At 45.8% G+C, this 133,156-nt stretch overlaps 2 protein-coding genes across 2 annotated transcripts; one reads left to right on the forward strand and one right to left on the reverse strand.

Annotated features, from left to right (window-relative positions):
- Window positions 1–3,512: 3,512 nt before the first annotated feature.
- On the reverse strand, window positions 3,513–119,501 carry CTNNA1 (catenin alpha 1). Its single transcript, XM_035562867.2, is given in 19 exon segments — window positions 3,513–4,697; window positions 7,664–7,798; window positions 14,114–14,219; window positions 14,991–15,172; window positions 16,710–16,820; window positions 19,582–19,733; window positions 20,775–20,975; window positions 26,396–26,552; window positions 36,549–36,641; window positions 50,265–50,417; window positions 51,240–51,320; window positions 86,787–86,990; window positions 89,620–89,886; window positions 92,015–92,134; window positions 92,924–93,063; window positions 93,066–93,089; window positions 100,718–100,913; window positions 102,880–102,986; window positions 119,365–119,501. Coding segments are annotated over 18 exon segments (2,715 nt in total). The 5' UTR covers window positions 102,985–102,986; window positions 119,365–119,501; the 3' UTR covers window positions 3,513–4,409.
- On the forward strand, window positions 58,897–60,781 carry LRRTM2 (leucine rich repeat transmembrane neuronal 2). Its single transcript, XM_035562857.1, has 2 exons — window positions 58,897–58,900; window positions 59,235–60,781. The coding sequence occupies exons 1-2, from the start codon at window positions 58,897–58,899 to the stop codon at window positions 60,779–60,781; spliced, it is 1,551 nt and encodes a 516-aa protein (XP_035418750.1).
- Window positions 119,502–133,156: the final 13,655 nt, after the last annotated feature.

The raw sequence follows: 133,156 nt of genomic DNA on the forward strand, positions 1-133,156 counted from the left end.
CTGAGCAAAGGCTGGCTGAAGTGCTCGGCCCACGCTGCTGGACTTTGCTCTCAATGGCCGTGCCCCAGACCTGCATCCTCTACCCCAAAGGGGTCTGCGGTGGGGCCAGGCCCCTGCCAGGCTTGGGGGACGTGGCTGCAGAGCCCCCCATGGCTCTGGGCACCCGCAGCTCTGCGGGGCTTTGTGGGCGCCTGCCCCAGCTCCCAGTGTCCTGGGGTGGCAGCGGCACCGAGCCCCCACCCACGTGCACAGGGCCTGGCAGCAGAGTGGGGACTGCTCCCGGCAGCACTCGCAAAGCCCCAGCAAATCCAGCACCTCGGATCAATTTGGATGGCTGCTGGCACTTACAGTCCAGATGGGAGTCAGTGTTTAGCCTTGGTGACGGAGCCGTGGGTGACACGTGGCTGGGATGGATGACGGGGGGGGGTCATCAGCTACGCAGGGAGCACCTGCCTGCACCCCGGCTCTCAGACACTGGGGTTTGGGCTTTTCAGGCAGGACCAGCTCCAGGTTTCTGCTTGGAAACTACATTGAGAGACCACACGTAGCTGCTCTTCAGTTAATTTTTTTCATAACTTAACCAGTTGAAATTTAGAAGAAAAGAAAGCAAATCAAACCATTTCTTCTCTCACCACGCTATTTTCTGTGTTGTAGTTCCCGTGCCTATGGTGCCGTGCGTTACTCAGCCGGGGCTGTGGGCGAGGCGAGCAGCAGCGGGGGTCCAGGGGCTCAGCCCCAGCCCTGAGCCTGGCTGCTGCCGCCCTGTCCTGCGGCCTTGCTCCCTCCCAGCACCCCCTGGCCAGCAGCGGGGAGCAGCGGGGAGCAGTGGGGAGCAGCGGTGTCGCTTCTGCTCTGCCAGCGGCCACGTGCCCACGAGCGCCTCAGCAGCGCTCCTGGGTCAGCCCCAACCCCGTGGGACCCACCTGGGCCATGCAGGGGGCGAGCTCCAAGCCGGGCAGCAGCGAGGCTGGCCCCAGCGAGCAGAAAGCCTTGAAATTAAAAGGCAGCCGTTAAACTGCATTAATCCTCGGTGTGGAAACCTTCACACGCAATTAAAGCGGCATAAATTCAATGCGGCTTAATTCACCGCTGAATTGAATTAAGACCCCTTTAAATTGCGACTAGGACTATCTGCTGGGGGAGTTAATGTGGTTTCACTAATTGCCTTCATGGCTACCGAGGGTTCATCTCCCCAGGGCTGGGGCAGGCGGGACGGTGCTGGGCAGTGGCGCGATGCTCGTGCCCGGTGTCAGCGCTGCGGTGAGCGCATCCCCATGCTGGGACAGGGCTGCAGCAGCCCCTCCGTGGACAGCACCAGGGCCACGGCACCAGCGCTGCCCCACAGGGGAGTCCAACATCACCTGCCCGCACTCAGCCCCTGCCAGCTGTGTCTCAGGGCTTGGGGACCACGGAGAGGACACAGCGAGGCTGGGGACACGCGCACCTGCATAGGACAGGCCCCCACTGGGTGACCTCGCAGCCCTGCCCTCCCCGAGGCTGCAGCTTGCATCCACCCCAGCACTTGGCCCCACAATTTTTTTTCCTGTTAAGTGCAGACACGTTCCCGTAGCAGGGCCAAAGGAAGGAGCAGCTCGCTTCTTTGTGCGCCATCTGGGAATGTGGCTGAAAATCTTCCCAATTCCTACATGCACGTTTTTTAAAACTTGTCTCAGTTGTGCTCATTCACTGCTGCTGGAAGAAGAGCATTCCCCTCCAGCAGCCGCAGATGAGAAAAACTGCACAAGTCCTTCCCCAGCGCTTAATTACATCAAGCAGTAATTACTGTAATTCTTTCCAATTGGCTCTAATAAAGTTACAGCTTCACTCCTGTGTCAAGGCAGCAGCTCCCTGCCTGGCCCCCATCACCACCCAGCACGGAGGAGCTGCTGGGGAGGGAGTTGCGCCGATCTTCCCACTACCGACATCCTGGGAGCTCTCGGGAGAGCGAGGGAAGCCCACGCAGGGAGAGGCCGAGGCGTGAGGCTTGGCTAGGCGGTGACAGCAGCTCCGTCTGTCCCCAGGCGCCCCGAGCACCGCTGCTCTCGCAGCACGAGCACGAGTTGCTGCTACTCCCAGAGCGCCTTCTGCACAAGCCTGGATTCGGCTTCACCCTGGAGGAGCAGTAAGCCATGAGCAGGAAATCCAGGAATTTGCCCCAGATGTAAAAGCAGATCTTCGTTAAGGTAACAGATAGATAGAGCACCTCTGTTCAGACAAGGCTTGTTCTGGTGAACAGCAGCAGCGCAAGACCTGAGTATCGATAACCCAGTGCCCAGCTATTTGTACGGCAGCACAGGAGCTGCAAATCGGATTTAACATTACCCTAAATCCTCCCTGCTTCAGGAAGATAGGGTTCTGCTTTCCCACCAGCCGCTGACCGTGCATTTCTAAATGGACCAATTAAATAAGTTACATCCATTAAACATTTACCTTGATGCGCCTCTCCCCCGCAGACCCATGCGCTTCTCCCACAGGAGCAGTGCAGGCGCGGCGAGAGCGGCTCCCGGTCCTGGCTCAGGTGGAGCCGTGTTAACTGGATGCTGACCTGGCGCTCAGGAAGTCTGTAGCATAAAACCAACCCGTGTTTACTCAAAGGCTAAATAGATATAGATGTCTTTTCATCTTAATATACAGATTTTTATTTTTTAAAGCCAACTGATGGAATTTGGGGGGCAATAATGCATTTATTTTGAAGAGAGCTACTGAACAGCCCAGGGAATATAACCTTTAAGACAATTATATTAAAACCAGGAGAGAAAAAAAGGTCATATTGTATTAAAGCAGAAAACAATTACAAATAAGACAGAAGATCTGCAACCTAGCTACTTCATTAACCCTTGACTGCCAGCAGGACGAGCTCATTAGCTTGCCCTTTTAGGCAGACGCCCGTTCAGATGTTAAAAGTCTTACAGAAACTGTTAGGAAATCCAGCTATTTATCATTTATACTCAAGAGGCTGAAATGCTTGGAAGCATAATAAATTCAGCAAAATTATCCCAGTAACTATTTAGTCTGATTCTGATCAGCAATTTGGTAACCTGACAGCAATAAGCTTGATATAGTAAATTGTAAGCTGATCAAGATAAATCAAATTATAACTTAAACACTGCCAGCGACTGGCTCCCAAATTTAGTTGCAGTTAAAAACATTAAATACGGAACAGGCCTCTTTCCATTTTAATGGATGCTTTACAAAAACAACAAACAAGACTTTGACCTGCTCAAACCTTTCCTCGGGAATACTGGACTTTATTGGTAAGTGTAAAACACACTGAAATTCATAAAATTTAAATAAGACAGCAAAATTATACCTTGTAGCTACAGTTATCACAAATAATGTATAGTCTAAATTGCAGCCTGAACAAACATTATTTGCTGGGCTCCTTCGCAAGCCCAAGGCAGGATGCATAGCAATTATTAGAAATGAGCACAATGCCAATTTGCATCTGAATGCCGGGGAGGGGGAGCAGGGTGGGCTGCAAACACGCTACATTCACAGCACGACAATACACCGGCTGGTAAAAGCAACTTTATTAGTGTCCCGCAGCAAAATACATTAGTAATTTGTAACCAGGCATTAAAATTCTCATCTCGTGTCATACAAAAGTAATCGGTTTCCTTTCATCACGCATCGAGTGTCTCACCAGATTGTCCCCCGCGAACACGAAAGCCCCAGCGCAGGGCCGGGGCGAGGCAGCCCGCGGGCGTGGGCGCAGGCTCAGGCTCGGGCTCTGGCAGGGAGAAGCAGCAACGCGTGGCACAGGCAGCACGAAGCTCCCCCAGGCCCGGTGTCCCTTTCCTCGCTCCCAGCCAAGGCCACCCGGGCTCCCCGGGGCCAGGCGAGCGCTTCTCCAGGTGCTGGCCAGGCGTGAGCATGCGGCCAGGGCAGTGCCCCGCTAGCGCCCGCTGTGTTTTCATTCTCCTTTCAGCGTACAAAGCTTAGTCCCTCTCCATCCCCAGCAGGAATACACTAATACCTACAATAATACTTTTTTTTTTCTTTTTCGAGTGAAAAGATCTAATTTTTCCCTCTTGATCACAATGAAAAACTGCAGTCTCCAAGCAGAATGATTCAACTATCAATGTTAACTGTTAGTGTTATTGTAAAACCCTCTTTGGTTATAGAATATTTTATTTAAAGCAAGATTATACAAAATAATTTTCAGCTAGAAATACACCCCTGAAATCTAAAAGCAATCTAAATTAACACACTCTTGTAGGCTGAAGCTATATTGAAAGGACTTATAATTTGAGTATTTCCCCACATGATCTAAACAAAGTTATCAAAATTATATTAAGTAAATACATTTTGAGGAATAGTAAACTTTTGAAAATCCTTAGAATATTAAAAGTAGAGTTCAGGAAGTAGCAGTAGTGGGCTAAAGAAAAATAACCAACAGAGACACCTCTTTAAATACTCTCCATAGCCTTGAATTCACTGAGAGCCTGCACCGGGTTAACGTGTTTCTTCTGGGACGCTCTTTTGATCTTAGTTTGGGTCTCGTCTTGTTTCTCCCTCTTGACCAGGGGCTTCTTCTCTGGAGCCTTCATTTTCCAAGAGACGGCGGGAAGGTTGAGCGAAGCCATTCCCTGGGACTTCTGGTACTTGGTCGATGCCACGTAGGAAGCCTTCACGGTTTGCACCACGGCGTTCATCAGGTTCTTGGCTGCTTGGATCAGAGACATGGCACTGTCCACCTGCCGAACGTCAACGTGAGAGTTACACACTGTTAAAGTGCACACACACGGTATTCCAGAACACACCATGGTCCTGGCGTGCATTTTGTACGAGCACTACAAGTGATTGGGCTTTCTTTTGAAATCTGAGCTTCCGACCTCGAGGCAGTCCTTTTCTTTCGACACCACGCGGTAAGGACCTGCCTTGTGCCACCAGGAAATAAAAAGAGCAACATTTGCACATTATCTGTGCCTTTTCCATATTAACGGCAATTGAAAAGATTTGTATTCTGCTGTTTGCTTTTGTGACTAAGCTTTAACAGTAGCTTATTCTCTAATGAAATTAATAAAGTCGTGGTAATATCTTAATCACTGGTAATAAACATTTAAATCACCCTAGAATATTAAGTTGTATTAGAAAGGAAGGAATGTAATTGTCTCCTCAGGCCAAGGTGGTTCCTGATCGACAACAGCATTAGAATGAGAAAAAAAAGCTGCGCTTGCTGAGGCTGTAGTGTGTGGCAGCGCGACCAACGGGGAGGCTGGCAGCGGGGCGCAGGCAGGGGGAGATGAGGGTGCCAGCGCCCTGCTCTGGTGGGCGACAGCACCCAGTCACCGCCTCGGAGCGGAGAACCAGGTCCCAGCACGGCTCCGGCCGCCAGCAGGGGCTCTCCCAGCCTGCTCACACGTTTCCCTCTTTTAACCAATAAACCTAACACGTATCGGCAGCCCAGGGAGTCCGGTGAGTGCCCAACCTCACTTCCCTGCAGCTCCATACCCTAAGCAGCAGCCTCCAACCACTCCCCCACTCACTGATTCTCCCGCTCGATGATTTATGACCCTGGCTGAAAAGCAGCCGAGCGCCAGCAGAGATGGCACGGAGAACTTCCAGCTGAGCCTGGCCACCAACCTCGTCGGGAGATTTGGGTCTAAATGCTCGCAGGCAAAGGGAAAGACCGCCTCCAGTCTCGGTCGGGAACATTTCAGTGCAGGAGGTGGGCTGGGTCCCAAATGCTGGTGGCCGCGGGTGCTGTGTCTGTGCGTGTTTGGTACCATCTCATCTGCCACACGCAAGATCAGGACCTGCGGCGTGCAAATGCCAAACAATCTTTGGCAGGATTTCAGCATCTCTGCTGAGCTTACACAAGAACTCGGCTGCCTCCATGCATTTAAATTCCAGCACTGAATGCATCTAAGGAAGATTCGGGGGAAGATCTTGAAGCCATGGCTTACCCAGCAGCAAAACCAATCGAGCAGGGGGGCGGTTGCTCTTTCACGGCGCTGGGACCTTCCCTTCCATCACGCTGTGTTCTGAGTGTGACAGTGGCAGATTTGATCTGCGCCCTCCAGCAACCCAGTGTCATCTGCTTTCCTTGCCCCAGCCATCATGCTGGAAAACACTTTCATTGCATTTTACTAGTTCCATGATTCTTCACAGTGGGACGAATCGTATTAAATGCAATGAAAGCAAGGAGGTGCTTTTCTAAATGAACTGCCAGATTGCTCAGGGTGCAAGCTCTTACTGCCTTGGTTATAGCTCTGCTTCCACAGAATGTTTGCTGCATCCAGATGGGGGAGGATGCCAACACTGGAGAGAATTTTACTTTTAGACAGCACTTTCAGAAGTCCCTGGATCAGCCTCCACAAGCAGGTTTTCACCTGATAATCTGACAGAGGCTTAGCACTGCTACTGGCAGTATTCAGCCCCAGTGGACAGATTCGTGGAGAACAGATAAAACCAGGAGATTAGACTACAGATGCCAGCCTGTTCATATAACTAATTTATGGCAGAAGGGTATGTAAATTCTAAAGACACTGAATAACTGCAGTAAAACCCTGGAGTACATATTATTGCATAATGACACATCTACTACTTTGACAGCACAATGCCTTCAGCCTTGCAGATAATAGGACATCAGGCATGCAACAGAGCTGCACAGCAACACATGTTCCAGTACATCTCATCACTCAGCACCGCGGTGCTGGCAGCACGAGCATGTGGGACTGGCAGGCGGTGCGGCAGACGCCCATCGCTCCGCAAAGGAGCTCAGCTTATGGCAGCGTGGCTCATCGCTGCCTCTGCAGCTCCTTGGTGCAGACCTCCCTCAGCTACTGCTACTCAGAGCTCTACACCTTGGGCTTGTTTGTGGGGAGAAAGGTGCTGTAAGTTGAAGCATTTGAAGCATCTGAGTGGCAGGGGGTGGTGACTTCTGCTTGATTTTAAGGATTCAGACAGCGATCTCAGACCACCAGCCCCTTCTGTCCCTTCTTTGAATTTCCTACCTCAGTCATGACAAGGATGGGCAAAAGCACTGGAGGTCACACGTGACTGTCTAGGGCAAGGAAGAACATGCCAGGAGAAATTAAGAATTTAGTTCTGCTCTCCTCCCCATAGATAGCCCCAATACAGATTCCTCTTTGGAGAAAGCATTTCATGAAGTACAGTGAAAAAAATTATTTGCTAAGTAATGGCTAGAATAAGGAAGCAGGCTGGCCTACGGCAGCTTTCAGCTGTCATAAAACAGAGCAGCCACTAAAAATCCCTGCACTCTTCAGGGCAAAGCTATTTTGAAATGTTAACATCTCTGGAGCATTACGGGACCCCAGCATGTTCCAAGGCTGTGCAGACACATGGGGTAGGTTTAGCTATGCTGATTAAAGTGATTTAACCTCACTGAAAGTGAAAAACAGTCTTAAAAAATGGGAGATCACATAGAGGTAAAGTGAATCTGTCCACACACACTGCTGAGTATGGAAACATGAAGTATTTTTCTGCATTTCTGTATTTCCCCCCTTTCAAACAGTAACAAAACCAATGAGGCAGGGCAGGCAGGATTACAAACTCGGCATGTACTAAAACTTTGACTGAAAGCCCCGAAATACCTTGTTGATATTCTGTAATATTTAGCAGAATAGCTTAGCCTGAAATAACTGTTACCCCTGGAGGAAAAACCGCGTGAACCGGGCATGCTGCAGCTCCTACGTACCCCGGACACAACCAGCTCCCCGCCGAGGTTTTGCACTTCAGCCTTCACTTTGCTGCAGATGTTCAGCTGGTGGCAGTACAGGGCGATGCGCTGCAGGTAGGCGAGCAGGTCCTGCTTGCAGGCGGAGTCGGGGCACTGGAAGGAAAACCAACGGTGAAGTTTCACTTGGTGATCGTGAGAACTGGAGCTGAAGTCACTCAGCGAGAAAGCAGCCAAGTGCATGCAGTAATGGTCCGGACAGCATTACGCTTTCTGTGGAGCTTTGGTTTCCAAAAGACAACCGAGCAATACACAGGCAAAGCTAAACGCATACAAACACCCACAAGCAATAAATACAGCCATCGCAACCTGAGCTCCCTGAGAGGACACGGAGGGTGCCCAGCCCTTCCAGAGCAGGGTTACTGACTCCCAAAGTCCTTCCTGTACATGATGCAGGACACAGCAGCAATGATTTCACACCCAGATCTCAAATTGCGACTCACAGAAGTTACTAAATCCAGCCTCAGTTCCCAGTCTTAAGTACCTGAAGCTAGGAAATGATAAACCCACCAGTTACTTGATTATATCCTGCAAAATTGATATTTCCCTGCCTTCTGCTCCCATTCTGTAGCAGTGTGGGAACTAGGTTCCTCACCAGGCATGAAATAAAATTTTTCAAGTGCACGCTGAAGCACTCAACCATACACACGACAGAATTCACTTTTCCAGCTTTGCAGCTGAAACTACAGAGGTTCCAGGGGCTGCAGCGCAGCTCAGAGAGCTGCCTTCTCGGACCCAAACGAAGGACCGTCCCTTGCTTTGCAGCAGGATGATTAATGAGTCGGCCCCGTGCTGCGTTTCGAAACAAGAGGAGCCCAGCTGAGGGGCAGCTACAGTCCAAAACAGCTCTGCATGCCTAAGACCAAGAGGCAACAAGAAGCCTTTTGCTGCCCACGCCGGTCCCGCAGTCCCGTTACACACGGCAGTGAGCACGGGGGCGAGCAGCACTTGTCCTAGGGATAGCTGCCCACCTCAGGTCTGCTGGCACACTTGGGTGTGTGGAGGCTGGGGAATAAAGGACTGATGTGCCCTGAGCTCTGAAAAGCCTCTGCCCATCAGCCTCTTGTGCTGCTGATAAATGAACACAGGGGCAGCCAGCTCGGAGCCCCAGACATTGCTGGCTGTGCTCAGCAGTGCCCAGGACAACACGTTTTAAACCACTCTGGATGTATTCACGATGGCAGAAGCTACTGCAGTGGGTGCACGGGCTGTTGTGGTCTGTCAGGGTGTGCTCTCATGTCCGCGGCAAGGCACACCACGACCGACAACTGTCACATTTCTGAGAAAAGCCGGCGGTTCAGGGCCAGGCATTGTGCCCACACACGAATGAATGCCTTCAGCTCCAGGTCGACGTGCTGTACGTGGCACCGTGTCCCACGCACCACGTCTTACACCCAAACCTGGCCCCAAGCAGGTGGGGCTGGGGGCACTGCACTGCCAGCTCACGTGCCGGTTCCTCCTCTGGAACATCTTCCTCGCCATCGTCCCACCAGGCATTCACAGGTCCCCCTTCTCACAAAGCCAGTGCCAGACCCACAACGAGGCTTTGTTTTCTGCCCTAGGGCAGGCAGTACCGTGCCCAGCGCCACAGCAGAGCAGGAATCCAGGCAGCACTGATCAGGAGCAGGGCTAAGGCCAGCCCCTGCACCGATCTCCATCCTTCCCAGGGTGGTCACGCTTCAACCAGAAACTCCTCGAGCTCTTGCATCAGGGTCTTTGTACACAACCCTTTGATCACTAAAGGCAGCCTTTTCAGGCTCTCACATACAAAATTCAAACACCTCTCCCTGGCCCCACAGCAGAGCCTGATGACAAGCAGAGCACAGCACCCTCAGTTTTTCCCCTCCAGGCTGTGCTGGCCAGGGCAGAAAGCCACAGAGCCGTGTGCTGGCTGAGGTCTGCCTGGCACTGCTTGCCCCAGAGCAGCACCAGGAACTCCGCAGAAAAGTGGCTGCAGTGATTTACCAGCGTCGGATGTGACAGGAACGGAAGAACCTTACTCTGAGCAGCACTCACTTCTTGCTTGCTCTCCCCACCCGACCAGATTCTGCTGAAATTCAGAGAGCTGAGCAGTCTGCAAGAGCTCTTCTATAAACACCCTCATTCACTGCAAAATCCCATCTCATCCACTACTCTCTGATGCAGTACAAGGCACCGTCAAATGAAGATTCATAATGGACGTGGTAGGCTTGGAAGAATAACCTTAAATGTGGCAGCAATTTACTGCTCAATGCTTTGCTCTGAGTCGGGTTTATTGCTTACAACCCCACAGCCTCTCGCCTTTCAGAGAAAGGCAAAACCCAACCCCTGTGCATCAGCAGCAGGGGCTGACCCCAAATTCTCACCACGGACCTCCCGTTAGCTACAGCTCCGGCTCTACAAGATGGGTGCAGGAACCCAAGCTCCCCTGAACAAAAAGCCACAAAAGGGGAAGGCACCAGAGCAGACCCCTGTGCTGCAACAGTGTGCACAGGTGGCGTGACGTGAGCCAAGCGCTGCCTTCCCACACCAAGTAACTGATCTGCTCTAGCAGCCTTTTAACTCTAAGAGCGAGGCAAGTGTAGGTAATAAATGCATTTTCCAGGGCCTGAACAAGTGTTTTTTAAAGCCAAGACGGTATTTCAGCAGAGCAAAGACAAAACAGCTGTATTACATGTTGTATGGCAGCCTGCTGAGCCGTGATTTAAGGCAGCCCTGGCACACACACACACAATGCACCACCACGGGGCTGCTGGCGTGCTGCGACAGGCACATCGGGCTGCACAGCGCAGGCGGCGACGTGTGCGTAGCTTTGGGGGCATCTGAGCCCGTGTGAACACAGAGAGGCTGCAATCACCTTCTTACTCCCAAGGAAAGCTAATGAAAACACCTGAGGCGTCTGCAACTCGTTCCTTGGTACGTTGTTTCCATCAGTGAAGTGCTAACTGTGGATAACAAAGCAGCAAAGTTTACAGGTTAATTTTTTAAGTTAATCAGTATTAGCCAGCAGTGCAGGATGTTTCAGAGGAAGTCCATAAACACTGCTGGCCAAAGAGCTAACGAAAAGCTGGAATTAGCATTTTGGAAAATGCTCTCCATCTCCCAAACAGCTCATCTAACAAAGCGGGTGAGTGGCACGGCCGTGGCTGGAATTGAATGTTGACAAATGCACAGTACGGCACGTCGGGAGGATCGCTGAACAACTCCAGGTGCTTTATGGGTTGTGAGTTTATGGAAAGCATTTAAGGGAAGGCACTTTCAAGGGAAGGGTCTGCTGCATGTTTACCAATGGCTGAAGAAGGCAACAAAACATTAGTGGGGGAAGTAAAAAATGGAATAGGAAATATTATTCAGCTGTATATATCAATGTGACATGACTTGGAAAACCACCTCCTGTACCGTGTGTGCTATTTCTATGAGCAGAACGGAGAATTCGGTTCAAAGACTGATGGTGTTTGAAAAGAGATATTACGCAAGATAAAAGACAACAACAAAAGGCACCTGTGTATGCCCGTATACTCCCTGTCTTCTACACAGGAACACTCAGAAAAACGCCCAAAAGGCAACAATTTCACCCCCGATTAACATGCTGCTTTACTGTGTTAACCTGTGACAGCCACAGCCGCAAAAGCCAGCAGCCAGGGCGAGCTGGGAGGCTTCCACAGCACGGCACCAGCAGACAGCTGTGCTACAGACAGAAACAAGCATGTGTTGGGGGCACCCCTAACAGCACCACCCTGTAAAGAAGCCCAAGGAGGACACGAGATGTCTGTGAGCAGGTGTTCTGCATCCTGCTCCCCCCCGATGGCAGACCTCGCCGAGATGCTGCTACAGCCTCGGTGCTGGCTGCTGGCAAAGCTGTGCTGGCTGCTCCCCTTCACACCCAGGAGCTGTCCTTGACCCTCAGCAAATGCACATACACATTCACATCCCACCACCCAGCTGAGCTTCTGCAGAAGCAGAACCACCTTCTTCCTCCCTCTGTGCGAAGAAAAAGGGCAGGGAGGGACAGAAGAGCTCTCCGACGGTGTCTGCTTCCTGCACGCAGCACAGAGGCTCCATCCCCACACCTGGTGGCTGTAAGGGAGCAACCGCAGAGACTTTCTCACTGCATTTAGGGTATGAATGTCACCGTGACACTATGCAGCAGCTGGGCCTGGCACTGCTCGGTTGTGGGCACCGAGAGAAGGCGTGCAGGGGGGGCAGCTCTTGCTGCAGGCCGGGCAGTGGCAGCGGTACCAGCGGTGGAGCAGGACAGCGTGAGCTGGCACCCAGCGTGTGTCCCCACGTCAGCCTCTGTCCCCAGGCCAGCCTCCGTGCTTACTGACCCGCAGGAGGCTGCTGGAGCCCTTTGCTGGGACAGGAGACACGGGGCAGCCCCTCAGCTCCACCCCAATTCTCTTATCAGGTAACTGGTAGCAACCTCCCACTGCTATCAAAGAGCAAAAGCAATGTTTTTTTTTTCGCTCTGTGAGTATTTCAACATTGAACGAAATACATGACGAATCGCTGTCTTGCTGGAAATCATTTTCATTTGTGTTGTACTCATAACTTCTTAACATTCTCCCATTCAAAACAAGCAGACTGCTATTTTGAGTGAAAGATGGAATACCTTTGGGGAAATTTGCAGGCTGATGGCTAGACACTTCTCAGCAGACGTGAAATACCTTGTGTAATAGCTTTTATGGTTTCAAAGGAAATGTGTCGTAAAACTGCCTGACAGCACAAGTTAGGAGTTCCTGACACGCGAACACGAGGGGTCATGATTCACCCGGTGTCACATGGTTAGCAGGACCCGAAAACACCTCCATTTGTTAAAACCCTGTATTAGGCACAGGAAGGCATTAGTGCTCCACCAGAACGGTCGTACTGTAAGTCCTCTGTGGCTGTCAGACAGGTCTACATTAACAGATTGCTACAAGTTTCTAAAGAGTATGTAAGCATATCTAATGAAATATGCAGGCTGAAAGTATTAGTAGGGGATGGAGCTGGAAAAAAAAGCTATATTCTTGTCAAAATGACTAACTGTACACTCCTGCTCGTATTTATCTTCAAACCTGTGCTTAATCTTTTATATTTGTAAGGACTTTATGTCTACTAAAAGCAACCATTTAGCTCCCCTTCTATCTTTTGGCATGGCTCAGTGCAGAAAACCATACATCAAGTTTGCATAAAACACACAAATTAAAAAAAAAAAGCATTGTAAACCTTCAGCGTAAGATCTCCTGAGATCTGTAACACAAACTGTTCCTTGCTTCATTTACCTAAGGTAGCAGTGACACCCGATTCCCCCAGAAATATGGTTGTCAAAATGCTGTAGCAAGGAGATCCATTTTAAAAACCACTTTTCAACTTTACCTCCTCATCAAACACTTCACCGCATCATTAATACATTCGGGTGAACACAACATCCTCTGGGTGCAACACTTAAGAAAGATCTGCATTATGAAGATTTACTTCCAAAGTGAGCCAGCTTTAGTTGAAACCTTGTATTATGAATTTACACTCAAAGAAAGACTGAAAAGCAAGCAAGAGCTGTACAAAATATAGTTCATAGTCAGTCAGTTATGATCTCAGACTTAACCTACTTGCATTTCAGGGTCTCCCTTGCAGGCAGAGCATTATTACTAATGCTGATGTCTCTCTGCAATTTGGGTGTGGACTGAGACCAAAGGCACTTTTGCTCGGCCCAACCCAGTTTCTGAAGTGGCACAGGACAGGCAGATGCGTTACATAAAACCCCCAGCTAGCCATAGTCAGACCTAGAGAACTCTTCTCAAACACCCTGGTGCATACAGCACAACAACGTGCACAACAGCCTGGGACAGCGTAGCAAATGCTCAGGTCACTACAAGCCTTGCTTTAAGTCTCCATCAGCTCTGACTAGACAATAAAAATACACCAGAGAGCTTTGACAATCTGATCATTCAGTCTAGAGGGCATTTAAAAATTGTTTAATATTATAAAGCTGCCTCAGAAATAATATTAAGGGTTGTGCAATGAGACACATGTAATAATTACAGTATTGCCTACACAGTCTTGCCATTGCTTTGGAAAGTACTCGGGCATATTCTGAGCATGACAAAAGCAGCATGAATTTAGTTCCAGTCCTGTTCAGTTAGAGAAACTGGCCTAGATACTATGTGACATGAAGCAGTGTTGTCAGATCGCTACCTTAAAATGGCAGGTGTTTGATTTAAGCCAGGGAGCTGCTAGTTTCATTGCTGGACATATTTAACATTTTGCACTGCTTAGGGTGGCAGGAGAACAGCTAGAAAGACTATCAAACAACTCTGAACAATCAGTTTAAAAAAATAAAACAAAAAACCTCAAAACTAACCATATATTCTTGTATTCACCATGTCTGCAGTACTGAAAGATCTCCTATTGCTCATTTGTGCTGGAGGGTTATGAAAATGAATTGTGACTTACATGGTCAGCAATAGTCCGTCCCAGCTTGTCCATCCTTGACCCAGCCTCTGCAATCTTCTTGGCTGCACTAATCACATCTGATGTATTTTTTAGCGGACCTTTACCTCTGCAAAACAGAACAGAGTCTACCTCCTAGCACCAGAAAAGCAGAAAAATGAACAATATACTGCTGTTTCTACTCCATATTATACTGGCAGTACACCCGACTGTGCGAAGGAGGTTGCACAGCAATAGGCAGGTCACAGGTGTGACCATTACAGCATCCTCATTTTCCAGTCAGTTCCCACCCCTCCACCCCACCCCCAGTCTCTCACCATGTTCAGATTAAATCTAGGAATAAAAACAACTTAAATTTTACTGTTTCGAGCAACCTAATTATGATGAGAGATAACATTTTACAAGACAGATTTGTAATTTGCATGGAATGCAACATCAAGTTTAAAAAATAGTGTTGTACGAAGTCTAGTAAATGGATTTCAAAAGGCATCAAAAAAACACTCTTTCTTTTGCAAATCACTGTACTAGGAACTATTTCTGTAGTATAGCAATATCAAGAAGCCCATAGAATTTAATGTTTTAAAGAACTGAGCAAATATATATATATATACTCTTTGGGACTAAAATCACCCTTAAGGAAGAAAGAATGGCAGGAAATAACTGCTATGTATCTATAGATCAATTTAAACAGTTATTACCACCCAGTCACTGCATAGTAATGCATCTCCCAAGTTAATACACAGGCTTTAATAGGGTAACATTTAAATGAAATTATAAGAAGTAAGACTCTTAAGAGTACTTGCAAAATATTTCACTGAAGGATCACCATCTCAGCCAATGCTGAGAGAAGGTGGTGTGTGCACAAACTAAAAAGACTCACCTGGTGAAGTCTGTCATTTCCATCATAATCATACACATTTGTTTTGCCAGAACAATTATATCATTACCGCTGTCATCCCATTTCGATACTTCAGCATCCAATTTACTCTTTTCTTCCTGGAAGCTTGCTACTTGCTCAGCAATCTTAGCTTTTTGCTCTTGAGGGAGCTGAGCCATGATAGCCTGAAAGAGAGAGTTTTCTCACATTTCCTTCTCCAGCTGCTTGTAGAAGGCTTCTTGGAACATTTCACTAATAACCAATTTAAGTCATGTAGATGGGGGGATAAAATTTTAATAGCAACCCTCTACCTAGAGGGTTTACAGAACTATTTCCTTCCATTTCGAACACCAAGTTTATGCTGTATGCATTACTACCAGCACCAGAGAAGAAAAAGTGCCCAGAAAGACAAGTTGACATCTGAAACATGGGCAGTGCATAGTAAAAAAATGTGCAAGCTTGCCACATGTTACTATCCCTCAAAGAAAAACTGCATGAAGAGGAGGGACTTGCTTTTTCTATAAAATTTAAGAGTTTTAAAAGCAAGATCCACTTGGGTATCTTTCAGTGTTGGAATGCACAGAAGAAACATTATGAATCTCTTTCCTGCAAAACGCTAGAAATGCTATTTAGAAGCGTGCACACTGAGAAAAGAGTAAGTGAAAATAAAGAATATGTGCTTACTCCTGAATAAAATCTATTACACCAGGTTTACAGCCTGTGTAAGTCTCAATGCCCTTGCCTTCTTAAATACTAGGGGCCTTCATGCCTCCAGGAGCACACGAAAAGGAGTCTTAGGATGAAAAAGCATCTGGCAGCTGCGGTACTAAAAGGTAAATTAGAAATGTCTGCATTTAAATAGAAGGGGGAAGAGGGATATAGGAATAGAGTGCTTGCCCAAGGAAGGAGAGCATAAAAACCACTCTGAGTTAGTGCAATTCCAAAGCCAATGTGGCAGAAGTTTGATAAATAAGGCCTCACTACTCCTTGGCTGGTTTCAGACCAAAAGAGCCTTCTCGAAAATCTTTCATGGCACCTTCCCCAAGAGGATAAAATTGTTATTGATCCAGAAAGGAACATGTGAAATAAAAACAATACATAAGGCCTGTTTTTCCCTCAATGTACCAATTTAAAGTTTTAATCTATTAATGATTATATATTGCATATCAATGCTTTCATTTTTAACAGTCATAGGGAATGTGGTTAGTTTAAATTATTTCATTTTCAGGCTGCTTCGAACATCATCTTGATTAAATGCTCAGTGGCCAAACACATGCGTAAGAAGACATTTTGTAAAAAATGCCTTAACCGTGAAGTTACCTACTTCTTGCCCACAAATTTAGTATTTGCCTGTTGTAAAAAAATGTTTGTACAATGGAATTATTTGCCCCATATCTCCCTGCAGAAACTCACTTGCCTAACTAAATGGCAGTGCCTACTACAATATCTGATGCCAAAGTACCAAGTAGTTCATCGGTATTAAAAGGATTTTGATCTTACAGAACTTTCAAGATAAAATGCAGATGCCTGTGATGTCCATGAGACCAACACTGCTACATTTCCCTTAAACTCCTTTTCAGAAGACAATTAGAAACAAAGAATGTCTGTTTTCTGATCCAATGTTTTCACCAAAGAAGGTAAAATAAGTTGGATTTTCAAGGCAAGCTAAATTGTTTCTTGAAGGTGGGACACACTTTTGTAATACTCAAATTTCTTCCTTACCCTTGCACTTTGTCCAGCAATGAGCTGATCATCTTCAGTCTGAATGCTCGTTCTGCTTCGGACATCAAAATCCTCAGTCTCAAAGTCAGAATCATCCAGCTCTTCAGGAGTCTGAGGAAAGATAAATTCAGTAAGAGTCAAACAGCAGATTAAATGGCTCTAAAGAGCAAAGAGAGAATGGAAATAAGTTACTGAAAAAAAAATTATTCAGTGTTTTCATCAAAAAGGTAAATTAGCACCATACCCGGCTTATCAACATGTGTGACTACATACACGTGACTGCTCAGGTTAAACATGATAGGGATCCCCAAAATTACTGACCAGTAACTAAACATCTGGCATTTGTCAGAGGATACTAATGCACTCAAGAGTTGAAAGACACACACACAAAAAGCCTTTACAAAATGAATCTCACCATTTGTGACTTGGTTAACAGTAAAAGCCTCACCTGACATTCTGAAGCTAAAATTACATATAACTTCAAGCCCTGATTCACAACCACAGATGTCTTCTTTAGCACAATTATGAATCAAAGCATCGACTGAATTAACAACAGACAAAATGTATCGAAATTTATTCTTATCCCCCAGGAAAAGCTTAAAATTTTTAGCTAGTAAGGGCCAGCTTTTATGCTGTAGGCTAAACTCATCTGACCTAGTTCCTGCTTGCCTAGAATTTATTTTTGTTACTGCCAGTCTACAGCTGGCAAAAATTTTATAAAGCTTATCAGTTTAAACAGCATGTTTGTTAAAATACTACATCTTTGCCTAGAGTGGCACTTCATGACAATTTTGCAGAGCTGGATCAACAAAGAACTTCACTGATAAATGCAATGAGCTGTGATTAATAGACAAGATGCAAATAAAGTCCCCGTTCTTCCGATTTCTTTCCTATGATTTGATTTTTATAAACTTGTTTTCCAATACAGACATCTTGCAATACACTTAAAATAAAGATAGTTACACAAAACAATTGCCAGAAAGCAAAGGTGGCTGACTAGGCTGACAACCAAGACCTAGAGAATTTCAGCCCCCAGCTCCTTTCCACGCCTTTAATAGAGTATATCCACAAAATCAGAGTAAGGACATATACTAATGAGTAGATCGGTGTGTCAGAATTTAAAAAAAAAGTTAAAAACCAAAACAAAACTATTCTGCTGCATCTTTAGAGAAATGCTTATAGTATTCAAGCCTCTTCTCTTCCCATCTATCCCACAGCCAAAGGCAAAAACTGCTCTGGGGGCTGACGGAAGATTGCCTGGGCATCAGGGAGAAAAGAGCTTTATTTCAATAACCTACAGGTACAGTAAGATTTAAATTCTGAAAACAGGCTGCCTAAGCACAAAAAGTAGGTGTTGGAAAGACTTTTCCTTCCAGTTTCTATAAAGAACAAGTGAACCAGCTCGTTTGCGCCAGCAGCCCCCTGCAAGCATGGTTACTCCTGGGGCTCAGTCACAACGTCCTGGAGAAGCAGTGGTCTGGCACCTTCTCTTTTAGCCTAAGTACTTTCTATACCTTCAAGCCCTTTGGACAACAAATACTAACATTCTGACTTTTTTTACAGGTCACCGATGTGTCAGCAGCGTGCTGCCGTTAGCTCTTGGCAGCCACGATGCAGCCGTGGCACCCTGACATCGGAGGCACGGCGTGAGGGGAGATGTCAGGATTCCTGGCACTGCCAGCTCTGCTAATTACTGGCGGCGTGGAATTGGCAGTCGTACTTTCATGCCCTGAATAACAAGGACTCTAGCAGGGGGTGAATCCAATTAGTTTGTCTGCATAGCAGGAAAGCATTGATATCTTCATATAACGTTGGCTGTCTGTAAATCCTGGGCATAAGTATGAAGAAAATTCTGTGGAGAGCACATATGTGGCTGCCAGCTTTTCTGATTTTCTGTCCGATTCTTTGCTTTAAGCAGCAAACACGGAAGATAGTCTTGCAATGGTTACTATAATCACATATATTCTGTGGCTGTATTTTGTCAATTTGCTTATCACCAAAATGCATCTGCAATGGTTACCACTCTGAAAGATGACGAGAGTTTATCTGCAAGGCATTTACATTAGAGTCACAGGGGTACAAGGAAAAAAGGAAACAAGGAATAAAACCACTACATTTATCTTTGCTGTGTCTAGCTCCTGACCATTTTTACCATGCTAATATTCAGGGAATCAGCCGATAGGTCAGCCTCAACCAGAACTTTCTTTTCTGCATCCCTGCAATTAACTGCAGGAGCTCTTCTGCTTCTTCACCTGATGCCTCCCATCAGACCATGCTGCCTGACCTACCAGCAAGTAGGACACCAACTGCACCTGAATGAAACATGCATGTACAGAAGAGACAAAGCTTCCATCAACTGGTCCCTGTTCAATGCGTCTAGCTAATTAATGAATCACATGCTAGAGAAACATACAGAGAACTATAGCTGAGCTCACCTAAACCTGTTTTCAGCTAACTATCATTAATTCTCAAAATTTGCTTAAGAGACATCAGGTTTTATTTCTACGCTCTCAAAGCATCGAAAAGTGTCTATACCAGGAATCCACTCGCTATTGTTAAATCAAAGGTCACCGATTTTAGCACATTAATAAGCAAGGCATTAACACGATTTTATAGAAGATGTGTGAAGAGCATTTAGCATCACCACTCATGGCTATCATTGATACTCAGATCTCTTTAATGAATTTGAGTCAAAACGTACTTCTGCAGTACTACACGGAGTGATTAGCGGATTTTAGACTGAGAATGTTAGTATGAGATAAATGAAAATCTTACGCTGTCTGCTCTGAATAAAACTGATGCATGTCAGTTCAATAAAGGTGAGGGAAAGTGAATGGAGAATAAGAGAGGTGTTCAGTAAAGTTGCACTCACTCTGATCATCAGTACGGCTTTCCGGATATCTCTTATTCCATCGTACACCAGTCGTGAAGCATCGATAAACTCATTTTCATCCATTGGCTGAGCAGGGTCTGAACTCAGTGCTTCCACAGCAGCTTCTACTTGCTCGGTAAACCGTGGCATAACTGTATTAAGGACACAAACCAACAGTCAGTCCCCTCCCCAATACCATTTGACGCTACATACCCCCATGTGCATGTCTCATTGTTAACTACTACTGGAAATTCTCCAATGGTTCCCTTTAAACTCAAAACATTTGTTACAAATGAATACCAATGCTGTTGCTCCAGCCTTAACTTCATTTCGTTTTCTGTTTACTCTGCTGCTATTTGTTCCTCCCCCCTGCACAGTGAAAAGTTTATCACACCCTTGTCGTGGACAAGGGGAAAACACCCAGGGAAGCAGTTAGAATCCATGGGATAAAACTTTAAGTGTTTATTTAACAACCCCTGCAGATACACATCAATGGAGGGGAGCCATGAAGCTCAAGTTGAACAAGCCACAGAGGCAGGGCAGTTTGCACTTCTGTGCTCCAGTGACTCACTGCAGCCACAGGAAGAACATCACAGAACCATTTACAGTCTGTTTGGTTCCTCAGTGTCACCTCAGTGATTCTTCATCAAAGTTGTAATTAAAATAAAAACAACAACCAACGCTTGGCACAGCACTCATTGAAGCTACCGGAATCATTCCTTACCCTACATGGATGTTACCAGCTAGTTCACAGGCAACACCCACATTTGTTATGGGGTGGGGGACGAGTACCTACAAGGCTTCTTTTAAAAGCTCTACAGACCATTACAAAATTTACTCTCCATTCTGCTGGGTCAGTGCAACAGAAACCTTTTCAGACCTGGGTACAGTGCTGCACGATGGTCAGCATATCCTTCAGGCCCTGACTCACCCTCTGGTACTCTGACTTTCTGCAGCTCAGTCAATGACAGCCGGCACATCCAGGGAGACCTTTTGCATTGCTGCGTTTTGAGCCAGTCAACAAAGCAAAATTACTTTTCTCATTTTGCAACAGCTCTGCAAATAACTCCCACTAATTTTCATTATAGTATGTAAATGGAGTCGTTAATAGATTTCACGGGTACATTAGGATCCATCTGCCCATCCACTTGTAAGCAATACAAACTCAGGGGTCCTGGAGGAAGCACTCTTACCTGTGTTGGACAGTAACTTCGTTGCTTCCAACACCTTCTCAGTGTAGACTCCGGGCTCGTAGTTATCCATTTCAGAAGTGACAACATGAATGACTCTAGCAGCACGTCCTCGGATTGCACCAGCTGTGCGGTCTAAGCCATCAACATCTTTTTCTTGGAGAGCAATGACACATTTGTTTACATCTTCTAAAATATGGTTCTCTGGTGGTAAAAGAAGGAAGATTTAGACACTAATATCTTCTTTTCTGCCATGCACATCAGCATTACAAGTTTGTGACCTGCACTAAAAGACCTCCAGACAGATGCTGTAAAGCATTAATTTTTAACCTTGCTACAACCAGCAAACAGCTGCCCTTCCAAACCGGCTGTCAAACAAATGTCAGTCCATTCATCTGGTGGCATCCAACATTCTTGTACCCTCTTTGTACTCTATTTTACCAACAGAAAAGTTGAGTTCAGCCGAACTCTCCCTAAACTTGTTTCTTTCCATATTCCTCCCCTCGACTGCCGAAGCCCTCACTCCAAATATTTGCAAGCCACTCCCGCTGTCATTATACGGGGGTGGGACGATGAGGCACCGGCCCCAGTGCCACACCTCATCCACTAATGCCCTGGCAGACTGGGGTGCTTGTTGCACATTTCTAGCTTCCTACATAGTGTTTTCCTACAACCAGACACATACCAGCAGAGTATTACACTGTTAGTCCTGGATACACTTTCGAGACATGCAACATATGCTGTGATTTATGCAGAAAGCGTTCCAGCACCAGAGTGCTCACTGCCTCCCAAGAAAACAGAAAATAAAGCCAAAACCTCCGTTTGTAATTTACTTTCAGAATATACATTTTTATACAGAGATATTTTCCCTCATTTATCAAGCTCAAGAGGTCCAAATGAGTAAAAACCCTTAAGAGATTTCTGAGGATGCCTAACGAGGTTTGGATGCTCATCTGCTGACACCTACCCAGGAGGTTTTCCAAACTCTGTTAGGCACTTCTTTAATGTATCAGTACCAATGATTTGACATCGCAATCCAACATTTCTGCTGCTTTGTAAGAAACCTCCTTGGAAACACTGCTGCTGTGTCCCTTAAATAGTTTCCAGCATTACTTACCATTGCCTTAATCACACCACGCTGCCAATCTGTGCTACTGAAGCGGCTTTTATTCCCTACACAGGTAGTAAAAGAGACATTTTGCAAGAGCTGGTAGAGCCGAGCAGCCCGTTGAGTTGGCTGATAGAGGATTTGTATGAACTGGTTGGAAGGACTGGTGCTGGAAGAGTCCTGCATAATTTACGTAAAATTAACAGAGCCAGATGCAATATTGCAAGACTTCTGTGAGCAGCCTGGACAAAAGTTACACTTGCGAAACACCTCTGAAGCAACTCAGAATGAGCAAGTTCAGCTGAGGGCAGGATGTGGCCCTAAGAGAGGAAAGTGCAGGTTCATCAGTAATCTGACAACTTAGTGAGCAGACAGCCACGCTACAAGAGCTCCAGCAAGGAGCACACACAGTTTCGGTATTTGAAGCAAGAGACAGACATCCCTGCAAGTTACAAAAACAAAAAGAAAAGCATCAGTGTCAGGCCAAAACAGAGACTGTTTATTGTCTGAATTCCTACAAGGATAAAGTAAGCCCCAGACATTGAAAAGCCTCTTCAGATGATGTGAACTTTAATAAAAGGCACTGACAAAATGAGGATGGGTATCTAAATGCTGGCTGATCATCTAATGTCTTTTGCAGATGCAAAGTGGCCAGAAAGGTAATTCTGGGGAAGACAGATAATCCTCCACAGGGAAGTCTGCGAGGGGCCCCGGGGATGTGCGGGGCTGTCAGGTGCATCTACTCAGGTTATATTCTCCAGCTGGATGATAACAAATAAGACTTGACACTGTTCTTTGTGCTCGTATATACACACACTACTACCTGTCCTACAGGCATATGGACCACGAGTGTCTGGCACAAAATGCCATCTGCTGAGGCCAGGGTGGCAGCGCCGAGGAAATGCTGACACACAGGTTCACCGCCAGTACCTGCAGGGACGTTACAGAGCTGTCCTACATCAAAGCTTGCAGCTTTCGTGCTGCTGAGCAGGAGAAAAATCTCACAGCAATGGAAGGTAACACAGAACGGAACAGCAGCAACAGCAAAGGGATCGTGTCCTACCCGAGGAAGTGTAGGGAAAAAAATGGTGTGGTTTGGTAACGAGGTAAGAGAGGATAAAGTGGAAAGACCACATTTTTCCAATAAAAATATTTTTAGAGCAAACGAAGAAATACAACGAACAGTGAAAAGGTAACTGTTCGAAGTTCCCATGCCTGTCACTCCTCAGTCCACCACCTCAACACGCCTTCCACCGCCTCCCCATCACAGCAATCACGAACTCCTTCCCCAAGCATCCTAAGAAGTCAGCCAGGGGGTCTGGAGGCTAAAGGAGGACCGAAATGTGGAGCAACATCCAGAAGCTGATGCCACAGATGCAAAAATATAACCCTGCTTTTCTGCTGTGATCCCTGGGGAAGGGCTCAGAACCGTTTCCATTGTGGACCTTTTCTTGACAAGGGACGCTGGCGAACCAGGTGAAGCTGTAGTGTCAGTAGACATTGTTATAATCCTAATACTTGCACATTCACTCATTTCAAAATACAGGATGCATTTTGTAATGAAGAAGGATAATCACTGGGACCATGAAGTGTTCAGCCACAGGCTCTTAAGATCAGCACCATCGTGATGGGCAACCTCTAGCTTACACCTCTGTCAGCTCCAGAAGAACAGGAGGCAGCACATGGGATGGGTTTTAAGACGTTTGGAAGGAAATCCAGGTGATTTTAAAGCACTGAATGTGACGATTACATGGTGCCATCAGCAACTGCTCTGAAGAAGAGTCAGTGGGAACACAAACACGTGCAGAGAGCTAGGGAGGGGACTGACAAGCGGATAAGTATTACACGAGGTACGGAACAGCTCTGAAATGAGGAACGAAACAGGCAAAGTCTTTGCAGTCGATTAAGAGATGACTGAGTAAGCATACGACAGAAGTCTGTACATTTACAAACAGCATGAAGAAACTGAAAAGGGAAAAAACTGTTCACCACCTTCTACAACGAGGCATCAAATGAAGTGAACAGGCAATGTTTCAAAAACAAGGAGGTTCTTCACACAGGGCACAGTTAGGGTGCGAATTTTGCACCAGATGCTGGAGATGTCAGCAGTTTGTAATGGCCAAAAGAGCAACTCACACATGCTGAAGTGAGAAAAGTCTGGCAAGAACCGCTCAGCAGCTATCACCTCTGATGCTGGAGCTCCCTGGACTGCAAACCACACCTGGCTGGGAGCGCTCAGGAAAGATGTTTAGGCTGTAGGAGTCTGCTGCTCTGAATTTCCTATGCACTGACAATCAGCCACTGCCAGACCGTTGTCCTAACTCAGCAGAGCCTTTCTTGCCCTCGGGTCTTCATTAAATGTTGTAACCTGCAAGCTTATCTGCAACACTGCGCGTTTAAGTTTCCTGGTTCTTGTACAATATCCTGCACATACCTAAACCCAGCACATCTTTCATCGAGCCTGCACAATTAATACAATTCCAGCCTAAATTGGACAACAAAGCATACACTTTCTGCTAGACAGCACAACATTGTAGGAATGTGATATTATACACACACACACACAGACCTACAAGAATGCTTTTTAATTTTGCTTACATCCCAGTTAGTTATCAATATAAACCCTTCTGTGCACGAAGATCCTAATAACCCCACAAGGAACCTGGCATAAATCATACCCATCACAATCTTATCCAAAGACACATTTAGGCTTTTAGCAGAGAATCGGAGTGGTGGCATTTATATGGAAAACATTTATCAAAGTTCAAACAAATAATACTCGAAGCAATATTTATTGCTTTAATATTTTTCAAACATCTCTTTGATAGCGCAGCAAAACCAAATAATTGCTGGATGCACTTGAGCATCTGAAGCAGTCCCAAACCACAGCACTGCCCTGGCACCGTTTTGGGGGGCACGCACACCCAGGAGGTGCGCTGTCTGTGAGCCAGCCTGCCGTCACCCCAGCATAGAAAGGGTCCCAGCCTATCGCCAAACCCTTGACACTTCTCAGAGCAATTCAACAGTGGGCCAGCACTGCATCCAGTCCCTCAAAAGCAGGTACCCATCTCTTTGAGGGACCTACATGGGGAAAGGGACCACCCAGTCCCAGTGGTTTGCCCCATTTTGAGGCACACCTCTAAGTGAACACAGCCAGGTGGCTCTATACGGGCTGCGTTTTCACAGACTGACAGTTTTTTCTCTTTGAAATGTTTTGCACACTTGTGGGCAAACTCCAAATGGAGCCGTGAACTTCAGCACGCAATTCTCTCTAAATATATTTCCCCAGAAATAGGCTCCTTGCAGCTGTGCCATTTCAACTGATGCTGCAACGAAGAGCACGCAGAAAGAGAGAGAGAAGGAGGACATGCAATTGTGCAGAAAGTTTCTGCTAACTCACTGCAAAGAAACTTTGTGTTCAGAACCCAGGGAACCACAATAAACCATGTAAACAGGTGACTCTTTGTAGAAACACTACCTTTTTAAATTTATTTTGAATATATTTTTTTAAAAAGAGGGTCTTTTAATTCAGGACCTCAGTATTTCATGTACATTTTCTAGGTATGTTCACTTGGTACCTCTGATCCCACACATCCTTCTCTAAAATCTCTTTTTACGGCTGGGGTTTCTAGGTCACTGGAGATGCTCCAGTCTGTTTGCACTAGGAAAATCAGACCCTCAACTTGTAGCGGTAATTTGTGAAAGCTAGTGAGGGCACAATTCATGTGGTTATATCACTGTGTCTTCTGACTACAGTAGAATTAGAGGACGTGAAAATAAAAATGCCCCTATTATTTCTAGGTCACTGCAGCTACTAGTGGGTCTTTATCACTTGATGCTGATAAAACAGGTTATCTCGGCAAGCACTGTGACAAAAGGAATTATTACTGTATCATGATAAGCATATGATCTTCTTTAAAAACGTTAGGAGAACTGACGGGATTAAAAATACTCACAGAACATTTTCTGTATGAACAGTTTTAATTAACTTGTATGATCATAGTTTGATATTAATTTTTGTTTTTGTAAGAAGAGTCTGAGTTGAACTGAGGGATCCTTTTTTCTGCTAGTTCCTAACTTGAATGTTAACATTTTCTACTTCCCCCAGTGTTAGCAGTGAGGCTTGTCTCCAGCAGCTACATGGCAACTCACTGGAAGCTCAGCTCGCGATTCAAGATCCAGAGACACGAAGTGTCTTCCACTATATTTAAGCGGATCTGTCTACTGACATGTAAATATATACATTTATGCATGCTCACTCTGTAAGTGCAATGACAAGTTTCCAGAGTACCTGCTAACTAAACTATCACTGTTTTCACACTTGGAAAAATACCTTTTCTCCTTGTGCCAACAACTCCCGCTCTATTTTTACACCACACTCGGCAGCAGACAACGCGTGCCAGGTGAAGTGTACCAACACCATCCCTTCCAAACACCAGGGAAGGCTCCAGAAGGCTCTTATTCCCAGGAATAAGCTCAGTTACGAGAAGGACTGTGTCTCAGGTCACCCCCTTACCTGATACGGCCAGGAAGTCATCAATGGAAGTTATGTCATCGACGGCGTCGGTCAGCACGCGGACCTGCTTCTCCCACTGCTCTTTGAAGAGCTCCATGTTTTCTTGAGCCAGCTTGCTTTGGGGTTTAGCAGCCAGAGCCAGTGCAGCATTAATGACCTGTAAAACACCTCTGGATTTTTAAAGCACGTTCTGAACTTGACAAAGGGTTCTTTATGTTTATCCAGTGAACTCAGCAGCAAACAAAGCAAGTTTAATAAGTTTTCTGGAACTTGACGTTTAAACACGAAAGTGTTTATTCTGATGCTTTCATGCCCAGCTCATACCTGCTGCCATGTTTATTATGGGTAGTGATTACATGCAAGGACACTTGGCAGGTATTCACACCAGCCAGCTTCACCTTTCTTTAACAGCTCATGTTAAAGAGGTGCAGCTCTCTGAACACAGGTCATGCTGTTACACATTTCAGACAGGATGACATTTAGTACATTGGAGGCTGCATTTCCTAAGCTAGGCACCAGAACCTGAGGAAAAAAGGTCAAAATAGGATTAAGTTTACACAGTTTGAAGTAGGAACAATATACAAACACAAAAAATAAGGATAGATTTTATTATTTATCTTCTTTTCCTTAAAATTTTGCTCTGTACCTTGCCAGTAATTCTTACAACAGCTTAAGATTTCTATTATGGCTCTGGTAGAGCTGAATTAGCCAGGGAACTGGAGTTTTTTTATTTGATGCTCCTTATCTGATGCTCCTCACGAAGCCCCTACAAGTTTTTTTCAAACCCTCAGACTGTAATTTCCTCTGATCCTGTTGTTTTCTGAGCAGAAGAAATGTTACACACACTGCTGGGTAACAAACTTTATGCTGTGCTAGTTAACTTGTCAGGTAAATGTCTAAAAAAGCCTCTTCACGTGTGGGAAGAAAGCAATCACAAAAGTCTGCTCCTCTTCCAGCATCAGCTCTGGCTCTACTATGCTTCAGCAAAGTGACCTGGGAACATGCCAGGCACGAGAAAACCTCCAGTCAGACCGACACGACAATCCGAACCTTGTTTTCAAACACCTGGGCGCTAGAGCTAATTAACTCCTAAGTTCAGCGTGTAATTTTTCTTCTCCACTTTAGGACTGCATTAATTTCACGAAGTCGTTGAACAAAACATGCAAGCACCAGATGTTCCTGCGTTTACAAGATCTACTTTTTCTACCTGCTTCATTTGAAAGTGTCACAGAGCATTTAAAAAAATATATAACTCACTAAACATGGAAATGATGGTGATGTCAAACGTATCATGATGGCACTGAGTGAGTCAGGCAGCAGAAGGAGGCTCATTCACCCAAGGGACGCTAGGAATGGCACTGACTGAGCGAAGTTACCCTGCTCTGCGAGCTACCAGCCTGCCTCCGGAGAGGGAGGCTGAGAGCTGGGGTCACACATTGACATGAGCACGGTGATGGGCTTTGTAACACCGACAAATGAGAAACGACCTGCCACGGGCTGCGGTCTGGTCAGGAGGCCTGCGGGGACGAAACACACCTTGAAATCCTGGCAATAACGACACTGCGCTGACTGAGCAACGCGTGGGTCTTCTGCTGCTTCCCCTTTCCCAAAATTAAACCACGAATTCTCACTTTGAGGGTAAGCAGCTGTGGGAACCAGGAGTCCCCTTCCAGGAGAGAGCCGCTGCCTGCTGGGGTGCTGGCTGCTCAGACCAGCCTCATACTGCCCATGGGGTCCGTGGTTCCCGAGTCCTGCAGGCTCTGAAAAAAGCCTTGTGACACCCCCAAAAGTGAAGTTCAGATCTCTAAAATCAATCAGAAATGGAGGTTTTAGAAAGGGAAACCCATTCTCTGCTCAAAGCCCCTGTTTCTTAAGTCTAGCCAATGCCATGTCTTGCTCCAGACTCATTTATATAATGCATTATCTATCAATGAAAATCTAGATATCCAAATTTTATGAAGATGAATACAAATAACAGGCATTATGCAAACAAAAAGGGTAAGACAGGCAGTGTTCCAGCAATCTGCTCTGCGCTGTTATGTAGCTAGTAACCACTACTACAGAGACAGAGAAGACGGCGATACCAAGGCTCAGGGCGTTTTATCCTCCTCTCCTCTAGCTGCCTTGGCTAATATCAGATATGAAAACACACTTTAGGCACTGAGACAGGTCAGCCCTAGTGTCGAAGGAACATATTGCCTATGTGCTATTTATTTTTTATTTATTTATTGCTATGTGCCTATGTACCTGTGTGCTGTATGTCTGGACAGCAGCAGCTGTCTGAACAATTAATCTTTGTCAACAGCACCTGTCCAACCCCAGACGCCCACATTAAGCAACTCCTCATATCTAATACGAGAGCTGTCAGAGAGAGAGGGCTCAGCAAGCACCCAAAACGCTCAAATAAGGCATCACCCCCAAACCCAAATGCAGGAGGCACAAGCTGCGCCACTGTCCTCCAGGCAGGCCACTTATCCAGCTGGAATAAGGTTCTCGTTTTGTATGTGACACCAGCAAAAAGGGATGGTCAACTCAAAAGCACCTTAAAAAATCTGCCCAGCAAAACTAGCAGGCAAGACCTGTCTTGCCAACAGACCCATCCTGTGCTCAGAAAGCAGCCAGCAGTGCTAGAGACAAGGGCAAGGCACTGGTGGGGAAATCGAAGGCTACTGAGTATCTCTGCAGAGCTAAATACAAAATACAGCTTAGTCCTCGCAAACCCACAAAGGTGTGTGTGCTCCCATGTGTGCTCAGGAGGAAACTCAGGACTGTTGATGCAGCCCAAGAGCCCTTTTTATAGCACATATTCCATCTCACGGTCCTGAATCCATTTCTACATATGCATCTTGAACTCCATCTGCAAAGTGGTCAAAACTTTCAGTTTTAGCAAGGATATCAGACCCTTCACTCTGTCAAATATGTGAAGCTTAAGATTTACACAGACAAGTTATCCTGGACATCTCTCACATCTATTTGGGTGAAATATCCCAGGGATTACTGATAAAATCCTAAAAAACATCTATTCAGGTAAATATGCTCTTGCGTCATGGCTGGTATCCAGAGTGACTGATTTATTTGCCAACAGATGCTTAGGAAGGCATGGCAAAAGGACAGAAATACTGGATTATACATAGTCTGTGTGTATGGTGGGTGGTCAACTCTGTAATTCCTTTATTATCTAAAAATGAATACTTTGGAGGTAAGGGTTACAGGATTGACTGAAGGATTGACAGGATTGACTATTGCTCCTCCAAAAATATGAAGCACTGAGCATTTAATCGTAAGAATTAATTTAAAATATGAATAACTTGCAGGAAGGATATATATAGTCCAAAAATAGGAAGAACATGGCAAGACTACCTGAAATGTAGCTGTTTCCATGTAAAATATTTGGCAATTGCAGGGAAATATTCTGTATTTCAGAGCTTCTCAAAATTCTGCCAGAGCACTGTGATCACAATGACTCACTGAAGTTGTACAAAGAAAAGAATCAAACAGGGACATTTTGAGACTATCCAGAAGGAAATGAAGCATGGCAAGAAAAGACACTATTTTTATCGGTGCTTTGTTTCATGTAGCAATTGCAATGTTCAAGTCAGCCCAGCGCTCAGTAGCGTGGTTCCAGCCAGTTGCTTGGAGCGCCTTTCCTCTGCCTCCGGCACAGCCAGGCCTTGGCAGCTCCTGCCCTGAGATCTGGGAGGCTGGGGATCCAAAAACCTCGTGGCTGATGGCTCAATCTGCACCTCAAATCCTCCTGGGAAGAACCTGCCACCTTCCTCCTCGCTGAAACTAAAGATTGAAGACAAAACCCTTCTGCCCCCCATCTGGAAAAGTGACTGAAAGGCCAGAAGAAAGCGCTTGCACGTTGTGCTTTCCTACAGAGAACTGTTCTGAGCACTGGGCTGGCACAGAGGAAGAAACCTCACCTGGGAGAAGGAAATTATTGCCTATTTATTTCACCTTGCAATCCTTACCTCTTGCCCCTTAATGTTGTCTCAGTGCACACAACACCCACAAGCCACGTAGCTACCTGGGTCGGTGGCTGTAAGCACTCATTTCACTGTTGCCTCAGTATTTTTATAGGGACTTTTGATCTTTATAGGACACTGTTCCTTCTGCAATGGCTTTAGGGTGTTGCTGTCCCACACCAAGAAGCACCCAGCCACCTCCCCCCTGCTCACTAAACACCTGTTCTGCTTAGTTCAAATATTTGGGATTTTTTTGTTTTTGTTTTGTTTTTAAATAAAGATCTTGATGCATCAACTTTCTCGTGGCCATTTGGGTAATGAGGTGGAGAAGTAGCTACATGGCCTTCCAATTTAGGATATTTTACATCTGTAGAAACAAAACCAAACCAAACAATAAACCTGATAAAACGAGCACTCGCCCATCATCTATCACCTCACAGGTGGGACAAAAAGCAACAACACGTACAAAACAATTCCCAGCTGACACATGAAAATCATGGTTTTATTCTGGAGCACACGAAAGGGACAGGATAAGTGACTCCAGGGTACGTGACTTAAGCACGAGGCTGAGCAGAAGCAAGCTCTCAGCGAGGCTCCCAAAACCAGCAGTCGCACTGCGTGCTCTTGCCCCACTTTCAGCTCAGGGAGGCGAGGTGGTGCTGGCCTCCTGCTTCTGCCCGGGCAGGGGGGGCTGGCTGGAAGGGGGAACAGAAGCAGAGGGAGCCCAGCCCTCAGTTCGGCACCAAACTAGTTCATGCCCTGTACCTCCAAAGCCGCCACAGCAGCTGAGCCCAGCCGGGACACCCCTGGCCCAGGTGGATGCTAACACCACTCTTTTTCTGTCTTCAAGAAAACAGAGCTACTAGCTTACTGACAGTTTGTAAAAAGCCGCTCATAACTTGATTTTCCATACCCTAGGTCCCAAAGTTACCTCCAGCATCCACCCTCCTCCTGTCTCCCCCTCTGCTCCTAGTTCCATTTTGCTCCGAGAAGGAACACGGGTTGTAAGCAGGACAGTTCAGTCACTTCCACTTACATCCAACCCCAGGTTCGCATTCACATGTCTGCGTGTGCTAACCCTCTCTGTACTTCAATACAGCAAAAAGCACTCCGCAGAGACTGATGAGCTGAGATGCCTGGAAGCAAAACACACAGCAGATTGTTTTGCACGTTCGCCAGCTATAATGGCAGCGACCAGCAAGTGCCTGGATGCTGAGGCACCAAAAGGAAAAGTTTGCTTCTGACTTCCAGTTCTGTGCTCCTGTATATAAAAGGTTCTTTGACCACTTTCCTTTCCTGTAGTTACTTTAGGTGTCTATGCAGAGGATGCTTACTGCTGTTGGTCACTGACAGGCTTTTACTGGAATAACATGACCTTTTCCAGTCTAGCTTATGCTACTGTCAAAGTGATTTTCTATTTATATCCTGTGCATGCATAATTATGCTATCAGTTTCCTGTATAAAGAAAAGCATTTTCTTTGGTAGCTGAAGGCTCGCATTATAATACCAGCCACTGCTGAAGCTGCGAGAGTGTTGGAGGCATTTGTCTTGGTGTCCCTTTGTGCTGCTTTGTTCTGTGTTTCACTGACTTGAAGCAATGAAGCTCTGGGAGTTTCAGGGCATGATGTTTTTTCTGGAAGATGTTCTGCTACAGCGCTCCACACATTACACCGTGCCAGTGATGAAGAGACACAGCCCTTACCCACTGACATGCCTCTTACCTCAGAACTCAATCCCTTTCTCCTATCATTGATTCTTTTAATGTACACGCAGAGAATCAGTAACTGCTCAAGCTTCTACTATTATTCCTTGGATGGCCACTCCTGTCCTGTGGTGGTTGTTCTTCACAGGAAGCCTGCACGACACAGAACTGCACCTAACCGTTAACTTCTTAACAGAAGTTTTTATGCACTTTGGAGCCTCTACATGGGACTCCTCATATGCTTTTGCATTTTGTTTGTCTGTGGTAGTAGGTGTGATCAGCATATGTAACCATCTGCCTCATCAGAAATCTATACGCAGCAAATTGCTTTTCAGGCATTTCCAAATTGCAATGTATGGATGTGGAACAGCAGTCATTAAAACAAGACATTAATATGAAAAGAGCCAATTTATTTTTATTATTTTTTTTATAAAAAATGTAATTTAATCCAAGAATCATCGGAAGCCTGTTTAATCGGTGCCACTCACTGACTGTGCAGGGTAGGCGAGCTGCACCAACTGCTGCCTGTGCTACAGCAGGCATGGAGCGAGCGTGGAAAGCAGAGGTGGAGACGGTGCCTGGTACCCTCTCAAGGCAGCCCGTGGTGCTCAGAGCCACCCCTCGGTGCCTTACAGCTGGGAGAGCAGCTCCCGAGCGCCTGTGCCAGGGAGGTGCGGGTCCACCCTGCTCCTGCGGGCTGCCACCCAGGGGATGGTCAGACCCAGGGGCGCTGGAACCCAGCCTTTTTTGGAAGCAGCAAGCACCCAACCGACAGAAGCTCTATTCTATAATTATTTTCTGAAACTCCCAGTCGCCTACAATTTGGCTAGGAGTCTACAGATGAACTTTACAGAGGCTTTAAAGAATGCGAAAGTCAACAAATAGCTGGTAGAAGCAGCTGCAAGTGATAGCAGACTGTCACATCAAAAGGATGGAGCAATCCTTTCCCTTCAATAGCTATACTGGGGCATTTTCACTGTTGATTTCTAAACACCTACAGCTTGTATGATCAGAAAGACTGCTATGGTTAAGCTCTCTTCTCAGACATCTTTAATTCAAAACACTGTTACAAAACAGCTTTCGCAGGCTCCCAAAGCAAGTACTTCTTGGAAACAGAACTCAGAAGCCAAAGTTGCAAGCAAGGATCCAGGTTTTTGAGTTGAGATAAACAAAATCTTTCACTAATTTACCATTGGCAAGCTCTGTGTTTAGCAAGAAGGCAAAGAAAACTTCCCCCAGCACTCTGCTAGGCAAATGGAAGCACAGGCAACTATTCCAAGTATTTCGCAGCAGTACTTTTCCATTTCCACTACGAAAGACATCTTAAACGTTTAAAAAATAAAATGCTTAGCTGTAATGATCGAGGACTTTTGTTCCTTCCTCCTGACACACCACAGACACACCTAGCCGGGCACAAGGACGCAGGAATGCAGGTAAACCCTGTGGGACGCTGGAAAAAAGTCCTTTCACTTCAACAAGCAGATTTTCAGCAACGCATGCCTTCAAAAACAGAACTCGGGCTGGCTTCCAAGCCAAAGCTTCACAGAGCAGCACCAGCGCCCCCCAAGAGCTGCGTGATTTCTCCCCTGTACGCCCAGCCTGGCAGAAGCGACCCAGCGGGCTACTGCAGAGCACGCAGCTCATCCTAACGGCTCTTCCTGGGCCATCAGAGGAGGCTCTAAATACTATATTTAGCCTCCAACTTTGCATTTGATTCCGTGCTAATTGGCCGGGGACTCTCAAACAGCAAGGATGATGTTACTCACATGGCTTTTCTGGAGGAAACAACGACTTGCAGCAAGCCAGCCACACGATCCCAATTTAACTGCTTGCCAGTGTAGTAACTTTTCAGACCATTTTCTGCACCTTTTTTTTGCTCAAAGAATTAAATTTCAAATCTGAGAACATCTGAGCCCTTAGGTGACATGGGCAATGAATGAATTCTCGTCTGTACCAACAAAACTTCCAAGCTTTGCCTAAAGAAACAGTTTGAAGTGTTGCACATTCCTTACTCCTGCTGCCAGCTCTGGAAGGCTAGTTACGGCAAGGGACCGACTAACTGCTCTGCCTGAGTTACAGCTTTTATAATTAACTCTACAGATTGATTTCTGCAGAAATCATTCTTTAACCAGGAGTTCCCTACTCCCAGAATGGCCTCTACATTGCTAAGCTATTTAAGAGGTTACCTGGGAACTTAATCAAGCACATTAAATTTCAGTTTCATCCTTTCCACCAGAGCAATGCCCTGAATTAAATTTCATACATCGTATTTCCATGTGATATTGATATATTCGCTTGAGTTTCAGAGTGTATTGTAATTACTGATTGACTTGACTCATTCTGAATGCAGCATCTTTCTGGAAAAATACCATCTAAGCAAAAAAAAAAATGCAGATAATATTGGAATAAATTTGTATTTTATGCCTAATTCACATGTTTGTCACCTAGAGAGATCCAAGAACACGCTGTGCTTCTTGTCAGGAATAAACTGCTAAATAAGCATATAATTGCCTTTAAAAAAAGCACCTCACCAAGCTGTGTAACTAGAAGCATTTAGAGATTATACAGAATGACCAAAGTTTGGGGGTGCTCAGTAACACTCAATGAGGACAAGTGTGCTGCATCGCTCAGACTGGCATTGGACAAACTTCTGTACTGTTAGGAGAAAACACAGATGCCATTTGTAAAACAGTTTAAACAAGTGTCCCTAATTATCTCAGGATTCACAACACGTTTAAATACTCCTAGAGCATTAAACTATCTACTAGAGAACACATAATGTAACATAAAAGCGTTCTTTCAAGTACTATGAACATCTATAGTGTCATTTACTAATCTCTTGGTGACTACCCTAAAATCAAGGCAGGCTGCACCGTGGAGCATTAGAACTGAAGGCTTAGAAACTCAGATATGGAACTTACATAAGCCAAAACCCATCAGTTCTAGCCCTCCTCACCCGTTTATAGATAATCAAAGCTTCCAACACGTGCTACACGTGTTAGCACAATCCCTGAAAACAAACGTTAACAACTGCACTTCAGTCTTTGTGACTATTGGCTGTAGTTGATTATTTCATGTTGACTTGATTATGATGGTAATTTTATAAAGGTGACAGACCACTACCCAACTTGAATATGTCCCAGAGGCATTTGGATTCAAAGAAATCCTAACTTTAAGATGCTCATTTTCAAAAGCGCCAGCATTCATTTGGAGGATCATGCATTATACTCCCGTATTCTTGGAGACAGCTAAAAAAAAAAAATATATGTATAGCCCGGTTAGTTTCTTTAGGAAAGATCAAGCCCTCATACCAAGTATTTTTAAAAATCTATTTCTTACAGATGCTTTCTTCCAGCTCTAAAAATTGGGACCTTTGCTTTTAACAAGCCATATATGCCACCTGCCCTGGACATGGGAGGATGATACAGCACAGCTGATGCACAGGTCCCAGGGTCTGATCCAGGAGTACAAACCACACAAGCCCACCCCAGGACAACAAAAGGTCTCCTAGATAGTATTTAATGTTTTATGTTTAGGTGCTGATCTTCACCTATTTAATAACACTGCTACTAGAAAGTAATAGGAAAAATTAAACTAGTCCTCCTCCTATGTGCACCTACCTGTAGGTAGGTGTACATATCTCTCTTCCTTCAGACTGATTTCAAATATATATATGGAAGAACCTGAATAAACTCCAAATAATTCTGAGATGATGAACCTTATTTTCATAAAATGACATTTGACAACTTTTGAGTACGTATTTTCCATTAGCATCCAGTTACCAACAGCAGCTTATTTGTGTGTTTTAGACCTGAACTTCCTGATGCTTTTAAAGACGTAATCACCAGAACTGACAGCACTCTGCAGTCTTCAGGGGTTCATTCAAGTATCTAGTTGTTGACATTTAAAACATCAGTAGTATCAAAATGAAAGAGGACAGCCTAGTTCTTATATAAACCTAATTTCCTTCGTGCCATTAAGAAGTTATTAATTAAAGGATAGTCTCAGCCAGGTTCAAACTCTTCATGCATAGCCAGCTTCCTCCGATCCTAGTCCATCAGGAAGATTTTTTTGACATATTTATAATCTACTCAGGAAAAAAAAAAAAGTAATTCATCTTATAGCATATATTAGAGCAGTGGCAGTGTCTTCACAACACATCTTCCCACAACATGAACGTGCAGAGTAAATCACTGAAGCTTCACTGGGTTACTGTCTCGGAGGTTACTAGAATACCCAGGCACAAGGAACTTAAAGTTATTATGTAAAAAAGAGCTGAAGATTCATTCTCATCACTAATTACTTTCTGTCAAGTAGTTTCAGATTTCTAAGTTTTGATGCATTTAATTTACTATATGCGTTAAGGAAAACATCGAGTTCTGCAGGCAGACAGGTCCATAAAGGTACACCAGAAGGCCAGCACTCTGTACAGCGCAGGACCACTCGCCCAAACAACCTGGGCGAGTCGCGTGCTCTTTGTTACCTGGGGACACAGGGCTTCGAGCTGGCTGGCTGACATGCGAACCAACTTCACACCTTCTTCGTTATTCGAGATGGAGCAGGCCAGGTTAGCAACCTGTGTCAGAGGTGGGGAAAACAAAACAGAACTGTTAGAAATGACTGTTATTTTCCCCTGTAGGAAACTTTTTACCCATTCCCAACAATGACCATTGAAATGCAAAGTGCCCACATTGCTGCCGTTCTAACAAATTTTGAAATAGTTAATGACATTTGTTCTATCTCTAGCCATAAAACATCAGATCATCAAACCATAGCCATTCAAAGAGGACAGAGATTTGTGTTACCACCCTTTCAGCAAAGTTCTCACCAATAAAACGGACAAGAGCATCACTGGTGGCACTTGAAGTCAGTTAAAATGCCCACTCCAATTCAGGAGCAAGACAGCAGCAATCACACAATTAAACTAAATCCAGCTCCAAAGCACCTGTAGATTAAATCTGATGTTTCTAACTATATGGACACCCCCTTTTTCTTGAAAGATTTCTACGCCCTGCTGCGTGTGAACCCACAAGAACCTGCAGATAGGTACACCAAGCGATTCATGTATCCAAGTGGCGCAGAGGTGCTGCAAAGCTCGGGCTTTGTGCAGCATCAGCAGAACAGCGCACCTCAGCTACAGGATACTGGTGTTTAAACTACTTGATGCACTTCTTATTTAGTCAAAGGCTGCAGAATCAGACAGGCGTTCCTCCAGCCCTCCATTTGTGCTGTGCTTCAAACAAAGACACGTGCTGGTACAGGTGATTTGAAAAGCCATCCCCAACCCCCTAAAATCGGAATAGCATCTCGTGATGCTACAGCTTTACTCCAAAACCTTGACCTGCTTCACAGCAGCATCCCTAAGTAGGTCATCTTGAAACAGAGGACCTTTTGTTAACAACTGCCTTTTAAGAGTACACAGGATGGGGACAGCACAGACTTTTTTGGTAATTGGAGATGTTCCTCATATTGGAGCTACTCTCAGGGGAAGGAAGTCTGAACTAAGTTACGTTTCGTGGCTGACAGGTGAATGACAAGCATGTTATTCTGAGCCATTTGAAGACAGAGCTGTAAAAATAGTACGAAGTGAACTGAGATGAACACTGAGCACTGTCCTTTCAGAGACAGAGCAACCTGCAAAAAAAAACAGTAAATGTGTTGTAAAAGCCCCACTGTAAACCAGCACATGCTCGCCAGCACCAATGAACCAGATTTCTCCGTGTACTTCTCTCTATAACCTGGGAAAACTTCAGCCTCCCTCTAATTAAACTATCCTGTGCATTCGTATACAAGTTGCTTTGAAGTAGTATCGGCAGCTACAGCGTATGCTTTCCCCCCTCCCCAAGTTGTTCCCTTTACAGCAGATGTTCCCACACAGAATACATTACTGTCCCACCAACCACATGCCAACATGCCTGCACAGTGTTTCATCAATTCCATTATTAATTTTGGGACCACGGCAAGTTCCCATCGTGAGGCACGCAGCATCCTCCTCCCCCCAGAGCCAAATCAAGTTACAGAGGATGTAGAACTGTCAGCTGTCAAGATGAGAGGTAGGTTTCCAACGCTGAACGACTAAGTAAACAGATGCAGTGGCATATATTTGGATGAAAACAAACTGAAGTTGAGAGAAAGACTATGCAGCATCAACACGCGGCATGCGGAACTCGGCCAGCTTTCAGACAGCAGTGGTTTACTTCCCAGCTTTCTTTTCCACCAGTCTGCAGAGAAAAGACCTCCACATCTCTAGGTGAAGCTGCGGCAAGTCTTGAGCTCATTGCAAGTTTGTGCAGCTTGTGCCCAGCTCACCAAAAGCTCTTTTGCCTCTCCTCTGTTGGCACGTTTGCTGCAGCTCCACACCCCGCTCCCCTCCACAGGGCACGACCACCAACCAGCACACGGTAACGCCTCATCAGGAAGGGATTTGATTTTGAACAGAGGGGTTTTGTCTTCTAGATTTGCTGTATCTTAAATCCCCAGTTCACAGCGAGCTGTAATACATTAAGCTTTTGTTTAGAGGCTCAAAAATAAAAAGACAATAAGATGCCGTGATTTAAAAGTCAAATAAAGATTTTGTTGTTGTTTTAAGCACAGGTCATATTTTGGAGAAATACCAGTTTGCCAATACTTTTTATGGTCCATATTTTCACGTCATTTCTGCCTCCCCAGCAGCAGTTACAGTTTCTAGAAGTGAGAAGAACACAAAGCCCTATTGAGTAGGGGCTGAATAAAAGCTACATTGAGGCACTACAAAATCAGCCTCTCCGCTATCTGGAGATGTTGTGCTCTCTCTCAAGCCAAGTGTGATGAATCAAGCACAGAGAATCCTTGCTCTGTCTGAATACAGAGAGGCAAAGAAGTTGGTAATTGAGTGTCCCCGCCATGGTACTATGAAATTTTGCTTTTTTGCACAGTCATTTTTGTACAGTCATTTTTCTCCTGAATACCTCACTGATGGCAATTCTTCTTTACAAACTGTCCGACTGGGACTGCCAACCTTCATGAAAGAAGTGTGTGTGCCTCCGTGACTGAGCTTCTTTGGCAGTTTAAGACAATCCAGTTGCTGGCTGCCACATCGCATCCTACTTCTGTGCCTCCAAATCTCAACACTTCATTTCAGCATGCTAGTCCAAGAGAAAGCTATTCGCTCTGGCAGATTAGCTTCCCTGCCAGATTAGCACACAAACTTCCAAGCAAACCATTTGGTGAACACCAGACCAAAGGCAGGGACGTGGAGATGACTTCAGAGTGCAATGGGACCGAGCCCTACATCCACAGCAACGCAGTACTTACTGCACCCATGGACAGACACTCTCAATCTGTTGAAACAACTCAAACCTCTTAAAATTCAAACCTTAAATGCTATTCCAACTTATTAATCAAGTTGCAAATGACACTACAACTACGTCTTTTAAATCGTCGTTAACTATCAGGTGCTCTATGGCATGAATCCTGAAACGGCACATACCAGCTGCAGCGGGTGGCTGTACGATTAAGAAATTGAATTTTAAGAGTATCTGAAAGCACAGTTCATCAATAACTCCTGTGTGATGTTTGACAAAGAACTTCAAACTCCCTGTCAGAGGAGAGGATAAGGAACTCCCAGCCAGTTATCTGGCACGTGCACGTAATACGTAGAGTTTTGCAGCCCAGATGAAGATCAAATGTGACTAAATTTGTTTTAAAGCATGCAGAGCACCTGGAGATCATATATATTTCTTTCAAATAAAACAGAGCACCTCAAGCAAACAGAAGTTCCCTTTAAATCAAATGGAAATGAAATAGTTTTTCCATCTCGCCAACAACGTAGCTGACTGACATAGTAAGTGGTCAGATTTGATTTAGAAAGAACACTTGTGCTTGAGAGCAAAATAGCAATTGAATTCCCGCTGCATTTGTTCATTCTTACCATTCAATATCATCAAGCCCCTTTACATAAGCACTGCTGGCACAGGCATCAAAGGAGACAAAAAAAATTGCAAATAATGTAATCAGCCATAATGACCAATTTCTTGAAAGAAGTTAAAAATACATAGGGAGATGAGGACAGGCTGGAGAAGCAAGAGCGAGGCGGATCAGATACCTCTTGCAGCACAGACAGACCAAATTAGAAGCCTCTTTTTGATGCAGGATGAAGACTCTTAACAGTCTACGGAGTGTACACTGCCACCTCCCAGAGCCTGCCTCACGTATCCCAAAGGGCCGGACAGGCCCCACACAGCTGCAGTTTGGATGGATGAGCTTCAGCCCACCCCAAGGACAAAGGCACTGGGCAGCAGCAGGACACGCGCGGGCACAGCCACGTCAGCGCCGCTCCTTGCTACAAACTAGACTAAGGAATCGTGCCGAGTGAAACCCCAAGCTGGATGAACTGATCTGCTTTTGGAACTCAAATGTGATTGCTATTAGCGATGACATGGGAGTACTGCGAGACAAGGGACGCCTCTGGAGGTGGCACTGGTCAACCAATTCCTCCCAGTAGCAGCAGGCCCGTGCAAAGGGTCAGCCAGAAGTCATTACCAACAAAATATGTTTCCAAAAATAAAAAATAGAGAAAAATCATGCCATCTCTCACAGAGATCCCGTCTTCAATTCTAGTTAGTCTTCTGCAGAATTTTCTATTTTTAATCGCGAAGAGTCCTGGTATTTTTACAGCAATTTTTTCCTCCATTAGTAACAATTTGCCAGCCTACGTGTGTGGTGCCGGCTGTTCAAGACAACTGCCTCCTCTGACATTAGGCAGGTTTCACCTTTTTCACCCAAAGTTCTTTTTTTTATTTTTTTACCTTAAAGTTTGTTCCGATGACAGCTAAGGAGCTGTGTAGCTGCGTCTTCGAGCGAAACAAAGACTACAGCAGCCTCACCTCCACGAGCTTGGGATCATCGCTAAACTTCTCAATTACACTGTTGGAAATTTTCAAGAAATACAGCCACAGCTTTGCAGCAGTTAAAACTGCCTCTCTGCACTGAACATCCTATCTTAGGGAGAGGGTTACTTTGTATGGGACTGTTTATTAAAGTCTTAACAAAATGTTTTTTCAATAAAAGACAAAAAGTGCAAGAGCAAAAAGGAACCTTAATACCTAACACATTAACTCTTCTTTTTTTTCCAAGGATTTTGAAGGCTGATACTGAAAGCTTATATCAAAATTTTGCTTTGTGCACGTGGACTGACTTCAAAGCAGCAACACCGAGCTTCTCCTTGCTTACAGGTCGTATTTTCAGCACAACTTCTTCAGAAAGTCAAATGCACAAAGCGCTCTGAAGTGGGTGCTGCATGCAACCATCCAGCAAGCGTAACCCCCAGAAGGCTCTGTAGTGTTTGCTGTTCCATAATTTACCTCAAATTGTCAGAGCCTGCCCCTGCCACACGGCACCGTTATAAATAAGGATTATATATTGCTATGCAGGAGACACTAATTGAATTTAAGAGTCTGACTACTCCTGCTTTGAAACCACAGTTGAAAAAATACCATTGCAGAGTTTTCAGAGAGTCTTCCTACGGAAAAACCTAACATTTCACATCAACCAGTATCCTCTCGTAAGCGATGCCCACAAACCCCATGCAAAAATAACACAAAAGCCATATTCCTTTATACACAGGTAATTCAGGAATTTCAGTAACATGGAAACAAAGCTTTTGAAAAGTGTTCTTTAGCATCTTAATTTCTGATTAAACTTCAAAATTTCAGCTTTTTTTTGCCCCCCCCCCCCCCCCCCCCCCCAGTTTTTAAACTACCAATTCTCTGGGAATCCAAATTCCTACTTTTACAAGCTAAAATCACCCACTTTAAATGATTAAAAAAAAAAAAGGACAAGCAGCCATCAGATACTTTCCTCTTGAGGACCTGCTACAGCAAAGTGTATCGGATTCTCACAGAATACATGTGCTGTAGCTGAAATTTTTTCCTCCTCCATGTTAAGAAAACAGTGCAGTTCACTTCAGGATGGTCAAAGCCCCAGAAATTCATTTAACTGCAGGAACAACTTTTCTGGCAAATGTGGCAACTGTGTAATTTCAGAAGAGATGTGTAAATTATGTAATTTCCACCTATCTTGGAAAAAAAGGCTTTTGTTATTCATCAAGTCCCTATATTTATTAATTCATTCAATATTCACAATATCCACAATATTCAGGATGATTCAAGATAAATGCAAGCATTCTAACGTCCAGCCCTACAAGGTACTGTGTGAGTGAGCTTGCCCTCTGCCTACAGCTCTACGAACGCCCTAGTTTTGCAGAGGCACGGCCAATTAGGAATTAGGCAGAGCAGCTCCACTGCTGGTGTGCGTGGAGGGATGGCAGTGAGGACGTCCGTCCAGGTCCACAGGGACTCGGGAGCAAGTCACCAGGAGTCATGCTGTCAAGTGTTCCCTGATTTTATATGACTTAAGTAGTTGCAAGTGGCTGCAGCTCCATAGCAGGTGCCTTGCAAGAGACTGTTGTGGGCAACAGTATCCCAGTGTATTAACTTAAAATAGTAAAGGCTTTAAATAAAACAAGCCACATGCATGGAAAAACTCCAGACGTAAAGCACCGTGGGGAACGATGGACTAAAACTGAGATAATGGCTATTTCTAGAGCTTTGCAAACTCATGATTACTCTCGAGCAGAAGACGATAGCAATTTCAATATCAAGTTTTGTTATAAACACATGGTTGGGAAATTTAACCTAGATGTAACAAAACTGGCAAGCAAAATGTTTTCCTTTTTCATTCAACAGTTCATTGGCAATGAGAAACGGGGGTTGTGAACAATGAGAAATGGTTGTGTTGTGAACTTTCTGCTCCCCATAATTTTGAAGCAACCACTTTATATTTTCATGGCAATCTTTCTCTTGAGATAAAATCTCAAAACTTACATACTGTAAGCTGCGTCTGGGTGTATAAAGATCGAGTTAAGGAAGAAAGCATCACGTTTGGCTCTCAACCCAGATGAGCTGTCTACAACTGCCTCGCCAGCTATGCAGTGCTGTCCTGTGAAAGCCCTGTTCAACACTGGTGAGCACCTTCCATACCCCAAGAAAACATCTTTCTCCAACAGTCAATCTCGCATGTTGTCAAAGCTGCAGAGAAAAAGGCAATTTTTCATGTAGTTGGGGGAAAAAAAAAAAAAGAGGTTTTGCATCATGACAGACAGAAGTGGGCTCCGTTTACTGAGCAGCAAGCACAGAAGGGAGAGCGCTTCTCCATCTCTTGCAATTCCCATTTGCAATCAAAGAGGGTGGAAGAGGTGTGCAAAGAGGTGTGCATCTACAGCATAAAACACACAGTAGGAATGTGCTAACTGTACAGAAATACCTTTATTCCCAGCCTGGTAGATTACCTTTTCTACCGACCTGACCTAGAGAGCAGAGCTGGTAAAGGAGAACCAGTGTACGACGTGGGCACCGTGCCCCTCGGAGCTGCAGCTGGAGCAGCAGATGTAACTATTGGCATGGGAGCTATTCCTTCCTCAAACAAACAAGCTAAAGTGATAAAATGTTGTTATAAGCACAAAACACATTAGATACACAAGCTGATCTGAGCTACCATGACAGAAATCACACCACTGGTATGTAGCGTGGATCTGATCTTAAGCAATAGCACATCCTCACCTCAGATGCCTCTTAGCAACACAGATGTTTTTCTGTAAAATCAAACCATTTCTAATAGTGCTATCTGGACACTACCCGGATAAATATCTTTATCCGAAAAAGCCTCTGTGTTTATGAAACTGGAGATCTTTCCTATCTCGTTTTGCTTATCGCTCAGCATGCTGTGTTAACATCTTACCAAAGGTTTCCAGCTTGATACCTATCGTTAGCTGTTTAAACCAGTTTTTGGTGATTCAGCCAACTGTTTGTGGCAAGTTTAATGGGAATTATAAATACATTATGCTCTTGACGAAGGTGACAAAATACTAAGAGGAATGAGCTCTACACAGACTTCAGGCAACTCCTTGATGGCACTACATGACTAATAGTCCAGTATTGCTAATGAGTAAGATGATGAAAATCCAGTATTGCATCAAGGTTTTTAATATATTAAGAATTAAAACATGCCACATCTATAAATATTGTACCCAAAAAGCTATTTTAAAACTCTGTTCAAAATCCAAAGACTCAAATATCTGGATAAGAAAGCAGTCCAGGACTCCAGTGCTTTCTACCTACCTCTGAAGCCATCACACCAACAGCACCCGTGCTCGGTTGTGCTTACATTTCCCAACAGCTTTTAGGGAATTCCCCTGCCCTACCAAATGCTGTTTGCAAAGGAAGAAGGAAGAGAGGAAATACACAGCTGCTTATAGCAGGGTAAAAGGACATTAACACAGTGTTCCAGACCCTAACCTCACTCACCTCCAACTTCTACACCCTTGGCCCAAGAGGTTAAGGGCCAAGCCCCTCACTCTCAGCAATCACACAGATAGAGTAACTGTCCCTGTGGAAAAGGTACAGCAGAAATGCCTCTCCTCCAGGGAGCAGTACCTAACCGGGATGATTTTCAAACAGAAGAACGTGTCCCCAAACCCCCATCACTGTCCAGGTACGTGAGGGTTTAAATTCATCTTCAATCACGTCACCCCTCCATTAGTTTCACTGTTAGATTGATTACTTTGCTTCTTGTATGTGCATTTGTAATGAAATCTAGATAGAAAGATTATGCTAAAGTCTCTTATTATTCTTTCTCCCAAATTTCTTCTTCCTACCGGATTTTCAATCTCCATCACCATTCCTCAAGCCCTATCATACATAATTTGGTGTAACATGGAACACTGGCTGCAAAAAAAAAAAACTTACAAAAACAAAAGTCACCCTATTAAAAGGTCACTTCATTTTACTTATGTATGCTGGATTAAACTTGTACATGCAGTTTTGTTGGGAAATGAACTTTTTTTTTTTGCTGAGGCTTTTCTACTTTACTGATTATGAATGTGTATAAGGAAAGCATGTTTTATGAGTAAAACTTAATTTATTTATGAATTAGTTGACTAATCAAATGAACTTGCACGGGAAGTGCATCGGTTCTTGAAGAGTGTCAGATTTTAGAGGGCATATTAGAGTTATGCTGGTCATTTACAGAAGACATTAGCTTTAAATTGCTGCCAAGGTTATCCATAGACAAATTAGAGAAAACGTGCTTGTTCTTTGGAAGAGCTATTTTGCTGTGCATCTTAAAATGGGAAATTACCCTCAAGTCGAACCAACTCTGCCTCTCCTCTCCAGACCATAGCACAAGGACATTTCTCTTGCAATACACACTTATTTTCAAAATAAAAGCAAGATGATGACAAACTTCAGTCTGCAGATTTTCTCTCCCCCTGTAGCTTAGCTCACTGAAGAGGAAAAATAGGAGCTCAGACACCATGGTAATGACTGATAATGAGCCTAGCCTAGTAAATGCCAAGTTTTGAGACTAATATACCCCAAAATTCAGAACAGCATTTCACGTCAGTGTTTGATGTGGGTGTCAAGGGCTGTGCACTTTTCACCCAACACGTGTCTGTCTTTCAGTATTGATACATACCTCTAACAGCAAGCACAAAGAAAGGATATTTAAAGAATGAGCAAAGCCAGTCCCCTCCCACCTCCAAAGATGCTAGTTTTATACAGTTTATATAGCTTTGGAAATCAGTTAAGTAACAGACAACAAATTATAATCCCGTGAGCCCAGATTTATGTCTAGATCTGCTAGTCCTGTACTTCATTTTTAATAAGTGTGCACAATGTACAAACCTTAACCTTTCTACCGTTAGTAGAAAGATAACTGGCTACGCCGAGGTAAGTTGCATCTCACAACCACAGGATAGGCAAACCTTAGTTTTTCAAAACCTTTGTGTCTCAAGTCATTCTCCAGGTGCCCAAAGCTAGCTGTTATTTTAAACCCCAAGCTATGCTTCACCCACTTCAGAATTTTTAAAAGGCTTTCACATGAAGAGGAAAAAAAAGGAAAAAAAAAAACAACCCCGCAGCTGTTAGGCTCCCTGAAGAACATACAGGCTTGAAGTATGAACAAATCAGGGTAAATTGTAAAAAAAAAAAAAAAAAAAAACATGTTGCAAGTGTGCAAGGCTTTGGGCTTTTGGAGCGTGGTATTTTTAGACTGAGGTCTGAAGAATTATTCCAGAATACTGGGCTAGACAGTTAGGGCAACAGAAGGGGAAAATGTCAGCATGAGAGGCTATGGATAGCTTATGGAGTTAAAAGTGCCCAAATGTGATTCTTTCCAAGCAAATAAATTTGCAGTCTGCATCTGTTCACGGGTTTTCATTGAAGATGAGAAAATCATCTCTCTGTATGCAAAATACAACCCAATGCATTAAAAAAGGCATCACATAAATTAAAGTAATTGGGAAAAAAATGATGCTTATGAAATGTCATTGAGAGCTTTCACCTCCCTGCTCTTATCAAAGTTTCTCCAAGAGGGATTTAAGAATAAAATTCAAGTCAGGAAAAACATCTGACACAGGGGTACTGGACTCATTCCTGTACAAGATTATTCTCTATTTTCAAGAAGCTACAAACTCTCCTTTTCCAAAATATTCTTCAGCAAGCAAACAGCTATTGCGAGCTTTTACCTGCACTCTGTCCTCACCTGTCTTTTCACTACCTAATTTCTTAAAGTCTGAGAAAACTTTTAAATTAAAATTACACACTACAGGGACAAATCAAAATCTAATTTTTATTTTTTCTAGAGCATTCAATAGTGTAGCAAAATGTTTCTTCTTTGACATTTATGGCTTTCTCACTTTTCTGAGAATAGCCAGAAGTGCCATTACAGCGGCTACAGCAAGCAGTAGGGAGGCAGTTTGTACATAAGCACACTTCAAAGACTGGGATGAGTGAAAAGTCAGCGCGGTGCTAAGTGACAACACTGAAAAACAAGCACCGCGTTTCAGGACAGTCTAGTTTCTAGGATGAAAAATTAAATTTAAGGACACGTCTTTCCTCAAGAGCAAAGTTACGGGTTTGAGAGCCAAGGCTGCTTTACCCACCAACAGAAAACCCACCAGAACTAAGTACATACTTTACAATCAGTAAATTAGGAAGACTTTCAGAGTTCACAAGTAAATTTACCTCTCTTTCTTGCACTGGTTCCCAAAGTGGTATCTCTTCCATTATTCTCATCTCCTACGTTTAAATCTTCTTCTCTATCCCTGAATCAGACTCGGGAAGAGTGCTAGCTAGTTAATGGGCTGTTAGTGCAATTCTGAAAGCTATCTTTGAAATATATTATTCATCTGATCTCACTATTTCACCATTTCTCAGTTTTCAAAAAACAGGGTAAGGGGGCTATTATTTAACCACAAGAGAAAAATTAAATGGAAGCTCGTTTGGATATGGCTTTGGCATGGTTCATCTAAAAGATACAGACCCAGAGGGCAAATCAGACTGCTGGGGTCATTACTTACATTGGCTGAATTTGTCTGCCTGGCCTTTAGGAACTACAAAAGCTAGGAAGTGGTTTTCTGCCAAGACGGGAAGATTTTTAAAATAAAAATACCCCAATCACATGCCTGGATATCTTTGTAGCTAGTTGGAGGGCCCATGAACACCTCTACGGTGCAGGAGCAAGAGCTCCCCATGCCAACCCAGGGCAGAGCCAGCTCTGTTTAGGCGATACCTGCAACAGTTTAGTGACAAAAATAAAATAAAACTAAGTCCCCTCTAGTGCCTGGTTCACCAGGAATGCAGCACTGGCTCCTCCAGGTCCCAGGACAGAGCACTGGGTACCACATCCGAGCTGCAAAACTTTTTATTAATTCAGCTGGGAATCCTCCAAGTTCCCTCTTACAGCCCGGGTCCCTGATGCACATTTCTTCCCTTTTCCTAGTATTAAAGGAAAGGGCACATTCTGTTCTACATCTAAAACTCTGGAGCCTGTCAATCATGGCGTGATACACAACACCACTCGGTGCTTCACTGCAGCTGTTTTGTCACATTTGATGCCCTGAGTCACCCAGCAGCCTTTCTGAGGGTATACGAGAAACTCCCCAGCACACTTATATTCCCCTGAAAACACATGGAAGCAATCGCTTCTAATCTCACCACGTGGAACATCTCCTGTTCTGCTCTTACACAATCTTTATCGTTTCTCTGGATATCTGCAGTTGGGTTTTCTGCCCGAGAGCAGACTGGTACAGGAAGTCTCCAACACCCCTCTCCGTTCTGGCAGAGACATGCAGAGATGCTGCAAGTGCATCCCTTCCCACCCCAACGTGCCTTCCTTCACAGTGAATTCGACATCACAGATGACTCTGCAGCCGCTCTCCATCCCCCTGAGAGAGGGGCTCGCCAGGAGTACTATTCCCCTTCTAAGCTAAGCAGCAATATTAATCCATCTACATTCATGGAAGAGGCTCATAAGTCACCCAGGTCATGCTACTCTATAGCTACAGTTACATTTTAGACAGCAAAAGCAATAAGCAAGCCTTCAAAGAATTGTTTCAGAAGCACATCATTTCAGCAGAACCTTTTGCTATCAGTCAGAAATATTGTTTAACACATATTTCCACAGGAGCAGCCCTTCTTGAAAGGCAGGCTGTTTGCCTGAATAGAGGTTCTGTAAAATCCATTTGCAGTTTGGCATTTTGCACACAAGGTAAGGTCAGTAAAAACCGTTCTTGCACGCCAATGCCTACAGCTACCCATTGCTTTTCAGAAGCCACACGTAACGTGAGCGGGCAGGGAGCGAGGGGAAGGATGCAGCAGGGCACCTGTTCCTCTACCTCTGCTGATAAATGTCTTGTGTGGGTGCTGTGCGTCCCTTGAAGAGGTGCAACTACAGCAGAAGACGCACAAATTAGCTTTGTAACGTAAGAGGGGAGGCTTTAGACAGAGCCCCCTGCAAAGCGTTCCCACCACCTGACACAGGACGGCCGCATCCTGCTGCCTCAGTGCTGCGGCGCCCTCCCCCTGCTGCTTTGTCAAACAACCAAAAACCATGAGTTACTATTTAGGATTAAATAACTTTGAAACTACGTGAGGTTGGCATTTACATTGAAACACGTCAGGCCAACCGAGAAGAACTGATAACTTCAAAAAATTTAAGATTTTCCTGACTTCACCAGCAGCCCTGAAGAGCTGGATTAGCTCCGTGTACCCAAGACTATGGGACAGTTCCCATGCACTGTGCTCAGAGCCCCTAAGGCCTCAAAAAGGAGCTGAAATACACCGAACAAGAGTCAGAGACTATGCTTACTGATAGTAGGTAAGTCTTATTCTTGAGTAATTTAAATCTGTCAAGTTGCATGAAGCAACTCCTGATGAGCCTAAGAGCTGCACGGGCTCAATTACAGTTCAGAAGCAGTGACACTACGACAACAAAAATATGCTAAGCACTTTCTGACAGTTTCTGGGTATCTGCTGGGGTTAAACACAATGAGCAAGCAGATGCCTCCAAGTGCAGTGAAATGCACAGGAATTTTTTGAAGCTTATTCCTGATGGCATGTTTCTTCAGCAATAACTAGAGATGCTTGCTTGCTCCTTGGCATTTAGCATGAACATGCACAAAACTGTCATGAAAAAAATGGCAAGAGGACAAGGTTACCAAAATTTTATAAATACCAGGCATGAACTTAGCTTTCTTTTTTAAATGCACTTATCTGATGTAAATTATTACCCAACATGGTAGACTAATGGACTTTAATGCATTTTAGTTAAAACTCAGTCTCATGCAAGTTAAATGCTCCCACCGATTAGCTTTAATGTGTGCAGTAACGTGTTCAACAGCCTTTGTTTCTTTTATTCGGAAAAGGTGGGAGGGATTTGGTTTTGATGTTGGAATATTTTACATCCATTGTCTGCACTTGACACACATGCAAGGAGGTCTTCATCACGGAGTCTTCATTTAAAAGACCTGTTCATAGGCACTGATATTTTACAGAAAAAAAGAAAAAACCTCCAGGCTTCAAGCAACAGGTGAAATGAAAGCCATGCTACCATCTCCCTTACGCCGTATCTTTTTAAAGTAAAAGTAACAGCAGAACATACTTACATTATATAATCTCTGAAATTACACAGGCTATGTAGTAGTAGCTGCAACAAGCGTACATTTTTTTAATATTAAATTGTATTTAAAACCATTAAAATAAAACTAGAAAGCAAACTTATTAGAAAGTTTGCTATTTGTTTCAACAGAATTGAAAATAGTAGTTTGCTCAGTTTTGCCTTAATTTAAGGAGTGCTAATTTAATTTTAATTTGTACCATCTTACCTCAATCAATTTATTGGCATGTTCACGGAAAACCTGGGCATATTCTTTTACTTCTTTTTCGTTCCCATTCTTGGCAGCTTCAATCAATACTAGAAGTGGAACATTTGTTTCCAGAAAAGAATCTGATACATGGTCCATAACAGCTTTGCGGAGCTGAAATAAAAATGAAAGGATGAATAATTTTTCACTAGTGTTCCACTGTTATTTTCCTTTCACTGTATTAATACATAAAGCTTAAGTACTTCTGGTGTTGATCCTTCTTCCCTTGTGTGACCAAGATTTTCTCTGGTCTAAGTCCTGTCTATACACTTTTTGCTTCAATTTAAATTAAATCTCCTTTAAAAAAATGGATTAGTTATGCAAGTGCAAGTCACCAGCTTGGCCACAAATATTGATTTAGCAACTCATATTCGTTTTGCCTGAGTAAATTTGCCACTTTCCCTCAGCTGATTAAGTAACATGCTGATTTAGCTTTTAATTTTTTTCTACTAGAATAAAAATATTTTTGAATAAGCTTGATCCGTATTCACATTTACTTGAAAAAGGGAATATACTGCTATAAAAAAAACAGAGAAAACAACTGACATTACATTACAGTTCTCAAAGAAAATAAGCTCTCTGAGATAAGACCATCAGAATTATAAAATGTAACTGATTATGTTTAAAAGCCATAAAATATCAATTTTCTTTTGTTGTTGTTGTTTGTTTTTTAATTTTTTTATCCCTTTTGCCACGAGGATGGTAAAGAATCCAACACCTTTATCACACAGTTAACAGGGTTACATCTCCACCCCACGCTGCCATATGAACCAGGTACTGGAAGTTTCTAGCTTTTAATTCACTTTTTAATTCACAAGAAGCAGGCAAGCCCTTTACAGTTGGAAGCAAATCAACAGATGAAATACTTCCAAGGGAGAAAACATGCAGAAACGCATTCATTTGTTTCAACGAGTATTAACTTCACACATTAATTACCTGTCTACGCAAGTCTCTGGTCTTTTTGGTCATTTTATCAATCGCAGAGTTCAGTGCATCGCTTCTTTCCTTGCGTCCAGCCTGAAAAACAAGAGGCAGATGTAAAAAGGTATTCAGGGTCCAAAAGTAAAACCAGCATTATTCATTTCAAGACTGTCAGCTTCTTTACTGATTTAAGAGATTACACAGGTCAGAAGCAGAGCCCCCGCCTCCCTGATACAGCACCATTCCTCCTGGCAGGTTTGAGCAGCTCAGGAGCATCTGACAACATACGGCTGCATCTTTAGCACTCATCAGCTCCCTTTCTGGAAAAAAGGATGATTTCCTACATCGAGACTGCTTTTTGCTCCTCAGCAGCCAGAGCCCATATTTAAGCTGCAAGTTTGAGATTTCTCCAACAGCTCTGTCAACAACCACACGGTTTGCCCTGGATCTCAAGCCCCAAACAGCTCTCTCTGCTTCAGCCCTCAGTCTTTCCTGCCTCTGCTGCTGAGATTGCACAGGCTGATGGGTTGCACCCAAATACCCCCACTGCAGACGTAGCAGCCCCGGGGGCTGTGCAGCCCATGCAATGGTGCTCCCTTGCACAGCTTCAGGCCTGGCTATCCCAGAAGGTTGTTCTTGAGCAGCCAATTGTAAGCCAAAAATCAATTATATTAAGGTAAAATCCTTATAAGACATTTGTCAGGGATGAAATCCAACATCAAATAAGTATCCAGGCTCACCCGCTGGGAGTTGGATCTCACCGAGGCTCGATGCAGCAAGTTTCACATTATCACCATTGTTAAAAGACAGAAAGGGGACAAGGTGCAGTGGCAGCTTCTCTGCCCCTAAGCAGATGGTGGGCTAAAAATGTCCTAATTTGTACCAAAATGGGAAAGCCAGACACAACAGTGGTGGTCTTACAGTGTCACAAGGAGGGATTTTTTTTTTCCTATATAATACAGCTGGCATGAGAGTTTTATGCAGCATACATTATGTGACCACAAACTAATTTCTGAACTTCTATGCCATGATCAGGATAATTGTCCTGGTGGGAAATAAACAGATAAATAGATTTGCAGCACTAAAGTGAGGGCATGCCAATGATCAGTTCTGCAGATACCAGGATGGTCTGAAACCCTTGCACAGGTAGCCTTGAATCAGAAACACGAAGTCTGCTCTACAGCAGAAATAAAAATTAAACAAAAACCGAGAAGGGAAAATTGGGATGTTGTCAAGTCATTACAGTTTAATGAATTTTTGAAGTTTTGTCACTTCCCTGATCAAGCAATTTGATTCTCATCACAAAAGGTAACTGAAAGCTGGCTGAAATTAAAACCAGGAGCTTGTTCCAACCATGCCACAGGCTCCAGCAGACCTGATGCTGGTCCGTTCTTCACACTCAAAAATGAAAGCAGAAATCTTGAAATAAAGTGAAAATTAATGCTGCTTTTTATTGAACAGCTTGCTGTTCCCATGCCTGGTAGACACAAAACGAGAAGCCTGGCTAGGCTGGAAGGGATTTGTTCAGCCCGCACCGAAGGTGGCCGTCCGACGGCGCTGGGCTCTGTCCGTCTTTACCCGACGCGCCCCGGGGCAGGCAGCGGGCTCCTTGCAGCCACCAAGCCACCTGAAACAACTGAAATCTGCCAAGTGTCAGCAATCAAACTGAAATCCTGCTAGGAGACACAAACCTGCAATTGCTCCCGCTTTCAGATGCTCTAACACCCCTGCAGCACAACCACATTAATGAATCCCGAGCATCCCCCCTGTACGTGCGGGCATTTTTTCCAGGAGTACCTTTGGAGACGAGATATATACTCAGCCATTACACAGAAAGCCAAACATTCGGCTGCTCCACGAAGTGCCATTTTACTTCTCCCTGGGTGCCCCTGCATTACCATCTGAACGGGAGGCAGGAGCACGCTTTTGATGTGAATCCACCGATCGCTTCCACTTTGCCATCCCCAGCTTCACAGCACGGAGCAGCCTCGGTGCGCGAGGTCTGGGTCCCTTTCGGATGAAAGGAAACCAGGAGATGGTTTCCACTAATGGATGTTCAGTTCATGAGACCTGACCACAGCCGGCCCTACATAAAATGCCCTGAAAAGCGTGCAACGCATACATTAGAGCCCAGGCAGCTCCAATTTCATGCCGTTGATCTGTTCCTATTAAGCCACGCCATGTACTAACACAGAAATAGCTGTATAATCCAAACCCAGCACATTTGAGCGAGGCAGCTCTGCTTTATTTCCATCTTCTTGGCATTCAGAAATTTTAGTACAGAAGCTTGTCAGAAAGTATTAAGAGCTCTTGGGACAGTCGCGACACAAACCACCCTGCTAATTGAGCCGCGGTAATTTAGCACCTCCCGCGTCAGCTGCTAACCCCACACCTGCCTTAGGGCTGGGGCAGGGGCACAGGACGAACACCAAACACACCTCTGCAGCTGCAGAGAGGGGACCTGTGTCATTCCCACCCGAAACCACCAAACCAATTCTAAGCGAGGCTCTGGCCCGAAGACAAGGATGTCAACTTGTGCCAGTCTAAAGTTGCTTGGCTTTTTTTTTTTTTAATATACATATTATTTGCATAAAATTAAACATAGCACACTAGCTGTGGGGCCACGTGCACCCGTAAAGTCCGAGTGGAGCCGGGACACTGGTTGCTCTGACCCTCGACAGCATCTGGCAGGGTTACACACCCTCCTTGGCCACGCCAATCACCTTGTCCAAGCCCCATGAATTTCACCCACGGATTCCACCCTACAGCTCAACAATTCCTGCTTAAGCTGGGCTCTACAGCAATAAATCACGTTTTAAAGGCTCCAAGTGAGCGCTCAGCACCTCTGGGTAATTTGTTCCAGTAATCAATTACTCTTGCTATTAAAAACTTGGCCATTGTTGCTAGCCCGAACTTCCTTGGAGAGCCCCCTGATGACACGGAGAGTAACGTCTCCCAGCAAGCAGCTTCTACGCACGGGATTAGGACTGACAACAGCAAACCCCGAATATTCGGGCTCCTGATGGGATTGTTAGGGACTGTTAAGACACTAGTACAGAGCACTGCTATCTCTGACGGAACCACAGGCTCCGCAGGCAGCGGTACCGGCAGCAGCTGATAGATTCAGTAGATTTCATGGGGTCACGCTGACCACGCCAGTCATTTTGCATTATGATACCACCACGCTGTCCAGTACAACGGATAACAAGCTTAGCCACACAGCAAATTTACTTTACTTTAAATCATATCTTCATAAGAAAAGGCTAGAACTGGCGTTAAAAATTGCACGTTTCCCTCACCCCCTGTAATTTTTTGCTCATCCACCATCATCACTAGGCTGCTTGGAAAGCAACACAAGCACTCACTGTCACATCCTTGCTGTTCCAGCTCACGCAGCTATCCCCTCTATTTTTTTTTTAATTGCTTAAAGCAAAGAAAGGGGATTTGTATACAAGGAGGCAAAGTGGAATCACTAACTCTGTCAACAAAGCATTCCCTTTGTAGGCCTGCCATCTGACTCAGAAACAAAACCCGGAACAAGTTTTTCCTGCAGCTACTAACGTTAAAATCCAACCTCAACTGATTCACAAACGTAAAAACGTGGAGCGTGGTGGTGGTAGCAAACAAACGCTATCTTAAAGCGACCAGGATCAGCAGTGCATGTACTACAACGCAGTCATGCAGCTATGTTTTTATAGCTAAATATCAAAAACTTCCGTTATTAATCTCAGAGTTTCACCTAAGACCGGGGAGCTATTGAGGACCGGTGCCCCCTGCCCCACAGCCATCCCTCATGCTGCTCTACCCAAACAAAAAAAAGGTCATTCGCAGATGGATTTCTGCTTCAGGTAATCTCCAAATTGTCTTCCAACCTGTTTGTAGAGCAGGCAGCACCATGGTTAATGGCTGTGATTGACTAAGTGACAGATGTGCGCTTGGCATACCTTCCTCTGGGCAGGCGGGGGAAGTTGTACATCAGCGTGCGGCCGCTGAAGCAGGGCTTCGTGGCGAGGCATTAAGATGTAGTGCTCAGATTCAAGTTTGTCACATGCTTAATTTTCACCTTGACACCTCGCCTAATTGCATGGCTACAAAGGATGACCGCCCATACTCCCTCATTACCCCGATAGCAGGGCTGCAAACAAATTCCAGATGCAACACTGCTGGTTCAAGACCAGGAAGGGTAAGCAATGAAGCATGATGTGTGAATTCCAGCAGTGTTTACCTATCTGATACCTGACAGTCGAGGAGACAGGAACGTGTCCTGGTTCCTTACGGACATGAATGCAGAGTCTGCTGCAGCTCCGCCTCAGCTCCCCGAAACACGGGGACTGCACAGCATCTCCTCCACGCCAAAAGCGCAAGGAGGTCGCCCAGCCCACGTCTAAATCAAGTAAAATTAGCTCATTTGTTGCATTTAATACGCTAGGAAGGCTTCCACAAGATGTCAGCCTAACGAAATGACACTGCTGGCCTCGGGGTGCAGCTCTACTTTTTGAGTGCGTGCATCTAGTAGGGAAACCAGTTCCACTGCTGCGCAACGAGCAGGGCAAGGGAGAAGCCCCCGAGAGAGGCATTTGGTCCGAGCGCGCTTATGCTCGAGAACAAGCTGTTTTTCCCCCATTTTCCCTCTTGGGTGTTACACGTGAGGATTTTGGTTGTCACCTCGAAGCGCCTGTTCTGGCAGGAGGCTCCAGATGGCACTCGTATGAGGCTTTCCCCAGCATGCAAGTTTGTAGTCTCAGAAGAAATGCAACGGTGTGAACTCCGCCGGCAGCTGGAGTTTATTCCCAGCCTATTGCACCTTGACACCCCAGGCAGCTCCCAAGGCACGACACGAATATTAGCACGGAGTTTCGGATTTAAAAAAGAATCAGATGCGTGCTTTCGGTAATAGCTAGTACTTCACGACAAGCGTGCATAAAAACATGTTTTGCTGAGAAAAGCGCCCATAAAGTTTGCGTTAACTGTTTCCCAAACAGGAAACCTGCTGGCAAGGTGCTAAATAGCCCTTGTTTGGTCACGGGCCAAAGAACTGAGAGCTTCAGAAAGGAAGCAACTTTCCGTGTTTGAACACTAACTCTTAACTCTGTGCCAGATTACACAATCTTCGCGTGGGAGGAACCTACCAAGAGATAGCAACGCAAAAAAGCCGAACCCTTCCAAAAGTTACCTAAACTCAGCCTCCTGGGAATAATGGGAAGAGTTGCACAGGAGAGTAACCACCTTTGATCTCCGAGCTTTTTTCATTTTATTAAATTACACCCTTGGAACGTTATTTTAAATATCGTGTTATCGCATTCAGGCGTTATTAAAATTCAAATCAATGCTTCAAATCAGGGTTTTGCACCAGCTTAGCGCTGTGAGCAGCGCAGCTACAGGTACATTGCTGCAGCAGTCCCACAAGACAGCTGGTGGATCAGGCTGGATTTCAGTTTGCATGTTTTTTGCACAGTGAATATTAACCACAGAGAAACTCTTTGAATAGGTTTGTGCAACTTCTTTATGTGTATTTCTTTCAGTCTGGAGCAAATGTGAGAATAGTTGGCATGATGGTGCAATTTAATACATTTACCTAGCATTTTCTGACTTATCATTAAAGATAATTATTTTCCTGAGGTGGTTTTTTGTTTGGGGTTTCCTTTGTTTTTGAGCAGTTCACCTTTCTCCATCCCTCCACTTCACTTAACGCTTCCTCCTAAGGCATTGCTCTGCTCTGGAAGGGACAATCTGCCACAGAAACCAGGTACTGCAGTCAGTATCACAGCTATACTGTGGGACCCAGAAGGGAGAAGCAGGCAGAAAACAAGAAGTCTGAGTTTAAATTAAGAGCCAAAGTTTAATAACAAAGGTAAATGACTGTTTTCTTCTAAGACCTCCTCTGACAATTCATCACCTCCCCCTGTTAGCACGGACAGTTTGTTATTCTCAGCTCATCCCAGTCCCGAGGTCATAAATGATACGTCGCTGCTACAGAGCAAACATCGTCAAGTGCCTCGCATCGCACTGTCGCTTTACATCTCAAGGTGAAAATAAAAGACAGGAGTAAAAGATGAGAGCTCCTTCGAGGCGCTGGCAGCAGGAAGCCGACACCCCCGGCTCACCCAGATCAAGTCAAGGCCAGGGCAGCCTCTCCGAATGGCTGCTGCTTGCACCCTAATCCTAAACCCCCCAGACAGCTCCTACGCAGTCTGTTCGCATGCCCCTAGGTGCCAGCTGTCCTGCAGGAGAGCTTGCTGGGGATAAAGGGACCGGGGAAGTTTTGGACCAGCAGCCAGGAACCGGGCCGTGCCGCCCGCTTTACAGGGTCACTGGTTCTGCAAATGCATCTCGGCTCGACAGCGTGCACGCTGGCCGCCAGCTCCTGCGCCTACCCCGCGGCGAGCTGCTAAGGCAGGCACCGTGCCCCTGCTCACGGCGTGCAGGGGGAGTGCAAGGAAGCCCTCAAACTGCTCCGAGCCCCGACTGTGAATGCCAGGCTCACAACTTGCTCCCCTACGCTCCAGTGCCCAGCAACAAGCGAGCACAGGAATCAGGGCTTGTGGGAATAAAAGGGGGAAAAAAGAGAAAAGATTTCCCAGTTCTGTAACTGCGTGCTGACAAGCTGGATTCCAATTAAGTTCTCTCCTGTGCTCTAATGCCAGCTTCGCTTTTTTCCAGAAATTTCCCACCATTTGAAACATTAGCTCCTGTCCTTTGTTCCGGGGATGTGTGCCGCACTTCCCGACACAGCAGCTTCCTCTAAAGGAGTGCTCTTTCTCTCCCCCTTTACCACTTTTGCAGGGACCCCAGTCGCACGCACGCTGTTGTTATGCGGAGCTTCGGGCTGCCAAATCCCTCTCACCTCCCCGAGAGGCTGGTGCTAATCAGCATCCTCTATTCACACCGTGTACACTTCGTGTACACTTGCCATCCAAAAGTTCCTTTCATGCAGCCAGGTTTAACAGGCAGCCGGCAGCAGCTAGCGTTAAGGCGCTTCCAACTGCAGCTCTGCGCTGCTCCCAGCGCCAGCTGAATCAAGCTAGCGAGGGTGCGGGGGGGCGCGGGGTGGTGCAAGGCTCTCCCCTGCCTCGCATCGCGGGGACGAAGGACTCCTACAGTTGATTTTTCTCCCCCTCCATCAGTGGTCTTTAACGCGATCACAGTATGCAGCACAATGCTTTAAATCAGCAAAGCTTCTGGAAAACCCAAACAAAAGGAACGTCACCAGGTGACGTCAGCCTATATACAGTCCTGTGTGGTCGCAGCGCATAAGCAAACCCATTCTTGTACCGCTTCCCTGAAAAGCTTTTCAGTAAATGCACTCATGCTACTCCAGGAGCTTCTCTCAGCAATAAGCCACCCATCTGCCATCAACAAGTTAGGACTAAAGGAACCCACAGCTGCGGAAAAAGAAAACGTGAGCTTCAATTAAACAGCTGAGCAGCCACAGAGGAAGAAAACTTGTATTAAGCATTGATTTAAAAATTACAGACCTGTCAGAGGAGATCAAGCCAGCGATTTCAAAAGGAATATTCCAAGAGAGCATCGTGGATTCAATTTTGCACTAATATCAAAGGACCCTAAAAAGCAGTAAATTATTCAAAGGCTATCTTACATTAGAGCCTTTCACAGACTCACTGCGTTGAGTCTAAAACTACGACTGAATGCAACCTCCAATGTACTCAAAAGAATGGGTAAGTGTATGCATTTCTCTCTACCTTTTAACTGAATGATCGGCTGTGTGTTACAGCAGCAGTTAGGTGCTAAAGCACGTTTTGCTGAAGTGAACCTTGTGAAAGAAATGTTTTCCGATCGTGACGCTGTAATCCTCCGTAATAGCGCTAAAGGCTCATCCTAAGTGTAATATCCGAGTATGCTGTGCTTAGTAGTAAGTTGTTTCTTGCATTTAGAGTAAGCTTTTCGGAAATGCATGGAAATGTTATCTGCAGTGAAATCTTCCACCGTGATGTTCAAAGTATACTGATAAGGATATCCTATCTTGTTGTTTTCCTAAATTATATTCTGCAGGCTTACATTTCAAGTGGCCATTAGGGGCTCGTATGCTGGCAGCACTATATGCAATGAGTATGGTTTTAAAAATGCTGCCTGCCTTGGGCATGGCTTGTCCACCAAAATGTCGCTGTGAGAAGCTGCTCTTTTACTGTGACTCTCAGGGGTTTCACTCAGTGCCAAACACCACTGAAAAGGGCTCTCTAGGTTTGTCACTGAGGCACAATTTTATTACTGAACTTGAAAGGGATCAATTTGCAAGCTTCAGTCAACTTACTTGGCTTCACTTAGATCATAATCAAATTGCAACAGTCAGAGAAGATTCTTTTCAAGGACTATATAAACTTAAGGAATTAGTCTTAAGTTCCAACAAAATCTTTCATTTGCCAAACACAACTTTTAGCCAGCTGCTTAACCTGCAGAATTTGGACCTCTCTTTTAATCAGTTGTCCTCTCTGCACCCCGAGCTGCTCTACGGCCTCCGCAAGCTGCAGACCTTGCATTTGCGCTCCAACTCCCTGCGGACGATCCCCGTCCGCCTGTTCTGGGACTGCCGTAGCCTCGAGTTCCTGGATCTGAGCACAAACCGCTTGCGAAGTTTGGCTCGCAATGGATTTGCAGGATTAATCAAGCTGAGGGAGCTTCACCTAGAGCACAACCAGCTGACAAAGATTAATTTTGCTCATTTCCTCCGGCTGAGCAGCCTGCACATGCTCTTCTTGCAGTGGAACAAAATTAGCAACTTGACGTGTGGGATGGAGTGGACCTGGGGCACCTTAGAAAAGCTAGATTTGACTGGAAACGAGATCAAAGCCATCGACCTAACAGTTTTTGAAACTATGCCTAACCTTAAGACCCTGCTCATGGATAACAACAAGCTGACCACCCTGGATTCCAAGATCCTCAGCTCGCTCCCGTCCCTCACCACCGTGGGCCTCTCGGGCAATCTGTGGGAGTGCAGCCCCAAGATCTGCGCCCTGGCCACCTGGTTGAGCGGCTTCCGCGGCCGCTGGGAGCACCCCATCCTCTGCCACAGCCCCGACCACACCCAGGGAGAGGACATCCTGGACGCGGTGCACGGCTTTCAGCTTTGCTGGAATTTATCGACTGTGGTTACGTCCGTGGCTCCGACCTCCGCGGTCCCCACCACCGAGTACACAAAAAGAATAAGCTCCTCTAATTTCCATATGGGAGACAAAGAAATCCCAACCACGGCAGGCATGGTCGTCACCACCGAAGAACCTTTCCCGGAGCCAAACAATGCCATCTTCACTCAAAGGGTAATTACAGGGACAATGGCTTTATTGTTTTCTTTCTTTTTTATCATTTTTATAGTGTTCATCTCCAGGAAATGCTGCCCTCCCACATTAAGAAGAATTAGGCAGTGCTCAATGATTCAAAACCACAGGCAACTCCGATCCCAAACACGGCTACATATGGCAAATATGTCAGACCAAGGACCATATAATGAATACGAACCCACCCACGAAGGACCCTTCATCATCATTAATGGCTATGGACAATGCAAGTGTCAGCAGCTGCCATACAAAGAATGTGAAGTATAATACCTACATGCCATCAAAAATTAAACCAGATAAGTAACCTATTTTAAAATTGTAGGGGACCTACATCAGATTCTAATTTTTACAAATGTTGACATAAAGCCTAATTTTCCAAGCTACTTAATGGAAGCATTGTTTATGGAGTGGTGCAGTATTTTTAAGTTTTTTTAAAAAATAAATCCATAATATTTTCAGTGTTAAAGAAGCAATGATTACATTCAACTTGCACTCCTAATGTTTAAGAGTCTAAAAAGATGCTCACCTCAAACTATGTACAATGTTTCATGTTATGTAATTATATGACTGTGTGTAAACATTTATACCGGAGTCTCCATATTCTACTTTTTCTAATGAAAACAGCCCGAGTGGAAGGAGATTGGGTATCTGTACAGAGATCTGCAGAGGAACATACACTGCATTTGTTTGCCTGCAGCTGTACGATCCCAAACATCCCAGCTGGCTCAGCTCACTTTAAAAGACAGACTTGGAGGAAGATTTTCCTCCTCTGATCATTTCCACTCGAGAGTAAAAAGGGGAGAGAGGGGAAAAAAAAAAAAGTAACAAATGTTCAGGTGGGGATTTCGATGCATTGGGGACCGGTGAATTTATTTTAAATACAGTTTTCCTACCTCCATATTCATAGTTTGGCTTGCTTAAACGTACCTTGCTAAAGCTCACAGCAAATACAGACAAGAGCGGGTCACACGATCACAAATTAATCAGGAAGACTCTTCAGGCGCTTGCAAAGTAGCCAGCACTGCTTAATTAGGAAGGCTCGGTACGATGTGATCGATTCTAAATATTAAAGGCATTTAAATCGCATTGGATCTCTGGTTTGACTGGATAATGCTTTTCATGAATTCAGCCTAATTACTTACGCCTATGAACAAACATTTCCACACCTTTTCATGTGTAAATACCCTTGATGCCAGTTTTTCTTAATGAAAAGTAAATATCAACTGCGAGGTTAAGAGAGAGAGAAGGAAGGAAGAAACCTCTCTTTGTCCCCCCGCTGCCCCCCCGGCTGAGGCTTCCTCTTGCCTGGAAGCTATTTTCATGCACTAACTCCACTGGTTTCTCTGGAGACAGAATTAGCCCCTGTAATATAAGCTCTCACTTGTCCTCCTCTTCCAAAATTCAAGGTAATTACCAATTCAAAACCACGTACCTTCTGATAAGTTAGGACGACATAATTAGTTTATAGAATAGTTCACTGAAAAATGTTTCGTTTCTTACTTGATATGGGACAGAATCTAAACTAGTATGCCGTTAAAAATCATATATAAATATATATATACACACACACGCACCTCATTCCTAAGGAGCAATTTGATTTCTTTAGCCAGAAGTACCATATTGCTATTTATAATATATTCTGAAATTATATGTAAATACTTGCAGATCTATGCAGCGACAGTGGTACAGAGATGCCACGGGGGTGGGCGGGCGGGGGGGCTGCAAAGGATGACATTATTTTTAAGTCAACTGCTCAAATATTGTAAACATTCTAACCAAAGTTCAAAGGACCAGAGGGATGGCTTATTTTTTTTTAAATATATATATACATGTATGTATAACTAAAAACCGTGTTGTGTCCAATGCTGCAGTGTTAAACGATTACCAGCAAACACAGATGAAGAGAAATTCCTCACAGTGTTGACATACCTTGAACAAATCAGTAATTACAGTATGCTAATTGTGTTGTACTAAACTATTCCGCAAACTTTTTAAACAGAAAATCACTGCATAAAAATCTGTTTGCTATTTCACTCTGCTTTTATATATCCGTATTACCACTTAGTGAGGTATTTAGGGTGCAATTATACAACAGTTTGATGTTTTATTGTGAAATGAATTCGTCCAAGGCAATTATAGCAAGATAAGTGTGACTTCTGTTCAGATTTTACATAAAGGTTTTTTCAATTACTGGTTTTGAAGATATTAATTTGCATCACTTTACTTTTACATACAGTGCCCTTATTATAAAACAAATATTTTTGTTTACTTCCTGTGACTCTGTACTTTAATAGAAGAGGTTCAGCGAAGACTGTGGTTTTCCATAAAGATAACTTTGAACCCCCTTAACTGTTTATAACATGATGAGCCAATTTACATCCCTTCCAGGAAGTCAATTACAGATTTTAGTACAATAAATCTGGCGAGGCAGGTGGGCAATGAGGAAATAGCCCCTATGATAAAATCCCACGAGATCCAAAAAGGCCAGACCTAAGGTGACAGACGCAAAAACTTTGTGCATGTAGCTGCTTGCAGAGAGCCTTGCTTCATTCCTTACCACCAGCAGGTGCTCGCAGCTCTTCCCTCTGGCCCGGGCTGCTGCTGGGGCTGGGCAGACCACGTGCAGCGCCAGCCCCTTGCCTCGTGCCAGCCGACCCCGCGGTCTGTGCTGGAAAACTGGGGAGCAGACGCTCCGGGGACCGACTCCCATGTAGGCACCAGCAGAGACAGAGTTAGGACTGAGCTCATTATTTATGCTGGCAGCCAAAAGATCTTACCCCACCCGCACCACCCGGCAGGCGGCCATACCGAGCCCGGTGCCCCCAGCGGCGTGCTGGAGGGAACTCCCCCCTGCTGCTCCGCGCCCAGCCACCCGCTGCAGGGCTGTTTGAAAGGTACCAACCCAATCCTCCTTCACCAGGGCGCCCAGGAGATGCCTTCCCAATGCCCCCAAAGTCCTCTCCATCCTTATCACCTTGCAATTCCGCCCAAGAAGAGTACAGACAGGTGCTCCAGCCAACAGGCAATGCTGGTTCAATCCTCTTCTGCGTCCCAGCCCAGCTGTAAGCCGCTCGTACCAATCTTCTCAGCTTTACAGCTCTGTTCCTCTGCCTTCAAGAGGAACCCACCAGATACCCAGACGCTTTCCCCCACCAGCTCCAGCTGGTCCCGCAGGGCTCCATGGGCTGATGGGCAGCAAGCCTGCAGGTGCAGCCTCACGCGGCACCACTCAATTTTAGACCCCCAACCCTGTACGACGCGCTAACGCAGAGCCACTCTCCCAAATGCCATGGCTCACATCTGCCATTTCCCAAACCATTTGGTAGCCAAGTTCCAGGCATAAATAAAGTAAGTCCATAAACATTATGTTTAGGGTAACGGGTACAGTAAAACCCGCAGGATGTCAAAAACATGAGCAGCAAAGTCAACTGGAACTCCCTTGGGAGGGACAGCAAATTGCAGGGAAAGCCATCATTCTACACAAGAGCACCACAAGAGGCTGTTAGTTCTTGTTTTATTTATTCATTTTTAAGTCACTGTCTTCCATTCGCAATGGCTTGTGACTCTTCCAAAGAGGGGATTGTAATAATTGCCTTGTTTAGGGAACAGGAACCAGGATGATTTGGCTTAAGTTATCGGTATTCCTGTATGAATGGTGCCTGACAACAAGAGGTTGTTAAATTGTTCTCCCCAAATATTATCTCTGTTGTACAGCCTCAGTTTCTACAGATCCTAAGTGGCACTACAGGTGCCTCACCACCTCCTGGCACAGCATCTTCAAGCCTTCAGGGCCTTTTAGAAAGAAAAACTCGTTCCCCTGCTCTAAGATGCCTGTCCCACCCAAAGACCTCCTCCAGCCTCACTGATTTCCACCGCTTCCTCCTCCCCATCCTTGTGTCAGTGAAATGCAAACCCAGCAGCACAAGCTCCATTTTTGAGTCATCGTGTTGGAACAGGTCTGAATTAATGCTTTCAGCTCCCCTCTCGTTAGTCGCTCTGCATTAGATCATCGTTTAAATGCACACAACTAAGAATTACTTGATCAGGAGTAAAACGGGTTAGCGCTGAGCCTCCGACTGAAGCGCTCCTCTGCTAGCGGCAGCAGAGCTCCCGTTTCCTATCAGGAGGAAGCACGATTAATGCCACCATATCGATGTTCGGTTGTTTTGCTTTTCCCCCAAGCAGAAGTTACCGATTTTGCAGAGCTAGGCCCGGCCTGCAAGCATCCCCAGCGTCTCAGCTCCCCCGTCCCATGATGCCTCTTCGAAGACAGCCCCCTACTGCTGACATGTACAACAGAAACATCCGGTGGCTTTAATCAGAAATCTGCACTACACGCTTGTTTTTTAATGTGCCTGGGTTTATTTCTGTACTACTTTAATGAAAATAAAGTTGATTTAATTTTGCGAGCTGCACAGCTATTAAAATGCATCTGTTCAGACCTATGAAACCTACCCAGAAAGCTGAATTTCATCTTAAGCTTCCCATAAAAATTAAGAGTTCAGGAAGGTACATGGCACATCTCCTCCCCCAGAAAGAAGAACAAGCAAGGGAACAGTAGCAAAACCCAGAGGCAGTGCCCAGCAGCAGCTCTGCCCTCCCTCCCCGTGCCCCTCTGTGCTGCAGAGTCCCAAGCACTGAGAGCGGTGCCAGGCTTTTTAAGCACCGTGCTGGCGGGATGCCTGGAGATCATCTCAGAGTCAGCTGGGAACACAGCACTTCGTGTCTGGTATAAAAACCTTCTGAGAGAGGGATCTAGGGAGAGGTGACAGAAGCTTTGATGGATATAAACTGGCCTCAGACAGGGCAAAACTTGTGTGATTTAAGGGCAAAGCACCACATGGCTTGTGCACCTGTGATGTACACACTGAAACTGCTAGCCTTCAACTACTCTTTTTTTTTTTTAAACAAAAAAGGACAAAAAACAATACACTTTTTCTTTTCACCATCATGAAAACATTAGTGAGTGAACTATTCTACCAGCGTGGCAACCAGAGATTAAGAGTCCTATGCGCACTGTAATTAAGTTATGGTTAACGAGCCGATTCCTGATGGGAGGGGGTACAAGTAATGGAGCAAAATGGAGTTAAAAAGTGCAGTGTACAGAAAGATTTTGTTATTAAAATTGTGTATACTGTAAAACTGAATTCGCCTCTTTCTTCCTCCTTTTCCAAATAGAGGTGCCCAAAGCTCTCTTACACTAAGAGCAGCCTACATCCATCACGTCTCAGACATTTGCCACGCCACGTTTGGCCTGGTCCATTTGCTGGAACCGCATCACACATGGGCCTTGCTGCTTCACTGCAGGAAGCAGAGCTCTCTTGACTAGCAGGAGTTGCTCACACAGCAGGGGAAGGAGCGCAGACCCTCGGTCCCTGGTAGGGCAGCAGCTGGAGTGCGGCAGGTCCAGTGGGACTGCCCCGTCCTGCCAGGAGATGCGCAGGGACATGAGACCCCTACCACTTAGAGATGTCAAACGAGCAGCACATCGTCCCGGCTTTGAATTGCAGCAGCCCAGGAAGCACGCCGGGCTGCACTTCCCTGACGAGTGTCCTTTATGCGGGCTCCTGTAATGAACACGGTGTTCAAAGTCACGGTGCTTCAACAGCACGAGGAAAATTTCTCATGTAGACAAGTGACAAGTTCACAGACACAACCCAACAGACTTGATATAACAGCTGTAGAAAAGGAGGGGTTTCAGGATGTGCTAAGGTGACTACATGCACTGAACTGCCTGTTAAAGTCAGTTTAGTAACTGAGCCTGAGCTGCATTTGCATTTTTCTTTTGCAAAAGGTTTGGCTACAACAAATTCTCCTAGGTTCTCAATGCCAGCTGGCTAACCACTCCTCAAATCCTTCTCATACTTCAAAGCAGCACATGATAAATCTATTTGCTTAAACATTCAAAGAGATCAATTTTAAGACAAAGGCCGTCTTTCTAAAACGCAAAGCCATTTGCTTTCACAAGGAAAGGCAGGATGCATAAGGAAAAAAATGATGCTCAGAAAATACTACGCAAAACTCTTAAAACCAATTAGTAACAAGGAAATATCAACATCCCTAGCAGCTAGCTTTTAAACGTAGGCTGTGTTAAGACAACTGCAAAAAAAATTGAGACTCAAGAATCTGGCCAGAGAGGACTGCACAAACGGACTGGGAACTGAAGCACACCCAGGCGAGCGCCGCCCGCCTCCTCCCAGCAGGCGGGCAGGCCAGGGACAGGGCTCGGCGCAAGCATTGATGTGCCCATAAAAGCCTCAAGTTATGTTCCTAAGAAAAGGTTCTTTATTAAATTGTTCCCTGTCAACAGTTTCATTACCGTTAGGTAGTAGGAAAACAATTGTACTATTATAAGCTTTACCTGTCATATTTGACATCAAGAGCCCTGTGCTCTGGGAATTATCCCATGAAACAAAAACTGACTGCAGTTGCCTCATTCACTAAATTCCGCCTTTGTTTCTGTGCTGAATGACTGAAGAGGTTTGGCTACTGAGGGCATTCAGCAAACACTTCCAGGCTTAAAGGTAACCAAAATATTTTAGTTCTTCTGCTGTTTTTAACCAGTAAGGTCTTACGAATTCTTTTTTTTTTTTTTTTTCATCTTTCTTAACCTGTTAAAAAGGTTGAGACCCAAGACTTAAATACACACAAAGATCATTTGAGAACTTCTGAACCAGCATCACAAGCACAGCAAGGAGCTGAGCAGAGACCAGAGCAGTGTCTGGTTGTCCATCTCGAGCCCAACACAAGGTCATCCCTACAATATGTGGCACATGCACACAAAACTAAAGTGGTATTCTCCACCACCAGGGCATTTTAAGAAACTAGTACATCCTCCTTTTAAAAATACGGAATTATTTTAAATGCAGTTCAAGCAAGTTAATCCTGTTTTCTCCCAGCAGACTCTACTACTTGTATGCTGAATACTTAGACAAACTAGACAAACCGCTTTTATTTTTCTCTCCCAATTCTCTCCCCTAAAAAAGGGTGCTGTGCATCCACTGTTTGACATGGGTGTATTATGTTTATATCAATTTATAAAGCAGCCTTATTTCATGAAAAGTCTGGAAGCAGAAAACGTTCATCCATCAAGAAGGTTCCTAAATAATGAATGGGTCAATTCGTTACAGTCAAAAACAATTAATTTTCTGTATTATATTCAGAAGAATAAATCTGAAAAATCCATTCTAATGGCTCTGAATCCGAAGGTAGCATGGCAGCTGAATTTTTAATTTTAAAATACAAGAGCAACGAGGACGAGGACTTCTGCTGTTTAAACATACAATCTTCTACCAAACAGAACAGCTTTACTGCATATTTAATAGGTAGAACAGGTTTTGTGAGACCGCATGAGATTAAAGCCAGCACTAGATACAGGAAACGCATTTCAAGTAGAAAGGTCCTTCCAAGATGCTTCCCAACCATACAGCTACAGAAATATCCTTTATGAAGTGTACAAAATATTGCAGAAAAGCTTATTGCAAGAAGTAGTGCTACTTATATGATAGCAAAGAGCTAAAAATATTGAGAAGAGTGTGAAAATGAAATCCAGCTCAGCCCTGCAGTAAGTACTTTTATTATGAGCTATTTGCTCTCTCCTCTAGCTCCTAAATAATCCATCACACGCCCTGAACCTCTGTCTCAAAAGCCATGTGCTGGTTAACTGGGACTACCATTTCCTGCCCTCAAACAGACTCCTTCAACCCTGATACCACCTTAAGATTTTAATCTTTCAGAGAAGAAAAACTGTCGTATTAATAGAGCTCTTACTAAAGCTAATAATGACCCAATCTGTTAGCAGCGGGAATATGGGCAAAGGGATCAGGACGCAGACTGTAAATGAGCTCCCGTCACCGAAGACGTGGCACAATGGCTCGCAACAGGAAAGCACGTGCGCATTCCCCTCCGGTGAAGACACTTCCGGAAGCTTTGTTAGCACTCAGCTCGGCGTAAATCGGCGCTGAGCTCACCGAGTCGGCTCTCCTGCCCCAGGAGGAGCCGCGCAGCGGGCGCATCCTCAGCACGTGAAGAGCCAGGAACAAACTCGCAAGGTGGGAAAGCCACGCTGCGGGGCTCGCTGCAAAGGCCCTCTGCCTAGCCCCCCAGCTCTCATTTAAAGAGCAGGGAGATGAAGCACCATCTATGTTTTCCCTTAGCATAAGACAAGATGCCTGGGTAAAGACGTGGAACTATTTATTGATCAAGCCCAGCCCTGAAGCACAGCATCCCCAAACCAACAGCCACAGCTGTTGTGCCAAGGTCTACAGAGGCTTAGGATTTACTCCATACTTGAAATTCTGGCTGAATAATTTAATAGTGAAGGAATTCCTCTTCAATCTTTCCAGGCAGTCCTGAAGGTGGAAACGGCCGTGCCACTGCCTTCCCAGGTAGGACAGGAAGGTGTCACCCAGCTCAGCACCTGGCGGGAGCGGAAAACTGGGACGCTGCTGCCAGAGATGGGGCACGGGCTGCCAAGACTGCTCCCTCCTTTCAATAACTGGAAGCTGTATGGGTATCAAGTGCATACTTTCAGGGTTCAGACCTTCAGGAATTTAACAGCCACAGGGTAGGCAGGCAGAGAAAGCCACCTCTCGTTTATATTCTTCTCTACAGATGACCGACTTAGCTCTGGGACATCTATCAGCACCATGGCAGCTGTGAAACTTTGGAAATAAGGGAGCGCTGACTGTATGACAGATGCCTTTTTCCTGCAATTAGCATCTACTCCTAAGACACCAGAAACTTAAAAAGGTTACGGTTAGACATTTGATTAGGCTGGACTACAGGAAAAAAGTACAGCGGCAGGCACTGCATCTAACACACCACCACAGTCCTGAGGAAAACAAAAAGTACTGCACCTCCGGCAAGTTCCTGTAGGTTACGGTGACAGCTAACTTTCCAGTCTGTCCTTTACTGACAGCACGAAGCAACATGCTCAGTGTGCTGTACGTAGCGAACTTTTGCCAAGCGTTAGTCTGCCTGTAAGCGGAGAGTAATTCTCTACTTCAGAGCAGCTGAAATGTGTCATTCCTTTGGATTAGGGACATCTGCTGCCCAGAGCTAAACTAACTGGACACCCACACAGTCCGCAACAATGCGGTCAGGAGCCAGGCATTCCAGGTATCTATGGGCCACACGCTGCATCCGAAATACCGCTTCAGCACGGGGAAGTGCCGAACAAGCTGTGACGCCTCTTCCATGCCACGTTTCGGATTCACTGGCAGCACAGACGTTTGTTGACAGATCTGGAACCTGGAGAAAACCACCACTTTGTTCCAAATTGGAGAAGCGTTTGTGGAATGAATTCAAGGCTCTGCTCCCATACTGCAGAGCTACCCTCACCAGCAGGAGCCGGCACAGCACAACCCCCCTGAGGAGCAGCGAGGTCCCGACGTGCTGCAGCTGCACGCACACCCACAGCAGCATTACGTGCAGACCTGGAAGCGCTCCGTGCCGTACTCTGACACAGCTCAAGACGACTCGGGGGATCTTCCCGTGACTAACAGCCACCTGACAGCACGCTGTAAAACACTGAAGACAAATGAAAGCACTGACGAAGCGGAGAACTACTCCAGTGCAGCACACAGATAAATTTCAGGGATATTACCCCTTCATATCTACAACTGTCCATGGACAACAATTAATTTGACAAAGCGTGCCAATGAGAGTGTCCAGAGACACATGAAAAAGTTTTATACTACATTCAGATGAGCCAGTGCTATTAGAGTGCTGAATGCTTTCTTCTTCTCAGTGGGCTCTCTATCACTTAAATAAGCCCAAGTAAAGCTGCATCATCAGAAGAGGAACTCTCGGACACCTATTTTCACTGTCCATTTATTCGAAACCAGTCATCTTCATCAGGCAAATTAGTAAGTGATCATCAGCAAAAAACAGTTTCAGTTGTTTATGCAAACTTAACTACATCACAGCACATTCCTTCTGCTCACTGCAACTCCCCTGACCGCAGCCCGCACCGTAACAGTCGGGATAGCAACGTAGTCCGTCCTCGCTGACCGTCAGACTGCAGCTGGGAACCCAGGAAAGCAGAGGGACCCATTCAAAAAAAGTGAGATTAGGTAAATAATGAAACAACCCAACCACTCCATTCCCCTAAAATACTTAATTCTATACACGTAAGGAACGCATAAAAACTGTAACGGAGATGTGACACAGTAAAGTGCACATGAAACAACACAAAGTGTAGACAACCAGTGACCCTGGGGTACTAACTGCAAATAACATTTAAAAATCAAAAGTTAAGTCTCAAAAAAAAAAAAAAAATCAATAGCAAGGAAGTTCTCCTAGGCAGTACAGACAAAGCTTCCAGCGATTCAGTCTGTAGAAGGGTTTGTGCCTCAGCTGATGGGGACCTGCACACAGCACAGAGATGTAATCGTGGTACCAGACTCCTCTAATATTATGTTAATCAATAACTTCATGTTATTTTCATGTGTAAACCAAATCTGGTTATATCTTACCCTAACCTATGTCTGGTTAGACTGTGTGCCTACTTCACAACCACCTTTTTCCAAGCTTTTTACTTGTTAGCGGCTGCAGGCCATCTGTCCTGCACCTTGGATATTTCCTGGTCACCTAAACCTCCAGCCAGCCTAAGTGTTGCTAGTTGCCATACCCTGCTTTAAGTGGGTAAACTGTGCTAAACCATTACTCATTTTTATCTTGGGTTTTGTTTATATTGAGTTTCCTACATTTGCTTATGCAAGACATGTTTTAAACTAGTGAAAGGATTCGGACTAAGTAACAAGACCACATACTTGACAAATAGTGCTCACAGACAAAGCACAATATGTGATAAACGACAATAGGTTTCTGTGAACTGACTCAAAAAACACATTCTGAGCAGAAAAAAGAACTTTTTTGATTATTAAAACAGCTTCTTCCAAGGCCATTACATAGATAGATTTATGTTTTGACAAGTTTTTAAAAAAATTCAAATTCAATGCATTGGGAAAGGCCTATTTTACCATTATCTTTTATCAAAAGCATTCTACTGCCTTTGAAACAGATATTTCAAATTAGTAACATATTTGTAGTCTTTCCATTAACGTAAAATGCTCTGGAAGTCTTACTTCCTCATCTGAGCGCTACAATTTGCGGTTTTACTCTTGCACAGTCTGTTCCCTAACAGGAAAATCAGGAGAACATACTAGTTACTCGTCTACCAAATTTCACAACATTTTATCTTTAACGGCAGCTCACCAAAATCTTCAGGACCACCCCAGGCTAAAACCCATTCCTAATCCCATGTACCTTGCTCTAGAACTGCCACTCAAGGGCAATGCTGGAAGCACTGGAAAATACTAGGGCTGGCTCACCACCAGACACAGGGCTGGTTTGTAAGCAGCTCATCTCTTCACGTGAAGTGGCAAGTTTCATTCCAAGCCCAGGCAGGAGCCCAGTTCCTAAATAACTAACCTGTACGTACATCCGCACACACAAACCCTACTTGTGCTCCAGCTGCACGGGTAACTACCAGTTTCATTCAAATGTCTTCACAGGCAATAGTAACTGAGCAAGCGCTCCTATAAGCAAAGGTGAAATCAAAGCTTTAAAATTACTGTGCAGTGCTATCGATGTATTATTTCTTGAGGGAAAAATGATATTGCGACAGCACAAAGTAATTTTTTTTACCATTATATTCACTACTGATCTTGGGGAGGAGGGGAAGAGATGAAAAAGATCTCTGGTTTGGAAAATAGAACAGATTAAACTGGTACAAAATGTTTGCGAAAGAGCTTTACCAGGTAATGGAGTTAGTCTTCACTTGAGGCTTATTCTCATATCTAAAGAAGTCAAGGGCATGGGTTTCGTAACAACATACATACAGGCTCTATACCTCTGCAACACATTTCCACCACGGAGGCAAAAACATTTAGCCATACAGATGAGAAGTAATGCTAGGAAAGTCAACCTGTCTCAGCGTGCATCCTCATCTCCTTAAAAGCCAAAAAGAAAGCTGAGATGGGCAGTATAGCACACTAAAACTGAGTTTTCCTAGTTTACATGAAATCATGATTCAGGGGCAAAACCAGGACTGAGGCAGAGTTAGGACAACCTCTAAAAGCAAGATTTCAACCCAGCACATCCAGAATCTTCTGCAAAATGCAAGAGGTTCAAGGTACTAAGTACAAACATTTTCCAGTTGAGCTATGACAGCCAGACTGCAAGGCTCTAACTTGAAACTGGTTAAATCTGGCAGGCTTCCCCCACCCCTCCTCAAGCAGCAAACTCCTTCCCCACCCATCCTCCCTGGACGCCTCCATCAGTTCACATCCAGTCACCAGGTAGGAAGGAGAGGCACCCAAGCTCTACTTTACAGGACTCCAGCTGCAAAGAGGTTATTTTGCAGTGGGCTCAGTGCCCTACTGCACCTCCAAGTGAGTTTGCAGACCTGTTGTATTCCTTCCTTCTCCCCACCGCCCTTCCCCTGCCGTGAGTGCTCAGGATGCCAGGCTCAGGCTGCTCCCTGCTGTGCTAAGCCGAGGGGGGGGGTTCTCCTCCTGGACCAGGGCTTCAAGCCCAGCTCTCCCTCAATCCAGCAGAAAGCAAAAAGAAAAAGACAACGTGCAATGCAAAACTGGTGAATCGGCACCATTCTGTAGCGAAAAGAAAACTCTCTGCAGCTTTACGAGGTGGGTCTGCTCAGAGCTCAGAGAAGTACCCAAATTGCTGCTAAAAGCTCTGTTTTAGCCCTGGAGAGCTCCTCCTTGCAGACGAGAACTGCGCTGGACCACCTCTGACTGCACAGCCGTCGGGCGAGGCCTGATCCAAACCGCCCTCGACTGACAGCGGACGAGCTCCAGGAGGGCAGCACAATATTTTGTCAATACTTACGGCTGTTTCCCCACCAGCGGGTTTGCTGAATGACAACTAGTTTAGCTTGGACACAGGTCAATTCGTCTCACTTGCAGTATCGCTGGGTAGATCGGCATGGAAGGATGGATGGGGATAACATCCCAGAATACCAAATCAGAGGGACAAAGTGCTGCTGAGCCACAAGACAGCTGCTGGGGGTGGTGAGTAATCTGCTACCGTGGAGTCTCTTTTTTACAGGCTTAATTTTTCATTTTTATGTTAATTAGTAACCTAGTCTAAAGAATATCTCAAGTTTTCCCTTTGTGAATTACACGAACTAATAGATATATCCAGAAGTATGAAAAGCAGTCTGAAGCTTACACCCAAAGTCATTGTAAAAGCCTTGAAATATTTTAGTTTTTATCATACTTTACATGCATGTGAAAGGCTTTAGAAATAGAACAACTAAAATTGGAACAACACAGACCCCTGCAAAACTCAAATTAAAAACAGTGAGCCAAGACAGCATATGCCCTTTCCAAGAGGAAGAGAATGCATTATAAATCTGGGAATAAAGCCACCTAACTCCTGGCAAGACAGCTCAGAGAAACAGATAATAAAACAATCCTACCCATACAGTCATAAGACATTCAAAGCTAGAATTAATGTACCCTTTATTCATTATTAGAAATATAAATAGCTTTAGTTTGTGACAGATTTTTAAGTATTTCCTGTAGAAAAGGATTCAGCACACTTACCCTGCAACATAGCAACGAAAAACTAGACGTGAAGTTGTCTTCGACAGGAAGCAAGAGGCACCAAAATAACTGGAAATAGCACCAAAAGCTGACTAACTGCGGGGGGACTAACTAACGAGCACCTCTAGCCTTACCAGCACCAAAAAGCTGGAGAGAAACATCTCCTCTCCCTCCTACACACAGACCTTGGGAACTTCACTTTCCTCCACGGAAGAGGAAATTGCTTGAACCAAGAACAACCTGGCTGACCATGAGGCTGCTGATGCTAAAGAGAGCCAGCAACCTCGTAGCTCCTCCGCTTACCTAAAGCGAGCGACTCCCGAGGAACTGTCCAGGATTAGAAAGGCACTAAACCGTGGCGTGCATAATGTCATACTTTGCAGAGACACTATCAAGCCATTATTTACGAAGTTAACTAATTAGACAGCCACCCTTGCAGATAATGAGAATGCATTAAAGTGTTTAAAATTCTAGCACAAGCCTGACACATACAAAGTGGCTGCCCTTCTTCAAAAGAAAACTAGTGTCAAAGGAAATAAACCATTTAGGGACAGTCAGCACATCTGAGGAGGAGCGGCACCGTGGCATCATCTAAGTGTTCAGAAAAAGGAAGCAAAGCAAATCAGACAAATAGGGGATGCAGAGGTACCTCGCATTTGTATTGTAGCAGCCACTACTTGCAAAGAAATCATTAGATAGATGACTTAAATTATCATGAGAGATGATAAAGAAGCAGCTATTCAAAACAAACAATTAATGTACAGAACTGTACAATCTGGTGCAGTGGAACAGGGAAATTGAATGCACTTAAGCTGATAATGATCTGAAAAACACAGTTGGTTAAATTCAGTTTCACACCAAGCAATAAGCTTTAACTGAACACAGAGCTCACTGCAGCCTAGTACTGAAGAGACACTTTCCTTTACGCACACCCTGCTTCAAAAGTGGGGAATATAACCAAAGCCACAGAGGAAGGCTACAAAAAGCATAAGAGAAATTAATCCGTCTGCTAGAAATGACACCGGGAACACTCTGGGGCAGCACAAGTCCCCTGTACACTTGATATAGCCTTGCCCTTTCAGAAAGGTTTCCTGAACTCCAGCTGATTTTGGGGACCAGGAGGGGGGAGATGTTCACAACGCCTGACAATGCCAGGAGATGTTTTCACAAAACCAGCTGAAGATAAAAACACAGAAGTTTGGAGATTTCAGCATCTGTCAACAAAAAGACAGTTTTTACATTATCTGTGAATAACTCTTCAGAGTGTATGGGGGAGTCCGAGGCCATGCCGATTTGCTGCTTAATTACTACCATTTGCTCTACACACACATTCATCCTCAGATCTCCTCCATCCTTTTAGCAGCAGCTCCCATCGCCTCGTCCCGCAGCATCCGTGCACACCCGAGCAGTGGGATGAGAAGGCGGCACCCACCCGGACCCGGCACTGCCGCCAGCCTGGGCAGGGAGCGCAGCCCCCGCTGCAAGAGCCCTGTGATACAAAGCCTGCTTCAAACTGGCTCTTCCGACTCAGCCCAAGAACGTACATTTGGAAGCCTGGAAGACCCTGCCCTCCTCAGTCACAGATCTGATTTAAAAGATCCCACAGGAAGAACTGTGACCGCCTCGCAGGCCATTAGCTCCAAAGGGGTCAACTGCTCAGGTGCAAGACAGAATGGCTTCAGTTTTTTTTCCCCACCTAAACCTCGTTTCAGTTATTTCCGCATTAACTTCTCATTTTCTTGGCTTTTTTCAGTCCACTGACCTCTAGAATTGGGATTCTTTGACTCCTGGAGAGGTGCCCAAGAACTCGTTCTGCCTCCAAGGAAATTCACATTTTGGCATTTAAGGGGAACAGTATCAAGTGATAGAGCTGCAGTCTTATTTTGTACTTGACATCAGAGCTCTCCTGTCACCTTCTTCCCCCGAAATGACTCAATAAAGACAATTCTTCTGAAGTTGTCCTCAAAGTAAAAGTTCAAAAGCTGCCACGGGGATGAGTGAGCAAGCCCCAGGCTGCCAGAGGAACATGCAGGGTATGGCCAGACTGCCCAAGAAGCTGAGCAGTGAAGCAGGCAAGATACACAAATGATCCCCCCGCCACCCCCTCAAAAAAAAAAAAAAAAGCAGAAGAGGGAATTCCAACCTGACACAAAAGCCACCTGGCTGGATGCTGTAACACGGCCAGCTGCTCAGCCTCTACAGCAGCAGAATTACTTGCTGGGGTTTGGTGGCACGTGGTGAGTGCTAATGAAGATGTTTCGAAAAAAAGTTAATGCATCCTTAAAACAATACACAGTATTTGGTTGAAAAGAAGCTACCGAGTAGATGGCGGTATTACAGCTTGGGCCACCACTGATGCTCATGGCCACAATTCAACTGCCTGAAAACGAGACGCATCCATCACGACCTCCTAACAGGGGACAGAGGGCAGACTGGGGGGGCTGCAAACTAGCCCTGGGTTATCTCGCTACTGAGGAACCAGGATTTTTTAAAAGCATGATATACCAAAGTTGCTAATGAGCATCTTCCGGAGTGAACCTGAAACCCATCAAGAGTAGTGGTAGTGACAAGTTGGTGCCAGGGAAGAAGAAAAACTCAAAATATAGATAAATCTCAAGCACTTAAGTGAGGGGTGTCTCGAAAGAAGTCACAGGAAGACACTTCAGGATCTCCAGCATTCCTTAATGTTTCTCTCAAAGAGAACTAAAGACACAAACAATGACAACTGTATTCACACATCAAGACAACATCAATGAATTTTAAAATATCAGAATTATCTGGTCTCGTAGATTTTAAGGTCTTAAATGCCCTGATTTGCCCCAACTGCCCCTATGTACAGCCTCTCACTACATGGTAAGATCCTAAATTTGTCATTAAAAAGTGCCTGCCCCACTTGTAGGTGAGAATCATAGTCTAAAATTCAATGAACTTAGCACAAAGGCAATAAAAAGTACATCTTCCTTTTATTTTTCCAAGGAGTCCATCTTTTAAATAAGAGACCAACATGTATTCCGTGGAAGTGAGGCAGATGAAAGGCAAGCTAGAATGAGAATCTGGAGCTAGCAAAAAACAGAAGGGCCAGAGAAACCCCCCTCCAGGCACACCTGCCTGCTGCCAGAACACCTCTGCCTGCCCCAACTAATAAACCAGTCTGCAAGCAGCAGGACGAACTTGTCCGCATGCACAAGAGCTGGAACTCAGCTCTCAAATTATCGCCCTGCACACCCCCACATCTCCTGAGCTCCCTTTGCTGCACAGAGCTACCTTGCTCTCAAGACGCTGTACCTACAAAGCTGAGAGAAACAGAAAAAAACCTTTTGCTTTCAAAACCTTTGTATTTTCCTAAGTACTATCAGGCTTCATTTTTCAAGCTTTTTCCACAGGTTTTATAAAGTAACTGATAACGTCAATTCGAGTTACCATATTCAGTAAAACACAGCTGACAGCACCTCGGGCATACAGAAAAGATTCAGAGCTGAGAAGCCTTTTTTTTCTGGCCACATATGGAAGCAGCGGAGCACCCTATGAATGGCAAAGGCCTGTTTCTGACAGTCAAAGGCTAACATACATGCAGGATGAGTCAACCCACGAACAGCTGCACATCACGCAACATTTAAGTTCAGCCTGAAACACACAGAGGATAGGGAAAAGCACACACACCATATTAAAGGCACAGCCCCTTGTGAAAGCACGCTTAGGCGGGTGGGACTTTGCCCTTTCACTGACTCCTGCTAATTTCGCAAGTGCCCTGCCTTCCCCCTCGTGGCTGGATGCCCAGGGAAACGATTGTTGGTTTTATTTTTAATTGGCACCGAGAAAAACACATCTTTTAGCACACCTTTGCAGGGAAGTTCTCAGCCTGAAAGCCCAGAGCATTGTTGCCATACCAATTTAGCAACGATAACCTTGGCTTTCTGAGTAAGCAGCCTCCAAAGGCACAAAGCAAGTCTTTTCAAAGAGCTCTGAGCAGAAGGGGTTTGAGCCCTGGCACAAGCAAGTTGTTTCTGCGCTGCCTGTCCTCCACCCATCTGCCTCCACCTCTTGTCCCTCCTGCTGCAGAAACACGGCCCTGTGCAAACCAGAGGGAAACCAAATTTTTCTCCTCTATTTCAACAGCCTTTTAAGATACGGCTTAACCCTCATCCTTTCCTCATGCTAGAGGAGGATTAAGTCACTCTTCTGCCTCTATTTACATTCAAGAGGGCTGCCACTACTTGGATAAGCCACAAGTGCTAATTATTCCATATTGATTCAGTTGACTTTCCGGGACAAAGTAGGTCTGGAGCTCCAGGAGACATTATGAGCATTACAGAACATCAGCTTTCCTGAACAGGATGAAACAGGTTAGGCAAAGAACACGGTCTAGATGGTAAACAGCACCTCACCTAGAACAGATACCCCGCGTTCTGGTCAAAACCTGTACTGCCTGCAGAGGGGTCTTTTTAGAAGTGAAGAGATATAAGCAAGCAAAAAAAAAAAAAAAAAAAAAAAAAAGAGCTTAACAGTTTTGCCTATCACCAGAGAGCTGGGGAGGATATTACTGTTAGCAGACAATAACACAGAGCCATGTGTGCGCACGCAGTGACTGTCCTTTCTCTCACTCTTATCTTCTAAATCCCATTGTGCAGAAAGATAGGAACTTAATCCAAAGTTTGTATTAGAGCACGGCTAAAGGAAAAAAGGGGAATCCAGGACTTGAGATGCAAGTACTTTGTTGTAATGCAAGAAGTGTAGCATTCCAGCTTTGTAATAATTCCATCATCCCTTTCTTCCAAGGAGAGAAATTAAAAAGCCCAGTTGTGTGTGTAATACTTCTGCACACTGAGAGCATGATCCTGCCAGAGGCTAAAAGGCTGTTTATCCACAGATGAGCAGTCACTGTGCAAACTTACGTGCTCTGTTCTATCTATACTCCCTGATTTTGGCTTTGAGAGTGTACTCAAGTATCACTGAATAAAGCTTCACAGTTGGCAACTAAATATATCATCTTACGTAGGCAGATAAAGTTCAAATATTTTCCTACAAAACAGCAGAATTCTGAAGTGGACTAAGTCACAAAACATAGAATTTTAAGCAGAATCCATGCATAACATTATAGCATATTTATGTAAAATGGTTTACAGCTCAGTGTAAGTAAAATGCTGCTAAACACCAAGCACCAGACCACAATCAAGTGGGCACAGGTTATTACTTCAAGTCTTCCTTCCACCAATCTTCAAAAAGTGTTTGGACAACACTCTAAGACTGATTTTTTTTTTGGGGGGGGGGGGGGGGGGGGGGGGGTGGTCCTTTGGGGACCCAGCAGTTGTACCTGATGATCTTCATGGGTCCCTTCCAACTCTGATATTCTATAATCTTAAAAGCCACCTGAACAACATTAAATCAAGAAGGGTCTGTATTTGTTATTTAGTATTAGGAAATATTAGATGTGTTAGCACTGAGAATAGCACATGCCTAACAAGAAAGGAGAAATGGACATTTCACCATTACAAACCTAAAGGGTAAGGGCAGGAGAGGAAGGAGCAGCTGGGAGGGAAGCCTTCACTGCCACACAAGGTACCCGCAGGACTCCGCTCTCAAGTTTAAGGACAGCACTAGACTTCAGCTCTGCTTCAGCAGAATTCAGCTGCTCCTCAAAGGGCAGCGACCTTCCTTCTTCTTTGTGTATTTAGAATCTACAACAAAAATGCTGAGAAGTGCGTAAAGACTGCAAGTAGAGACCAGTTACATAATACAGTTTAGACTAAATTCCAGCTGCTGTCAAATGTCTTCAATTTAAAAGTTACTGCTGCTGTTTGACACGAAATGGTTAGCATGGGCTGAATGCAGCGCACGGAGGAGAGCAATGATTGCAGACTTCAACAGGCTGCTGAACCCATCCAGGAACCAGACTTCAGGTGTGACTTGGGCTTTCCTGACTTCTAAGGGTGCATTAAGACAGCCATTCTTCGTTAAGGAATGCATTTTCACTGCGCAGCACAAAGGCTGCCTGAAGAAGTACTCAGGACTTTTTAATTCTTCCATTTCTTTCCATAGGCCTCGTGTTACTACGTAAGAAAGAAGAGTTTCCAGAACGCCCTCTGTAAGCAACCCGGAAGCTCATCTTTGTGGCTCAAAAACACCCAATTAATGCCATGTGAAACTCTCATCATACTCATCAGGCTTCACTCCAAGCATGCTCAGTTATTTACTCTACACCACCCAGTAAGCATTACAAGCTTGAAAACAGTATCACTTCAGAAACTTCTTATTTTTAAAAGCATCAGCTTTGTCAAACCAGTAACGTCTATGGCAATTAGCGCCCAGCACAACAGCACAGCTCCCTTTCCTGAGCAGCAAACTCCATGACAGGAGAATCCATCGAGGCTTTCAAGCCATGTCCATCACTTCAGCATTCGAGTGTCTTAAACTGACAGAAACAATGTTAAAAAAAGAAAGTGTAGATTATCTCAAGGCAGATTTTTATCAGCATCTATCATAAATATGGATCAGTCTGACATTTTACTTCGTATCTATTTCCACAGAAACAGTTGCTTGAAAGGGCTATGCAAGAGCCCTTCCAAATACACGGATAAATTGTACACAAGTTTAACAGCCATGTGAAAATTCACGTGTTCCTTTCCAAGCTTGATGGGAATATAAAGCTGTGGGTCACTGTTATTAATAATATTATTAATAGGCAAGTTCAGAATGCAAAACCCATCTCCATTCTGTAAGTCACATGTGTCAGGAGTCAAAATACCCTTAATGGTCATTCTGAAGACAAAATTACTTCTCCCAAAACGTACTGAAGACATGAGCTAGGTATGCTCTTGCCCATTCATTTTCAAGCACTGGAGATGCTCAAGGAAGCTTTAGGAAAGAAAAGCAAACCAGTGCAATTAAGATCAGGAAAACAGTGCACTTGTTTGGAGAAGCCCGTTTTTGTAGCTGTGCTGAACACAGAAACAATGTGAAAAACAAGCATTTAGTAAATCACGAGACCAACAAGTCTAAAACCAGAAGTGTTGAGATCTACTTCAGGTATCCTGAGAGCCATGGCACTCCTGCCAGCATGCAGGAGCTCCCACCAGGCAGTGCAGTGCAGCAGCCTGGGGTTTAACTGCCCCACTTACCTTCAAGCTGTGCTAAAAGCCAATATTAAAAGAAATACAAACACCACCCCCCAGACACACCCTGCTTCAGGCCAAGCAGAAAATGGAAACTGGAAAGATCGGCTGAAATAATCTGTGCCTGGAATGCTTGCTCTGAAGCTGGCCCCAAATGGTTTTTCTCCATTTGCTGCCAAGCACCTCTAATGCAATCCAGACAGTCAAGGACACAGTCAGAATGATAATATGAAAGCATTAAAATTCCCGTTGAAATAGGACCTGTCAAGCTACTTTATGTAACATGATTTATCGTTTCCAAATGTAGTAACAAGGGATTTTATTGTACAAGACCATGTTGTACACAATGGGGCTCTGGGTTCACATTCCATGCTAGCCAAACTAGAGTTTCTGACAAACTTCATGCAACTACGAGTCTGAGTTACTTGTGTCTGCCTGAAAGCGCAGTTACAGGCATTAGAAATCGGTGGGGTATGGAATAGACTTTAAAATGAGACCTCTCTGCACCTTTCTGTGCACACTAAATAGATCTGAACACCTGTGACCACTGCAGCCACATGCCTCTAAAGCAGCGTTCATGGAAGGAAATCTAACAGACCCCATTCCTCCAAAGCCTCTCCGTCAAACAATAAAAGTGGACTGTCAAAAAAGCCAGAGGAAGTCCTTATTTTCAGTCTTACATGTCAATCAGATAGCCCAGCACAGCAAATGGGTGTCTTTTTCAAGTTCAGTGTAGTCAAACAGAACAGACTGAAAGTTTCTGGTTTAGCTTCCAGGTGACATCCTGCACTTTCTAATCTGCGAAACCCCAACCTGAAATAATAAGACCTTGTATGCCTCCCATATTTAACGCGGTCGCTGAGACGAAGACAAGCTGCCCAAGCTCTGCACTAATAACACCCATGGAGAGTTACCACACAGAGCACACGCTGTCACAACTTGAAGTTTGTGGGTTTTTGTGGCTGCTGGGCACGTTACCTCTCCATCCTACATACCTGATTCTTGAAGATGCAGAAGTGGTTCGGCTCTAATCAGCCCACTGTTCTTTTTTATGAATTCACTTTAACTACTTCAGATAACTTGTGACGAACGCTCTGTGCATAAATTTGAGGTAGATTTGCCCAATACAGTACAAAAAAGCAAAAACAGGCATTGTAACTGCTCGGTACGCTGAGGAAGATATTGCACCATCTGCTAGTGTAAGGGCAATACTGGGATAAATTGGTAGTACTGTCCAAAAACCTTCTGTTTTATATATTTTATTTGGGGGAAAACTGGAGCCAATCAACATCTACCCACATGAGATCATGAAGTTGTAACAAAATACAATAAAAATCATCTTTTATGCTTACTCCTGAACTCTAAATGCCAGCTCTCTTACCAACTTCTTCCTTGGTACAACACTGAACTTGAACAACATTCAACGAGATGTTTTGTTCTGTCCTCCTGCCTCAAAGTCTGTTACCAATGACCAACCAAACTCACATATGCTGTGAATTTTTTTTTTTTAATTTCATTAATAAAATATACACCACGAGCTCCCAAATGCAGCATCTCACAAAGGTCTGGCTCTCGCCATCGATTAGTTATATTACAAATTCAGCTGTGACTGAAGCGGACAATTTATTGCATTCTAGGCAGTTGATCTCAGATCCAAGACCTTGGACTACTCTGCTTTTACAGTGCTAGTCAGAATCAATAATGAATTTTGTTAAACCTCCCCATTCTTGCTGTGCCATTCAGCACTAGCAATAAGTATAAAGCTTACTCAGAGTAATAAAAAAAAATATCACACTCAGATATTCGTGTTTGCTGTTTGAATCCAGGAGGGATCTGCAGTGCTAGTTTAAAAAGGAAAACTATTTTCTGTTAGAATCATGGGCTGAAATGAGCGGGAGCCGTAATGGAAGCCAGCTCTCCTTGGGGGAAAATGGAAGATGAAGAAGGAAAAAAAAAACACTAAAAACTGAATGCTACAATTAAGGGATGAACGGTTGGCATTTTTAGGATATAAATCAAGACACCAGCTAATAAAATGGTGGACGAAGTTCAACAGACAGAGGCATTAAGTGATGCACAAGAGAAAGACAATCTGACTTAACGTTCACAAAAACAGACCCCAACAACTACGACTCAGAAGCTAAATCTTCACGTAGCAGTTTCATCAGCCCCTCTGAATGACCCTAAGCAAGGGGGCAGCCACCCTCGCACCAAACACTAACCGGCACCCAGCCCTCAGGACCCAGGCTACAACCAGCTGATGCAAAATTCTGTGAGGGAGACAGATCTAGGCAGGCATCGAGTCCTCCTTCCCCCTACAAACCCCGTCCTACTGCACCGTGCTGTTTAGCAACGAGGGCCCAGCCAAAGCTGAAAGGTGGTGTTGAATGTCTTCCTTATGGAAAGCAACAAATAAAACTAGGGCACTTCATTCTGGGAAAGAGGAGGCAGAAGTCTGCTACACGGCATGGCACAGAGAAGGGTAAGCAGGGAATTGCTGCTCAGTCTCTTCTGAAATCAGATGGAGGAAACAGCAAACTGAACAGACAGAAGGGCGCTCTGCTTCAAACAAAAGGAGATGCTTCATGCGACACGATTAATCTTCTTTAGCAAGGAGCCTTCCAGCTTATGGGTGCTGCAAGTTCATGAGGGTTCAGAAAGAAACTAGAGATTCGTGGGGGAAAAGTCCAGCACGAGCTATTAAAACACAGTCAGCAATGCCAGCTCGGGAATTATCCGAGCTACAGACTGCTGGCATCTGGGAGCTATTTTGGGCAAGTTAGACTACAGACTTCCCTTGTTACTGTCCTCTTTCCTGTAGGCATCCGCCATTCACTACTCTCAAGACAGGATTCTGGCCTTGATGTAAATTTAGTCTGACCAATTTGGGCCAGTCTTCTGTCTTGAAAATAGTTGTAACAGGTGTGCCAGATAGAAAAGGAAGTAAGATGGACACCAATCCAAGAAAAGATGATACAAACTTCTATAACAAACTAGTAAACGAGCAACTCTTGCCCTTCTTCTAGCTATAGGTTTCATCACCATGCCAGCAAATGCAAGGGTCAAGGGAACTTGTGATTCAGTTTATTACCGAAAATTGTTTTCAGACAGAAGTTTCTGCCACACATCATAACACAGCCAGCAACGCTTGAAGACTTACAGAACCCTCGGGGACAGGCCCAAAGAGACAGTTAAACCATGGGTCCAAAACACTAAACTTTGAGTTATAAACTACCTGTGGAAAAAGCCTTTTTATTACCAGAGATCTGAAAGAAAGCCCAGAAGCTAGATGAAGTCACTAGAACAGAAGGCATTTAAAACTAAAAGGGAATCTGCCTCAAGATATTCCTATGCTTCAACCTTTTCAGAGTATTGCTCATCCCTGTTTTCTCTTTGAAAAAACAGGTCTCTTGGTCTTATTCTACCATTCAGCATTCATGATGCACTGCAAGTACCGTGCAATTAACCGATTTAACGTCCAATTCATTTCCATCTTTAAAGGTAGGATGGAGAAATGCACAACAGGAGATGGCTGGGTGCTGTGACTGTTGGTATCTCATACATGCACAATACAGTAATAGCAGAGGAAACATTAAAAGTAGCACATCCCTGCTCTTCCTGTAGATGAACCAAATGCTTTTATAGGTCCCCAGCTATTATTCATTCTTCAGCTTCATCATCCTGTATTTTTTTCTACCCTCAGTATGGATTTTCACACACCATCCCACATTTTCACCATAATTTATCTATTGCTTTTTCCACTCCATTTCACTGAATTTCTAATCTCATTTTCCCAACTACACTGTCTACAATCACAACATAGCAGTGACTTTAAAAAATTCAGTATGCTCCACTAATTTCACAATGTGTTAAAAGAGATAACATAGGGAATACATTCTTTCCATCTCAACATGATTACTTTAACTTGCAGAACGGAGACAAGAGTACACAGCCAGAGGAGCAAGATAGGCATTACGGCACAAGGAAGTCAAAGCTCTGAGATCTTACGCAGGTATTGACCATCTATCAAGGAGGGAAATGCAACCAAATCTGTTGTGCGCAAGACTGAGCATTTACTTCCTCCATGTTTTTAATTAGCATCTGGTGGATGTTTTATCCTCAGTCATGCTGATACGCCTGCATCCAATCCAGCAGCACATTTGTTTGAGGGATTACTACAGATGCCTCATATACTAATAAAACACCCTGCTCTGAAAGGCATTTCAAAGGGCGCAACGTGGTGGTTTGCTCCCCAGCTGCCATCTCCAGTTCTATATAGTATCAATGCCAAGCACAAGCTACTTTCACAAGCAATTAAGAAAGACTACATGAAGCACCTAGCTCAGCCCACAGGCTATGTGGGACTTGTCTTTCAGTTTTGCTCAATTACTTTGTCCTTGTCTTCCACTGGTAAACAGAAACCCTCATTTTATTTTCTACCTTTCACTGCACACCTCTGTTCTCCAAACAACAACCACCTAAGTCACACACGCAGACTTCGGACCACTTATTTCACGCTGGAGTAGCTTTCACCAAAAGACAGCAGAATCACAGGCAAGGAGGTAAGGTACCTAACACAGCAACCTTGCTAAATAAATTCTGCCATCTAAAGCAAATCTCTCTAAGTTTTACCTCAAACATGCTCAGAAGTCTAAGTAAGGCTTCACCTCAGCCCCTTATGATTTCTTCAGTCAATCTGAGTTGCCATGATGCTACGAACCATCTCACTGTTGTCATTCCCACAACTTTTCACCTGAAATCAATTCCCTTTTACAATATTTATGTTTAAAAACCTGATTGAGCTTAAAGACTCTTATGAAATCCCAAGCTTATCATTCAACACTGCTAAAGCTATTAAAATTAAAAACCCCTGGGCCAAGGAAAAAAGAGGCAGCATCTGATATTATAGCATGATGCCTTCAAACACAGAAGCTCATCTTCATGACATAACACTTTTTCCAACTGTAGAAACACACTCGAGCTCCAAATACTGTATGTACATTATGTGTAGTGTAATGTCTAAACACTGGAGGAAAGCTGCTCAGTTCAATATTTATATCAAACTCCTCTCCAAATTTCCTACTAAATATTTCAGCTTTAATTTTCTACATCACTTCTGATCAAATGGAATAGCAACTGCAATTAACTTGATTCTGAAAACCTATGCCTTCAGCTAAAAAGTTCATACACTTAAACTTCCCAAGCTTCAAAAAAAAAAGTTAAGAACGCTACTTTTTTCATAGGCCTAGTTACTTTATGCAAATTAAGGGGGAAGACAGCCTAATTCTATAGAATTTCTACACAAACCAGTATGTAAGAATCATAACCTAAGGACAGTCCTATATGATGACAATAGAACAGAGATCAATTTTAAGGTAAGTATCACAGATGATTTAAATCTATGTTTGATTCTGCCTCCGTGCTGGCCTTCTGACAAACCTTTCAGGACTCCTGGTTAATGCTCAAATCCTGTTTGGGAGTAGAACAAACCAGCTTCAAGACCCACAGCTTTGACTCCCCCATTTTGGATGATCTCACAGAGCTAAAACCACAAAAACTAAATAAACAAACAGAACAGAAGATACTCACATTCCCCATGTACTCTGAAAGTAGATCCTGCAAGGCCTGTCGCACTGCATTACACTCTGCAACTATCCGTTCCCGTCGGTCATCACGTGTGCAGGATGAATCAGCCATCAGGGCTGCTCCGCTAATGATGCTCTCCAGGCGCTCTTCCAGGGAAGGCCTAAAACGTTCCTCACTGAAGGTCGATGGATCCACAATAATTTGTTTCTGGTAAAATAAAGGTTTTGGAAGTTAGATATCAGACTGAGCAGTAAGTTACTGTTAAGTCATCAAAGAGACCAACACTTACAGCAACCCCCCTGATCAAGCATGAAAGGCAACCAACATTCTGGCACCAAGAGTGATTTTCTCGAGTAGTTTAGTTAAATTACTAAAAGGTCCCCATCACATTAAGTTGCTAGTCATTTCTTGTGCTGCTTTGACAGCTAAACCGAACTTGGCCACAAGAAGTCTCATTATATGAATGGCAAAATCAAATGTGCCAGGACAAATAAAGTTCAAATAAAGAACTCTTTTTAACTACATGTCAATCCGGACATGCCTTCACTATTTAAACTTGTCAGATATAATTACCTCATCATGAACCAAAAAAAAAAAAAACAAGAAAAACAAATGTCCAAAATTAGTCCTATATATAGTACTCTGGTGTCCTAGTTTATCCAGTCCTCCTTTCACCAGTAAGCAATTATACAGGTAAATATAATAGCATTCTCAAATATTCAAGTGAAACATCAACATCAATGTTTAAAATAGCGGAGAAATAGATTTCTTCGTGGCAGAAGACTATCACAGCTTTATCTTGAAAGATTATTAGTAAGTACAGATCATACTGAGAAAAATCAGTACTGCTTATTCAGCCTTAAGCATCTACTTTGCAAGGGGCCAATATCACCCCCCATAGAAAGCTCACCAAGCAGCAGCAGCGTGGAGCATACATCACCTTGTGAGTACTTCCAGGTAGTTTAAATAAACAGGCTCTACAGTTTATTAAGGAACATGATTTGGCCATTTCAAATTTTGCTGGTTTGTTTAGGGTTTGCATAGGTTTTCTTCCAATTCAGTGAGCAGGAGGGGAAAATGATGATAACTTTTTATGAAAGAAGCCCCAAAGTTTCTTGAAAAATGAGTTTTCCACACTCAGTTTGTACGCTAACTTCAACATTACTGTCAGTACAATTAGTCTCCCTACTGAGTAACCACACAGCCTTCACAGCAGGTTTAGCCACAGCACATGTTCGTCTAACAGTCCCATTTTTTCCTCAACATTTTAGTCATGCAGACACTCCAATGGTAGTATGCTACAACTCCAAAATTGCACCATATAAATGAGAGAGAGATAATGATTATCTTGTTATCTTCTGGTAATCACTTAATATTTCACCAGCACAGCAGAAACACTGAAGTATTTGGGAGGGCGTGTGCACAACCTCTATTACAAGAGCACAATAGCACTCAAATCTTAACAGGAAATGAAGTGCAGGGATAACATCTGCAGAGAACCTGAACACATTTGTTTTGTCCGTCTCCTTTGGCAAGGATGAGCCAACAAAGCCCTTGCACACAATGCCCATTCAGGCCAGCCTGCTGAACAAGCCCTGCTGCTATCAGGGAGTCGTGCCACACAGAACTAAAAGCTCAGAAGCTTAATGCAGACTGCAACAAAAAAGGTCTCTGGCCGTATATTAGAGAGCTCATATAGTAAAATATGAGCACGTATCAGAAATCATATTAAATGGTTTGAATTAGATTAGCCAATACATGAAAAACAAGTCAGTTCAGATTTACTTCTGCATACCAAAGCCAGCCCTTAACGTCACGTGCTGTTACTAGAGCTGCCTTCCTGTCCTACAGGGCTCTGATCAAACCTGTGATCCTCTGGGTGCTAACCCAAGGCAGAGTCTTAAAACTCATGTGGCTGAACGCTCAACTGATGGAATTCAAGAGAGACTTAAAACCAAAATCAGTCCCAAAGATCAAGATAATCACGATATCTTGTTACCCAAGAGGTCACATAGAGAGGCTTTACACTTGGCATAGGGAAAACCTCAAATAGCATTTTATCCTTTAGGGAAATGGTAAAAGAAGTTAAGAAACATGGCAGGAAATTAACACAGAAGAGCAAGGGTGCTAAGAGCTAAAATAGAGAAGGTGAACAATACTTGGGGAAAAAAGCGTTATGCGTTTTCTGAGCAACAGACCTGTGTTATTTAATAAGTTTTAGAGGTGAGCTAGTGCCAGGGTGTTTAAAATTCTGAGACCGAATCAGCGGTAGACAAAATACTGGCTTCAAAAGGAAAGTATTCTCAGTAAAAGTGTATGGCTATCCTCAGTAACTTACAGAATACAAGATAAAGAATATGACAGATCAGTACAACACATCAGTTTGAAGTGATTTCATTCCCAACCAAAGATCATATTACACTTCCCACTTCAAGTTCTTCTCAATAGGTAGTTTGGGCAATTGCAAATATATTATTCACTTTTAAAAAGTCATTTCTGTCACCTACAAGAATACATTACATAAATATATTATGAAATAATCGATTTCAAATAAACCAAGGACTTACATCTAATGTATCAGTAGGCTAAGAGCTATTTTTACTTGACAGCCTTCAATCACTGAGAACAGCACTGCTCCTTTCTATATTCTATCAATCCTAGTTTCAAAAGAGCCATATTTGAAAAAATAAAAGCCTGCTTCACCTGGGACTTGCAGTATTTCAGTAGAAAATGATTTTTCAGGTAATATAAGCAAAAGCAAGCTGTTGCTCATAAATCAGGTGAGCGAAGGCAGCAGTTGGAGTTGCCACTTTTTACATACGGGTTCAGAACTTACATCAAAGTTGTTCAGAGCATAAGCCAGCTCTCCACCTCCACCCTGCTGCTGGGCAGCATCATCTGATGCAGTTGCTTGAGCTGCGTTTGAGATGCCAGTGACCGCCTGCTGAAGCTGTTTGTAGATCAAGTCCCTGTTAGCTTTGTAGGCAGCCACATCAGGGTGCTGCAGACAGGCCTGAGACGCGGTATAGAGAATGGGAACGTTCTTCTGCAGGATTCCTCTGGCTGCCGCCATTTGATCACGGTGACCTACATCTTTCAATTCCTATTAGGAAAATTAAAGAAAGAAGCCGTTTGAAAACAGTCCCCACATTCAATCCATACACTGTCTCCCCGAGTCTTCAAGAGACAGGCAGATTCTTTGGCTAGTATGCTCAAATCTAACCCAACCTTGAGCTCTCCCCATATCCCTATTATTAATAGCTCAGCTCATCTTAGAACACAACAGCTCCACAAAAACTCAAAAAAGTGCTGTAGGGCAATTCACAGCTTCACATTTCAAGATCTGAGACATGTTTGCTCCTTGCCACACTACAGGACCAGCACTCTGAAAGCAGACAATACCAGTACATCAGGAGGATGCATAAGTAGCGACCTCAGTTTTCCATGTCTTAAAATAAAATGTGCTTTAAGATGCTTAGACATAAGTGGCAAGCATCATTTAACTGAAGGAAGAAAAAAGAAAGGCAATCTCTGACAATCGCTAACATTAGTCTATTGGCTCTATTTCACAAGTGATTAACCCAATTAATTTGTGCAACTAGCACAGAGATACTTGTTAAGAAATGCACGCTTGTTCTGTATGGATCAGCTCAACCAAGGGAGCCTTGTCATGAATTTGCATCTGAGAAGCCAGATCTTAAACTCCAAGACTCACAACCAGAATGTCTTCTTTAATCACACCTCGAAGATGGAGTTCACTTTCCTTAAGAGACTTGCACTTACTTTTAGAAGAAAAAGAGTATCATCTCATTCAGCTTCTTGTTCATCTCCAAAGGGAGAAAATAAATGCAATGACTATAATTACTGCTAATTTAAGATTAAGATTTAAGAGTACATAGGTCTTTTCCCAAACACTCACTGCTGCAATTCTCTAAAGCATCATCACCTCTGTTTTGGAAAGTAAGTACCATGAATAGATAGAGGTTCTGAGTCCAGCACAAGCAGTAAGGTTTATGAAAAGGAAGAACAAACACAATTATTAGCAACATGAACATTTTCAAGTTACTTCTTAAGCCTTACAAAGAGGTAACGAAAATGAAAAAATGGGCTGCTTTACCATATGGGGAAAAAAAATCTGACAGACCCTTCAAAATGAATGGGTAATACAAGACCTCTGTAAGACGCACGCTAAGCAGGGAGGGCACTCCAAGCAGGCTTACAGATTTACAGATTTAACACAACCACTTCCCATAGCATAAAACAATCCATCATGAAGCAGTTTAAGAACATTTATTGTATTGCCATCGTAACCCCACTCCCATTTACTGCAATCAGATTCTAGATACATAACCAACTAGCAATCCATTTTAAACTGCATCCAGTTTATTTTCGAAGATGAATCCATGCAAGCAAACAAGCAGTGTCACAGATGCATAAGCAGTTTTGGTTTGTACAGAACAACAGAATAAGAAATATGCTCTAAAAGAATTATGCTGTTTCAGATAAATCTGACTGCCAGTACTTCTACTTTCTTTTAAAGCTTAACTTACAAAGGAGTGAGTCACAACAGTGATGTTGAACAAAACCTTTACACGTGACTTGAGGTTAAGCACTAGCAATGCAAATGCAGGACATGCACAAAGCAATAAGGATTTCAAACCCTTCCTCAAACAGGCATTTCCATGCAAGACTAGCCAGCTATGGTGCATTGCTTGGCATGGCGCAGTGCTCCCTTGGAGAGGGCTGTAATTCTGTCCCCAGCCATGACTTTTGCTCCCTGTTTAAGTGACCATGGTTCATTACACCTGTGCAAATCACAAAGGCTGTGTGGTCTCATGGTGAGAGCACCAGCCACAAATTTGTATCTCAATCCTCTTTCCTTACCCACACCTGCACTGCTTCAAAATGGGAAGTCTTGACATCCATCAATGCAATTCTATAGAAGCAGCATTTCATTAAGGTACTAAAGCATTAACAAACAAATGCTATCAGGAAAATTTGAGTCAGAGGCAATGTACTACAGCTGAGCAGATTTTCTGCTTACCAGGCAAGCGCCATTCAATTTTCTAAACACCACTGAGTGCAACACAAAGTATTGAGAAAAAAGTAAAAAAAATAAATTAACAGCAGCAACAGGTAGTCCCCAAGAGCAGTAAGGCTGCCTTATTTTCTTCTTTTGAAAAAAGAAAAAGAAACTATATATACATAAGAAAGAGCTGTCATCACTATACCTGCTGCCTTTTGGCTGCCATGATGTTAAGTTTGTCCACCTCTGGTTTGAGGGCTTTGTACTGGATACCCAGATCCTGCTCTGTGCTAGCATTCCTTAGTTTCAAGATACCTTCTTCCACCTGAAAGAATATACAGATATATTCACATATTTTTCCAAGCAATCCAGTACACAGTTTAGAAAGTTATGGGCTTTCAGAATGGGCTTCATAGCAGACAGTGATCCTTCTCTCCTGCCTTTCACTGTTTGGAGAGAGACGTGTCAAGGGCTAACAGTACTTCAGGCTGAGCTACTGCTTGATGCTCACCAGCTACCAGGGACAGCCAGGCATGCGTGTCTGAAAGAGCCCAGGGCCCTCACAGAGCCCTGGCTGCAGCTGTCAAGGGGTAAGAGTGGAGCCCTCAAACCCCAGCTGAAGCCAGCCCAACACCAAGCTGTGCTGCATCTCAAGTTCTGCACAAACCACCCATCTCCTGCTCATAAAAAAAAAAAGCCTTCCTTCCATGTTCCACATTCATTTTATTTAGTCCACTGAAGCTACTTGTTCCTACTAATAACTAGTCGCATCTGCTAGATACAAGGGAGTAGTACTCAATAAGAAAACCAAATTATTTCTTTTGATTAAACGATTTATCCTCTGCTGTTCACAGACCACAGTGCATTTGTCTTAATACTAAAAGTTGAGAATGAAGTGCAATGCAGAGTCAAAAGCCACTGACAACATCTGTCAGTTGTTTTTACACTCCTCAGTTGCACACATTCTGCTAAGAGAAAAAAAAACCTGCCAGCATCACTGCTCCAGAGGCAAGCCGCTGAGAGGGAGCTCCAGGGTCAGTACGCCCAGGCACGAGGCAAAGCCACCCAGCAGAGCCAGCGCGGCGTGCCAGGCACGGCTCAGAACTGCACTTACTACTTTGAGCTGGACAAGCAGCTTGTAGACGTCTGCCATGTCAGCCAGAATCAGCAGCCGGGTGACAGCGGAGAGGAGGGCGCGTGCCGCCCGGACCATGTTCCCTCGTTTCACCGAGGAGCAGGGGTCATCGGCAAACTCCCAGAGGCACTCTTCATCAAGTCACCTGTGCGAAAAAAGATTGTCCCACTTTATTGTCACGGCACTTCAGACAGGGTGGTAAGGATTCCTGGGACAGCTGATTTGGAGGACAAAACACATTTGCTTAAATACAGCCAGCAATCCAGGCACGGAGCTGCCTCTGCGGTCACCACACAGAACGGGGGGAGTGGGGCAGGAGGGAGGAAGCGCTCGATAACAACACTCTGGTCCTTATCTCAAATTATACAGGTGCCGTAATGAGCCACGATCCCTGGAGACACAAATACAACACGGCACGGCCGTTACAAGCAGACCTGCAGTCTCCGGTTATTTCGGACTACAATGCTTTCAAAGCTCCAGTGAAAGCTTTGCTTTTAAGCCGAAAGCAGCAGCATGTCCTGTAAACACACAGGGAAGCGCCACAGCTCGTGGGACTGTAAACAACTCGGGGCAATGACCTGGCTGGCTGCGACGCCGCTTGCACTCGGGGCAAGGCTCTGCTTCGTGACACGCTCCAGCATTTCGTAGCCTGTGGGGCTGCATCTGCTGCGGGAGGAGACTGGGTTTCAGATGGTAACAGCGCAGTTGGGTAACTATGAAAAGCAAAGGCTGCTTTAAACAACTAGAGAAATTCCTCTAAAAGCCCTAAGAATCATTTCTGCATGTATTCAGATGTAAAATGCGGATTCTCCCCCCCCCAACACCTCACGCCCCAAGGGGCAGCGTTTTGGTCACAGCGGGGAGGTTTGGCATTCACTTCAGTGCTCTTGGATCTCTGCACTTTAGGACCGTTTGGCAAACGGCTAGGATTTAGTTTAGCAAACACTAGGTACTCAAGGTCAGGGATCTGTGGGCAATCGGAGGTGACCAGAAAAGCACACCAACTGCTTTATGACTAATTGCTATGTCAGAGGCTTCCCAAACCTGTACAAAAGCGTCCACATGGCCGAAGGCCAGAACCAAACTAGCACGCTTTTCACAGATAAGAGAAGAACCTCAGCCAGTGCTGCAGAAATTAAAGCTGACTAGTTCCCAGCAATCCCACTACCAAACGGGGCTGGGAGAGGTCCACATCCAAATCCCAAGACGATGCTGTGCCAGCACTGCCAAGAGCTGGCCCACTCCCACAGCCAGGCAGCGAGCGGGGCGCATCCCCTATTTGGGGCATATATTTTGACTACTCAAAAATCCCCTACAGCTGGAGAGCCTGAGGTTAACCATCCACACGCTTGCCCTGGGAAAGTTTCCAGTGCCCAAGCTCTCTGCACCTCCAGAGCTCAGCACAGCCCCAGCACAGCCGCCAGCCTGTCCGAGCAGCTATATGCAGACACTCGATTTTGTTCAGATGCGCCCTCCTAGGCAACACCCTTCCATCATCTTAAATACTACTACGAAGAATGGCACACAACGTTTTAAGATCAAAATGCACCACTTCAGCACTGTGACACATGAAAAAGCTGCTGTACAAGTGCAGATGAGCTATAAACGTCAATCTAAAGCCATCCCTTACCCAACTTTTTGAGGACCATGACTCATTACTTTAACAAGCGTTAAGAGCTTTAGTCTTTCAGTTGGTGAAAAAGACAAATGTTCCTCCAGTGCTGGAAAATGACAACCAGCCATGAAATTATGAAATTATGTAGCTGACAGGACTCTCTCTTTATTTATTCTGGAAGAGACTAATAATAGTGAAATTCATTTCATCACCACAAGTATACAAATTGATAAACAATCTCAGCATTTAAGATATATGCCACAACCAAGCTCATGACAAATATTCCCCCCTTCATCCACATGTAAAATTCTCACTCTCCCAATCCCCCCAGAACAGTCATGTTGTTTTCACCAATTTCCTATTCCAAACAACCTGGAGGTGGTCACTCACTTCGCTCAAGTCTCAGCGATCACTAAAACAACCCTAAAAAACAAAGTTATCTTCCACCCATCCTTTAATTCATAATTTCATATGCCAGTCTTAAAAAAGAAAAAAACAACACTACTCCTTTTTATTTTAATGAGAGATTTTAAAAGATTTAGTAAGTTTCAAACAGCTTGTCAGAGTGTCAAAAGACAACCAGCTCTCTGGAATTAATGGAAGATGAAAGTTGTTGCTTTTTTTTTTTTCTCCACAAATTAAAGAAAGCTAACTCTCAGACTTTTTATAAAGAACTCTCAGCAGGTGTAGTTATTTTAACTAGATTCAAAGGATAGTAGGGAACACTGCCCTGACCTTTGTACACAGCTAGGTACTGCGTGTGGGTGTTCATTAGGAGTTCGAATCTGAACCAACATGATCTTCTCATTTTCAAATTGGAGCCAGAAGCAACAAAGCTAGCTTAAAAGTAGGATTTCAAGAATTAAATAAAAAAATACACTGCAAAAGAGTCAGACTGCAACTGAGATTATACAGCTGATATGAATTCTTATATGAGTAATCTGTTTTTCCAATACCACCTTAGATTTTTTCACTCGATATTATAAGGGAGAGATAATAAAAGAGAGTCAAGGGAAGAAGAGGCAATGGTAGCCATACTATGATCTTGTCAATAAAACGCTAAGAATTCAATTAAATCTAATGGAACAAAGCCCATTTCAGAAATAGTAAGATTTTAGTCCATCAAAAGAAAATTACCATTTTCTAGTCTCATTCCCACTATGCCCACAGGGTCTGACAGCACTTTCAGACAGCACTATTAATCCTCCTCGGCAGCGTGGTGCACGATGACCATGACAGAAAAGCTTTCTCTACGTGAGCACCGCCTGGGCGCTGATCAGAGGAGGAGATGGGCAGAGGCGAGGCAGGGAAGCCCTACGTGCAGTTAGGACACACACAGGCACCGATGCTTTTTTTTTTTTCCCCTCCCTAAGCCACAAACTCATGCCCATGCATCATCTCGTGCCCTTCAGCACCTTGCAGTTTAAAGGCTGTCTGCAGGCTGCTCCTGTCACGGTATCAGAAACACAAGGAATGCCACCAGCACGCCAGCTCCTGTACACTCTCCCCCAGCATTTCAATGAACCGTTTTTACTGGTCCGGCAGACACAGCGTGCACAGCCCTGCCTTTGCCTGGGTCGCTGTCGGTGCTCGCAGCCCGTCATCCCGCAGCTCACGGCTGCTTCCCACCCCGGCCATGCCTCTGTCTGCCCATGGCTCCCTCTCTCACCTTCCCCACGGCTGCCAATTCCCTGCCAAGTGACGGTGAGGATAAAGCCACAGCTTGAAGACTTTATTACCCTGGGTACTGAAGTCCAATCTTCCCTACTGCCACCTTCGTTGGCCACCACGAGGGTGGGAACAGGCTGTCCTGGCATCCTACTAGGCAGGATAAAGCTTCTGCTGCCCTCCAGCAGACAGCCAGTGACTGTTTTTAAGCCTGTATTTCAGACTTCTTTCTGCCATATCAACATGGGAATTGATACTTGTGGAAACAAAAGCTTTGTTAATTCCTTAATCTTATCTTCAGTTAAATCCATATGCTGCGGGTACCACTCATCTGCAGTTTGTGTCAGAGCTCCCTCCGGTTACCACTTTTCAAAGGTCTCAAGTCCTGGGCTGGGGAATTACTTCTAACACAAGGAGCGGCATACTCCTAAAACGTTGTTCTTGCAGGAAAACAAGTGAGAACTCTTTGCAGCCTTATTACGAAATTAAGCTAACTGGTCACAACAGAGCTGTAAAGTTGAGTTTTTCCAAGAAGAATTCAGTGTTTAACTTGAAGCTATTCTTGCAGCTGGCTTCCTTCTGGTCTTTTGAAATCCTTAAGCTGTGCGTCTTGTGTGAAGTACAGCTGAAAAAAACTTTACACTTTCATAATTTGCCCCACTGTTCAGTTTTGGAGAAAACTTACTCAAACATAGGGCTGAAAGGAACCATGCTGAATCAGTCTGTCCGCTTCCCTGCGACCACAACCATGCGGCATGATCAAAACCCACAAGACTCATAAAACCATCCATTCTCTTACCTCAAACCCTACACACAGGCTTGTGCTTTCTAATTTTAAGCTTTAATTTTTGGTCTGTCATGTAAAATTACCATGGGAAGAAAGGCAACAGTAAGAAGACAGCTAACGCTCTGGATCCTCACACTCACATGGATATACAGAGGAAGTGAACTATGGCCAGTTCTGCAGGAGAACAGGAACACCTTGGTCAGCCCAACCTGACAGAGATCTCCTACCTGACCCCAGAGTTTGCAGCCTGTCACAGTGCCAAGCATCTGGACCAGAAACCTCCTTGGTTCCAAAACTGCCCAACAGCACCAACAGAGCTGGCCACTTAATGTACAACTAGTCCTCAGTTCTTCCAAGAGGGCAAAACCCTACAACAGGCTCGGGAACAGGAGCTTGCAGTATGGGGAGTAAGGCAGGGCAAGACCATCATTGCCCCTTCCATTACCCAGCAAAACCAGAACGGCCAAAATCAGTGTAAGACACTGCAAGGATGCTGAAATCACAGAGCTCACAGCAGACATTTTCCCATTACTACAGCTTTTCTGTACCACAGCAGGATCTATTCTGAAAAAAATAAAAAAATAAAAAAACCCTTCAGTTCTTTGTCTCCACTACTCTTAAAAATATTCTTTTAAGAAGTTTCACTACTTCAAAATAAGTCAAAAAGTCCAAACCCTTAAAGGGCCAGAAATCCTACTTTGGGATTTCCATGAAGCTGTTTAATATTTAAAGCCAGTTGTAATTTATTCTTACATTCTAAAAATCATGAAGACTTTGAAGTGATCCACTTATATTGATTTAGTATGTAGCCATACTATCACTCATTCTAAATAGCTCTTTTCACTTCTTTGTTTTTACCCCCCAACAAATGGGTTTTATGAACAAGCGTGTTCACTAAAGTCGTGTACCCTCTCAATCTTCTTGCTGGGCTAAAAAAAATTTTTTAATTTTCTCTGATGAGACAAGTTATCTATTGTCCTAATCATCTTCATAACCTCTGTCTACATTCATTCGTCTTTTTTTATTACGGTATCTAAACCTCTCCCTACTCTAAATAGAGGCATTATTAATTCTATTTTCCTGTCTTCTGCAGAAGATAAATTGGGCTATACATCTATAATCTTACTGCTGCCTTCAGAGACACAGCCGGTTCACAATCACCCTTCTGCTGACCAAGGCATCCAGAGTTGCTGGAAGGAAGGAATCAAGGGGCTGGAGCACCTCTGCTACGAGAGGCTGAGAGCTGGGGTTGTTCAGCCAGGAGAAGAGAAGGCCCCGGGGAGAGCTCACAGCGGCCTGCCTGCGCCTGAAGGGGGCTGCAGGAAAGCTGGGCAGGGACTCTTTGTCAAGGAACGTAGCAACAGAACAAGGAGTAATGGATTTAAACTAAAAGAAGGCAGATTTAGATTAGGTATTAGGAATCAATTCTTTATTATGAGGGTGCTGAAGCACTGGCACAGGCTGTCCAGAGAAGCTGTGGCTGCCCCATCCCTGGAAGTGTTCAAGGCCAGGCTGGATGGGGCCTTGGCCAATCTGGTGTGGTGGGAGATGTCCCTGCCCATGGCAGGGGGTGGAATTAGGTGATCTTTAAGGTCCCTTCCAACCCAAACCATTCTGTGATTCTCTTCTACTTTTGCCTCCCATTGCAAAAGGCAGACAAACGTACCAACACCCAGGGTTGCTGAGCTGATGAGCAGGGTTTAGAACAGAATAGTTCCACTGGAAGGGACCTACAAAAAAAAATCGAGTCCAACTGCCTGACCACTTCAGGACTAACCAAAAGTTAGTCTTATTATTGAGGGCATTGTTCAAATTGCCCCTTGAATGCAGACAGGCATGGGGCATTGGTACCACGCTTCTCTCATCTCTCCAGTTCGTGAATTCAACTGGTCTGCCACAATACTGGAAGCACTTCTGAAGCGCAGAGCCTGTACATAAATGGGTTTTGTGAATTTGTATCTCCTGTCATTAGCACTACAGAAGTGTAATCCTACCAGCACAGACCCCTGGGCACAGCAAAAATAACCCTCCCTTCCTCAGCCCGCTGTCTCATTTTCCACCACTTGCTTCGAATTATCTCAAAGGTTTTATTTCCTTACGAAAGGTTGCTCCACTCTGCTGCACCTGCCCAGACACCGCCACCGTGACGGGGACACGGGCTTCAGTCAGTGGTGCTGCCCCAGCAGCCAGCAAGCAGCTGCAGGCACCAGTCATATCGGGTGCATCTTTGAGCCTAACCATCCTGGGCTCATCCCTGGTTTAGTTTTCCTTCCTCTCGATTCATTGTCCTTCTTCCCACAGCCTCTGCAGTGCCTCGACAGAAAACCTGAACCTGTTCCACTCTGGAAATGAAGCACATCCAAATGGTCATGCAACTTCCCAAAACGGATGCAGCTGTCCCCTCTGCGCACCGGATCTCATGCAAGCCTCCTTCAGCAGGAGGAAGCAGCGGAACGACATTCAGGTGGCAGTGCTTTTTTCTCCAGCGCCTCTCAGCTCTGAACTCCAGCTCCTCCGTCAGAGACCAGGGGAAGTTTTGGCACAAAGCCTGCATAGTTTCAAAATTAAACAGGGGCCAAGAAGCGAAAGGGTCATACTGAAGCTTCCTGTAGCAGTCCTTCCTACCAGCTTCTCACTGTAGTATACAACAACAAATTCAGAAAATGCAATTTTGCAATCCCAAGGACTAAATACACCTCCCTCACACACTAATATCACTAAGAGCGATGTGAAAACATACACAGATGAACTCGGACTCCCAATACTGAGCAGCAATCAAGCAAGCACCAAAGAATTAAAGGCCTTTGAGACAATGGGGTCTCTTTTGCTGTTGCTTGTTGTTAAATTAAGCCAACTCAATTAGCCCTTTACATTGCAGCCTTCTTATGTTGATCTTTCTTTGGTCTGTCAACCAGGCTCGTCCAGAACTTAAAGCCATTTTCAAGTAGTATTTCATCACTGTGCAACTTCAGCTACAAACAAGTAATTAATGCTAATGAGTTTTTCTTTTTTTGCAGCAGCAGCCACCATTAATACCAGTTGACTGGGTTTCACTGAAGCATAGAAAAGGCTCATGACTGGAAGAATGATAAATGATTTATGAGCAACAACATTTACTAGTGCATATTTTAGAGTACGCCAGCTCCATAGGCTTTCTTGGAAAGGACCTGCAAGAAAAGCAACAAGGAAAATGATAAAAATCAACACTAGATGTGGGGGAGGAAGTCTGGAATATTTAATCAAAGTCCTTGCATTCTGTTTGTCGCTGTTTACATTTTGCATATTCAAGACATCCAGTTCTAAGTCAATACTCAGCTCTTCCTCCTACAATGCTGTTTTGAATACATCTGAATTTTGTAGAAGGTAATCGACAAGTATTTGAGACTTAGTTCCATAACATTTACAGGTGGCAGTCTGTAGGGGGGAAAGAAAGTCGCTTCTTAGCCTAAATTGAGTTTTAAATGCTCTTCAAAGACTCAGCCCCCCTCTCTCTCTCTCCTCTGAACCTCTACTTGGGAGATTTGATTTCCACATAAGCCCAGTTAATGATTTTTGCTAGAGGAAGCCAGCTAGACAAGCTGAGAATCTACACAAGTAAACAGGAGCATAATCATTAGAAATAACAGCGAAGGGTAACGGGAACATTTCTACTTGCTATGAAAAATTCTTGTTCGATAAAAGCTATCAGATGCATCTCTCTTACCTTGTTTGCGAACATCTTCCACAGCCGCTACCAGCTCCTCCTTAAGGAACTGGCTCTCTTTCGCAATCTTGTCTCCTTTGTCCAGGAAATTCTCTGTTGCTTGTTCAACTGAAGCAGCCAAAACATGGGCCTTTTTAGAGCGCCCTCGTTTTTTATTAGAGGGGCCCTTGTTACTTGTGTTAACCAATGTTGTAACCTAAGGTTATGAACAGAAGGGGAAAAGAATTAGTTTCAGATGAGAGTAAGGTCACAAGCATTTCTTTGGTTTTAGACAGCATATTTGTAATACTTCCACTACTGTCAGCTCCAAAGGGTAGACTGGCAAACAAGTGTTTTTCACTTCTCTTTAAACATTATCATGCTTTTTGATTCATTAGACGAGCTTTATAAATTCAGCTAAACTACTTAGAGATTTTTCTTATCAGAAGCAGACCTGAAAATTTGATTTTAAGAATAGAATTCTATTTGTATTTTGATGAACTGCAATCTCATTAACAGGCCGCAGCTATTTGGCATTACACTAGAAAGAACCAAGTTGAGGATAATTAGTTTGGGATAGTTCTCCAGGCATAAAAAGACTTAAAACAAGGCTGAAGCCATTATCTACAGAAATCTAGCAACACAATATCCTTTCAGTTCAAAACAGTGAATATTACAGCCAGCCAACTAAATGCAAAGCAAAGAAAGGACCTCAGAGCTGAATCCATCTTCTCAGTAAGTTAGCTCAGGTTGATTCAGAGAGGGAAAGCCCATCAGCTGGGAGTTCATCAGCTGTCCTTTAATGGGAAGCATTTCTATCTGGTAGTCTCTGCAACTATTTGTAATACATGATAAGCAGCAAGGCAATTTACTCAGCTTTCCTCTCTGTGTTTTGTCAATCTCATCATTCCCAAAATTTGGGATTGCCAGCACCGCCTTTTATGCTACTTGAGGAATGAATTACAGACACTGAACCTGGACAAAAAGGTCCTTTAAACAAGTCTGCTCAGTTAAGTTTGCCAAATTAGGACTATTTCTGTTAAGGAAAGACTCCATCAGCAACTCTGGCTTCAAAGCAACACAGCAGATCACCAACTGCCCAGCCAAGCATCTAGAGGGGAACAAATGGCAACTTGCTTCAAAGTATGGACTGCAACTTGCCAATTACAGGGATGTAAACACTGGAAACAGAACTTAATCATTTCAGCTCCTGCTCTGCACAGGCTGCGTCCAGTTCGTATTGCCACCTTAAGAATGCCACAGTTCAGGAGAACAACACCAGGAGACATGAGTTAATTCTTGAGTACACTTCAAAAGGTCTGGAGGAGAAAGATTTTTGGAGAAAGAATCTTCAAAATGCCCAAAAGGTACAGCTTACACTTACAAGACTCGTTGTAGCCGCCCTACATTCTTCTGTGCATTTCATTGAGCAACAGACACCATGCAGAAATAAGCTTTTATTCACAAATCCAGCGAGAAGCGTAGGCAGAATTTCAAAAAAAGCACGCATAGCTTGTAAAAGATGTACTGAAACAGTAACAAATGCCATAAAAGCATATTTCTCATGTGGGACCCAGTTAGGAGGGGTTGGTAACCAATATACAACACAAGGCTGCTATAAACGGGTTGCAAGCATTCCCTCACAGGAAACTGCTGCCCCATTGCCTTAAAATTAATAAAACAATCCACTGGGAATTTCACCATTTATCTGAATCTCTTTCCAAAGGGAACAATAATCATAGGTAATCTCAAAGAAAACTTATGAGACCTTGCTTCGAACAAGCACTAATGGCTTCAATGCAAGGGGCTTCTGTCACTCCTGAATATCAGTTTCTAAGTGACACAACACAGCCTTTTAAAAAGATGCGACAAATAAGCAACATACCACCCAAAATATAGGTGAGAAACAGCAATAACAATGGAACATTGGTTACCGAAATGCATTTCTGCACCTCTCATCGAAATACTGAGTCTTACTAGGTGCTGAGGAAGCACAGAGTTGTGCCCAATAATTCTGCTAAAATAAAACTGAATGAAGAAATGACTTGTGCTTCCCCCCCTCTGGTTTTGTAGTGTTCTTCTTGAATTTAAGCTGACTTAGTTAATTGAAATAGTACATCGAAACAGGTAATCATCTTATGAAGGTCGTTGCCTGCCCCCCCCCCCCCTTTTTTTTTTTTTACCTGTGTAACAAGAGGCTCAAGTAGTCTTTCAACCGCCAGTGTTCTTATCTCCAAGCTTTTGGGGTCCCATTTGAAGTTCACGTTGCCTGCAGTAACAGCCGTCATTTCTAGAAGAAAAGAGCTCCATGAATAAATTGGTTCTGATTAACTTCATTGGCATTTATTTGAAAACAATATAAAACCAGAGGCTATTAAACACGCAGCACGGCCATTCTGCGTAAATTAAGTCTATAGGGTGTATGGAAATATTAGTGTTGGTTGAGCTGGTGATAACTAAAAAAGTAAAATTGCTTGCTATGACATACAGGCACTGCGTGTATGCTCTGGTTAGAAAAGTAAAACCATGAAAACTGCAAAACCAAACAACCACCCCAAAGGCCCAGTACGTGAATCAGAACAATGATGAGATAGGTAACACTGGCTACTCATCAGCGGCCCCCGAGCAATGAAAAAGGGCCTCAGAAGCGAGGTGGGACTGGAGAGATGAAGCTAGAGGCAAAGCAGATAACCTCTGCCGACCGCCGCCACCCCTGGGGCCAGCCGGCCCAGGTCCTGGGGCCAGCAAGATCCTGACTCCAGCAGCATCCAACAGCTGCTGGCTTGCCCCAGTTACTCAGCACCACCCAACGTCAGTGCTCCAAATGCTTCAGCAAACAGGGAGCTGGGGGCTAGCTCAACTCGCTCATCCCATTCAGCCTCATTAAGCACAGGAGTAAAACAGCAAATGTGAGCCCCATGCAGCCAGAAAATTCAGCTGGTTCACGTTCAGCAACTTAGATAGCTATTACACTTCCCCTTAACATTTACATAGGAGGGAAAAAACAGATTGGCATGAAGAGATCTCTTAAAAGCTGTCACTGAGCCTTTCCTTCCCATTGCGCTTTTATGCCGACGTCCCAATGGAACTGCTAAAACGATTACAGAAAAGGTTTAGTAAAACTACTACAACAGTTCTCCTTTTCTCAAAAAATAGAAACCCGATCACTAGGTTAACACCATGATACTGCATAGCACAGCAAACAATCCTGATAATCACAACTACAGCTTCGGTTAAAACAAGCGCACAAAACCAGTTCATGGTACGTTAGACTCCACAGATTCAGCTCTTCCTGCTCTAGGTTGTCCTCCAAACACAAACCTGGGTTCGGCGTAGTCTTGAAACTTAGTGTTTTCATTAAGTCGCGAAGAGTAATCAGTTCTCAACATCTCCTTCCCCCCTTCTCCTAAGCACCTGCTGTTAGAGTTGCTTTAAAAGCTTATGAGCTGGTATTTTTAAACCTTGCTCTGGACAGGACATTGTCTGCATAGCATCTCAGAAGACAGACTGCTCCGACAGCACCAGATGTCCCCGAGCTGCCAGGCGAGCACGACGTCCCATTATTTTTAAGAAGCAGGAGGCAAAGCGCTAATTTTGGTACCCAACCATGTTTACAACACACACCAACAACTAAGTGTTTTATAGCAACACAGACAGCTACACAGCAGAAGCAGCACGCACACGAACGGTTACTTCCCATTCAAAACAAAATCTCTGGCACCTGAGAAGCTCAGACCAAGGCGGGAGGGAGATCAGGGCCCAGCATCACCAGGCTGCAGCCAACAGCACCTTCGGCCGGTGTCTGACACCAAGGAGGCAACGCAAGCGATAAAACACTCGCTACAATACCGGAACACATCTTTGCCCTGAAAAGTGTCCACGCAGTCACATTCTGAAGCACAACTTCGCAAGCTGCAGGGCAGGAGCATTCACTTCACCTGCACAAACCTCTCCACTCCCTCCCGTGCCCCAAGCGCCTACGCTGCTGCAGGGAACACAAACTTTAAAAGCTGAAAGCTTAGAAAAGGGGAATAAGGAGAGGTTGATCGTGTTAGCATGCGAAGTACTCCTGATAGCTTTAAAGCAAAAAGCTGGAAAGCACAGACAAAGGGCCAAGCTGCGACACCTCCCTGCCAAGGCAGGGGGAGGAAGGCTCCCTCCTCTTCCTCACCCCAACAACGGTGAGTCCTAGGCAGCGACTCACAAGGTCACTGTCCTTGTCTCCCCCTTTTTGTTCTGCCGCTCCAGCTTTGCACCGGCTCGTGCCAAGGCCCAGATGTGCCGATGCTGGCACCAGGCGAGCAGCACGGCTGCCGTGGGAAGAGCAGCAGGCTGCAGCACGACCTCAGCACAACATCAGGAACCATGGGCTCAGGCTCTCCAAAATCCTGCACGTCCATGCCACTCCCCAAGGTCAGCGACAGCAAGCTCTCCTCCCTCTGCAAAGGTAAGTTTTTCAGGTGCCAGCCTGTAAAAATGCATACAGAAACCCCCCTCTCCCCCCACATATCCCCTGCCCTGAGTGAGGCATGTCACTGCTTTATTCCCTCCTGGTTAGCTGGTTGTGAATGCTGCCTACATAAGCAGCCAAGAAAAATATGCTGAAAGCCTTTATGGTTTCTGAGATACATACCCAGGGCTCTGGAAAGCCCATTAGGTTTCCAGGTAAGAGCTGTTTCTATATATTTAATGCTGTTATGCCTCTTTCAGAAACAAAGCGTGGGGCTGGAGGTAACAACAAGAAGATACATTAATTGTATTAGGAGGATAATGAAGGCAATTCATCTGAAAACAAGTTCGTATGACGGCTCACGAATTGGCCAAAAGTAACGGTCCATAAAACCACTTAGTATGAACTTTATTGAAGTTTACCTTAAAAACATGGCTTGATACCAAATACACTGTTTGGCAGCAACAGCTCGGGTATCACTTGTACGCTGCCGTAAATACAACGCTTTAAATACTTGCGAAGGACACAGTAAAAAGCAACAGCCTTCAAATACATACATGAATTGGGTGGTTTGGGGGGATAAAGGGACAGCTGCCAGGGTCAAGTGAAGGCAGGGCTGCGCGCCTGAGATGAGGAAGCTCTGATTCGGTGGCACTTCTTGTGCCTGCTCAGCTTTGTGCCTCTTGGATCCAACTAGGCCATCTAGCACACAGCCTCAGCGGACGGTGTGGCAGTGCTCAGCCCCGTGCCCTCGGAGAACACTCGGCGACTCCCAGGAAGAGTGCAAAGGCTGTAATGTCTAACGGAGACGAACATCCCCTGGAAGCCAGACACCCCCGCAGGCCAGCGCAGCACCGCTCTCGGAGCTGGGACAGCCCAGGGGCTGCGGAGGAGCCTCCCCGTGCCACAGACTTCCCACCAGCAGGACATACCCCAGGCGGGACTCTCAAGGACAAAGCACTGCGTGCTACGAAGCGGAAAAGAGTGAGCAACACTGAATCTGAAGTGCTGGAATATACAGAAAGACGCCACCGCACAAGAAGCCGCGCTTGCCCAGCCCGTGGTTCCAAAAGCAGCAGGGAAGCTGCTGACGAACCGCCGTTCATCCTCCCACAGCCCTCCAGGAGCTCATTCCCGTCTTCACATCCCACCCGCTCTGTGCTGGCAGAGCTCTTCCCATGGCTGAGCGATTAACCAGATGGGGAAGAACTGATTTGGCTGGAGGGAAAGAAATCCATTTCTGCGGGGCGGGACGCGCTGCCCATCTGGCTCGCCGCCTGCCACAAGCACTGCTAGCAGAAGCAGCCACGGGGAGAGAAGACGGCTACAAAGACGTTCAGGTGGACACGGAGCGAGGCTGGGTGCTGCAGCTGAGCCGTACCAGGTGCCGCTAAAAAAACCACCATCAAGCGGGGCTGGGAGGGCATTCCTGCTCTCTGCTTATTTCAGCCTCAGACACGAGGCCACGAGGTTAAACCACGCTCACAGCCCGGAGGCTGACCGCAAACCCTTCAGGCCGTTACAGCGGTCCCGACGGTGCTCGGTGTTTCAGGAGGTGCTGCAGAGTAACGCACGCTGTCTTACTGGTTCTGGCGTGCACACAAGGCCACAACAGGTGGGGGAAGATTATGAGTTTAAGGAAGCCACTTTCAAAGCTCCCTGCTGCTTCCAGAAATTTCAGTTTCCAGCCAAATAGCATCTCTGCAAGAGCCATCCCTGGATGCCTCACCCCCGCCTCCTCCAGCAAATCAACAATTCAAGCTCAAGAACAGGTTCCCGTTACACTCCCAACCTCTAGCACACGCTGTTGCGGTACAGACCCTCCTTTCCCTGCCACAAACCTGCCCCAGCCCGGCACGCGCCTCCCGCGGAGGTTCAACGCTCTCGGGGTAGCCCAGCCCATGCCCATCACCTCGCCGGCTCGCTGCGCTGCCTGCAGGGCACAGGACTGCACAGCACGGGTGGAGGTGAGCCGTGCCGTGCCGTGCTGTGCCGTGCCACCCAGCTGCACCCGCGGCAGTGCCCGGCCCTGCTCGGGAGAGGCTGGGGCACAGCCAGCAGCCACTGCTCACCCTGGCAGAAGGATGCTGCCCCGAAGCTGCCGCGCACCGCTCTGAGCAGCCGGCACGCCGTGCACACGCTGAAGGCCCACGGTGCTCTTTCTGAGAGCACTGCTGGAGATGGCAGTGCTTTCCAAAACCAGTACTTGGAGGTTTTAAGACGATCTTCAGACGCTTACTGCCAGAATAGTGGCGTGCAAATAATTTCTGTTCTTTGGCAAGGGTAAGAACAAAGGCACCCAAGGCTCACAAAGGAGCCGTACTCCAACAGCGAGCTCTGTGCACCGACACAGTCACAGCACCAGGCGCACGTGTGCTCACGGTCGGGTTTTCCATCCAGGCTGGGCTCCCACACGCACCTGAAGGCGGTGCTGGCCCTGTCTCAGGCAGCACTGAGCTAGCAACGGCTGACCTGCGCTGCACCAGGACATCCCCCAGCCTCCTGGGCTCTGGACCAGAGCAAACCTCTCCCCGCCGGGCAGCCACAGACCTAACCACAGGGCTCCTCTGCTGCAGCGTAAGCCCTACCACCTTCTGCTGTCAGCAGCAAACAAGTCAGCCTCTCCCTAAGCCTCTTACCCATCTTCTTCTACCAGTCTTCAAATTTCAGCTATCCTGACACGGTACTTCCAAAAGCCTTACAGAACCCAAGCACGCTCGCCCTTCTCTTAAGGAAGGCAGCATTCCACCCGTGGTCTCAGGAACGCAGCAGGGGACAAGGCTGGGCCAAGCACAACAGCCTCCGCGCTGAATTTGGGCATTATGTTGCTCAAAAACCAAACAAGAGTATCGCATGAGTAGTCTGACATAGTATTTTGCCTATACCTGGGAGGGCGCTCTCCATTTTAGCTCCCTGTCTGCTACCCAGCTAGCTGTTCCCATTTTGTGCAGCTGATTGTGCCCAGGCCCAGCAATATGTACTCCAGCACATTATTTTGTGGCTTATTTCTTCCTCTCCTATTTCCCTATGCAGTCACAGTCATTCTGAATTATATCCTCTCCTCTACTGTGCTCGCAGAGTCTCTTTGGATATTCTGCACGATGCAACACGAATATCCACTGTATGGACACGAATGTCAACTGTATGAAGTTCAACAAGGCCAAGTGCCGGGTCCTGCACCTGGGGCGCAACAACCCCAAGCAGCGCTACAGGCTGGGAGATGAGTGGTTGGAAAGCTGCCTGGCAGAGAAGGACCTGGGAGTATTGGTTGATAGTCGGCTGAATATGAGCCAGCAGTGTGCTCAGGTGGCCAAGAAGGCCAACAGCATCCTGGCTTGTATAAGAAGCAGCGTGGCCAGCAGGGCTAGGGAGGTGATTGTCCCCCTGTACTCGGCTCTGGTGAGGCCACACCTCGAGTACTGTGTTCAGTTTTGGGCCCCTCGCTACAGGAAGGACATGGAGGTGCTCGAGCGAGTCCAGAGAAGGGCGACCAAGCTGGTGAGGGGTCTGGAGAACAAGTCTTACGAGGAGCGGCTGAGGGAGCTGGGCTTGTTCAGCCTGGAGAAGAGGAGGCTCAGGGGCGACCTTATCGCTCTCTACAGGTACGTTAAAGGAGGCTGTAGTGAGGTGGGGGTTGGTCTATTCTCCCACGTGGCTGGTGACAGGACGAGGGGGAATGGGCGAAAGTTGCGACGGGAGTTTTAGGCTGGATGTTAGGAAGTACTTCTTTACCAAAAGGGTTATTAAGCATTGGAACGGGCTGCCCAGGGAGGTGGTGGAGTCACCATCCCTGGAGGTCTTTAAAAGACATTTAGATGTAGAGCTTAGCGATATGGTTTAGTGGAGTACTTAGTGTTAGGTCGGAGGTTGGACTCGATGATCTTGAGGTCTCTTCCAACCTAGAAATCGGTGTCTGTGTCTATCCCTTATTCCACCACCCAGGTCATAAGCCTGGGACGTGGGGCGGTTCGTGACAACAACCCAGCTTCATCTTCCAGCCAGAAGGCAAGCCACGCTTCTTCACTGCCAAAGGAATTCTTTTGGTTTGTTTCATTACCCAAGCGCTGAACCCACCCGATAATCAGCAGGGATTCTTCACCCTTGCTGGCGGACAAGGCAAGAACAAAGATCTGTAGAAACGTACCTAACATCCACCCGGAACGTGAATCTTGTGACCATCTCAGTGTGAAAAAGGTTAAGGCACCCGGTTCACACCCCACTGGCAGCTCAAAACTGTTTTTCATAGAACTGCCACCACCCTCTCCAGTGACACCATTTTTGTGAATACTTCTTTCCGTGCCCAGCCTCCCCGTGAGTGTCTGCCTCCTTCCACACCTAACGCAGCGCTCCTCTCAGCGCAGGAATCGCTGCTGGCCAGGGCTGTTTGGCACACACGGTGCTTTCCAAGGAGGATTTAAGTGGTTTTGATTCAAGCTGTTTATTTAAAGCCAAGTGTACACAACTAAAAACAGATAGTCATCTTCTAACATAACCTGCAATCTCAAAGTCCTTCCGTGCGGCTACCGAATCTTGTTCTCCATAAACGCAGCGAAGTTTTTACCTCCACAGAAGGCTCTAGCATTAGGATTTCACAACCTGAAATATGACTACAAGCTATAGATGCTGCGCTGACTACTCTTTAATTATTAAAATATTTCCATCACTTGGACGTATTCAACCTCACGACAAGTTTGTGCACAGGCAGCAGTAACCAGCCAAGCAGGAGGACGAGATCTCCCTTTGGATAAGCCTGTATCTCATCAGTGCCTCTGCAGGAACGGTGCCCACTCGGAGCCAGCTCCCAGGATTTCTGCGCGTACCCCTGGTACCGCGGTGCACGAGGCCTGCAGGGAGCCACCTGAAGCTGTCAGCCAGTACAAAGACGTGCACCTTCACATAGCTGCTGCTTTAGCAAGTCTTTAGACCTTGCTACTGAGTTAGGAGTTACAGCCTCGCCCAGTGCCCCTACAAAAAGCAGTTATGTCTACAGCTCCCGCTTCTCCTCCTGTTCCACGCAGTGACACAGCAAAGCACACGAGGCCACCGCCAGGTCAGCACCCAACACGCTTCCCAAAGCGGTACGCGCTAGCTCCCAGCAGCTTCTCAACTGCTGCTGGACCACGGACTGAAGTAACTTACTTGCATCCAAAAAAAAAATAAAAAAAAAAAGGAATGAATTCTGTAAGAGCAGGTTTTCACACCTGCAATTTCCTCTGGCTACCGTTAAGAAGATAGAAGCAACCTCGCCAGTGTTCCTGGGACCACAGCACTGACCGTGCAGCTCCAAATGAACTTTTTTTGGAGCAGTAACTGCTAGCAGCAGCCTCCCGCCTGCCCTACGTAAGCGTTAGGCTTTGATTGTTCTATTCTGGCATCATTATTTTGCCTCAAAGGAGCTGGACTGGCGGTGCAAGCCAAATCACAGCAAGCACGGGCAATTACTAGTTTATTCATGCCACATTAAGGCTTCAAGTCATGGATGACATCCTTACAGGATGCAAGAACCAAACTCGTGCTTGTGCCTGCTTAACTGTCCAGATGGATAAGGCTGTACGGCCCAACAAGCTTCCCATTTATTTCTGTATGGCTTGTAGCTTCCAAAATTCACCTAGGAGTCTAACTACACACAAAGAAAACTGATGAGGTATCGGGCACTGCTCTACAAGATGCATACACTTCTCCTCAGCAAAAGGATCTCTGTTATAACCAAGATTTATTTTCACGTTCTACCTGCAAAACTTTAAATTTAGGGAAGGGAGAGAGCACAGCCTGCGCAGGGAGCTATGACCGTGATCAGTAAACCCACTCATTCCGTCTTCAGGAAAATATTGGTGCCATTTATGGCAAAACATGCAATACTGACACCCAGAAGACACCTTCCAAAATCAGCACAAGTAATCACCAGATTTCTAACCCATGCATTTCAGCTGCTCTTCGGATCAGGACCGCAGCCATGCAGAAGGACAACGCACCCGCAGTTTCAGAGAGGAGCAGCATCCCTCACTAACTCAGCTCCGCAGTGAAAGCAACCTCACCCCCCCGACCCCAGCCCTCTCGCCACCACTCTCCCTAAATTTAGGCTTACTCCGACAGCACCTGCAGACAGAACAAGCAGACCCAGCTGGAGCGGGGACGTCAGAGCCCAGGTGAGAGCCGTACATCTGTGGGACCACTTCAGCACCACTCCTGAGAGCCCTTTAACCTCACCCAGCCTCTTCCCACCCCTGAGGCTCAGATCCATGGGGAAGTAAAGCTTCCCTAAACCATTAATGGGAGAAGAGCTGACTGCCACTTAGAGCACGCGTTTCAGACCCTAGGGGAGCCACAGGAGCTGGAGATGTAATAACTAGGCTGGGGCTACAAAGCGCTCCCCTGCGAAACCCAGGCTCCGCCAGCACAGGTTTCCGTTACCGATGTAAGTTAGCAGTGAGTGCACGTAAGGAAAAAGGGACAACCCTTTAACAAATGAATTTTTGCCACAAGTATTCCTGAAAGTTTGTAATAAATTGACCTACTTTATCAGTTGGCACAGAGATTTGCCCGTTCTGCAAAATTAATTCTTGCTTAGCTTGCAAAAAAACCCCACACAACAATTGCTAGCAATAAAAGGCAAACAAACCCGGGGTATTTTCATTCAGATCTTCTTCAGCTCTCCATCTGCAATAAAAGTGCAGTTTAAGCTGTGGAGTCAGAAATAACCAGGATCTGACCCCACTCCAACCACATTTCCATTCCCAAATGGATGCGTTGTTATGCAATACCCTTCAGTGCTTTCAGCTGACCCCATCGCCTACATCTGGGCTTTCATTAACAATTATGGAACTGGAGTATGCAGATACAGGAGCTGTTTGAGCTGACATTCGTGTTTTGAAAGAAGAGAAATGAGACTCTTCTAATTAGAGGTTTGGTAAAAGAATTTGCTTAAACATGGACAAAATGGACAGTCTATACTAAGAGAGACTAAACACGATACTCTTCTCAACTGCACCACCAGCGTAGAAGCAACTGAAGACTACGGAGCAAGAACTCACCATCACATTATAAAAGTGAGAAAACAGTTTCTCCATTGCCTTTTCCATTTGCATACGCTACTGAGAGAGCAGCATCCACTAAAGCAAAGAAGAACGTGAGCTTAAAGATTCCTCAGAAGTACAATGCTTTCTCAAGTTTCAACAAAGTCATTTAGAATTTCTTTCCCAGGCCTTCGCTTTCATTCACGAACACTCATCTAAGAAGTGACAAAGCAATTAGTGGGGGAAAAAAAGAAAAACGGAGTAAAATCCACAAGTGATAATGCCCAGAAATTCGCTTTATGCACACGGCAACTTTCAATAACATCTTTTCACTATAAACAATGAGTTAGTTATGTGGGAATAAGAATTGCACCATCATTGCACGCCTCCAGACAACTCTCAACTTGCAGCTCCACCAACACATGCTGCTAGTTCAGAAGGAAGAAAAAACACAAAAACAAACCCCAGGATGAAGAGCGAACATAAATGTAATACACAAGTGTTGTTTGGATGAGCTAAGTGTCTTTTAAATGACTGCAATTATCTGGAGGAATACGTACGGGAGGATGCTCTAACAAACACCTTCTCCTCTCCCCACCAGCCTGGAACAAAGCCGAAGACGCTGCCAACGTGGAGGGGACGGACCAACAACAGCTTCACAGCTCCTCCAGAAGAGCAAAGCAAGTAGTAATAATTTAAAAAAAAAAAAAAAAGCTGTTGTAATAAATTCTTGGATGCACACCACAGCTGTCTGCAAAGCCACAACCAGGCCCACCAGGCACGACGTCGCTGTGAGTACGCAGCGGCCTGCTGGAGTCAGAGCAGCGCGGTCTGCCCGGACAGGAGCCCCTGCCCGGCACTGCCTTAACGCGGGGATGGCCGATGAAAGCAACTTTTGGTTTAAAAAACAGCAATATCACTAACCCACCCACGTTTCCTAAAAACAAGGGGAAGGAACTGGAAGGTTTGAGAGGAAGGAGTCATTGCTTGATTGTTTTTGTTGGGGGAGAAAAAGAGGGGGGGTTAATCTGCTAACAGGGATTTACTGAGTTAAAAAAAAAATAGTCTGATTAAAGACACCTCTCTCTCTCTCTGTCTCCTCACCTTCAAGAACAAGATAAAACTCCTGTCCTGTCCCACTGCCTCTCCACCAGCACTTGGGTTCTGCTGAACTCTGCACCTTTCACTGATAGCCACTGGCTTGCTAGACCCACGACGATGTTCTGTTAAACATAATCAAACTATCCTGACCAATTCCTGCAAACTCAGTGAAACTGCTTAAACCACCTGATGGCAGAGTACTGATACACACAGACAAGAAAGGGACTTTCTGTCCCCCCCAGCTCTTTCAGGCCATAAGATTTTAACCCTGTACAACTAGCTTGCATTACTCTGTTTTGCTACAAGTAAGCGTTCTAGCTTTTTTCTTTTTTTTTTTTTTTTGCTGGTGTTTGTTGCATTGTATTTCATTGCTTTTCTCTCTAATCCCAGCTAAGAGTGAAGAAAAAAAACAATCATACTGCTCTCTTCAGTGTGTCAGTACAAATTAGAGCGCTTTGAGGATTCCAGGAGCAGTGGAAGTGCCCTGGACCAACACGTAATGACTAAGCCCCCTGCCCTAGGAGCCCTCCCCAAAGCTCTGCTTTCCGGGTGTGTTGCTTAATGTTAGTTAGGAAATGTTTTCAGTTGTAACAGCAGAGGTTCGTGACTAAACACATCTTCCAAGAAGTGGAAGTGGCAGTACCTATAAAGCAATACTTCACATCGAGATTTCAGCCATTTTCATAAAACCAAACCAGATGATGGCTTTTTGCTCTCCCAGAAAATACTGCATGTTCTTTCTTTGTATAAAGCCTTTCAACTCCCAGTCAGGTTTGTTGATTTGAAAGAAGTCATTGAACTGGGCGTATTACAAACAATGACCTTTCCTTATGTTTTACTTGCTCCTTCTACTGTTTGCTCGTTCCCCTCCCGTTTTGGGATGGTGTTACACTACCAACACCCACGAAAGAGATAGCTTCCCTTCTCCGTATCCCCCTCTGAATGATTGCGGGGGACAATAAAAAGAAAGGTGGCCAGGGTCAGAAGTTCTGAGCAGGGAACCAGAGGAGGGCCACCACCTAAGGGCATCCATCAGACCCCCAAGGCATCACATGAAGCCACTAGCGTGACACAGAAGGAACGGGAATGCCCCCTGGGGTTCCTGCCCAATCCCTCCTCCTGGTGGTGTCACCTGCCAGCCTGGCAGAGGCCACGAGAGGACCTGTAATTTCAGACCTCAGCCAAGGACCAGGGGACCGACACAGAGCTGATGGGACCCATCCAACCAAGGCCTCCCCGCAGCGAGGGGTGCGCAGGCAGGACAGGAGGCTGGGCAGACGTCTCAGCTGCACTCATCACATCGCACCAAGTCCCCCGCTCACCATCTCCAGCTCGTTGTTCTGACTTCTCATCCTTTAAATTATTTAAATTCTAAGATGCTTCAGCTCAAACACCTGGACACCAGGTACACCTTGAAACGAACTCTTTCTCCACACTGACAAATCACATGTGAGGTCTGTACAGAGCTTGTCACTTCCGTACATACCCGCAGCCCATCACCAAATGTTATTTTATGAATTATCCAAGATCCCGAGCAACTCCTCGACGTTGAGCAATGAGACTCGCTAGGTCTCCAAGTCACGCCAAAGGAAATTAGTTTTACAAGTATACATTACAATGACACATTTGCAAGAAGGATGGTACAGGACAGGCAGCTTGTACATCTCCATGAGCTGCATTTACGCAGCAGAGACCCGCTTGCACCTTCCCGCGTCTGTCAGCACACAGCCAGCTCTGTCCTCTGCTGCTCAACAACGCTGCCTCTGAACACAATTATTATTCTAGTCAATAAAAAAAAAAATTACCTTTCTATGGCTTCAGCTGAAAATCTCAAGAGCACTTTGCGAAGATGAATACTGACTTGCCCAGTGCTACGCAGGTTAAACACCATTTTACAGGCATACAGCTCAGCCTTGTTTACATGAAAAATTAAGCTGACCCTTTTGGGTATGCGAAGCTATATTGCTAGTGTAGCCTTTGTGCAGACTATTTAAGTGGATCTTGTAGGCAGAGTTTGTATCACCCAGAAAAAAAGGTAGGACAAGAAGAATCCTCCCTTAAAGCCTTAGAGCTGCTTTATCACCTGTGAAAGCACCCAGAATAAAACTGAACGAACAAAAACTTCGAACCCTTGAGGGGGTGGGAAAGGCGGTACAACGGCAAGGGTTAAAAAAAAGTTCCTGGTAGCATCACTTCTTTTTACTTCTTGCTGACTTCTTTATTAATTGAAAAGAAGCAAATCTGCTATTTCCCTGAACACCCTCTCAATCTTGTGCTGCACAGCAGCAAGGACAGAAGTGTCTGACCGAAGCTTTCTCATCTCCAGAAAAACAATAAAATAAAACCTTCTTCTCCCGATCCTTCATCGGCTCTCCACAAGCCCTCTAATTTCAGTCTCTTTTTCTTAAAATAGCTGTTGAAGGCTACTCCGGAGCAGGGCGCACCAATGGGCTCACAGCATCCCAAACCTAACTTACACCAACATCTCATTTGCTCCCTGGCATCAGCTCCCGCTGACCAGAAAGCCTTCTGAAGTACCAGCAGCAAAGCACCGCTCCGCTCCCTAACAAGGCGGGGACAGCTTAGAAAACTGGATGTAGTTTGGAAAAAACGCACACAGAACTAAAACTGTATCTCATTAGCAGCAGTGAAACCCTACCTGCCACGCTGCTGCCACTGCTCTAGCTTATTTGCTCACCCCCTCGGAAACATTAAGGAATTTAACTCACTCCTAGATCATCACGTACATCAACGCTCCTCCTCTGTGTGTCATTTAATGTATTAAAACAGACCTACTGGGGAACTGTTAGGCATCCAGTTTGGTTTCATGTTCTCACTGCTGTTCCACTCTCTACCTTGGTAAGTTATCCCCCTTAGTTATAACTGACCCCAAGTTTGCTTTTCCCATTCCTAGCTGCCTGATTTAAAGAAAACATTTCAAAATACACTCTGTTGAGTTTAAATGATTAATTAAGTAGCTGTCTTATAAATTAGGAAAATTATAACAGAATTAAGGCGACGTCAAGGGCCTAGTGGAGAACCTCCCTTTGCAAACTGGGGTAGTTTAGATCTGAATACTGAATAATTTCTATCGCTTCACAAAGCATAGAAAAAAGGTTACTCCTCTTTGATTCCACCAGAGCTGTTTATAAACATCTGTGAAAGGATCAGCAGATGTTTTACATGGTGCAGCTGGGATTAACTAACAAAAATATGTAATCATGTTCAGATAAAAGGTAGATGGCTCTTTAAAAAGAACAGTCGAGGAGGAATTATGAATCATATTTGCGTATCAGATTTGCTAATAGGAGAGCGCTATAGTAAGCCATTATGCACAGGAAAACAAAGTCACGCCCATTGCCACCCTGACTGGAAGACAATGAGTCGCAGTTTTTCAGTAGAAAGATCCCATTTACAGTTGCAGTGACTGCATGCTTCCTGCCATTCCTTTACCTCAAAGAAAAACTCCATTGCATCAACTTCTACCTGCCACTGTTGCACCCTCAGTCACCCTCAGTGCTCATCTTTTCTGTTTACTTCCTCCAGCAAGGGTGCTGGTATATGGCTTTGTGAGTACTTTTTATTTTCAGTCTCACACGCTGGATTAAAATAGTGTGGAGCTAGAAGTAGTAATTATCAAACATCTGCACTTTCTGTGAAGCTGCAATTCTGTTCAACCAATGCACGAGCTACAAACTCACTGAGCAGAGCTATTCTGGATTAGCTATAAAGCTAAATTAGGGTGAATTCCCAGAAGTAATAAAGAACCCAAATCCTCAAGGTTATATACATTAAAGTTCCACAACATGAGACTTCGAGCAATTTCCAATTACAGCAAGATAGCAGAAAACAGTAACAGACATTCAACACTGTGTTGGGTGACTTTGTCTCAATATGGTATGGTCCCAACAAAATAACAATCACTCCTCTTTTATTCACCACGCTTCCTCTGGCGTCCAGCAATGCCAAGAGATGCCAGCAGGACCGAAGCTGACGCAATACAGCAAGTGCATTCACAGGATGGCATGGCCTCGTAGGTCCTCACCCTAGACTAACCTCATTATCCATCTATGACAAGTAGATTGCTTCTGCCGTTAAATGTTTGTGAGCTTAACTAATTCTCTCCGTAAGAAAAGAAATTTAGAAATCAAATTGTAACAGTAGATACAAGTTCAGTGCCGGTCTGACTTTCCGCTGAAGTCTATTTCCAGCCCATAAACATTTCTACTTATGTGGATTCTTTTGCAAGATCAGTTTCTCCATCTCACAGCTGCAGAAGGAAGATATTCATGCCGCTGAAAACACACAAATTAATTTTCTATTACATCTTTCAGTTCACTTTATCAGACCCACGGAAGCCCTGCGAAGAAGCTGTACATTAACGTTTGCCATTACATGTCAGACACTGGAAATGCTGATGTTTCACAAAGCTAGGGAATGTACCGAGACGTAAATACATGCTTCAGTATTTTAAAGTCATCACAGGATTTCTAATCTCTGCCCGCTGCGCTCCCCCCTGCCACCTTGGGTAAACTTTTAATCTCGGATGCAGAGGCCTATTATTAGAGCTGGATGAAAAAAACATGAAAGACCAAAGGCACGTTGTTTGTTATGGACAAGGTTAGGGCAAAGCATTTTAAAAACAAAAACTAAGTCATTGTCTCTTTCTCCTGAGGAAAGTCAAAGACATTTCCTTCAAAAACTGTTTCTCTGTGAATAACAAACTGTTAATGACTCAACATAAAACAATGCCCTCTTTAAACAAGAAGTTTCAATTCAGCAAGGAGAAACGACTCTCACCAAACACTTAATGCAGCCTTAGCACCCAACGACCCCGCGTTTTGGGCCATAAGCTGGGCTTTCAGTCCATTTCAGACCAGGCAGGAGTTGAGAAACCCCAGCCTTCAGCAGGGCTGGAGGAGGAGGATGTGCGCTGGAACCAAGGCGCTGCCAGCAGGGCCTCTCCCACCTCCCCCGCTTCCCCCCTCACCACGCAGGAAAAACGCAGGAAACAACAAGGAACCGGAGCGAGCCCCGGGAACACCTTTCACACAGCCCCGTCTCAAAAACACAAAGGGAAAAACAAAGGGGGGGAGGCGAGGGGAAGCAGCAGAGATCCTGGCTTAGCTCAACACAGCCGTCCCAGGTGGGACTCGGGGTGCTGGAAGCAGGATTTGCGCACTCGCAGCCCGGGTGGGTCACACCAGCTCCGGCAGGGGACACAGCCCAGTGGGGAGGCCCAACAAGCCCCCCCAGCTCCCTGCTAAATCCCAAAGCCACACTTTCCTGGAGGCTTCCAGCCCGAAGTATTGTGGGGCGGGTAGGGCTAAAAGCAGGCCAGTACATCCCGCTGAGCGACCCCGAGGCACGAGGCAGCGTGGGCTGAGGTAAATCGGGCCAGGAGCCGATGACTCGCTCCGCTTTTGGGGTACCAGCGGCGGGACAAAACTTGCTGCCAGCTCAGGAGCACTGCACTTCTCCTGCCGCATGCTGCCGGGGCGGAGGCGGGCGCGCAGAAACAAAGTTAGGCAAAGGGGAGCTGCGAGCCGAGGCTGTGCTTGGCGTATGGAGGCACAAACTCCGGTCTGGGGGAGAGGAGCGTAAGCACGAGGACAGGCTCGATTCAGGGGGGGCCGCAGGGAGCACAACCGAGGCGTGCCGGTCCACGAAGGCATCGCCCCAACCACCCACGCGAGCCCACCCCACGGCGACCCCCAGCCCTCCCCAGGAATCCCACCTCACCCCCGGGGCCAAAACCCTTCCCCAACCTCCGCCCCCCCCCCCCCCCCCCGCCGCCACCGAAACTCGCCCAGAGTTGGCCGAAACCCCAGCTCCTACCGAGGCGAAACGCCCCAAAGCGCGGCCCCAACGCCAGGCCCGGGCGGCGCCCCAGGCCCCAGGCCCGCTCCCGGAGCCCGCCCCCAGGGTCCCGGCCCCCACCCGGACTCCGAGGGGGGACCCGGGGGGCTCCCCCCGAAGGGGGCCGCGGGCACGGAGCGACCCCCACGGGCCCCCCCCCCCCCGCCGCCGGGCTCCCCCCCGGCCCGCCCCGACCAAAAGTTTCCAAGCGGCCCCAGGGCGGCGCGGGGGGCCCCGAGAGTTACCGGGGAGCTGGCGGAGGGCCCCGCCGCGCACTCTCGCTCCTCTCCGGCCCCCGGCCGCTTTGTCCCGGCCGCCGCCCGCTGCCGTCCCGCGGAGGCACTGGGCTCTTCCGGCGCCTCCCGCCGCCGCTCCCCGCCCCGCGCCGCCCGGCCCGGCCCGGCCGCTCCCCGCGGCGCCGCCCCCGCGCCGCCCGCGGCCAGGTGAGGGCTGGGGGGGGCCTGGGCACGGTCCCGGGGGGGGCCGCCGTGCCCCCGGCTCCCCTCGGCCCCCCCGAGTCCAGCCCCGGGGGTCCGGGCCCGCAGCCGGGCCTGCTCCGCCAGGCTGGCCTGGGGGGCTGGCCTGAAAGCTCGCGCCTCGGTCCTGAGGTGGGATCAAAGTTTTCAGTCGAAACTCCTTGGGGGGGATCGAAAATCTCCAAATTAGTGATCAACTGGGTTCGAACCACACAGTCACTTCAGTTGGAAAACATGAAGGCGAACCGCCACTTGACACAGGTCCACTGCTAAACCATGTCTCTCAGCACCACGTCCACACTCTTAAATACCTCCAGGGATACCCCATCACCCCCTGACAGCCCATCCCGATGCCCCACCACCCTTTCCGTGAGGAAATTCTTCCCGATATCCAAGCCAAACGTCCCCTGGCACAACCTGAGGCCACTGCCTCAGGTCCTTTCACCTGAGAAGTGAAACTAACACCCTCCTCACTGCAACCTCCCTTCGGGTAGTGTTGGAGAGCTGTGAGGCCTCCTCTCTGCCTCCTTTTCTCCAGACTAAGCAGCCCCAGTCCCTTCAGCCACTCCTCATATGTCTTGTTTCCGTTAAAGAGGTTTGTAGGCTGCCCGAGTCACTGCAACATCCAAAGTTCAAGACATGGCTTCTGACTGGGGCGTTACTGAGTCGTAATTAATCTTCTGATAACTCATTTCAGCAAGAGAAAACATCCATCGTACCCTTGGTTGTGAGAGTTCATAAAAAAAGTTTGAGGCAGCCTTTACCTTCCTGGGCTGCTGCGGGGTGCAAGGATAGCAAACCTACTGGAAAACTGGTAGGGGCCTTCCAGGAAAATGGAGAAAAAATTGTAGCTCAGTTCCTCTTGGGTTATGTAAAATGGTGTTTTCTTTTGGAAAACTAATGTGTAGTATTTTAACATTCTTGAGAGCTGATGCTTTCAGGAAAAGTCTTGTTTTCATGCAAATGTCTCTAATAATGAAAATGCAGAGGAGAAGGGATACAGGACGAAATCCCTGACATAAAAGCACCACCAAGCAGTGACAAGGCAGATGTGGGGGATTTCCTGAGCTGGGGTTTGCTATTTCCAGTGTCTGGTGGAATCAGCACCAGAGCCCCTGCCAGAAGAGAGGGAGCTTTTAGGGGCTGAACGTTAGTCAATGGAGGTAGATTTGTGGATAGGAAGAGCTGTCTTTAAGGAGTAATTTATTTCAAACGCTTTGAAAAATGTCAGTGACCATTTTTATCCTGTACCAAATGACTGGGATTTTTCACAGTATGTTTTGACATGACTTTTAATTCAAATATCCCTGCAGAACTTATGCTTGCACTGGATTGTGAAAACAAATGAATAAATTTAATACATTTCATGACTCATTTACCAATATTTCTGAGATACCTGAATCTATTTGCTCCATCCTTTGATATTAATCAAAATACACAGAGACTGAGCAACCATCGGGGAGTGTACGTCCGAGCTTTCTAATTTAGCCGAGGGAGCAAACAGCTCGTGCAGGTTCCCCAGTGGCCAGGCCCCAGCCAGAGGCACCGCAGAGGCACGCAGTGGTTTGTGACTTTCCTCCGGGTCTGGGTTCGATGACATTAACAGGACCCCGTTTCCTATTTTTGCCATACTTCTACAAGCCGTTCCTGCAGGAAGACAGACGGTGTCCTGCAGCGATTTAGATTGCATTTTTCCTTCCTGCAGGTTTAATCCAAGAAAGGGATCCAAGACAGGGAAATAAATGCAATGCCACTGTTTTACAATCCAGAAAGAAAATAGGGATCAAGAGTCTGACCTTGTGAGCAAAGTTAATCGACAGAAAGCGAGATCTATAATTATGATACTGAAACGTTAGTTATTAAAATAATATAGGGTGTTCAGTGTCTTAACAAGCAGACTCCCCTTCAGAAACAGAGAGAAAACAGATTTTTAAGCTCTTTGTACTTCCTGCTTGTACCAAACCATTAATATTTTGGTGTCAGTTGCACCAGGGATTCAAACTACTCATTTCTGATCTGTAGCATACTCTCAGTAAAATTGAGTTTACACTTCAATAGCTTGCTTTCTTTCATTACTCCTTTTAATATCATGTCTTGGCCTCCTGTGGTGGCTTCCACATTCGTCGGTTTTTCACGTCTCACATCCTTTCAGGACAAAATGTCAGATTAAAAAAAAAATCCCTTTTAAAACTACAAACTCAAAGGTAGAAGGCCTGGAGTGGTGGAGAATCACACGTTCTGTACTGTGCTGCTGAAAAGCAAAGCAAAAAGTAGGCAATCAGCTGGCAGCTCTGTTGGTTCGTGGATCAAGTTAAAAGACTCGGCAAACAAAAAACAAAATCATGTAAAAATAGAGCCAGCTAGGTTGGGATTGGACTTTGTCTCTTAATTAACAGCTCTTTCTGAAACATGGTGGCAGGCTCTGTCAACGAGACTGAACTGAAATGCGGGGTGTTGTTTAGACAGGCACCCAGGAACAATAGCTAGCACTTCCCATCCAGCAAATGTCATTAAGACAGCATCAGGCTGTGCCAGCAGTTGAAATCCAATCCATTTTCTGAAATGAGTCAGAAGTTTTCTGCTTGACCCTGAATCTCCCTTTTAACAATGTTTGTGGTTTTGTAATTCCATTTTCTTGTATTTTTTTCTTTTTTTTCTTTCTCCGTGTTTTTCTCACCCCTTTTCACTAGGTAAAAAGCAAATATAAACCCAGGGAGAGAACAGGCGAGGAGGAGAGGCTGCTGCAGCGATACCGCAGGTAAGTTGTTAAGCACAAAACAAACAAACGCTTTCAGTCTTGTCTCTATTAGGGCAATTCGAGGTGTAGCACGTCACAGCAGGCAACGGCTGGCGATTGCGCACTGCTGGCAACATAACTGCATTAGTCAGAGGTGTGCACAAGGGCAATCCCTGCCTAGAGCTGCCGAAGGATACCCGTGTGGGTGTAGTCACAGCAGCAAAGCTGCCCTTTCGCCATTATAACCCAGGGTAGGTTTGTGTGCCAAGCAAGGGTCTTGTTTATATAGCACCTGGTGTACCTGTGCTGTCTACTAGTCACAGTATACGTGGGGTCTAAATGATGTGCTTTAGCTAGAATTGGATTTTCTGTTTCTGTGACAACATTGCTGAAAGTAAAATAGTTGCTCTATGCATACATTCATGCCTATTTCAAAGTGTACACTTGATCTTTGTGTATGTGTTTTTTTGTTTTTTTGATACAAGCATTTCAGTTTTATTATTTCTGAGAAGTCAGCCTTGAAGCGAAGTGAGAGCATAAAGACAGGACTGCTGGGTCGAGGGGTGGTAATGGGGGAATCAAGAGAAAATGGGAGAGGGCAGGAGATGAAAGGAATGAAGGAGAGAAGTGGGAAGGACGCAGAGCAATGCTGGTAGAGGTTGCTGCAGAAGAGGCTGAATGGTCAATGGGAAGAGTAAAAATAAGTTAAAAAAAATAAAAGAATCTGAGGGTCCAAATAGCAGGGGGTAGAGGCTTTCTGCAAGCCGATGCCATGCCATGCAGCAAGGACAGCCACGGGGCAGCCACAGAGGAGTGATAGGGTGCAGAGCCTTGTCACCTCTGCCCATCTCTGCCTCGCTGCCCATCCCTTGGTCTGCCAGCATGGGGGGCAGGGGCAGGGTAGGGACCTCGCAGCTGGGTGGGCTTCATTCTGGAGGTTACCCCAGAAAGCAGCATCCCCTCGGGTGGCTCTGGCGAAGCCATCGATGTAGCACAGTGAGACAAAATGGAGGGTCTGGCACAAACACCATCTCACGCATGGTATGGCACCAAGTCCCAGGGGCTCCCCAGTGTCAGTCTCAGCATCCCCGTGCAACTGGGAGACATCACCATTCCTCTGCAGGGCTCCTTACACTAAAGGATAAAAAACTCTCCCAAGATCCAGTTAAGAATCTGCACAGCCAGGAAACAAATCTCAGTGTCCTGGGGCGATGGATGCCTCAGGATTGTGCTAGCAGAGTGGAAACACTGGTAGGTGCTGCTTTTGGTGGGACTGCAGCCACACCACCTAAGCCGTGCATTACAGCAGAGCTAAAGCACCCACCTCAATTAAACAAACCTGAGTCAGGAGGAGAACAGATTTACCGGTTCATCTGCACTCTGCACCTACACCAGGGGCTCGTGCTGGCATCGCGGGCTGCCTGGGGATGGGACTTGCTGCCTCCAAGCTTGGCACAGTCTGTACCAGCCAGGGCTACAGCCACGGTGCTTGTCCTGCCTGGTGACTCCAGGGCTTACAACTATTTCATTCACCATCACTGCCCACCCTCTCAAAGAAAAATGTTCTTCTAGAAACATGCTGTGGTTCATTCTTAGGAAGCTACTGAATTCTAACTGAAGCACCGTCTCTTCCTTTGCTGCTAAATGTTCCTGGGGCCTGCAGAAAGAGAAAGCGATCGTAACACCAGCATGACCCCAAACCTAGGGGCTGGCAACACGGATCAGCATCCTCCCCCCTCCCACGGCATGGGCATCCGGAAAAAACAGGTGGAAACCCTAACAAGGAGAAATTATGCTGTCCCAAAAGAGTCAGCATGAACTGGGTTCACTGGTTGCTGCTTTGCCAACAGTGCAGCCAGAGCAGTTTGCATTCACCTCCCGTTCGCACAGCCTTTGTGTAATAAACTGCCATAGCCCCAGAGAAGGGAACATTCAAAAAAGTGCCCCAAGGCAATGCATAGCAGAAGCCTGAGAATCCTACTGTATGAGTCACTGACCTCCACACACTGCATCTATTTTAGCCTTTAATTAATAAGGTTTTACATTTCTTTGGCACTTTCCATCTGGAAAGATACTAAAATGCTGTGAAGACTAAGGGCATACAGAACCACTGAAATGTGGTTCCCAGAGAGGTGGGACTGTGCAGGGAAGGAAAGCTTAGCCAAGGGCACTGGGAGAACATTCTTAATTTTAAATAGAGCCTCCGTTATATCACTGAGCATTTCATATCCATGGAGAATAGAAGATTTTAGTTTCTAAAGCACTACTTGAATAAATAAAGAAAGCAATCTACAGTGCTTATCCCGCGGGGACGCAGTGCAAAACAAGTGCTGGGTGATTTTAATTTAGGGTGCTAGAGGACCCCGACATAACCCACAAATTTAAGGCACCATTGGATCAAGGCTTTCCTCCTTCCTGACGAATATGTTATTTCCCAATGCTAGACAAAGGCAGAAGCCAGTGGAGGAAACAAATCCCGTGCTGCCAGCAGCTGGCCCTGCACTGGAGCATCCAGAGGCTTCAGGAAGGTAAAATCTGGCCCCAAACACCAAGTGGGACAATGGAGAAAGCACCGTGGAAACCCTCCTGCTGTTCCACGGCCAAGGTGACCTGGAGGGGAGCTGGTGCTCCTCTGCACGAGCACCAATCCCTTCCTTCCACCCTCAAAAGGTTGAGCTAACTGAAGGAAGCTCTCTGCCTGGCTGACTTCCCCAGCAGAGACGTTCGTGCCGACGAGCTGGGCCTGGTGCAGTGCTACCCCAAGGGGACTGAAGCGCTGGTCAGCTGCAACTGACACCCCCCTTGCTAAACCCTTGGCCAAAATAGGCTGGGAACAGTTGGCTGCAAGGAGATTTCAAAGGGATGTCAGCATTCTCTTTTCCTCCGTGCAATTCCAGCCTATTTTTATCTGCCTCTTTCTGGAAGAGATACACGGGCATGGCCAGGGCTAGTCGTAAACTTTCATTGCTTCCTGAGGAGAAATTGCAGGCAAATTACAGGCTGGCGCACTCCTTTTATGTCTGTGCTGCTCGGGGCATGTCAGCACTGCCGCATTCCTTCCTGCCCTGACACATTCCTCACCGGTGTGTCCTCCCTGACGGACACCGACGGTGTGCCTCCGTGATTAAAACACCCGGCACGCTCACCACAGGGCGAGCTCTCAGCGGGTAGCCGGAGAAACACGTCCCGGGTGGGCCGAGTGTCTCAGCATTCCCAAAGAGCAGGGATTACTAGCAGATAATCATTCCTCTCTCGTGAAGACCAATGCATATGGTTTTTATACTTTTGTGCCAGCAGGGAAACTGAGGCACGGCAGGTTGGTGGCATTCTCAGTTATATGCAGTGGAAAAAACCCAACCTCATGTCCCCACCGTCCCCAGCCCCTGCGTCCAAGCTCAGGGCTTGCACCTCACCTGCCTACGGCTGGAAATCCCCCAACACGTGGCTCTCCGGGCACTGAAACTCCCTCCAAAGGGAGACATGCTGTCGTCAAGGTGAAAAGTATTGCTGCTGAAATGTGATCAAAGAGGGAGTTATCAACTTAAGTGTACTCAGGAGTTTCTGTTTCAGACAAGAGAGTTATCATCGAGAAACCAATCTTATAAGGTAGCTGCTATTGACAGGGAAATAAAAGGAATACAGTTCTTACCAGACAGACCTAAGTTGCTCCAAATTGCTGTCAGCTTGAAATATCTCACTGGTAATTTGTTTTCAAATCCTTTCTCCCTAAATTTGATTTGTTGCTGTACAGTGGAAGATCTATTCTGCACGGCATCTCGGAGAGCAGTCCTCGTGTCCTCTCGCCAATTGTTTGTGAGCTATCACTTCTAAGAGTTGGCAGCATTTATTATAAAAAGGGACATCATCACTCGAAAAGCAGATTTCGTCTGAGGACATGGATCTGCTGCCATTACAGATAGCAGCTAGGATCACTGGGAAGAAAGTCATCAGGGAAAAAGATAATAATCACATTTCCTCCCCATCTTTCAGCTTGTCTGCATGGGCAGCTGGCCATACTCTGCAGCCGTATCCTGGGGCACAGAAAGGATGGGGCAGTATTTTCCTATTTCCTCCTATTTTCCCAAGAAGGCTAGAATAAATACTTTCACTGGGATACTTTTTAACCAGGGGAAGGGTTAGCGGGGTTTCCCACCACCTGGGGTATTACAGCAAGAGCATCACACCCAGCAAATTTACTTGCTGATTTTATGCTGCTCTGCTTTCCTCTTATGCAAAGGAAGAAAGAGTAACACTGACTTCGGAAGCATCCTGCTGGGTTCACTGATGGCTTGTGGGGCACGTCCAGGGTTTCCCCATGCCTCTGAACAACCATCCCCAGCTCTCCAGAGACCTGCACAGCTTTACAGCACAGACAGTGCAGCATAACAGCGTATATCCCTGCCACTTGCTTACTTCTGGGTCTTCCCAGGAGAGCATTGGCAATTTCAGTGTATTTCAGCTCAGCAGGTTGGTGGCAGCACCCATAGGTGGCATCACTCTGGACAGGGCACATCGGGTGCTTGACCCCAAAGCTCTGGGCAGATCTTGGTGCCACCACACGTGGGGAGAACAGGAGAGCTGGGAGCAGGTGGAGGACACAAAGCCAGCGGTCGCTGCAAAGGCTCGAGCACAGTGAGAAAACAAAGCACTAATTCAGCTGGCTGTAATTCTGCCACACGGCCAGCCCTGACATCGCATCAGGGAAAGCTCCACTTAAGCAATCGTAACATCACCGGAAAGATTGAATTAGGGAAAAAAGGAAGGAACATAAACCTCCCACTATTGTTATTTTCAGAAAGCAGCGACAGGAAGAGCCAGTTGAAAGGCCTTGAGGCTCAGAGCTGTTATTTCTGTCTGAAAACCAGCCACAAAAAGGAACAAACACCCTGGCCACGAGAGAGCTCTGTGCAGTCTCACCCCGGGGCTGTGTCCCTGTCCCCAGCCACATCCTGTCCAGAGCATCAAACCCCCAGGAGGCACTGCCAGGCTTTGGGACACTGCCATGTCCTCAAGCACAGGGACATTTCCCCTCTCTGCAGGACCAGGTTGGAGCTGCACAAGTCCACCTCTCACTGCTCAAAAAGACATCTGCGCCTCAGATCCAAACCTCTTCTAGAGCCTCATGGCAGAAAGCATTTTAAAGTGCTCAATTATAGCTGAAATGCTGGGGAAAAACCCAGACAACCTTGTTTGTCCTGCTGGAGCCGAGCACGGCCGTCCCCATCACGCAGCACTCGCACAGTGCCCGGGAACAGCGAGACCCCGGGGTGGGGGGCTGGGAGCAGTGCCCAGCACAGGGTGTGAACACCCAGAGCAGAGCCACTTCACACAGGGTCAGGCCCAAATTATCAGCATCCTGAGGCGTGCCTGCTAATTATCAGTGCTAATTATCACCAATTAGCTGGGTGACTCCTTAAGTCCAGCTCAGGGTGAAAGGGCAGGTTTTGTAGACCTACAGGTGTTGTATCAAAGGGAGATTGAACAGCTTTAGGAGGGAGCCTGGGGGGATTCCTGCAGAGGAAGGAATTGCCCAAAGTTGCCTTTTTTTCCTCCACCACGTTAAATGTTTTGGAAGAGCTGCTGTTTGCCAAGGGCCCTGGGCAGCACAGGCAACGGGCATCACGGGTCCCTGCCCAGTGAAGAACATAATTCAAGATGACGCATGACACGAGGAGCAATAAGAGGAGATGAAGAGGAGAGACCAGAGGACAATGTCTACATGACTGCTGGAGGGTCCTCGTTTCTTCTGATGTTTGGTAATTCTGAACACAAATCAGTAATCACAGCTGCACAGGGTTTCTTCCCCTTGCCAAGTTCACCACAGTTTCTGCCCAGTGCTCACGGACAAGCAGTCACATGGGGAGAACAACCTGGAGGGATGATTTGGAGCCAAATGAAGGACCTCTACTTGTTTAATTTAGGACAGAAGAAGGGAGCTACCACCTGGGGTCCCTTTCTCCTCACTACCCATCCTGGGGTACACGGGCTACTGGAGGGGTCTGAAATCCCAGCATCTTTTGCTCAGCTGCTTTGCAGTGCATTTACCTGAGCAATGGTTAAAAAAAAAGAAAGACACAAATAGAATGAGGAAAGCGCCTGTAACCATGGCAATGCTCCCAGCTCCCTCTGCAGCCCCATCCTGCCCTGCTGCATCCCCAGGGCTGGTGGACACGGGGGAGATGGAGGTGCCCCGCAGCAGGTGGGAACTGGTCCTGCCACCTGCATCTCCAGGGAAAAAGGTACAGCACAAAGGGGACACTCATCTTGGAGGTGGTCACCGTCACCTGCACCACCAGGCCCAGAGCTTGGTGACATCCATTTTCAGGACAAGACCTGCCTGGTGCAAGTGTTGGCACAAAGCCTCCTTCGTCCTGCTCCACCCTCAGGGAGCATCACCTGGCTCCAACTCCACTTTGTCCTTGCCTTGCAGCGTGACACTTGGGCTCTGGGGAGATTTTGGGCCACATCCTCCAGTGAAACCTGGGTTTCAGCTTCTGGCAGCTGAGGAACTGGTGGCTGGGCTTTCATCAGGGTACAGCTGTTTAATTCCTTCCCACCTCAGCGCTGCCTTCTCACACAGCTCCGTTAGCTAGGTCTGCACACAGAATATTAGGGATTAATGAGACAGGTGATTAAATACAGCTCTGCTTAAATTCAATCCCAAGAGAACGGATGTGGAACTGCCCTGCTGTGAATTAGGCAATAAAGCGGGGGAAAGCAGCAAACATGGCAGGGACTGGTTCTGTTTCATTAGCGCTCCCATGCCTAATGGCCCCAGCACCTCTGCCTGGCAGAAAGAGGCAGCAGGGGCAATTGCAGCGTGATCTTGGCAACCCTGTGCAGGCTCTGGTCTCGTGCTGCCATCCTCAGCTGCCAAGGCCAGGCACAAGAGGCCACACAAGGGCTGGAAATGCAAATGAGAGGGGAAAATGGGGCAAAACAAGCCCCTTCCAGCACCTCTAAGCCACAGGCCTAAGGGACCAGCAGCCAGCACCATCATCCCCTTCTTCCAGGGGAACCAGGGGCATGGATTTGTGTTGTGCAGCCCAGAGGAGCTGGGAACGCAGCAAGATCCCAGATTAAGGAAATCTCAACCCTAGGACCATAAATAAGCTATCAGCTCTCAGCATCTAAGCCCCAAGCCCAGCTGTCCTGTGCAGCTGGGGATGTCTGGGTGCTGGCAGGTCTGAGATGCCATCGAGGCTGCCCAGCCCATGTCCTCTGCTAGCAGCTCCCCTTTTCCTTCCAAGACACTGGGATAAAAGCTACCCGTGAGCATCACTAAAGTCTCTGAGAGCAAATAACTTGAAAACCTCCATCTGCTTGTGAGTCTCCACCGAGAGCCAAGAGAGGGCACAAGCTGAGCTCCTTGTGCCCAGCAGCAGGAACACAGCTCCTACTAAAACATCTGGGTTGGTGCTCCTCCAAACCTCACACCCAGATAAAGCAGTGCTTTGCTTGCATTCAGCACAAGCTGAATACGGAGAAGCCAATTGGTGGCACGGAGGTTCAGAGTTCCCATTTTCTTCCCTGTTACCCACAGGACAGGTCCAAGGGGTGCTGGCTGCTCAGGAGCAGAGCAGGCTGCCTGCAAGCCTCTGCTCCTCGAGGCTGGCTCAGAGTTCATGCCCCAGGCTGCAGTCTGAGGGCGTGAGCCAGTCCCGAGTGCTTCTGATGGATATAAAAAGGATACGCAATCAGACGTGCACTTAAGCAAGTATATTACCGAGCAAAATGACTTCAGTTTGACTAAGCTAATTAAAAATGGAACAAAGCAATGATCAGATTAAGGTCATAATTAATAACTCCATAGGTTCAAATTATCCAGTCACCAAATAAATACTGCATGTCAGCGGAGGAAGCCGCAGCAGATAACTGGAGGGGATGGGTGCTTGCTCAAAGCTCTGGCGGAGGCAGCAGCAGCTCCCTGTGAGCACAGCTCCCTGAGACAGCGTGGTGGCCTTGCTCATAAGCCCTTTGGCAACACACTGCTCAACCACACCAGCAGTGCCCCAAGCACTACGATAAGCCACAAATCAACACCACAAGAAGTCACAGGGCTCAGGTCTCCGAGCAAGAGAGCCCCATGGCATGGAGCATCTCTGCCCCTGCCACCCCACACCCCCCAGCAACCTCATCTGGGCCATCCCCGTGGCCACGAGCTCAAGGGTGCAGAGCAGCAGGGTGCCCTCCCTGCTAGCCCTTTACCACCAGGCTTCCCTCCAGCTCAGCAGCCAGGCGAGAGGACAGCACTGCCACGCTCACAGCAGCTTCGCAGCACCCTCGGGCTTCTTAATCAGAAGAGAAGTAACTGCCTGTGGCACAGGTTTGAGGTTCGTGTCCTGCTACCCAAGCCCCCAGGAGGCTTCAGGAGGACATGGCAGAGCCCAGCCATAACCAGCAGGGCTGGGGTTTGCTGTAGCACCCACCCTACGAGCACAGCCCCAGAATGGGGAAAACTCAGCGCTTCTTTCTGCTCATCCTGGCTATGGAGCTGGGTCTGAGCTACAGCAACACCTCCCATCCCATCCCACCCCATCCCATCTGCCAGGCTCAGCCTCACAGGGCAAGGAGCCCTCAAAGCACCTCAGCACATGGGGAGGGCAGGCAGGAGCACAGCAATAGCATCCTGCCCAACCATCCCCACGGGCACACGGCAGCTTTGCTGAATGCAGACAGGGGGCTAGAGCCAGGCAAGCAAAGTGCTGCTTCCTCAAGCACAAATCTTCCCTAGCTCTCTCCCAGCCTTTTATAGGCAAGAAGGTGCCTACAAACTCCTCAGCCTGGCCACCAGCTGGCGACAATTTTGAGCTCTGCCACCGCATCCAGGTCAGCAAGGGGCAGCAGCTTCTGGCCTCTTGAATTTGGTGCCTATCAGGTGTGGGCGAGCAGCACGTGGGGGTGACCTCCTCCTGCTAGAAGCAATGTGCTTGGAAAAAACAGAGCTCGGAACAGGCCAAAGCAAAACCATTTTCCTCCACAAATGCATCCTGATGCATTTCTCTCCACTTTTAGGCATGGCCAGAGCCTTTTGCAAACAGCCTAACAGAGTTTTTACATGTACTTATGCTCAGCTGTTCTAGGAGCCTGTTGAAGACCCTCTTTTTGGGTGGCTGCATTCTTTGAAGCAGCAGCCCTACTGTAAATTGATGCTGAGATTTGGGGCATTTACATCCCAAATCCTCAGCGTTTGGCCAAGTCCATATTTTAAGAGGGTTGTTGCGTTCCTCTGGGTGCAGGGTGGTTTTGTCTGCAGCAGCTGCAGCAGAGGAGCCAGGAATAGGAGCTTTTGCCAATTACATGATCCTACTGTTAATTATCTTCATTAAGAACACGCTGCTGGGTGACATCTCCATGGCAGTTGGGTCCCACGCCCCTGGGGCTGCACCTGGGGACGTATCCAGATCACTCTGGGGGCTCGGGGGTGGTGGGGGAGGGAGCACCCCATTGCCCTGGGCTCCTTCCTCCCCATCCAGGAGGAAGAGGAGGGAGCCGGAGTGCCCAGGGATGCTCCAGCCCGGTCCCCACTGTGTCCCCATGCTCAGGACATGAGGAGTGGGGAAAGCTGAAACATCCCCTCCTGGTCTTTCCATCCCAGTCCGTTTCAGAGCCCACAGTCACTGTTTACAAAAAGCAAATGTTTTGCTGTTAGGTAATCCAGCTTGTTTGCAAAAGCCCCGAAGGCTCATTTTAATTGCAAGTAAATGATTCTTAACAATATAAATCAGAGCCAGCAGAGGCCGGGAGCGTTTGTGATATCTTGCACTGTAACCAGGAGTCAAGAAATGAATTAGGCTCAAATTGAAAAGGGGAAGGTTTCAATCTGAAATTGGGCAAATATGAGACTTCATCAAGTAGAGATAATCACTGTGTGGGATAATAATGAGGCTTCAGCTTATCAGTTTTGCACGGAGAATCCTTCACACGCCTGCAGCAGATTTTGCTGCCATAAGCATTGTAAGAGACAGCTCCATAAGGGAGCCAACGGGGGGAAATGCTGCGACAGCCCTGGTGCCCCCGGGGCTCGCCGCCCGCGCCTTGGCCCCACTTTGGGTCCCAAACCCACCCTGGGGGTCCCCAACACCGCTGCGGGCAATTCCTGTCACATGCTTAAAACAAGCTGGTTTTGGAACTCCTTTCCAAGAAATGGCATCAACTTGCACCAGGGGAGGCCCAGAGCGGGCCTCAGGCAGAATTTGGTCCTGCAGAGGGTGGCCGAGCACTGGGACAGGCTGCCCAGGGCACTGGTGGGGTCCCCACCCCAGAGGTGTGTCAGGGACGTGTGGACGTGGTGCTTGGGGACACGGCTTAGTGGGGGCACGCGGTCGGTCAGGGGTGGCTGGGCCTGGTGGGCCCAAAGGTCTCCTCCAGCCTGGGTGACTCCATCATTCTAATCTTTTACCCAGAGCCTGGTGGTTTATTGGGAAGGGCAGGCTCACATCCTTAATGACCTCTATTGGCTAACCCACTGCTATCAGACTGAATGCAGCACAAAAATAATTCATATAGTTTCCCAACAAGCCAGCGGTTTCCAGATATGAGCCAACAATCCATCGGGCAAAGGGGGAAGGGTTCACACCAACGCTGCCCTCACAGCAGCACACACCGTGCCCTTGGGAGTGGGTTGGTCACGGTGCCACGAGGAGATGCCACAAGGTCACCCACGATGCTCATGGACTGAGCAGGGGGAAAAAAATCCTGCCTGAAGGCAAGGTGGATTTTTTCTTGGCTATAAATTATATTTTTGAACCAGAGATGAAATCTCTCCCGGGAAAAGGTTGGAAAAATCTGCTGCAAACTCAGGAAAAATATGTATTTCTGCCA

Source organism: Cygnus atratus, chromosome 14 (genome assembly GCF_013377495.2).
Source record: "Cygnus atratus isolate AKBS03 ecotype Queensland, Australia chromosome 14, CAtr_DNAZoo_HiC_assembly, whole genome shotgun sequence".
NCBI lineage: Eukaryota > Metazoa > Chordata > Aves > Anseriformes > Anatidae > Cygnus > Cygnus atratus.